Genomic DNA, 142,954 nt, shown 5'->3' with positions numbered 1-142,954 from the left:
ATCAATTCTCACTTATTCATCTGCTTGAATTTAAGCAACAACAACAACAACAACAAAAACTACTAGATATAGTAAGGGTTTGGCTGGGAACATAAAGAAATTCACAGGTTCTTTATTTTTCTAGCCTTATGTTGGGCCAGCTACTAATGACTATCTGGGAAAACTGGTAGTCACACCTAACCTGGACTGTATGAGTTTGGGGATTAAGAACAGGAATAATTACCCAGATGGTGTGGCTCAGTGTTTGAGCTTCGACCTATAAACCATGAGGTCACAGTTTGATTCCCAGTCAGGGCACATGCTGGAGTTATGGGCTGGATCCCTAGTAGGGGGCATGCAGGAGGCAGGCAATCAATGATTCTCTCTTATCATTGATGTTTCTATCTTTCTCTCACTCTCCCTTCCTCATGAAATCAATAAAAACATAATTGAAAATAAAAGAACAGGGAGAATTGTTAACTGAGTGATATAATGAAAAGAAAACAATTCTATCATAGATTTGGAAACAAATATGTATAGTCCTTTCCTTAAGGAAATAGTTGGGACGAACTTCATATGATTTCAGATTTACCTGTATTTGTTGATTCGTGGAGGCTGTGTGATTCATCCCTGTGGATGGTTCCAAATCTTCATGTTCAACTGTTTTATCTTCATCCCCCATGATTTATAATTAAGAATAAGATGACAGAGGGGCAACAAACAAGATCTGTTCTGAAGGAGAAACAGTATAGATACAGAATGGCAATCTGAGATTTATTTATTTATTTTTCCTCTTTTGGCAATCTGAGAGTTAAACAAATAAATTAAATAGCAATTTGAGCAATTTAAATGAATGACTTGTACTTATTTTTCCCCTTAGAACTCTGAATAGCTAAAATACTTTAGACTATTCTTAGTTTTTAATCATTAATCTTTTCTTTGATTACAATATCTTATTCTAATTCTTATCTATCTTTTTACCTCTCTTGAAAAAGCCCTTGTTGACCATCATACTTTTCTATGATTTATTTCCACCTTGTTTTTGTGACTTATACTTCAAATTTCCAAGTAATACTACCATTAAATTGTCTTCTCTGCTTCGATGAAGCACAAAAACTCCAGGTAATTTTCCAGTGTTGATATGAGTAAATAAGTCACCAGAGAGAAATCTACAGATTCCATCATTTTCAGATAAACTAGGGTCATTAATTCTTGCATGGCTGTTATTTCTAAATTAAAGTTAAACCACCACCACCAACATTGATCTGAGTAGCCACAATGTCTTAGATATTGTAATAAGTGCTATGGTAGTCACTTGCCCATTAGAGTGGGCAATTCAGATATGAAAACATATTCTTTGTTCTCCATAGGTTTACAGTATCCCAGAAAAAATAAACTTACACAAAATAACTAAAAAACCTGTAAGGTATACCCCCATAAACACCCACTTCAATCCCTTCTCTCTAGGTTTCCTATGCTATGTAGGCTGAGAGCCAAGTACTCCAATTCTTAGCCGCTTTGCAGCTAGAGGTGGCCATGGGTCACCGTTCTCTGTAATGAGATATAAATGGGAGTCTCTCGGGGGAATTTCATTCCCAAACAATGAGGCAAGGCTTTCAAGAATCATACTGTTTACTCGTTACCCTCTAATATTTCCCTTTCTTCTTCCTAGAATGTAGGTACATAGCTGAAGGGCCAGCACCCATCTTTCAACCATGAGATTAAAAGGTCCTAAACCAAAGGTAGTACATAAGTAAAACAGAAGGAGCTGGTTCCTTGGTGACATCTTTGAGTTGCTACGTCAGTCTGGGGCTGCCAAGCATTGGGGAAATTATTTATCCACTATTAGAGGTCTGCTGGCTCTGGAGTTGGACAAACCTGGGCCTGAAGTTCAGCTCCATAATCCACCAAATTGTAACTAATTCCTTTTCTGTACAATGGAGGCTAGAGTAGTTCCAACCATGCATATGGTAAGCGTTCAATAGTGTTGGTTATCCTCTCTAATAAAAGAGTAATATGCAAATTAACCATCACTCCACTACATAAGCCACGCTCACCAGCCAAGCCACGCCCGCCAGTCAATCAGGGCAAGTATGCAAATTAACCCCAACCAAGATGGCTACTAGAAGGGAGGCTTGGGTTTCCCCGGCAACACAGGAAGCCCAGCTTTCCACACACTCTGGTGGGCCCAGGCCTCCACTCAAGGATACAAAGTTTCAATTATAGAAGATTAATCAATCCCAAGAGAAATGGCTGCCGGCCACGGAGCGAGCAGGAGGCTTGGCTCCACTCCAGGCTACAAAGTTTCAATTGTAAAAGGTAAATAAATTCCAGATACCAGGGCCTCTGCTTGGGTCGCCAGGGGCGTGGCTGGCCTGCAAACCACCACAGGCCCCTCGCCCAGGCCTCTCCACAACCCAAGGGAATCTCACCCTGATCCAGGACACCCTTCAGGGCAAACCAGCTGGTTCCCACCCGTGTACCAGGCCTCTATCCTATGTAATAAAAGAGTAATATGCAGATTGACCATCACTCCAACACACAAGATCAAGATAGCTGCCCCTATGTGGTCAAAGATCCTGCCCCCATGTGGACACAAGATGGCCACCACAAGATGGCCAGCAGGGGAGGGCAGTTGGGAGGGACCAGGCCTGCAAGGGAAGGCAGTTGAGAGGGACCAGGCCTGCAAGTGAGGGAAGTTGGAAGCGATCAACCCTGCAGAGGAGGGCAGTTAGGGGTGACCAGGCCGGCAGAGGAGGGAAGTTGGGGGCAAACAGGCTGGCAGGAGAGCAGTTAGACATCAATCAGGCATTGGAGTCGTTAGGGGGTGATCAGGCTGGCAGGCAGAAGTGGTTAGGGGAAATCAGGAAGGCAGGCAGGCGAGCAGTTGGGAGCCAGCAGTCCTGGATTGTGAGAGGGATGTCCGACTGCCCTCGAGGGGTCCCAGATTGGAGAGGGTGCAAGCTGGGCTGAGGGACACACCCCCCCACCCCCATGCACGAATTTTGTGCACTGGGCCTCTAGTTAGCTAATAATCAAAATAATCACAATTCTCTAAGAATCTTTTCGCTTTTTCTATGAAGCAGGACAAGGTACCACCAGTCTTGAAGAATTTACTACTCAATCCCATTGATTTTCTTTGTCATGCTTTTCACCTCTTTCATTCGAGGCTGACTTCTCGATTAGATGAATATAATAACACTCACCACTGTCATTTCTTCACCTCTCTCATTAGAAGAATTACATAGACACTCTGGAGCAGTGTCACTAGAATAACTTCATTTATGAAATTCCCCAAGTCAGCCAATTCCACCACTTATGAAGAATATTTTAAAATAGCCAACAAGTACAAATGGTTATTTACAGTAGATATAAACTACTGGCTAAAATGAAGCTTTTAAAATTTTATTTTATTAATATTGTGGTTCTTTTTAACATAATCAAGACTTGGAATGTTGCACAGTATATGCTATCTGTGGGTGTTTACACAGTTTTGTGTTCTAAAGATTTTTGTTCTGTTTCCCTATACTCTCCACCATAGAAGCCAAAGTACTTATTTGAGATCAGAGAGGTACTGCAGGGAGAAAGGTAAAATAAAGTACCAGTATTCTAATAAGTCCAGGAAAGCAACTTATAAGTAATTGGTCAGCTCATTTTATTTTCTGTTATGTTTCCATTTTCAAAAGAACACATACCACCAGTCTCACTTCAGAAAACCACTTAAATTTAGGAAAATCACAAAAGTGTAACCTTTACTTAAAGCAATGTCCATAGCATTTACTGGTCATAGTCTTTGGTTCTTGAAATTACAATGGTATATTCTCTATTAAGAAGGCAGTTTTATAAATAAACTAGAGGCCCATTGCATGAAGATTCATGCAAGAATAGGCCTTTCTTCCCCTGGTTTCGCTCCCAGCCGTCCAGGAGCCTGCAGGTCCTCGCTCCCAGCTGGAGCGCCGCTCCTGTAGCTCCCTCTACCCCCTGCCCTCCCCCTCATAGCAGACGTCCCGCCCCGCCTGGCCACTCCATGCCTTCATATGCAAATTAACCCTACATCTTTGTTGGGCTAATTTGCATACTCACTCCTGATTGGCTGGTGGGTATCACAGAGATATGGTCAATTTGCATCTTTCTCTTTTATTAGTGTAGATAAGTAGTAAATAAATAAATATCAGAAAATATGCAAAAATGCCCTTTAAAGGGTCATAAGAAATAACATGAAATCTATTAAAAAGTAGAAAGTGTATACTCCTCACTCAAAGAGAGACACTTGAGGACTCACCTCTGAGCCCATTAACTCTTATTTTGAAAACAATTTTAATGACTTTGCTCATCTGGTCTCTAAACCTTTGGAAGATAAGCTATTATAAGTTAAAATGTAGGAAGAGATTGTGATAGAGGCAAACTGACAACAGCATGAGTAACAACTGACAGCGGGAGATAAAAAAGATAGCAATCTAAGGCTACAAAATGAGGGGATATATATCTTTTCCATAAGGGATATTTGAAGCTTTGGCCTGACAAGCATTTCCTACCTGCCCCAGCCCTTTTTTGGGGTCACAGCACACTCATATATATTTTTTTAATTTAATAAATCTTTATTGTTCAGATTATTACAATTGTTCCTCTTTTCTCCCCCATAGCTCCCCTCCACCAGGCTCTCACCCCACCCTCTGCCCTTATCTCCCCCCCGCACTGTCCTCATCAATAGGTGCATGCTTTTTGTCCAGTCTCCTCCCGCACCCCCCACTCCCCTTTTCCCCTGAGAATTGTCGGTCCACACCCCTTCTATGCCCCTGATTCTATTATATTCACCAGTTAATACTGTTCATAAGATTTTTTTATTCTCTTGGTTTTTAGATTCACTTGTTGGTAGATACGTATTTGTTGTTCATAATTTTAATCTTTATTGTTTTCTTCTTCTTCCTCTTCTTAAAGAATACCTTTCAACATTTCACATAATTCTGGCTTGGTGGTGATGAACTCCTTTAGCTTTTTCTTATCTGTGAGGCTCTTTATTTGCCCTTCAATTCTGAATGATAGTTTTGCTGGGTAGAGTAATCTTGGTTGTAGTTTCCTGCTATTCATCACTTTGAATATTTCTTGCCACTTCCGTCTGTCCTGCATAATTTCTGTTGAGAAATCAGCTGACAATCATATGGGTGCTCCAACTGTTTTGGTAACTAACTGTTTTTCTCTTGCTGCTTTTAATATTCTCTCTTTGTCTTTTGCTCTTGGCATTTTAATTATGATGTGTCTTGGTGTGGTCCTCCTTGGATTCCTTTTGTTTGGGGTTCTCTGCACTTCCTGGACTTGTAAGTCTTCTTCTTTCACCAGGTGGGGGAAGTTTTCGGTCACTATTTCTTCACATAGGTTTTCAGTATCTTGCTCTCTCTCTTCTTCTGGGACCCCCATAATTCTGATGTTGGTATGCTTGAAGGCTCCTTACACTATCTTCACATTTTTGGATTCTTTTTTCTTTTTGCTTTTCCGGAGGAGTGTTTTTTGCTTCTTTGTATTCCAAATCCTTGATTTGATTTTTGCGATCCTCTAGTCTGCTTTTAGGTCTCTGTATAATATTTTTTATTTCAGTCAATGTATGCTTAATTTCTAGTTGATCCTTTTTCATATCCTCAAGGATCTCATTACATTTATCGGCCTTTTCTAGGAAATTCTTTAAAAACCTTATAACCATGGTTCTGAACTCTATATCCATTCACTTGCTGTCCTCCATTTCTTTCATTTGTGACCTGCCTCTTTGTCTCCGCATTTTGGCTGCTTCCCTGAGTTGATAGAGTGGCTTTGTGGGCTAGGTGTCCTAGCAGGGCCCAGTGGCTCAGCCTCCCCAGTTACCTGAGGTGGACACTCTTAGTGTGCCCCTTTGTGGGCTGTGTGTGCAGTCTTGTTGTAATTAAGCCTAGATTGTTATTAGTATCACTGGGGGGAAGTTGACCTCCAGGCCAATTGGCTGTGAGGATCAGCTGTGTCTCCACTGGGAGGGCTCCTGTGCTCAGCTTGGATGGGGCGGAGTCTCAGGGTGGAGCAGACAGCCTTGGTTTCCCATCAGCCCCGCCCTAAGAGGCCCCTGTGTCTCAGTGTCCCACAGCAATGGCTGCACGCACCCCTGAGAGAAGGCTGCTCTTGAGTTTCGCCTGCTGACAGACAGTCCAGTTTCTCCCCGAGTGAGTCTGGGTATCCAAAGTCTCACCCGGAACTGGATTTCAGTGCAGTTGGGAGGTTTTGTTTCCCTCCCGAACAAGAAAGCTAGACGCGCGCTTGCTGCCAGCCCTCTCCGCGTGCCGCAAGTAAGCCAGCCGTGTATTCAGCCACCCGCCCTCTCCGCGCGCACGCGTGGATCTCCGCACCTCTGTCCTCCACAGCTCCTCTGAGTCTCAGTGTCCTTTTCTCTTTCCTTCTAGTTGTAGAATTTCCACTCAGCCAGCTTTCCGGTGGTTCTGGACACTGTCTGCTCTGTCTTCCAGTTGCAGTTTTGAAACTGTTGTGCAAGGCAGCAGTATAGGTGTTTACCTATGCCGCCATCTTGGTTTCTCCCACACTTATATTCTTTTGTGGAATCCCCATCTCCCCTTTTCCCTATCCATGTGGTTCATGAGATACTGTCATCCTCACCTTCCCAAACTCCATGCTTCACCAAGAGTCCAGGGACAGGACAGGCCTGGCCAATGGGGGAACTCCCTCTCAATCACACTGATTGTTTCAGCTATGAGCATGTGGCTCATGCCTCACCAATAAAGGTCAGATATAAGGTATTTACTAAAACCACTGGAAAAGAGCTTTTTTGCTAAGCTCCAGACTGTTGACAATCCTTCCAGAGAACAAAATGTACAGAACAAAGCAGATTCTTCATATAGAAAGGGAAGAAAACTCCAAACTAATAATCACATTGCTCATACACCTAGAAGCATCTGTTTCTGTGAAGTGAGCCAATGCCTTCCTTACCAGTTTGAGTTGGGTTTCTGTCACCTGCCACCAAATGAACCCTTAGTATGACACCTTCATACCTGAACTGGCCCTATAGGATCCCCCATATAATAACAGATGCTTAGGAAGGTAATTTTACATTTTTAAGAAAATGAAAAGAAAAAAATGATATGAAAATATTTTGTTTTAAAAGGCATTAAAATATACAGTAGAGTTTAGAGATTTTCTTTAAAGAGAATGTTAAAATAAAAAATTGTATTCAAGAAAATAGGTGCCAGTTATCCAGAAAAGTAATTTAAGTGAAATGTTTTGTTTTTCAACAATGATGGCTTATTTCATATGGTAGCTTAGGGACGTTAATTATTTTTTCATTGTGTTCATGTATATCTTTTCAAATCCTTGGTCCCAGAGAAAGTTCAAAAGATCTATTAAAAATTGATCTGACTTGAAAGTTTTCATGACAGGAAAAATAATTGTAACTACATGAAATGATAACTATTAATTAAACTGTTGTACAACTCATTTCAAAATATATACATATATCAAATTACTAGGGGCCCAGTGGACAAATTCGTGCACCTTGAAAGAAACTGTGGGCCACAAGGCTGCGGTGGGCACAGGGGCAGGTCTCAGCCCATCCTTTGTGCCCCCTTCCAGCCCCTCCCGCCATGGCCCCTGGTCCCGTCTGCCGGCAGCCCTGCTCCCACTCCCATAACTCCCACATGCTGATGGCATCAGGCCGCTTGCACCCGCTGACAGCGCAAAGCGATTGGGACGGCACCAGCAGCGGGTGTGAGTGGCAGCTTCGGTGTCGGCAGCAGGTGCGAGAGTCGGCTGCCAGCCCTGATCACCGCTCAGGAGCAGGGGGAGGTGGAGAAGCCCTGAGGGGCAGTTGGGGCCAGCAGCCACAGCCCACAACCACTGACAGCGCTGAGCGATCAGGGCACCGGCAGCAGTTGCGAGCAGTGGCTCCGGTGCCAGTAGCAGGTGTGAATGGGGCTGGCACTGGCAGCAGGTGCGAGCGCAGGGCTAGACCACAGCCCGTGGGAGCAAAGAATTTTCAGTAACCACCAGACACTCGCCCCAATGACAGCGACTGGCGCCCTGCCTTGGTCTGGCACCCCCACTCACCTGCTCCACCATCCTGCCACAGCCGACGCCCGTCATGTTCCGTGCTCTGTCGCCTGCTGCCCACGCCCACCATGTTCTGCGTGCACCTCTTGATGGTCAGCACACATTATAGTGACCAGTTGTTCGGTTGTTCTGCAGTTTGGTCTATGTACATATTAGCTTTTTATTATATAGGATTATGTATACACCTTAAACTAATACAATGTTATATGTCAATTATAGCTAAAAAAAAAAAAAAAAAACATGGTGGGGAAAATAATTGATCTGACAAGTGAGTGTCTGGGATAGAAAAATTAAAAAGTGAGAATATATGGCCCTGGCCAAGTGGATCATCAGTTGTTAGAGGGTCATTCCATACACCAAAAGGTTATGGTTTGATTCCCAGTCAGGGAACATACCTAGGTTGCAGGTTCTATCCCAGGTTAGGGTGTGAACAGGAGGCAACTGATCAATGTTTCTCTCTCATATTAATGTTCCTTTACTTTCCTCTCTCTCTAAAAAAAGTCAATAAAAACATCCTCATATGAGGATTTTTTTTAAAGTAAGAAAATAGATGGTTCCCAAGTACCTAAGAATCATAGTTTCATGGAATAATAAAAGTTGAAAAGGTCTTCAGAAATTACCTAGTCTGATTTCTTTTAATATTCAAATGAGAAAACTGAAGCCTAGAAAAGCTAAGTAACTTTTTTCAACAAACACATTATCAGCCAGAGTCTCATAGTAAAACTGTATAAAAATTTGTGGAATGAGTCTATCTTTGACTTCATGTCATTTCTATCAAATCGCTACATTCTATTTTTACAGTTTTTGCTGTAATATTTTGTTTAAAATCCCACTCATATATACCCACAGTTAATTGTAAGTTTGAAAACACATTCCACAAGAAGTTTAAAAACACATTCTATAAGCAAATATAAGTTTTTTATTTTCTACCTTGTGTTATTTTAGCTTTACTCTTTCTCATTGTTATGAATGTTATAGAGTTTATTATAAACAAAAAAATTACTAATCCATTTAGGATGCACAATATTGATAACAAAATGAATAGAAATAGAATTATTCTATTCTCATGACAAATAATGTTTAAATATTCTGAATAACCAGCTAAGTGACAACTTGCCACATAAATATGCCTTAAGAGTCTAAGAATGAAGGTGCTTTTCTTTAAACAATATTCAGTTAAGCCCTAACTGGGTGGCTCAGTTGGTTGGAGCATCATCCCATACACCAAAAGTTTGCGGGTTTGATTCTGGTCAGGGCACATACCTAGGTTGCGGATTTGATCCCCAGTTGTGGTACGTATGGGAGGCAACTGATTGACATTTCTCTCTCACACCAATGTTTCGTTCTCTCTCTCAAAAAATCAATGAAAAAACAACATATCCTCAGATGAGGATTAAAGAAATATATATTCAGTTAAAATGAGATTCTTTGAGAGATTTTTTATATTGGAAATTATAATGAAAACTAGGAAGGCAAGGTATAATTTAGATAAACATAAAAGTATCTATTCACAGAAGCCAACAGTTGCTTTTTATTTTTTTGCTTCTCAACCAAGATATATTGCATTATTCATACTGATATACAACCTGTAAACTGTATTAGAAGAAAATGTATCCTGTGTCAAATGGTAAAATTGTATAGATTTTATAAATTTGAATTCAAAGTTCTGCAACTCAAATGTAGATTTCAACAAAAAAAAATGAAATTTGACGTAAACTACGGATGCAGCTGTTATGACTACTGTGATTGCACACTTGCTTGTAGGTGAGTAGGTCAATATTTTCTATAAAACTACCCAAAGGCTGTTAACTCTCATGCTTCTCTTTAGCATTCCCAGTAAACAGAACTTAATACAGGACTCCACACAATTAGGAAATACATTGGCTAAATTTGAGCTTTATTTTCCAGTATTTGGGACATATGCCACCAAACCCATAGAGCTGAGGACCTTAAGGAAAAGTCTCTTTAGTCTTTCCTCCAAACTTAAGAGAAAACTACAAATCAAGAATAACATATCAAGAACACGAGCAATTCTGTATATGTACCAGTATATGTGTGTACACAGAAAAAAAAAGTTTGTTAACAGTAGTTGCCTTTGGAGAGGGAAATGAAATTAGCAGGGTTTTTATTCTCTTTATTCTCATTTTAGTCTCTATACTGGTATTTCTGTATTAGGATTTTTATGAGAAGACTAGAAGCCCGGTGCATGAAATTTGTGCACGGGGCTGTGTGTCCCTCAGCCCAGCCTGCACCCTCTCCAATCTGGGACCCCTCAAGGGATGTCCAACTGCCCATTTAGTTCCGATCCTACCGGGATCGGGCCTAAACGGGCAGTCGGACATCCCTCTCACAATCCAGGACTGCTGGCTCCCAACTGCTCGCCTGCCTGCCTTCCTGATTGCCCCTAACCACTTCTGCCTGCCAGCCTGATCACCTCCTAACCACTCCCCTGCCAGCTTGATTGATGTCTAACTGCTCCCCTGCCAGCCTGATTGCCCCTAACTGCCCTCCCCTACAGGCCTGGTCACCCCTAACTGCCTTCCCCTGCAGGGCTGGTTACCCCTAACTGCCCTCTCCTGCAGGTCTGGTCCCCCCTCAACTGCCCTCCTCTGTAGGCCTGGTCCCCCCCAACTGCTCTCCCCTGCAGGCCTGGGTCCCCCCTCCCCAACTGCCCTTCCCTGCAGGCCCAGTTGCCCCCAACTTCCCTCCTCTGCCAGCCTCATCATCCCTAACTGCCCTCCCCTGCATGCTTGATCGCCCCCAACTTCCCTCCTCTGCCAGCCTGGTCACCCCTAACTGCCCTCCCCTGAAGGCTTGATCGCCCCCAACTGCCCTCCCATGCTGGCCTGATAGCCCACAACTGCCCTCCCTTGCAGGCCTGGTCCTTCCCAACTGCCCTCCCCTGCTGGCCATCTTGTGGTGGCCATCTTGTGTCCACATGGGGCAGCCATCTTGTGTGTTGGAGTGATGGTTAATTTGCATATTACTCTTTTATTAGATGGGATTTTCTTATGTAATTTAAAATACATTACAAAGAATTATGCAATTCTTAAAACTTTAGAGAATAGAAAATGATACAACTTTCCTTAGTAATATTTTTCATAGACAGCATCTGATAATTAGATTTTAGGTAACTTAATCCCACTAGCCACAATTTAAGGTCTTTTCTTTCTTATTGTGGTTTACAAAAAAGATAGGGAACTACTTGGAATCTTCTATGGTAGTAGTTTTCAAATATTTTTCAAGCCAAAAATCTTTTATCTAATAAAATCTTATCCTGAACCCAATGAATGGGACAGATAAAGGTGGCGTTGGAGGGGCCCTGTCCACCCACCGCTGTTCCGCCTGGCAAGTGAAGCACACTTGGGAAACCACCTCTGTACCTGGTAAATATGTGTTCACATATGGAGAGATGTTGACTAAATCAGCCTTCTCCTGTTCAGGTTGCCTTGGTGAGCTAAATGTTTGAAAGCGCTTTCTGTAATATTCCAGAGGAAATAAAAGAGCTGTCAACTTGCAAATGTCCACAGGCTCTTGGTCAAATAAAATATGCTTTCTGATATCAACTGAATTCCTGTTACAATATCAACACATGGATAAAGACTAGTTACCCATGTTATTTTCCATTTGTGAGCATTTGCATAGATTGCTGGAGATGCTCTATGTGCTGGACTCCACAAGGGTTCATTAATGATTATAATATTGACTAGAGGCCTGGTGCACGAAATTCATGTACAGGGGGATGGGAGGTACCTCAGCCCGGCCTGTACCCTCTCCAATCCGGGACCCCTTGGGGGATGTTCCACTGCTGGCAGTCAGACATCCTTCTCCCAATCCAGGACTTCTGGCTCCTAACCGTTCTCCTGCCTACCTGCCTGATTGCCCCTAACTGCTTCTGCCTGCCGGCCTGATGCCCCTAACTGCTCCCCTGCCTGCCAGCCTGATCGCCCCCTAACTGCACCCTGCTGGCCTGATCGTCCCCTAACTGCTCTCCCCTGCCATCCTGATCACCCCTAACTGCTCTCCCCTGCCATTCTGATCACCCCTAACTGCTCTCCCCTGCTGACCTGATTGCCCCTAACTGCCCTCCCCTGATGACCTGATTGCCCCTAACTGCTCTCCCCTGCCTGCCTGATCACCCCTAACCGCCTTTGCCTCAGCCCCCACCACCACACTTTGTCCGGAAGATGTCTGGTCTAATTTGCATGTTATCCTTTTATTAGTATAGATTATATGCTCTATAATTATTATAATAATGGAAATCTATCTTTGTTGTTCATCCATTCATGTGTTGAACATGTAGGTTCTCAGTCTCATGCAGTATTTCTATGCAGAATATACAGAAACCTTTCAGTTTCTGGATTGTTAATCAATTCTAATCTAATGGTCATTTCCCAAATCAAGCCCTACCTAGCAGTGAGGAATTCAGATCAAGTAAAGAGTAAGGCTTAAAATTTCCTGGACAATGAAATTACTGAAATGACTAAGAACGTTTCCCCCAAATGAGAACTACCATATTTAAAGTGTTAGGTGTGCCAACCACGTGAGACCAAGTATCAAAGGAAAACTGCTAATCTATTTGTTTAATTTATATGGTAATTTGGTTGAATCATCAATAAAAGAATGTTAGGCCTAGGTAAGAAAGGACTCAGTACTGGCTTCTCTCCTTTCTGATCTCTCTCCCTATGAAGGGCAAATATTTCTTGACCTACTAAACTCAGAATCTCCAGAGACTGAATCTCCCCAAGTGTGGCTGACAAGATTTACTTTCTAAGTGCCACTGCTCAGGTATGCCAGTGGGTCCCTTCCCCACTCCTAGAGATAAGTCATGATTGGTCAATATCAGTCTTTGTAATACCATTCCTTTTTGCCAGCTGTAGGTTTAGGGCTAAGCACGATTAATTTCTTGCCAATGAAATTTGTGCACAAGGCTATTGAGGCCACTGGGTAAGATTTTCCATTCTAATAAAAAGAGGCAAGGGGAAAATTCTTCTTTTGTCTTCAAAGGCCCTTGTGTTTGTGTGTGAGGGAGATGAAGGGGTGGAGGTTGTGGGGAGCTGTGTTTCTTGGAACTCTAGCAGCCATCACTTACCCATGAAAAAAAAAGTCAAAATTAGCTCATAGAAAGCAACCTAGACCCTGCTATCATTGTATCTACTTACTTTCAAACATCTTGTTGTATGAGAAAAGTAAACTTATATTTTTTCAGGCAATATTGGCCAAATATCCTGTTACTTGCCGCCAAAAGCAACCTAACCAGATGATTCTGATGCAGAGTCAACTCTGCGAAGCTATGATAAGGAGTAATGATGAGCAAGGAACCTTTGGCTTACCCAGTCTCCCTAGCTTTTTGACATGGTGCAAAAAAATGAATGATTACAACATAGAAGATGAATGATCACAACACTGCCTTTGTATTGATAATTCTCAAAAATTTCCAGAAAATAACATTTTAGTGCCAAAGGTTTTAGTGTCATTCTTTTAGTCAACAGAGATCATATAGATTGTAAGGTTATATAGTTTCTCTCCCCAACCCTTACAACTTGAAGTGAAGTTGTAATGTTTGAACACTGAATGAAAAAAATAGTTGAACTTATCAGCATTTGACTGTTTTCTAAATTTCTACTCAAATAACAAGCAAAACAACAACAGAACACCATTATTATTGCTGCCTATAACATTTTTTTGTTTTCTCTACTTGGCAAAATTCTACTAGTTACTCAAGATCTAATTTAAAAATCACATCAATTAGTATTTCCTAAGTCCATGTAAACTAACTCTGTCCCTTTTATTTTCTAAGAACTCATTCATTTAACAAAAATCTGTTAAGCTCTTGCCAAGTTCTAGCCCTTGTGCTGGAATTCAAAAGTGAACAGGCTGTAATCTAGTCATCGAATAATAGCTCATTCCTTAAGCAACCCTAATGAAGTGTGGTAACTTTCCATTTTAGGCACATGCGCTAGCACCCTCACCCCTTTACAATCTATGAAGTTCATCAGACTTTTCCTGGGTATCTATGGTGTGTAAGGCACCAAAAGTTACAAAGATGACTGAGATGCTGACTCTCTTCTGTAAGAGTGATAGAGACTAATATGTCTTCACCAAACTAGTTTCCCCCTGCTGCCTGGGCATTTAGATAGTTGACATTTCCCAGCCTCCCTGCAGGTCAGTGTGGCATGTGACTGAGGTCTGGCCAATGGGATGTGGGAATAAATAATGCCTGCTACTCCCATTCCTCACCTGTAAGAAACATATCATACAATCCTCCACATGCCTACTCTCTTTTTTCCTGACCACTGCCTGGAAACTGAAGTCTTAGGGGATGGCAGAGCCCTAATATACAAAGAGTTTGGGTTCCTGCATCACTGAATCGAAGGCCACCAGCTAAATACCATTACATGAGTGAAAAACAGGCTTTACCTGAGGGAGCGATAAGCTTCCATTGCATTGTTATTGAGATTCTGGATTTCACCTATTACAGCAGTTGGCGTTACCTTTAGGTAATATAATCATGATATGAGAAGTGTAGGCAAAGAGTTAAGCAGGGGAGAGGAAGTATTGCCTTGCTTGGCTGGGGTGAAGTGATACTTGAATAAAGCCTTGAATGATGACTTAGTCTTGTAAATAAAATCAAGACCATTACAGGCAGAGGAACTACATGATTAAAGCGTGAGAGGTGGGAAGGAAAGTACATATAGGGAACTCTATGTATGGCTATATTAACTAGACTCTAGTTACTAGAGCATCATGTTCAAAATGTGGAGTGGTCAGAGGAATATGGAGATGAAAATCCTGAGTGTAAATCCTGTGACACTGCCTCCTACTTGGGCCATTTTGGGCAAGTGAACCAGTCTGGATATGTTTCTTCACCTGTGAAATGGTGACAATGCCTATGTCACAAAACCTTAAAGCAGTACGAGGCACATGTTAGAGTCCCCATGCAGTGCTCCCAATGCTTTATCTTCCTTTTATAAGACGTTCCCTGAGAATGCATATACCGTACTGAAGAGCACAGATAAAGGACACTGGTAGATTCAGACCTTTCAGTCATTCATATAAACCACAGAAAAAATAAATTTAAAAAATGGAGTTTTAAAAAGTCAAAGAGCTTTTAGTATATGGACAAGATATACTTACTTCATAAGGCTGTTAGAAAACTCTAGAACTTATCACAAGTGTGCTTTCCTTAACAGGTACTACATATGACTACACAAGTGCATACATTGGTAGCCCCATTTCCCCCTAGACAATGCTCCTAGTCTTTATCTAAAACAGATGTAAACCCTTTCCCACAGAGGAAAAGTCTGTTTTATCACTGGGGTTGGTGTGCTGACCAGAGTCAGTGGCCTATTTATTACTAGAGGCCCGGTGCATGAAATTTGTACATTCGGGGGGTAGGGGGTGGGGGGTGGGCGTCACTCAGCCCAGCCTGTGCCCTCTCGCAGTCTGGGAGCCTTTGGGGGATGTCTGACTGACAGATTAGGCCTGTCAGTCAGACACCCTTAGTGCTGCTGCAGAGGTGGGAGAGGCTCCCGCCGCGGCCTTCTGGCTGAGTAGCGCTCCCCCTGTGGGGGCGCACTGACCATGAGGGGGCAGCTCCTGCATTGAGCATCTGCCCACTGATGGTCAGTGTGTGTCATAGCAACCAGTTGTTCCGCTGTTTGGTCAATTTGCATATTAGACTTTTATTATATAGGAGATTACTAGTAAATAATTGGTCATGAACCAGATATTCAACAATCTCTTTAAATGCTTTAAACAAAGAAATGTTTTACATTATACTTGTAGAGCAAGAGACTTCAGGGATAATCCAGTCTATAGGTAACAAACTCAAATGCCTTCAGGGCCAAACTCAAACCTGGGGTCTGAGGCCATTGGAGAAGGCACAGCCACACTGAAGACATTCAAATCACTGCCAGCCTCTGGATCTAACCTCATGGTTTCATTTCTCATCTAAGGAAACTGAAGAGACTAGGCGTAGGTGACTTAGAGGCTATATAGCAAATGCATTAATCAGAGGCAGGGAGAGCAGAAAACCGAAACCACTCCAGGTATTTTAAGCAGAAAGAAATTTTATACAGGGAATTAAGTGAACTGTCCAAAGGACTAGAAGTACAGGATTTAGGCTGGGCCTCCAGGAATGACTTCTAGAATATTAGTAACTGAACAACCGAACTGTATACTATTTTTGCACAATTAGGAAAGCCAACAGGGACTGTGGAGTTCAAGAACACCACTTGTAACTGTGACCAAGAAGCAAAATATTCTTCCTCCTAAAATGTTATCCGTTCATTGTCCAATTCAATATTTTCCTTGTTATTAAGTTCTAAAAGAAAAGGCTATCACTGTTTATTATCTACTCTGGAAGCTGCCTGGAGAGGGAGCACAGAGTATGTTATTCACCACCTTCCTCAACTGCCTCTTGATAGTACAGAGCCGGTGAGTCAACACAGCAATGCTGTGTCTGGCCGTCGCTGGCTGCAAGTCCTTGCCAGCACCCGCAATTCTGGAGACTGGACACTGGCATCTCCAGGACCTTCCTTGCCAACAGAAGACAGCCCCAAATAGCAGGGAGATGGCCTCTGCCTCACCCCTGCCTTCAAAAATCTCAGGCAAGTCATCTATTTGCCTGACCTTAATTTTCCCTCCAGAACTCTAGCTGGAAGGCAGTGCGGGGAATGTTTTCAGCTCTCCAGTTTCTCCGGTACAAGAAGGCACACCGGAAGCGGGAGGAATGGATGGATGTGAGCGCCAAACTTCCATAACCAGCACAGCAACTTCTAGTGTAGGCTCCCGGGCTCTGAACTACATCACGGACCTTTCCCACTTATTCTATAAGTCCTGCTATGCAAATCCTAGAGAATAAAACAACAACAAAGGGCATGAACCTTAGCCGGTAGGGGTATAATTCTAAAGATCTTAAGAGGCGGGAAAATACATTGTGTGAATACTTGGCTCACATGTTAGTAGAGCATGAATCACACCACCTAACGACTTGCTAGGGACACTCGGACACTGTGGACTTCAAACTACTGAAAGGCAGAAGCTGTATTTGATTTCTATTTGTAGCTCCTCTCCCCGGGCCTGCTTGGCTCAGGGAAGATACATAGGTGTCTGCTGAACTGAGATGTTTCACTCTGGACTTGGAGAGAAACAGCCAGATTTCATGAGTGCTAATAGCTGCAATGGCAGGTGAGGTCCCCATACAGAGGAGCGGGAAAGGGGTGTCAGTCTTTCAGTGAAGACAGGGGTTGGCCCGGCTAAGAAAGGTCCGGGTGCTGTCCATTTCTTGACGGGAGGTTAAGGAAATGGTACTTTTCTGCTAGTCACCTTCCAGGGCCACACATCTCACCAGTCTGGGGTGAGATAACAAGCGGACCGGACGCCTGGCCAGGGAGAGAAGCCACAGGCAGACTCAGCAGACGCTCTGAGCAGGTGGTCTGTTCTCCAGTCGGTAGGATCCGCTGGTTCTTAGCACCTCGGGGTGCTAACGTCGCCCAGGGTAGCAACAAACAAGAGACACCCTGCGCCCCAGCAACACAGCAGGGAGCACAGCCGCCTCTCCGCGCACCAGCAGAAACGCTGGGCGCCGCTGCAGGTCTCTGGCCCCCGCAAGGCCGACTGGGTTCCCGCCGCGGACGCCGATTCTTCGTACCTTTCCCCTTCGTGTTCCCCGGGGCCACTCACCTCGCGTCTCCAGCGCTGCACCGGGCTCTGCCCCGCGACTAGGAAAGGAGCTAAGAAGGTCTGCGAGGGAGCCCCGTCCAGCCGCGGCGCTCCGGGCCTCCGGGGCGCGCATCGTCGCAGGCGGGGGCCGAGGCTGCAGTTATTGCCGCGGTCGGGGCTCGGGCGCGCCGCCCGTGGCTGCGGCCCCGCCTTTTCCGCACGCGCGGGGCGGCCCCGCCGAGGGACCCTGGCGCCGGACCAGCGCGCCCCGCCCTCCGGGAAGCTCCCCGGGAAGGTCGCGGGGGAGCGCAGCCCCGGGCGAGGCGTGGTGCCCGGCGAGGCCAGGCCCTGGGCCGGGGCGCGCAGCGCGGGCCCTGCGGGAGCCCGGAGTGCCTGCCATGCCGCCGTGGCTGGTTCATCGGTCCCTAAACCTTTATATTCTGGACTTGAACGCCACATTTTAGTTGTCCTTAATGAGTCTACACCTGTGCGATGGGAAGACCAAGGCTCATTCTGCTGGTGACCAACTAAGTGGGACAAAATCTTGTTCTTCCCCCTTGTGTCGCTTCTTTAGCACGTGCCCTTCTTGTTCTTGTTTTAGGTTTAACCTTTCCACCAGCAGTTTGATTATTTTACCTTTAAAACTACCTTCCATTGTCTGCCTTTCCTCTGTATTTGACCCACCAACTAAGTGTGTGCTGTGCATATGCCCGCCCATTCCTTTTGGGGTATTTTACACTTTCTTCTGAGATAAAAAAAAAATGTCTTACCTGTTTTTCACTCCTTTAAGCAGGTGCCAATTTTAATCACGTCTTTTCAGGCAAGAGGGACAATGTTGAGTAAATGCTTCCAGCAGACAGAAACCACTCATTCCTGTCTCTCAGGTCCTCCTTGGTGGAAAGAATGGATGAACCTATGTTCCGCCCACTAAGCTTTTTCAGCGCATCTAACATGGTTATTTCCTAAACCGGCCCCTTCCTCTTCTACAGCTTGGCAAAATTTCTAGTTACATCCAGCTTCCTCTTACCACAGGAATGAAACACATTTTCCCTTTTCTTCCAGTCACATGATCTTCATTGATAACATCACCCAATTTCATTAGCATGACTTTGGAGAACTGAACTATTGAGCTAGATTTTACTTTGGTTTTATTGTTTATAACGTTTCATAGCTTACAGTTAGCTCCGAGAGAAATAACTAGGAGAGAGCATTTGTTAAAGTTAGAATGCATTTTGTAGAATTGAGTTTATTTAAAATTCATTTGTTCATAGCTCTACAAATACATGTGTGTGTGTGCTCACAGCGTAAAGTACTTGAGAACAAACTTACAAACTTTAGTGTTCCATACTTCACTTGATAAAAAGTTACAGCAATTTGGTTATGATACACCCAAAAGAAATGCAAGTCATTTGGCCCAACTTTCTAATTTCACAAACCAGAAAACTAAAATCCAAGATAAATTGGGCAACATGGTCGAGGTCACAAACCAAGCTCTCTGTGAGCCAGTAGAGGAACACCTGGCCCAGAACCTCACAGTGAATCTAATAATCAATGGACTCTTTGGGAATGCTAATCAAAATAGCCTTTGCTGTTATTTTAACTCAAAGTTAATATCCTTTGCTGTCATTTAACTTTTATCAACTGCAAAATATTCTTCCTCCTAAAATGTTATCCACTCATTGTCCATTTCAACATTTTCCTTGTTATTAAGGTTCTAAGAGAAAAGGCTATCACTGTTTATCATCTACTCTACTAGCCAAACTGGCTTTACAGTTACATAAAGTTCCTTGTGTTCATTAGCAGTGTTGCTTTTCATGGCTTTATCCTGTTTGGCATATACATAGAAGTCACAGTCATAAAGACGTCTACAAAAATTTGGAGCATGTAGATATGAAAAAAATTAAAGATTTTTATTTGTTCCCAGCTAAATTGCAACAAAAGCATACCTTGTTATTATTGTGCTATAAAGCTTAGGGCACAGAATAGAGAAATTCAGTATTTTGTCAAAACTTGGTACTTCAAGCTCAACTGTCAGAGTCACCTAAGAATGGCAGATATGATTCAGCTTTGTATTCTGCATCTTGGAAATTAGTGTCAGAATACCAGCCCTGATCTCTTTCATGAATGATTCATTTGCTAGCATGTTTAGCAATTCTGAGAGGCGATTGCTGGCCACTAATATTAGATTTTTAGAAGCTGCCTAGGTTTAATGGGATTGGGAATGTGTTCATTTGTACTTGGGGGAGAAAGGATCTTGAATCTGCTGTTCTGATTTTTAATGTTTTTATTTGAACAGGAAAATGAGCTTCTTTCCATTTCATTTTCCTATGGCAGTACCTATGCATGAGAAAAACAAAACTATAATAGTTCAGGGGAATTAAGAACACAAAAGAGTGAAAAAACTTTTTAAAAGAAACCTTGTAGATTAAGTTCATGGAGGTTTGATGAGTATATTGAGTAAAAAAGTATTTAGCTTCAATTCATTGTTTGATTCAAAGTCATGGGTCCATCCTTTTTGAATATAAGGAATTCAGAAAAATTGGGGCAGATGGTTAGATTGAAATTATTGCCACACAGTTATTTGTTTTTCATGTCTGTGTCTAGGGAGGACTGTGAGCTCCCTAAAATTAGAACCGTATTCAGCTTTATTTCCTACTAGGGGCCTGGTGCATGAAATTCGTGCACTGGGGGAGGGGGTCCCCTCAGCCCAGCCTGCCCCCTCTCACATACTGGGAGCCCTCAGGGGATGTCCTACTGACGGCTTATGCCCACTCCCTGTGGGGAGCGGGCCTAAGCTGTAGTCTGGCCTCCCTTTGTGGGAGACGACCAGGCTGATCAGGGAAAGGCACCAGCCCCATCAACCTGCTGCTGCAGCCACTGTCAGTCACCGCAGCCACCAAGGTGTTTTCATCAACACGGACTCCGGTCCATTCACCATGAAAATATGACAACTTTCTTTAGGCATTTTCAAGATGTGTCTTTCATAGGATATGACATTTTTCTTTTCTTTTCTTTTCTTTTCTTTTCTTTTCTTTTCTTTTCTTTTCTTTTCTTTCTCTCTCTTTCTTTTTTATCCTCACCTGAGGATATGTTTCCATTGATTTTTAGAGAATGTGGAAGAGAAAGGGAAAGTCAGAGAGAAACATTAAAGTGAGAGGAACACTTTGATTGGTTGCCTCCTGCATGAGCCCTGACCTGGGCCCCAGCCAGGGAGGAGCCTGCAACTTAGGTACATGCCCTTGATCAGAATCAAACCCAGACCCTGCGGTTGGCAAACCTAGGCATTATCCACTGAGCCAAACTGCCTAGGGCAGGATATGACATTTCTTAGCCCTCCAGCAGCGGACCTTCGTTTTTTTCCCCAGGAGTATGGTGGAAAAACCCTAGACCACCTTTTTGGATTCTTATACCCAAGTTACTAAGAATATTACCAGTGGCATACAGGGAACTTAGCCAATGAGCGGTCAGAAAAGGTGTTTCCTCTGTAGTTCACACCTATCTCCTCCGATCTCCGGCTCCACCCCTGCCAAGGCCTAAAGTCTCCAGCCCTGGGCAGGGGACCCCATCCGGCTCCGATCGCCCAGCTCCTCCCCTGGCCAAGGCCAGCAAGGGCAGGCAGAAAGGTTGGCTTTCTCCATTGTGGGGAAACCCAAGCCTTCCTCCAGCTCTGTGGCCACAGCCATCTTGGTTGGGTTTATTTGCATATTTGCTCCTGATTGGCTTGTGAGCGTGGCTTGTGGGTGTAGCGGAGGTAGGGTCAATTTGCATGTTACTGTTTTATTAGATAGGATATGTGCATCATACCATTTGCTCTTTTGAAGTAGCAACAAATAAAAATATAATAAAACCCTGTAGCTAAATGAACAAAAAAAAGCTCTTTCTAATAATCTCTTATAGAGTTACCATCTGTGAATTTACTTAAATGTTTTCTTGAAAAATTAATTTTCTTCTTTATGTATTCCTGATACATGATTCATTTATATTCATTTATCCAGAGACTATTTCTAAATTTCATGTATGTCCTCTTGTCTATTATCCTGGAATTTGGTGAAAAAAAAATGTATACTTAATCTAAGAAATATTCCCAAGTTAGTTAACTACATTGTTTTAGGCCTATGTCAAATATCATTGTTTATTTTAATAAATATTTTTTAGTTAGACTAAGAAGTTAAGCATTAAGAAAATAGTACTTAATTATAAGTGATGACATCCATTAAGGATAAATGCCTGATGATTATATTTCTTTTATGTAATAAAAGGGCAGGCGTAATAAAAGGGCAGGCATAGCAATATAGTTCTGATTAAACTCCTTTAAATGTAAGTTATTGAGCCAAACTCCTTCCTACCTTTGGTATTCATTTATAAAGGCGTAAGATTTTAAAATTAGTACCCATAAACAGACCACTGCAGAACTATACAAAAATATTTGAATGTTGGGAAATAGAGTAGAGGTAAAATAGAAATGAATACCTTTTCTTAAAAAAAAAGACCTTCCTTTTTTCTTCATATTCACATTTTACTTTATATGCTTAGAATTGGGATTTATTGTTAAAACTATTTATTTGCAGTGAGTTCCTTATCTTTGATGTCATCTACAATGAATGTAGAAGAGATTAGAGAGTGATTAACATATTTAAAGAACCAGCCGCACAAACAATGACATCATTACAAAGGCCTTGTTTTCATTCCTGTGCCATTAGCAAGAAAGACGTGATGGGTGAGTACTCTTCAGAACCAGGTTCACAGTGGACAGGAAGGGCCTCCTCCCAGCAAGGAGAGCCTGAAGTCACAGGCTCCAGCCTCCATCGATGATGACGGGGTTACCTGTTACATAGGCAGACTGCAGGGATGAACACAAGGAGACAGAACAATTAACCAGGTGCCACACAGGTGGTGTTTTTCCCAATTCATCTATGACTGATGTAGCTAAACAATTTACTCTCAGAGTAAAGGGAGCACTCAACAAAGAGAATTCACGAAAGTCTGAATTAAATTTTGGGATGATTTAACATTGCTGTGTTCTTGTGGTCTGGCCTCTGGCTGCTGTTTCAGCATATGTCACACTCTAAGCAGGTCTATGAGGTATTTGGTCTCACAATCAAAAAATTAAGAAGTTAGGTGGCAGCCCTGGCCGGTGTTTCTCAGTGGTTGGAGTGTTGGCCCAAGCACTAAAGGATTACAGGTTTGAATCCCAGTCAAGAGTTATGGATTCGATCCCCGGCTCCAGTCAGAGGCATGTGCAGGAGGCAATCAACCAATGTATCTCTCTCACATTGATGTCTGTCTGTCTGTCTCTTTCTCTCCCCCATCTCCCTCTCTCCTTTCCCCTCTCTCTAAAAATCAATGGGGAAAATATACTTGGGTGAGGATTAACAAAAACAAAAATAAAAGTTAGATGACATATAGTCATTCCTGAAATTAGGATAAAGTCTAGGCTAGAACATTACATTTGCATTTCAAAACTCAGAACTATTCTAAATGAGCTGAATTTTGTGCCAGTGATAAACTTTTGCATATAATCAGGTATGTCGGTCATAAAGTGGTCATGTCAATTACCAAACAAAAAAATTTTAAAAAGATATTATATTGAAGCATCCATCTTATATAAAAACTGCTGTTTGAAATTTTAACCCTGCTATTTGACTTCTGTAAATGCTTGCTTGCTTGCTTAAATAATAAGGAAAATAAGACTACTCCCACTTCAGAGAGGCCATTAAACCTTCCCCGGATGAAATTATCAGTGCTGGCGCCAGGCCAGGCCTCTGGTTGAGGTCTCAAAGCCCCAGCACATAGGGGCTCTTTAAGAACTTGCAAAGGCGGCCGGAAACACCCCATATTTGGGAGACAAAGAAGGTAAAAACATATAAATAGGGAAAATTCCTCCATGTTGGGGCCCAGAATTTGAGAGACATTTTCCTCTGGACTTGCGCGTAATAAATGTAACTCCATCTCTCTAAGTATTACTTGGTTCTTCTCTGGTTTTCTGTAACATTATTGATTCCCTGAACTGGGAAACAACTGTGCTTGGCCTTTTGGCCTCCAGTGAATGGGCCAGGTGTGGGGCCTGGGGAAGCCGGATAGGCCTCCGGGAGGTGCCACTCTGCTGATTTTAGCAGAATTGAACCGGGGGACTCCGGGAGCTCCCAGACCTCAGTCCAGGACCTGGCCGGCATCTGGAGAGAGTGGACGGACACTTCTGGACCTGTTGACGGAATCAGTAAGGTAGGGGCCCTGTCAGTTCAGCCCACTCCAAGTGAGTGGAAGGGGGCGCTTGATCACCTCCCCGGAGGCCATAGAGCTTCCTCAGGCAAATTGATCAGGAGTCAGGAATCAGGTGACTGTTTAAACTCTGGGTAAATATCTGGTAGGAGTAAAAAACTCAGACTCTTTGGTGTAAGAGTCTGTGTGAAGTGAAAGCTACTTTGTGCTGTCTGGCTATACACAAGAGAGTATTTGTTATCTCTTTCTATTGTTGAATTTGTTTAAAGATAGGGTGGACCTGCTGTGATGGTCTGCAAACGTCTTAAGCAGAGCTGCTGAGTTATTTTTCTTAGAGATATTTGCTCTCTATAACAGTGGAAGGGAATCAGCCCATTTAGCAAATAAAAATTTCTCTCTATGTTTGTATAAGTAAGGGTTTCAGTTTGCTCTAATTTGTGAATTTGCTGTATTAAATTGAAATTTTAAAATCATAGGGTTAATTTAAAGGTATAAATTTGTGATATTTCAAAGAACAAATAACTTTTATTTATGGCTTTCTTATCTCTTTCGGTGGTCAGAGACTTTCAGGGGCAGGGCTTACAGCTCCGCAGGGCAGAGAGATTTACAGGCCCTGTCCCTGCTTGTGACATCATAGTCCAACTGAGGGGAACTAAGGCTGAAGTTATTATTAACTGTCTATGGACCCCTTTAACCCTGGCTGTGTGTTTTGTTTAACTTACTGTTTTCAGTTATTAGGATCCTCATAGAGGACATAACCTGGTCTTTCCCTTCCTCTCTCATCCTAATTCTAATAGCATCTGTAACTGGATTAAAGATCTTTTCTTTCAGGAGGCCATCCAGGCTTTCAGTTCGCAAGAAATCTCCCTACACACCCTTATCCTCCTCCGCTATCTTTCCAGGCTGACTAAGAGTCATTTTTCTCCACAGGTCAGACCCCAGCCTCCGGGAGGGAGGATTACTACAGTGGTAGTCTGTAGTTTTCTCCGAAACTCCCACTGTTTCTATTTCTCCCCTCTGTAGAAATTGTCTTCCTCTGACTCACAATAGGAAAGGGAGACAAGCAACTGGACTGGGGAATGGGAATGGTCGGAGAAATCAAGAGTGGTAAAAGATAAAGATTTAAGGTCCTCTAGGAGTCTAGGGGCTTAGAGTAAAAATCCATGAGGGAAAACAACGGTTACAGAAAGAAAGAAGTATCCTTAAATGTAAAAAGCCTAAATATACAGGATCTCAGACCATTTGCCTTGTTTCAGGACAGAGTAAATGGTTAATGCAGAAAAAGCGGGGGTGGGGGTGGGTGGGGGGGGGGTGGCAGTTAATTATGAAGCAGGGAGAGATGGGTTTTTGTTGATTTTTACTGGCTGCAGACCGCTCTCCTGGCGTAGGGGTATGGTCCAGGAGTCTTATCAGAACTTTACTAGATTCAAGGTCACAAGTTTTCTGCAATCATAATTAATCTAGCTGCCCTGGTGATTTAAAACTGGTTGATAGGCAGACTCAGCTCCCAAGAGCCAGATGAAAGAAGGGGGTGAGGGGGGCTGGATGCCTGAGCTGCCTGCAGTGGCCCTGGAAGAAGCCGCAGCAGCGAGAAAAGCGGGGACAGCAGACATTTACCTGACACTAGAGCTGCCCCACTGCTGCCCAGTGAGTAATGAGTGTTTTACAACAAGCAATACAAGACTTAGGCCTTTGGCTTGTTGGCTGCAGCAGTTAAACCAGAAGCCAGTGACTGCTACTAGCATCCTGCAGCCCCAGGAATAGAGCAGCAGGCCCGGGATCTGTAAAATCAGCAGAGAGAGCTAGTGAAAGCTCCCTGTTTGCAAATGTACTGAAAGGGTTCAGTACCTGTTGCTGCTGGAAGAGGAGGGGCTGAGATCCCCTTCCAGTGCACTCCCTTGGGAGAGGCCTGGTCGCTGCTCTGCCACAAAGGGGACTGGCGGGAAGACAAGGGGCCGAATACCCAAGCCACTGCTACACAAGTGCTTTGCAATATGCAAAGCTGTTTCTAACTGCGACTCTGGCTGTTTGGACTGGCAGCTTAAAGTCAAAGAGCAAAGGAAAGCCACTCTTCCCGGACCGGGGAGCCTTCAGGACTTTGAGATTCTCCAAGAGAGGAGGAGTCTGACTGAGGGATGGCAGAGACCCTGTTGGGTTAGAAGGACCTAAGGCCACATGTTAAACTTATAAATTATGGCTTTCTAGGCAGATGTCCAAGCCCAGATATGTAGGGGTTAAGCTGCCTGTTTACAGCAAAACAACCTTCTCCCATGCCAGAATAAATTTTAGGGAAATTAGACAGGCTGTGTTTGTGGCTAGAAAGAAGAACTGGCCACCATGCACAGCCCTGACAGTGGCCTGCAGAAAACTGTATAATAGACTTAGATGATGCCTGCGTCTTCATGGACATGACTCCAGAAAGACAAGAACAATTTTGCTTTGTGTGAGAAGGTCAAAAATAGACTTTAGTCACCTTCCTAAGGTATTTGTATAGCCCTACCATGTGTCATATATGGTAGCAGAAGATTTGGCTACCTAAGGTGGCCACAGTGCCAATATTGTACTTCATTGTGTTACATTAACCTTACAGATTTGAATGCAGTTGCCAAAAGGGCAGGTGCCCAAATGGGCAAGGAAAATACCCATCTGGTTTTGGTCTCTATTAAAAGACAGTTGGCAGCCTATATACTGTCTTGCAGGCCTGTGTGACCATGCCCATGTCAGGTGTGGCACAAACCTCAACTTTAGGAAATTGGGGAAGGCCTGTTTAGAACAGAGGGAAGTGGTGAGTACCAGCTCTTTGTTACAGGAATTACAGACCCCATGAGGTCCTGTGACATGTAAGACCCTGTAAAGGAATAAAGCTCCTTTAGTCCTTTCTGAGAGGGTGTGTCACCCCTCCCAGAGACCATATAAAATTTTAAGGACAAGTCAAGTAGGGGGAACCCTACTACAAGGACAGCTATAATTGTCTACTTGAATATAAACACATTTTGAATTCTTCCTTGTCATTTGAAGACAGTTATATTACTCTGAAGAATCCATAGAAAGGACTGACAAGGAAAATCAGAAGATCTTAAAGCAGGTCAGTATATTTTTCTCCTTATATAATTCCTCTGAAATTTGGCAATGCTTAATAAATCATGGCAATACATTTCTTTGCATAAATTCAATAAGACCGGTTTCTAATAGTGGTTTTATTGACTGGAAACTTTGACTGGAGTATCATGTTTTAAAGAGCCCTGTCTGAACTCTGAAGATTTGAAGCCAATAAGAATGCCAAGGAAAAGCCTGGTATCCTGCTTGGGAGCCCTGAAAATGGCTGGCACTGGAGCGTCAGGCCTGTGCCCTACCATCACTGGCGGTTGGTCAGAGTAGAAGAGGAGCAATAAGGATGCCTCTGCGTCCTTGCGGAACCCCCACGCACTCTAGGCCGCGACTAGTAGGAGGGCTACTGAAATGGGTCTTAAAACCTAGGGCGTGGGCCCAGGTGGAGTTGCTGCAGGTGAGGGATTCACCTAACTCAGCAGATACTGCAGGCAGGCTGGACAGCAGCTGGGTGGCTTGGCTTCCTGGCCCTATGGGGCACAATAAGTTTCAATCATGAAATTCCGGCAAAGGTAGTCAGTTACCATTCTTGTTGTGTTTATGCAAACAATCAGGCCAAATTAAATACAATAGGTAAATTGGTCTTGATCTGGCTCTTTTGATAAACAAAGAGGTAATTTTGAGGAGAAAAATTCTATTTCAATAGAGGTTATTAAAACTGAAATGCTTTCTTTCCCTTCCATTGGACCATTTGTTACAGTTTGTCTCTGCCAGGTAACAAGCCCACCTCCTCCTGTGCCCAGGCCTCATCATCCCTCTGACAGAGAGCAAGGATCTCTTGGCTCTGAGAGAAAACTTCGTCCCTCCTCAGCAAGAAGCAGCTACAGAAGAAATTCAATGTCCATTTTCCCTAAAAGAATTCAGAGCCAGGATCCTTGAGGTAATATATTAGGCAGTTAGACAGACATGAGCAGAGCAAGGACGATGGGCCAACTAGCGCTACAGGATGTAACTAAGTCTTCCACCTCTATGTATGTGAGACAAGGGGCATAGGCAAAGAGGTACTCACCCAAAATCTTAGCCCTTAGAAAAGGCTGGTAGCCTATTTGTCCAAAAGACTTGACCCCTTTGCATTTGGGTGTCCTACTTGCCTCTGGGCAGTGGCAGCCACAGCTATGCTTATCGAAAAAGCAAATAAGTTAATCCTACGGCAGTAACTAATCCTAACTGCCCAACATGAGGTGGAGGCTTTACTCCAGAACACACTAGAGCACTGGATGTCAAACCCTCAAGTCACCCAGTTTCAGGCTCTCTGGTAGAAAAAAGAAAAATCAGTAACAATTTATACTGATAGCTGGTACACATTTACAATGGCTCACGTACATAGTGCTATTTACAAGGTAAGGGGTCTCCATAGAAGCAAGAGGGAACCAGGCCACAGATGAAGCTGCCTGGGAGGCTGCCCTAAAACCAGTGGGGCCTCTACAGATTCTAGTGACTCTTCCAGACGCTGATCTACCCAATCTAGAAAAGCTGAAATCCATAACCAGTCTTTATTCAAGTTCTTACAGGCTTTATAGTCTACCCAGGAAGCAATCCAGAAGCACATCTGAGATGCTCTGCCTGTACCAACTTCTGATCCAGTTCATCCCTTCCACCCTGGTGACTCTGTTTGGGTAAAGAAATTTGCCACCTAAGGACTGACTCCTACCTGGAAAGGACTACCTCCACGGCAGTCAAGGTCAACAGAATCCCAACGTGGCTTCATCACACCTGGCTTAAGACAGCCCAGGAAAAATAAAGAGTCCAGGACTTTTCGGACTCTCTAAATATTACTCCTGGCCCTCGTTCTGGGCCCTTATCTCATAAGCAGGCCCACTAACTTTATTATGCAGAAAATTAAGATTATAGTCCTCAGGGGTAAATATAACTCCCTCCCTGACAATGACCAAGAGTCAATGATTTGACTCATGTACATAAAACCAGTGGGGAATGAAGAATCCATCTTATATAAAAACTGCTGTTTGAAATTTTAACCCTGCTATTTGGCTTCTGTAATGCTTGCTTGCTTAAATAATAAGGCAAATAAGACTACTCCCACTTCAGAGAGGCCATTAAACCTTCCCTGGACGAAGTTACCAGTGCTGGCACCAGGCCAGGCCTTTGGTTGAGGTCTCAAGGCCCCAGCATATAGGGCTCTTTAAGAACTTGCAAAAGGGGCCGGAAACACCCCATATTTGGGAGACAAAGAAGGTAAAAACATATAAATAGGGAAAATTCCTCCATGTTGGGGCCCAGAATTTGAGAGACATTTTCCTCTGGACCCGCGTGTAATAAATGTAACTCCATCTCTCTAAGTATTGCTTGGTTCTTCTCTGGTTTTCTATAACATAGTATAGTTGATCAATATATAAAGGCAATTCCAGGAACTGAAGCAGACTAAATATATTTGAAAAATTTCAATAAAGATACTGAATTATTATAATCTATTAAACTATGAAAAATTTGATGCTAGTTTTAGATACAAATCTGTGCTAGAGGAGTTAAAACAAATAATTTTTTTCCCATAGAATTTTTCACTTTCCAAATTATGAAAGGTAAAATGATTTCTTGTGGTAGAGGTTTAAAAAATCTCTTTTAACTTAAACATAGATAATAAAGATTAAAATCTGTGTTCTTTGTTTTAAATTTACCTAAAGCCTAAGACAATGGAAGAAGGAAGAAGAAAATACACGAGTACAGAAATTTTTAAAGTTTATTCTATGAAAACTGATCATATAATGTAGACAAACTAATAGGGATACTAATCACTTTACCAAAAAATGACGCCCTCCTTCCCCAAGTATTTTTATAAGGCAAGCTCTCTGTTACACATCCGTACTCCTCTGGGCCCCTTTAAAAGGCGAAAGGTCCTTTTGTTGCACGTTTCAAGCCAGAACATTTCCAAATATATGGTAACCTAAACTCTGGATAAACAAGGGCAACTTAACTAATCAGCTGTACCCCCAAATCAAATGGGTTCTTCCGAAGACATGCATTCAGGGAAATCACCAAGGCCAACATACTTGCTTCATTAGTATTTTGTCTAGCAAGTTCCCCAAATAGTTCTAAGAAGTAGTAACTGCTCTGTCACCTGTATTGGTCAGATTCAAATCCTGTATTGGTCATATTCACCAACCACCTGGTGTGCCATACCACGTTCCTGTAAAGAGGAACTAACTGATGAGTAACACACCTCCTCACTCCTGCCTATGCACTTCCTTATCCCTGTTTCTCTCTTTTAAAAAAAATATATATATTTTATTGATTTTTTACAGAGAGGAAAGGAGAGGGATAGAGAGCTAGAAACATCGATGAGAGAGAAACATCGATCAGTTGCCTCCTGCATACCCCCGACAGGGGATGTGCCCGCAACCAAGATATATGCCCTTGACCGGAATCAAACCCGGGACCCTTCAGTCCGCAGGCCGATGCTCTATCCACTGAACCAAACTGGTCAGGGCTATCCCAGTCTCTTTTCATACATTGTAGTGCCCTGGTCATGTAACATTCAAAGCCGTAAGACAGAGAGGGATGTTCCTGTGCTCTACACCTTGTAAATATAGTTTCTGCTTTTGCAGTAGGATGCCATTTAAAAACAGACAATAGCTGTTAAAGAAGAAACTGGTTCCTAAGTAGGTGCGAAGTGGAAAGAGACAGAATTAAGAACTTCCATACATGATGACAAGTACAAATTCATAGGAAAAAAGAGCCAGGGGGAGTCTGCTAAATAAAGGCACCAGTAAAACTAAAAACCCAATTTTGTGCTTGCCACATGCAATTAAAGCTGATGAACCTCCTCCCTGCTTCACCTGAAGCGCTCAGAATTTTGGAGGCTCATTTGTTTGACTCACACTTAACCAGTGTTTCCCCAACTGCAATTTTTGAAAGCAACTATCTGTTCAAAAGTTGGGCGATTTTTTTTTCACTCCTCTATTTCATTTACTACAAGATTTAGTAACATGTAAAGCTGAATGAGGAAAAGTCGCAGCTCAGATCAAAGTGGCCTTTCTTTGAGCAAATTAAATCAGAATGGATCCCTGTCCAGTAACTGCAGCATCTTAGCATGTGTATGCCCATTACTCTCTAAGTCAGCATATAGATATATTTTTTTAGCAAATATTGGCCAAATATTATTAAGATAATGAACCCCCTGCGAAGAGCAGTGCTTACTTCATCAGAAGCCAAATACACACACAGCAGGGCTATTTCTTCTGCAGTTGCAAACCTTCCAGTCTTCTGTCTCTTCAGAAAGTCGCTCAGTGCCTGTGACCAGAAACCATGCCAGACATCAGTGACCGGAGCTGAAGTGTGAACTCACCTGCAATTCCTCCTGGCAATCAAAGGCAAGATGAATCTACAGACATACCACTGGCTTGTAGCCTTAATCATGTATGATGCATAATATGTGAGAATATCATTAATTGGGGACTAAAGCAGACCAAGCAGGGCTATGGTGACTTCCTAGCTACTCAAACTATTTTGTTATTCTACAGACACTGTGACAGATCAGAAAATTCACATTAAAGAAGGGAGCTTTGTTAAAGCTGTAGTAAAATACACTTAGTGGGATATTTGCCATCTTCACCATTACAGTTCAGTGGTGTTAAGGACATTCACACTGTTGTGCAACCCATCTCCAGAGCTCTTTTCATCTTGCAGAACTGAAACTCTATACCCAGTAAACAGCAACTCCCCATGCCCACGCCGGTGCCCCCCCCCCAACTCTCCCGGCAACCACCATTCTATTTTCTGCTTCTACGAATTTGTCTACTCTAGGTAAGGAAGAGGGCATTTTCTAACCGGAAGATTTAAACACATTTAGGAGAGTAGATATACCTCTTCAGGATTTGGTCGGGCTTGTATTCTTTCTTGCAGAGATGGGGTATCGACCGTTCCTAAGTCAAACAGGGACATTCAGCGTGGTTAGTTACTTTAACTGAAAAAAGAAGCTGACACTTAAACTCCCTTTCCATATGCTAGGACAATCAGCGAAAGCCTTCTCCACGACTTAGAATGACAATTTCACGTCTACCTGCCAGCCCTGTTATGTAGGAGGCTTATAACTTCTGTAGTAACATTTCTATGACTTTTTAAAACACAGACTGTATTCTTGGTGACACTAGGCAGGGACTCTGGGTGAGTCACCCAGCATTCCCAAGATACTGATTTTAGTCACATGATGTTAACATGATCCTTTATGGATTTTAAGCACTTTTACATGTATTATCTCAGTTAATCCTCACAACCATCCTGAAATGTGGATACAGTCATGGAAGTGCTTTCCCAGCACGAGGACCCAGACCGCCTGAAGGCCCTCAAACCACCCCTGCTGTCAGGTTCACGCCGGGGACCCCCGGGCCAAGTCTGTGCCTGTCATCGTCCCCCGTAACTTAGGTGGTTCTACATTTTCCTCGTTCTCTTGCCTATTTTCATTGGTTTCAAATTCCTCTTTTTAAGCACTCTCATAAAAAATGTAATTTGAAATTATTTCGCTTAAAAAATGAATGACACTAAAATGTTTTAGATCCCACTTAGAGCACGCTTCAGACTTTTTGTTCACTTACATAGTCTGGCAGTTCTCTTGAGAGGGCTGTTTTTTCTTCTTCTGACTGAGAGTACTCCGGGGGACCACATGACCTTTCTAGGTCATAAGTGACTTTACAGTCATGTCTGCAGCTTCATCTTTAGACCATGCTCCTGGGAATGCCATAGATTTGATGTTTGCTTGGAAACCATTTCTTAATTTTGTCATTATCTGCCATTTCTCTGGAGAGGCTGGGAATCTTCAGAATCAGCAAATCCTGGCTCTTTTTTGTTGAACAGCCCCTCATCCTTTAGCTTCTCTCTCTCCTCACATTTTACTGTAGGTGGGCAGCACTTTTGAACATTCCAGGTGGAAACAGCCTTTGCTAGATCACCCAGTTCATTAGGGATGTTTTCTACCTCACGTTACTGCAGGGAATAGTGTGATAAACTTTCTGAAGCCACATACCTTGTATCAGTTTCCAAGAGTGTTTCCCTCATCTCCCTCATCAACAGCCTCCTCACAGTACAACATTCTACCAACAGTGTGCTCAAGGCCCCTAACACATTCATTGTACACTCTCTTCAAAATCCTTACAGCTTTAGCCACTTCCCTCCACCGAGGCAAATGAGCGTCAGACCCTACATGTGGCTGGTATGATGGCTATTACACGAAAACTGTGGAGCAAGCCTATGCGTTCCACTTAATTCATTGCCACTGGATTCTGCTGTGTACATGGCACAGACCACCACCCACGCCACAGTCTACACAAGTCCGCAGGTGAAGTGCTGTGACTGTACAACCACCAGAGTCCTCCCAGACACAACCATTCCTAGTCAGGTTTTCTCCTGTGACTGGCTCAGTGAGTCATGGCTGGTTCCTTGTTCCAGAGAGTTTGATAACATATTTTCCAGTCTCCTGAAAAGTCCATCTGCTAAAACAACCATATTTTCCAAATCATTTTGCCATTTATTCCATTGGGTAAATAGCACCAAGAATAGCTGTACCTAAGTTTCACCAGTATGTGTTAAAATTGTCTCACCTATATCCTCCTTTTCTTAGTGTTACCTATGTTTACCTTTTTTTTTAAAAAAAAAAATCCTTATCAGAGGATATTTTTTTCCTTTGATTCCTAGAGAGAGTGGAAGGGATAGAGAAACTTTGACGCGAGAGAGATACTTTGATCAGTTGCCTCCTGAATGCACCCTGACTGGGGCTGGGGATCAAAAGTGCAACTTAGGTATGTGCCCTTGACTAGGAATTGCACCCGTGACCCTTTAGTTCATGAGCTGACGCTCTAACCACTGAGCAACTGGCCAGAGCTATGTTTACTTTTCTAGTCTAAGAAAAATCAAGCAGAACACCGCAATCATGGAAATTCTGTAGTTTGCAGGGTATTTAGTAGTTTTCCCTCTTTAACTAATAAGTCAGTGGTTTTCAACCTGAGGGGAGACCCTGATGGATTACATCAGAATCTCCTGTGGGGCTTTCCAATCACAGGCATACCTTGTTTTATTGCGTTTCCCCTTATTGTGTTTCACACCCATTAAGCCTTTTATAAATTGAACACAAGACCCTTTGCCAGCCAAAAGGTTATGACTTGCTTTATTGCGATACTAGCTTTATTGAGGTACTCGCTTTATTGCGGTGGTCTGGAACTGAATCCATAATACCTCCAAGGTATGTCTGTACCATACACACAGTTTCCCCATAACTCCCCAAATTCCAGCAGGCCCTTCAGGTTTTTAAAAGGTCCCACAGGTAACTGTGAAATTATACTTCTCCCCAACTCCTCAATAATAATTGTGAACTACTGAGTTCACAATAACCATTGTGAACTACTCTGATCCTGGACAGGCATTATTTAATTGCTTTCCAGAGAGGAAGTTAATACCTGTTCTCAGGCACCTTGCATTCATTTGGGGTAGGTGGAGCCAGGTGAAAGGGCATAGCTACTTAACCGAAACACCCATGGTTATTAAGAGAAGGGGAAGTTTTTATCAAGAAATAAGTTACTGAATGGTTTTGTTTGGACAAATGGAATGTTCTTTCTACTAATAATGAGTTTCGCCTTTCTCCTTTCCTTCATAGGAGAGTCAGCATACTTTCTGGTAAAAAGCCAGATAGGGAATATTTTGAGCTTTGAGAAACCTTTGGTGTGCTTTAACTATCCAACTCTGCCTATAGCGTGGGAGCAGTCCTAGCCAACACATAAGCAGGCTGTGGATATGCTCCCATTAATCCGTATTTACAAAACAGGTGGTGGCCAGATTTGGTCTGTAGGCCATCATTTGCTGACCCCTGTTATAGGCTAAAGGAAGATGTTCATTTATGGGCCATCCAGGAGGGTCCCAGGACCCAGCAGCTCCCTGTCTTCTGGGAGGCTCTTCTCCCCTCCTTCCCACTGTCCTATCAGTCAGGTCTACTTTTCCTCTTTGCCCTGACAAGGTCACCCCTGGTCTGCTTCCAAGACACCATGCCCTGGCCAGTGCTGTCTCTCACCACGTGGTTTGGAGCTGCCCCATGCACATAAATAACATTAAACCCTTTGCCTCTGTGGCTTATTCCTAATGACTTAGCCCCTCATTCCCAATTATCTTAACAAGCCTAGCCCTTTCCTTTTGAATTTTTCCCGATGACAGGAGACAATAAAACACCGAGTAAACAAGCTTATGTAGATATCTTTCACAGTGGCGGCCAGGAGGTCAGATAGGACAGGTTCACAGCCCTTTAGTGTGGAACTCACCTGGACACACACAGTTGCACCTGATACCCTGCTGGATGAAGTCTGCAGCCACGGCCTTCGTGAGGCCAATCACAGCGGCCTTGGTGGTGCTGTACACACATCTGTTCACAACTCCTGGGGGAAGGGAGGGCTCAGCAATGGAAGGAACAAAAAACACAGCCTCCTTTAGAAACGGAGCACAAATAAGTGTCCCCAGCAGCCATGGCCATGCTTCCCTCACCCCACCCTTTTAAAAAATTGTCAGGTTTTCTCCCTTCATAGGGCTAGTTTCTGAGAGTGGGAAAATACTATCTTTATTTGCACAATTCAGCTGAGACTTAGGTGTTAACAAGCTGCACTTAAGTGACTAGAGTGGTCTTCGTTTCTCATCATCAGTTGGTAGACCCCTTTGGCAGATTCCAAAAGAGAGTCAGGGTAAAGAAAAGAAAACAAAACAAAACCAAGGGGCCCAGGCATGTCTTTGCATTCCTCTCTTGTGTAGGTTTACGGTGTGCATCCTTGCAAAGAGAAGGATGCTATCTCAGCAGCAGCTATTTCATTTTAAACCTGCAAACCTGTCTGTGCCAGACTGTGGCCTTATCTCCAGCTTGCTCTGCAATCCTGCTCTTCAACTTGACTCCTCATTCAGGGCCCAGATCAGCTGTCCCCGCGAATCCCTCCTCATACCCACAGGCAGTTAGCTCCCTAGTGATGGCACAGCACTTTGCACAAAGCTCTGTTACAATCCTCTCAGACTGTGGAAGACGTGAGTTTAACTGCCATCCCTTTAGGACTGTGAATTCTTCTGGTGCAGGGGCACATAGTAGGTGTTCAACACATCATTTAAAAAAACTTCCTCACCTGAGGATATGTTTTAGAGCAGTGGTTCTCAACCTTTCTAATGCCGCGACCCTTTAATACAGTTCCTCATGTTGTGGTGACCCTTTAATACAGTTCCTCAACATGTGGCTCTATAGTAGCGGTTCTCAACCCTCAGGTTGAGAACTGCTAGCAGGGTCACCTAAGACCATCGGAAAACAGATATTTACATTACAATTCATAACAGTAGCAAAATTACAGTTATGAAGTAGCAACGAAAATAATTTTATGGTTGGGGGTCACCACAACATGAGGAACTGTATTAAAGGGTCGCGGCATTAGAAAGGTTGAGAACCACTGTTTTAGAGAGAGGAAGGGAGAGAAACATTGATGTGGGAGAAAAACATCGATCGGTTGCCTCCCATAAGCACCCTGACCGGGAATCGAACCCGCAACCTTTCGGTGCAAAGGATGACGCTCTGACCAACTGAGCCACCCGGTCAAGACAACACATCTTTTTGGATTAATTAAATGAGGAAATGTTTCCTTCTCCCTCTTGATTTCCTTCTTCCCTCTCCTGATTTCCCATTAGAAGAGATAAAAGGAGGGCACAACAAAAAAAGTTTTATTTAATTTTATGACTGGTTCACATCTAAGGCAAAGGGACTGGACGTTAAAGAACTTAAGACCAATTTTAAAGGCAGTTTTGAAGTGACGTGTGGTTTTTATGGGTTTTGCTGTGCTCCTCCCCTTAGCTCAGGGAGGTGAGGGGCTTTGTGCATCGTGACCCCAGGAGACAGACCTACCTTTGATGCTGGAAGCCACAGAGGACATGTTGATAATGTTGCCAGATTTCTGAGCAAGCATCTGCCAAAACAAAACAAATTTTTAAAAAAATGCTACTCCGTAAGCTAAAAATACTGCCTCTTTAGGAGATGTGCATTTACTTAGGATTGCAGATCCATCTTATTAGCTATTAACACTAAGTGCAGTTAAGCACTCTTAAGAGTCTGACCCAATCACTGCTGGGAGTTGACGCCTTGTGCTACAGCCGCTGGCTGGCGGGGACAGTTCCCAGGGGGATTACCCATCGCCCTGCGGTGGCACATGAACATCAGCCAGACCAAGAATGAACTGAGCTGAATGGAAGGCAAAGAACGGTAATCCTTTCTGTGTGTCCTTTCTGTGGAAAGCTCTCTTCTTCATTCACCATAGTATCTGTTGAATACCTACTGTGGTCGGGCATGGTGCTAGGTCTAGGAGATGCAAAGATCAATGACAGTCCCTGCCTACAGACAGCTGCCAGTCTGCTTGGAACGGCTGATTTAATCAGCACCCAGGACAGCAGCAACCTTCACAGAGAAGCGGGGAGGGGGTGGGAAGGGACCAATCCAGGTGCGGGACACCCAGAAGAGGCTCTTGAGGAAGAACTATGTGGGTTGATTTTTGAAAACCAGTGTTAGTCAGAAAGATCAAAGAGAAGGGTGTTTAAAGAAGAGAGAACCCTGTGCAGAAAGGCTCCATTGAGGTACTGGGCGGCAGGGATGGGTCTGGCTGCAATGCAGGGTATGGGAGCAGTGAGGCTCAGAGGCCAAGCGGGGTTGAATGTAGGAATTTGGACTTTCCCCTGAAGGCACGGCTGTGGTGAGAAGGAAGGGTTCAGTGCAGAGGAGAGGCATGCTCAGACGTGGGGGTTTTGGAGATGACTCTGGCATCCTGGAGAGGAGAGCCCTGGAAGCGGAGGTAGTGCTTCAGGAAAGGGGGATAAAGCAGAGATGCAGCTGTCAGTGGGTCAGAGGCAGCTGAGGCAGCAAGGGCAGGACATGGTAAATGGTTACGTGCAGTGAGGGCTGCCTCCCCACCCAGAGCTGTGAAGATCCCCTCCCTCAGAATCCCTCCACTAACGAGTGAACTCAGTGAGAGGAGGGTCTCTGGCTGTCCTGTCCTTCTAGACAGAGTACCCCATAGGCTGTCAATACATTTTGATGAATCAAAATAAAGTGCAGATTACTGGGCTCTGCCCCAGACCGAATGGAATATCTAATGAAATAAGCTGCTATGAGTTACAACGTTTTCAAGTGAACTTTATGTATTATAACATGTATGTGTATGTTTTCAAGATAATACATGTATGTGCAAGGGCATGGTGCCCATGAATGTTTTGGGGGAAGAAGCAAGAGGTGGGGAGAGTTTTTGCCTCCTGCGCACTAACTTCTCACTGAAAGCAGAGGCCAGGAAAATGGCCACAAAGAAGCAGGGGAGATGGTGGACAAGAGTGGGGTGAAGAGTTAACATAACTGTTGGGGGAAATGGAAGAACCAACTAGAGAACAGGAAAAAAAACCCAGTATGTCCTATAACATGAAAATCAATGAAAAGTTTCTGTTGGGGTGAGTTTCCCCAGCAGCTTTCTGACAAAGAGGACCGGAGAAGGTGAATGACTGGATGGATCCAGGGGTGAGGCTGCAAGAGTATACACTTCCTATGGTGTTCTTACTTCCTATTTTGATACTTAGCTACTAATTGTATCTAAAAGGAGATTCTAAAACAACCCTAAGGCATTGTGCTGGACAGACTAACAGGACACAGGAGAGGTTGAGGTAAACGGCAGGGGAAAAATTTACCCCAACTTATATAATAAAGAATACCATAATGAAATGGGGTCCTTGGGAACAACCCCGGACAATTAGTACAGCATAATCATGCTGAAAACCAAGCCTTAAAATTATTCGTTCTCATCAAACTTAGCAAATAGCATAACCCATTTTTATTTATTCATATGTTCCAGTTTTACTGAGCTATCATTGTCTTATAGAACCCGTTTTAAATGCATATAGAATACATATAGCCCAGTTTAATACATAAAGATGGGCTATTAAGTGATTTCATTCTCCAATCTTCTGAAATGCAATAATAACTCGGGCCAAACTTTAGGAGTTGGTGGTGCTACCCTCTGTCACCTGTACTATCCATTCAACCCAGGTTTCTCTGCTGATTCTAGAGCCCATAGTTCTTGCCTCCTTCTACTCTGCCTTCTTAAAACCAGCTTGGTACCTGCTGTCATTGTGTGAATGCTCTTCTTGGCATCCCATGCAACCGTCCTCTCTGGCAAGGACGAATATAAAGAGAAGTGCCTGGTACATAGTAATGCTACGTAGGACTGATGTCCCTGAAACTCAGGCAGGGGTTAGAAAGATCTCTAAAGATTCCCTCTAGCTTTATCCTACTCTGACCCAGCCCTCCTGTTCCCACTGACCAGAGCTCAGCTCCTAAACTAGGCAGACGCTGGCTTCTGGATCTTCAGTGATTCCATGCCTGACCTCCACCTGGATTGACAACCTAGATACACATATTCATTCAACAAATGTTTTCTAAGCACCTCTATGTGGTAGGGGATCTTCTAAGATACAGTGAGTGGTTAAAACCCCCACATATCTAAGACCTACCAGAATTCTTGCCATCATGGGTTTTCTTTTCCATTCCATAGTGGAACTTGGATTCTGCACTGACCTCCTTACAGCATTTTCAACTTGTTCTCTGCCATTTGACTGATCCCCCAGTTTTGGAATGATTTCCTGTTGTCTACCCATGAACAAACATTTCCTATAAGTGTTCCTATGTTTTGACCATCTGACATTTCAGATCTGCCTACACTTCAATCCTGGGCTCCCTGGAAAGTTCCAACCTGGTATACGTGCACCACGGTTAATGAATGCAGAGGGTTCTAGACAATTTGGCCTGGAAAGGATTGGGTAGCCTATCACTCTCATTTAAAAAAAAAAGAAAAGAAATAGATGCTAAAAGGGAGCAAGTGCCATCTCCCAGCTCACGTGGATGGATGAATTAGGGGCAGAGGTCAGGCAGTACCTGAGGTCTTCTGAGGCCGGGGGCCAGGGTCAGATTTAGTAAGTGGCACTGACTCCTGATTCCCTGTCCCAGTCACTAATATCTCTTGGGATTTTTTTTTAAACAAATGAGTGTTATTGGCTCATATGAATTATTGTTAAAATGTTTTGTGGATACAAATCACTATGTTCTCAATCATAGACAAACTCATTAACTTACAAGTTAGTGTTTGATATTTTCAGTTAACACTTATGTACATGTTTAAAGTTCAGCTTCAGTGCATTCACACCTGCTTCCCTCACTGATGCTTGTAAAGCTTTCCTGACAGCAGGCTGGTTTTACAAATGAGTCCCATACAGTGTGACCGCCTTGCCCACTGTTCCCTAAGCTTTCCCCTTTAGCAGAGCTTCTGCTTCTCTCCCACGTCTGACACTAACAATAAGTCTTCGAAAAATACATGCAAGTTCCAAGTAACAGATTATCCTGAACTCCAAATAAACAAAACATGCAATTTATATATTTAAAAAGTTTTCTAGTTCAACATTCCATGGATCCAACCAAAGATCCATTCTAGGCTCTCAACAAGTAGATTTAAAAAATTCCTTTTGTTACTAAGTTAATTATTCCAATTTTCCTTTTAAAGTCCATCTGGATGCTTCCTGACATCAGACTGAATATTCAGAGCAAAGTACCAGCCTTGCCTTGTCACTGAAAAGCTCTCTCCAGCCCTGGGCTGGGCAGCATTCAGTATGTCCGTCATCTAATCCAGCCGGGCGGAGAGAAGGGCTCTTCTGCATTTCTCGAGGGTTCAACTTACAATCCTGAACTGGGCTGGTTCTGTACTCAGTCAGTCCCTTCCATTGTCTGAGCCTGTGCTGTCTGTGACTATTGACCTATAAGCTCATTCAAGTCAGTGCTTTTCATATGTATACCTCCCTCCCCCAGAGCACTGAGCGTGGTGCTTTCTATCAAAAGGTACTTAATGATTGTAAAATAAAATTAAGAATGTTGATGAGTTGTGAAGGCTGGAGAATTCAAGGGTAGGAAGATCACTGTCTCTTAGCACGCCACGGCTCTGACCTCTCTGGTTCCTCTGTGGCCTAGCTGAAAACAGGAGTGCTGGCAGAATACTCAGAGTACAGAAAAGCAGTGGGGTACATCCATCTTGAGGGCACGTGCCTAGACCCTGAAATTCAAGAAGGGGGCTAACTTCCAGGGTTTCTATCCTGGTTCTAACAACTTGCCAGTTACGTGACCTTGGGCGAGTTCCACAGCCTCCTGTTTAATCTCTGCACCGTGGATGTGGTAAGCTGGGGCCCCCTCGTCAGACTGTTCTGGCCAGTGTGCCTCCTTGCTGTCCCTCTTCAAGGAGCCCTCTCCCCAGATACCTAAGTGGGCCTCACTTCTTTCTTCATAGCACTTACAACCACCCACATGATGTATGTTTATTTGGTTACATATTAGCCTGCCTCATGAGCCCACAAAAAAATGGGACCTCCCTTACAGAGGGATTTTGTCTTGTTCTCTTCTGCACCTAGAATGGAGCCTGGCATGTAGAAAGTGCTTAATATTCCTTGAATGGATGAACTGGGTGAGCTGATTTATATCAAGTGCCTTGATATAAATGTTCAATACAGGTTAGTCATTATGTCAGCTATTATCACTCTTTAGTACCTGTGGGGGTCCTTTCTAGATGCCCGTGAGGAGACCTAATTATCCAGTGGGGCTTCCCCTAGCACAGTGGTCGGCAAACTGCGGCTCGTGAGCCACATGCAGCTCTTTGGCCCCTTGAGTGTGGCTCTTCTACAAAATACCATGGCCTGGGCGAGTCTATTTCGAAGAAGTGGTGTTAGAAGAAGTTTAAGTTTAAAAAATGTGGCTCTCAAAAGAAATTTCAATCGTTGTACTGTTGATATTTGGCTCTGTTGACTAATGAGTTTGCCGACCACTGCCCTAGCGGATCGTCTTACTTTGGGAAGAAATGCCTTGATCATTAGGTACATGCTGCGGACGTTGAGGTTCATTGAGAAGTCCCAGTCTTTCTCTTCACAGTCCAGGATGGTTCCGTGATGCACAAAACTGGAACAGTGATTACACAATGGGGGAAATGATTAAGCATTTAAAAATATTTCTATTCAGTTTCCTTTTCATTTTTGTCATTTATTGACTTAGACCATTGTCCCTTCCTTAACCAAGATTTTCAACATATCAAACATACTATCACGTAGTACATTAGGTTAGTAGGTATCCCAACAATATTTGAAAACAATATCCTTTTAATAGAAGGCGAGAGATTGGGGCCACCAAACATAAGAAGCTCTATACCACAGCACAGGAAACATGGAAAACAAACATAAATGAGAACATCACACCTGCCCTGACTTCCCTTTCAAGGATAACAGTGCCCCCTGGTGGCACAGATTTAACATTCTCAAGGGAAATCAAAATTGCAAGGAAAACATCTCCAGGCAGCAAAGTATTATCACTATGTCTAACATATGGAGTAGACAGAGTGGAACGAGCCAAAAACCTTAAAGTAACATCACTCTTTTGCAAGTCACACTTCCTTTAGGAATCATTGTAAAAACTGGGGTCCTATGTGATGTCACTGTCCCCTGGACCAAAATTATGTAATTAATGATAAAATATTATTGGTGTGACTGTACTTCCAATTAAGTAGAATGACAGAAAGAACCACATGATCTGTCTCAATACTCCTTACTTAGCTGAAAGTTTAATAAATTCTCAGAAACTAATTTTTCTAGCTGATTTTTTTTTATGGCTCTGGGTATATTCTTATATGAGGGATGAGCAGGTTATTTATAAAATAGATAATCACAAACTGCTGCTTTAACTTAATTTCCATACATTGTAACACATGATTAAACTATGGATAGATTGAGGTCCCCTCTTCCCCACCCTGCCTGGCTCTGAAACATGGTTTGGAAGAAACATCTACACTAATAAAAGAGAAACATGCAAATTGACCATTACTTTGCTATGCCCACCAGCCAATCAGAAGTGAGTATGAAAATTAACCCAACAAAGATGGCGGCAGCCCCGCCCCCCCAGCTGCTCCAGGCCTCTGGGCAGCACACATGCAGGCACGGAGTGGCCAGGCAGGGCAGGACGCCTGCTATGAGGGGGAGGGTGGGGGGTGGAGGGAGCTACCGGAGTGGCGCTCCACCCGGAGCGAAGAGTGAAGGCGGCGGCCAGAGCGAAGGCCTGGGTCCTGGGGGCGGGAGGAAAACCGGTGCCGGCAGCCAGGGGAAGGAAGGCCTATTGCACGAATCTCTTTGTGCAACAGGCCTCTAGTAAATATATATTAGACTAGAAGCCTGATGCACGAAGATTCGTGCAAGAATAGGCCTTCCTTCCCCTGGCTGCCGGCACTACCTTTGCTCTGGCCAGAGCCGCCTTTCTGCCTTCGCTCAGGCCCGGAGTCACCTTCAGCCTCTCACCTTGTCACATCAATTTGCATATTCCCTCCTTATTGGTTGTGGGCGCCACCATCTTTGTTGTGGAGTTACAGTCAATTTGCATATTCTGTCTTTATTAGATAGGAAGGTTCTAGGATTATTCTATCAAACTAGTGATATAAATATGACACTACATAAAAGTAAAATTTCAGAATGTATCAAGTTTCTGTGTAAGTCTCAATTGTATTCACTGCTACTGTCACACCTGAGAGAGGACAGTGCTAGAAGTCACTGCATCGACATGTAGCTGCTCCAATTCCAGTTTCATCATTCACGTGTGGTTTGGCAAGTTTGGGACCACCCTAACAAGTTTCATGAATTCCTTCTGTGCTTCATACAAAGGTACAATATGAAACTTCTTTTCCTGGGATTCATTGTCCCAGTAAGAACCACTGAGCTTGGGATAGTATAAAGGACTTGCTAGAATGCTATGTCAAAAAATTGGGAATGCCTGCATTTCAATACACTGAGTATTTGACTTCTAATAACATACTTAGTTTTAAAGATGCTCTACTGGAGAACACTTTTTCATTTTATTTTATAAATCCTAGTGGGACATCAGTGACAAGTCCATTGGTGTGAGCCTATCACCAGCCTTAAGAAGGTCAATACCTTTCGATTAGTACCAGTTGTCTTGAATAGACCTTAATTGCCTTTAGGCCCAAACCCACTTTAACGCCTACAACTGTCTTACTTGCAATAAAAATTCTGTCCAAAATCAGGTCGTATTTTCAAGGACTATATTATGGCTCATTATAGATTATTTGGCCATATTATTAAAATTCTTTCAATAAAAGTCATAGTCCCAATTTCAATGTCAAACAGTTCCTTACGTGTCACCAATGATTCATTTGCCTCTCAGCATAACCATTATTGCTTGTCTCATTTTCTGTTCTTATATGTGTATTTCTAGTATCACATGATCTCACTCATCTAAGGGAAATAATGAACAACATAAACCAATGAACAAAAAAAGGCCCAGAGACAGGGAAGCATTGATCAGACTGTCAAGCCTCAGAGGGAAGGTAGGGGAGGGTGGGGGTGAGGGGTTGAGATCAACCAAAGGACTTGTATGCATGCATATAAGCCTAACCAGGCATCACAGACAATAGCGGGGTGGGGACATACGTGGGGAGGGGTTTGGGATGGGAATGGGGGGGATGAGGACAAATATGTGATACCTTAATCAATAAAGAAATTTAAGAAAAAAGAAAGTTTCTGTAAGAAGAGCGAAATCAAAAAGTCCTGAATTACCCAGCAACATTAAAGAGAACGTCAACTCTCTCGACTTCATTGGCAAACTGATCAATTTGTTTCTTCTTTGTGACATCAAGGACCCGTGTTTGAATACCTGAAAAATAAAACAGAAGACACCATTTCTCTATACCCATAAAAAATACCTAGCCTCAGAGATTCAGCTGTTTGGAAGTGTGAAGACTGCAGTATCTGCCCAACCATCATAGGATTGTTGATCATTAGAAGGGTCTTAAGGATCTCATTAGTAAAAATCTTCAAGTCCTTCCCAACTGGACCTCCCAATAACACACTTCCCTGGCTCTCTTCCTGTCTTGCCATTCTCTGAATTGATTAATAAAGGTGTTTGCTGAGCAACGACTTACAGTGAAGTATAAATGATCTACGTCAGATGCTTCTCAGTAAGCAAGCAGTAATAACTGAACGTCAGCTATGTTAGCCCCTGCTTTCCCCCAGTGGTTGAGTCCTTACCATAGAAATTCTGAATCGTGTGTGTGCGTGTGTATGGGGAGGGGGAGGCAGGGAGGAAGGGCAGGGTTGTGGGAAAGACTGTTTCTATTTGTGAGCTTTATTTTTATGTCAATTCCATTATTTATTGAAATGACTTTGTTGGTCAAAGGTATCATGACTTATTTCTGGCCTAAACTGTAAGAAGAAATGAGAGGCCAGAGAAAGGATCTGGCCTTGAAAGAGCAGGTGTGGGGTCTGTACTAGTTACTAGAGAAATCCAAATGTTCTCTTAAGGAAAGCAGCACTCATTATTGGTATTTTTTAAAAAAAACAATATATGGGTTATTTTGTTATTCTCTTTTGGATATAGGAAATAAAACATGAACAAACAAAGAAAGGGAAAAATGGAATTGAGTTTCAGGAAGACTCCTTTCCCCTTTGTACTTTTCCTGCAAAACAGCTCTACTTTGAGCTGTTGGAATGACACTTCAACATCGTCTAATTCAGTTAAATAAATCAATGACCTAATTTGTGTTTGATCACATAACCTGTTCTGTTTTGATTTCTTTCAATTTTCTGTTCTGATTCCTTTCAGAATAACTCTAACTGAAGTTCTCTGATGTTGGGGTGCAGTAAGGGCTGATATACACATAAATAATTTGGGTAATCTCTTTGGGTCCTGATCATGACCCGTGATTTTAGGGCTGAGCTGTCTCCCATATGGAAGCCACTAGCTAGATGTGGCTATTGAGCACTTGAAAGGCAGCTAATCTGAAATGAAATGTGCTGTCAGTGTAAAACACACATGGATTTCAAAGATTTAGTATTAAAAAAAGAATATAAAAATAATTCATTAATAATTTTTGATTATGTTAAATGATATTTTAGCTATATTGAGTTAAATAAAATAGATTATTAAATGAACTTTCAACTGTTTCATTTTAATTTTTTAAATGCAGCCACTAGAAACTTAAAACAACACCTGAGCCCTGACCGGTTTGGCTCAGTGGATAGAGCATCGGCCTGCGGACTCAAAGGTCCGAGGTTTGATTCCAGTCAAGGGCATGTACCTTGGTTGCGGGCACATCCCCAGTAGGGGGTGTCCAGGAGGCAGTCTCTCTCTCATCAATGTTTCTAAGTCTCTCTTCCTCTCCCTTCCTCTCTGTAAAAAAAAATCAATAAAATATATTTAAAAACAAAACAAAACAAAACAAAAAAACAACAACACCTGTGGCTCACATTCGGTTGCTATGGACAGCACTGCCACTGGAAAAGGACGGCCCAGAAGTGAAGAGTTGTCATAAAAAGTTAAGAGCTGTTCCACTTGCACACAGAATTTTCTTGTTAGGTCCTGAATCCTTCAACATGTTGGGTACATAAACAATTTTAAGTCTGTATCTAAAATCCTGTGTATACATTTAAGTGTGCAGATTTTTGTCTGTAGGTTCACAGAATGTAATTTTGATTGTCAGAGAGTCAGGCTCCAAAAAGGAGGCCAGTGGAGCTGCGGCTAAGGCATTATCTTTCAGCACCTGAGCACTGCGACTTTCTAATCCCTGTAGACGCCGGATCCCAGGCTCAGGCGGCAGGGTTGCTTACCTGGGTACTTTTCCAGTTCCTGCAGCTTGGACTCATTGACATCTGTGGCTATGACTTTGGCACCTTCTCTTGCAAAAGCCTGGGAGACACAATACACAAATAGATGCTTTGTGTACTTGCTTAAATTGCTCTCATGAATGAAAAGTCATTACGCCTTTTCTCCTTTAACTTATTTTCATTGTCTGGGGCCCCCCTTCCCTATAAAATAGGTGGAATATCAAACTAACTAGTCTCACCTCACCCTTCCCATTGTTATTTTTATCATTAACTAGGACAACTGGACATATATTGTGCTTGTCATCTGACTTTGTCCCCTTGAGTAATACAAAATAAATCAGTGTTTAAAAAAACATACCCCACTAGGATTCAGTTATTAACACCTCTCAAAATATTATTCTGTGATTTGATAGTCTGTATTCCATTTCTGAGCATGTTCTTATTATATTCAATTTCTTATTATGTTCCAAATAATAAGAGAAAAATGGGTTATTTCAACACTTTCCTCTCCAAAGCATACACCACTGTTTTCATAAATGTCAAACCACACGCTGCCATTATACTTAAAGTGCATGATTAGCTCAGGAGTAGGATATAGTGTGGGAGGTTTGATATAAACGAGAAGGTGGAGGTGACCTGACAGTTTGAACTCTGGTGTCCTTTATCTGAAACAACATGATTTCAGAAAGCTATGCACTCCCGTAGGGCCCGGGTGCAAAGAAACCGAGATGGAGAAGTAAGTTTCTCAGAATCACAGGTTATCTGTAATGTCACATAGCAAACTTATGAGGTAGTCATTCCCTCATCTGACTGGGGTCAGAAGTAGCAACTTTTCTTTTTGTAACTTTAGACAACAGAAGCACAAACATAAAAAAAAAAAAAGAAAGAAAGTAGAGCAGAAGTAGCTAAGCATGGAATCTGTCCACATAATTTAGTACTTCAACGGTTAGTAAGCAAACAGCAAGAGACGGTAACTTACGATGGCGGCTGCCCGGCCGATCCCCTGAGCAGCTGCTGTCAGAATGATGACTTTCTTATCCAGTCGACCCATAATGGAACCTGTGGTGGAATCTAAAGTCAAGTTCATGTACTGGTGGCCTAGTGGTCAGTTACCTGGGTCTTGGTCAGTTACTGGGTCCAACCCTGTGCCAGCAGCAACATCTAGAACGAATGGCTCAATGTGCACCTTTAAGAATTCGAAGACAGCACCTCCATACCAAGAGCCCATCATCTGAATGCTTATTACTCTACTAGAGGCCCGGTGCACGAAATTCGTGCATGAGGGGGGTGACCCTCAGCCCAGCCTGCACCCTCTCCAATCTGGGACCTGTCGAGGGATGTCCAACTGCCCTGGTAGGATTGGGCCTAAACGGGCAGTCAGACATCCTTATCACAATCCAGGACTACTGGCTCCCAACTGCTCACCTGCCTGCCTTCCTGATAGCCCCTAACTGCTTCTGCCTGCCAGCCTGATCACCCCCTAACCACTTCCCTGCCAGCCTGATTGATGCCTAACTGCCCTCCCCTGCCAGCCTGGTCACCCCTAACTGCCCTCCCCTGCCGGCCTGGTCACTCCCAACTGCCCTTCCCTGCCGGCCTGGTCACCCCTAACTGCCCTCCCCTGCAGGCCTGGTCCGTCCCCCCCACCCCAGCTGCCCTCCCCTGCAGGCCTGGTCCCCCCCAACTGCTCTCCCCTGCAGGCCTGGGTCCCCTCCAACTGTCCTTCCCTGCAGGCCGTGTCGCCCCCAACTTCCCTCCTCTGCCAGCCTGGTCACCCCTAACTGCCCTCCCCTGCAGGCTTGACTGCCCCAAACTGCCCTCCTTTGCAGGCCTGTTCCCTCCCAACTGCCCTCCCCTGCTGGCCTGATCACCCACAACTGCCCTCCCTTGCAGACCTGGTCCCTCCAAACTGCCCTCCCCTGCTGGCCATATTGTGGCAGCTATCTTGTGTGTTGGAGTGACAGTCAATTAGCATATTACTCTTTTATTAGATAGGCTACCTAGCTGTGTATATCAAACACGTTTAGCATAACCCACTGAAGTGCTAAATGAGGCAGACATTGGACTTGCACCTACCTTTCATTTCTTCAGTACCTGGAGAAGAGGGCTCTGATGGGACCCAGCAGGAGTGGAGTCCTTCCCTTCACTACTGCCCACCCTCTCCCTGCCCCTGCACACGCTGCGGCAGCATCCTATGTGCCCTCACTACTCAGGCTGCTCCTTGCTTTCTCTCCTGGAAACTCTGGTCAGGGTTTGCACATCAATCACCTGAGGTTTTTCCTTGTCCCTTAGAAAGATGTCACCGTTGGCCTCAGATACTCATTGAACATAAGAGCCAGAAGATCAAATCATGTCCAATACCCTCATTTTACAGACGAGGAACCTGACCGGGCCTGCTCAAGGTCAAGGAGCTGGTCAATAGCAGAGCGAGCACTAAGCTCAGGCCTCCTGACTCTCTTGCTATGTGGGCATTCCACCCACAATGCTGCTGGTCCTCTTTTAAAGTTTAAGCATGCAGCCGTGACACTTTAACAGACACTCAGTAATGTTTAAGCGGAGGACTGAGCAATTCTGACAGGGGAAACAGGATGTGCATGAGCTATTTGGCCAGTGCTTGCACTGCAGATCTTACGAGAGAGCAGTGGCTAGGGATGAGGTTGGGGTGGTTCAGAGTCAGATGCTAATTAAATGAGGCCGTCCTCAAGGAACCCGGTTCCTTCTCTTACCCTGCCGTCTTTAATGTGTGCCTCTGACCTCACCCCAAGTCACAGAATGGCTATGATCCAAGGCATCATATAGGCATTCCAGGCAGAAACAAACAAACAAAAAGGTGGTGGTGGTGGTGGTGGTGGTGAATGAGGTGGGTGTTGAGTGAACCAATTTAAGTGGCACATGAACAACCAACTGAAACACTCACTCTGCTCGATTACCTGCCTGATCAAGTACAGGTAGCTAGCTAGTCTTGCCTAGAGGGCTCACATGACCTATTCCTTTCTTCTTGAACTTATCTTGTCCTCTTCAGCCCTGCTTGACTTCAGGCTGCCCTCAATGGGCACTTCCACTTCAAGCCTCCAGCCTTTGTCCAAGCTCAACGGAATGAGGGGCTGGTTGCTCCTGTGGGCCATGGGCACTGACATGATCAGACATGTATTTTAGAAAGATCCCCATGGAGAACAGAAGGTGGCAGCGAGACGGGGTGGGCGATGAGACCCAGCTTGGCCACCAATGCACTCGCTGCAAAGAGATCCTGTGCTTTGCCCAGTGTTTCCAAACGATGAATTCAAACCCAGGCGGGATTGCAGGGAAGACCTGGTTCATGTTTTTCTTCTTTTCTTGGTTCTCCCACGCACCCGGCAGACCCCATGCGGAGCCAGGGCCCTGCGCCGCCTGGCCCCGGACCCTAGTAACTGACCACTAGGCCACCTGCGCCATGAAACCCCCGCTGAGTTGGTGTTGAAGCCACCTTCCCGTGGGCCAGTGTCCGCGGGTGGTGCAAACACCGCGGCAGACCCACTTCTAGAGGACACGATGCTCCTCCCACTGGCCTGGCGGACCCTGGTGCAGGGCATCTGCAGGCTCCCACCCAGCCCGGCATCTCGCCCCCTCCCGCGGCGGGCGGACTTCGCGGTGTCTGCCGGCTCTTCCCGCCTTACCCAGTTCCCTCCTTGTATGACTCTCTGGGAGTCCGCTCCTAAGGACGCCTGGGAAGAACTGGCTTCAGGGACCAGCGGGCAACGTCCCAGGTGTTCCCTGGTTAAGCTCACGTGTGTGATGCGGTGGCGAAGCTGGGCTTTTAGGGAGCCTGACCTCCTCTGATGCAATCAATGCGTCTGCACTCTTGTTTTTCTTTTATTACACAAGTGATACATTTTCACTTTAAACACGAAGAGTTAAGGGCTATATTCAATATTTACTTTAGAAAGGAAGAGATTCCAACAATCTGTTCCCTCCTCCAATCCTGAGCAGGTGTGTTACAAAGCTGTTAGCTCACACGCTTGGCGTTAGTGACTCTGACACGCGGCACTGCGCAGGCACAGCCAAAGGTTCCCTGCGACACGTGAGAAGCAGGGGCTGGAGCACAGAGCAGCCCTTCCCCTCCCGCTGGGAGCCGGCCCCGCGCTGCCCGCCCTGCCTTTCTGGGGCCAGATTTTGGATCCAAAGGCTTACTATTAGACACACCTGCACTATCAACGAAAACGGATTTATTAAGGAAAATGAGTGCAAACATGGCCTGAAATGGTGAAACGAGGCAACTTTCAATACATCCAACGTGAGAACCACACATGATGTCTTTCTTACTCTAAACATTGGAATAAAAATGTTAATTTCCGACGAGCACAGACACAAACAGAGCATTTTGACGAATTCTGTCTTCATGAGCCAGGAAGAAAAATGTTCACGTTAGACACTGTAAAATCTTCTTTTCTTTGGTTATTTCGAAAAACTTACTAAAGTACCAGAGTTTCAAACTCGCTAAAAACCCACCCTTATCCTGATCTAACTGCTAAAATTAATCCTGAAATAGGTAATGTGCAGAAAAAAAGCAACATCTAAAAATTCCACCTCCCCCTTTCCCACTCCAAAGTTTCTTTTAAAATACATTGGGGAATCTTACTTTAGAGCAGCAAATGGATGGCGTCCTCCCGATCACTCAGCCAGCAATTAACTTGAGACCTTTGTGCAGAAGCAAGTCAGGCGCTTAACACTGTATGCTGGGATTTGTAGTTCAGATCCCTTCCGTTTTTTAAGAGGATTCTCACGTTCATACTATATATGTGTACGTGCTGCCTCCTAGTGGAGCTCGGTGGGAACTGTTAAGTCCAAGTAGATGAAAAGTGGAAAGCATTTTACAGCTTGCTTAGGATGAAGATGCTGGAGCCTTCCTTCTGGCCTTCAACCTAGTAGATTGTTATCTATCTATCTATCTATCTATATATCTATATCTATATATATCTATCTATATCTATCTATCTATCTATCTATATATATATATATATATATATATATATATATATAATGTTATTGATTTCAGAGGAAGGGAGAGGGAGAGAGAAATAGAAACATCAATGATGAGAGAAAATCATTGATTGGCTGCCTCCTGCACACCCCACATTGGGGGATCGAGCCCACAACCCGGGCATATGCCCTGACTGGGAATCAAACCCTGACCTCCTGGTTCATAGGTCGACGCTCAATCACTGAGCCATGCTGGCCAGGCCCTAGTAGATTGTTTTGAGGAAGGGAAATAAAACTTGTCTAGTGGTTAAGGTATAGTGGTGGCTATCCTGTCATGCTCAGTTTATTCTAATCACTAATACGTGTTTAGTGGCAAAAGGCAGCCATCCTGACTACAGTGAGGGAGGAGGGCTGGGGATCTTCAGTAGAAGTACACGTTGGGTGAGAAAAAATTAAGCCTGGCAGAAGAGAACAGATATCAGATCAAAAAGAAGGGACTAGGTCATGTGGGCCCTCTATGCTAGGCTTAATAACTCGAATTTTATTGGGCAGAATGATTGTGTAGGCTATTTGTGCATGTACTATAGAAGTTGGCTTACTCAACACTCACCCCTCATTTTTCCATGCCTGTATCTTTCTAAAGGCCCGAAAGCAAAACTCTCAATTCCTGCTAGAGTTGGCTGGCCAATGGAATGTAGTCTGGAATTTCTGAGGGCTTCTCTCTTAGAAAGGTGAGGCTTCTCTGAAAGGCTTTTGACTTTTGCTCCCCGCCCCTGCCCCCCTTCTCCTAGAATGCAGCTATGATGCCTTGGGACACAGCAGCCACTTTGTGACTTGGTGTGAGGCCAGAGGCACACGTTAAAGACAGCAAGGTAAGAAAAGGGACCTGGTTCCTTGAAGACAGCCTCAAGATAAGAGCCCTAGACTAACTCCTCTGGAGTTTTCATGTGAGAAAAATAAATTTCCTTAGATTCCTTTTTTCCTTTAGGTTTTTTGCTCTTGGAGCTAAGTGTGTTCCTAACAGTCATAGTGGTTGAGAACACTGTGGAGTCAGAAAGATGAAGGTAGGTTCCTATCTCTTCCTCAGTAGTTAAGTCACTTAGCTCCCAAACCTGCTCTCACCTGTGAAATGAAGGTAACTATAGCACCTACTTCAGAGAAGGACTTAGCATGTAATACCAGCAGCACAAAGTGTTCCATTTGAACTTAATGTTATCATTAGAAATTAAATAATGGTTAGCAAAAATTGTCCTTTAAAAAATTTAAAAACCCTAGCCTAGTTTCTGCATGTGCCCACATGTGGTCTTTGCTAAAACTGTACCTCATTATCCCACTGTAGTTCCTAATGTTGGGTCTAGTGATCTGCAACCACATACAGCGGTGCTCCTTGCTTTAATGGTGCATTTTCTTTGATTTATGAGGATTTTGGGATAGATTTTTTATGAGTATGAAAATTCTATAATCAAGGCCAACTCCAACACTTTTTAAAAAATGTTCACGTGAGGATATGTTTTCTATTGATTTTAGAGAGAAAGGAAGGGAAAGAAACATCAATGTGAGAAACATCTGACTGGTTGCCTCCTGTACATGCCCCGAACCCTCAACTTAGGTATGTGCCCTGACTGGGAATCAAACCCACAACCTTTTTGTGTACAGGATGACACTCCAACCAAGCCACCTGCCAGGGCTCCAACACTTTTTTTTGGTTAATCCTCACACAAGGATATTTTTTCCATTGATTTTTAGAGACTGGAAGGGAGGGAAACATTGACATAAGGGAGACACATTGATTGGTTGCCTCCCGCTCAGGCCCTGACTGGGGCCAGGGATTGAACCTGCAACCCAGGTACGTGCCCTTGACCAGGAATCAAACCCGTGATCCTTCGGTGTGTGGGTGGACACTGTAACCACTGAACAACACCAGCCATGGTTCAAAACAAGTTTTAAAGAGGCTCCATGATCTACATGAAAACAGACAACTAAGGGAAACCACTCAAATAAAACATGAACAAAATAAGGATATTAACAAAGAGATAGAAACTACAAAAAAAGAACCAAACAGAAATTCTGGAGCTGAGGAGATTGAAAAATACACTAGAGGGGCTCAACAGCGGAAGAATCAACAAAGTTGAAGACAGGACATTGGAAGTTATCCAGTCAGAGAAGTAAAAAAGAAAAAAAGGTGAAGAGCCTAAGGTACTTATGAGACATCAGCAAGTGGACCGATACATGCACAATGGTGCTGCCAGAGATGATGGTGAGAAACTCCCCAATCTGAGGAAGGCAATGGACATCCACATTCAAGAGTCAAGCAGCATTCTACTAGACTGGACACCTGATGGCTGGTAATATTTTTAATGGCCTCAAGCTAGTTTTATTACCCAGGTGTACTTACCTACTAATTTGCATTATTTTTATTCAGTAGAGGAGCAGATAATGCAAAGAATCAAATCTGCAGCTCTGTTATAGTGTCTTGTCTGGGTAAGTGTGGAAAGGAGAAACTACACTCCCAAGATACAGACCTGGAGGAGAGGAGAGGATTTTAGGGACAATTTCTCCTTAGCCCTAGAAATTGCTATGATAGTATGTTAAGGAAAAATATGCAATACATTGACTAAAAACGACAGCTATGATGTACTTCATAATTTCTTTCCTGGAAATGAATCTTACCAAAAAAGTCAAGAATGACTAACTCTGTTCTGAACGTCATGTAACTTGTTTTGTGCCTTCCCAGTCATTGTGATACAAAATATCGGATACTCTCTGAAATCATAGTCCTTGACCTCTTAGAGCAGTAGTCGGCAAACTCATTAGTCAACAGAACCAAATATCAACAGTACAACAATTGAAATTTCGTTTGAGAGCCAAATTTTTTAAACTTAAACTTCTAACGCCACTTCTTCAAAATAGAGTCGCCCAGGCCGTGGTAGTTTGTGGAAGAGCCACACTCAAGGGGCCAAAGAGCCGCATGTGGCTTGCGAGCTGCAGTTTGCCGACCACTGTCTTAGAGAGTCATAGCGCCCTTTGAGATGATGATAAAAGTATAAACCCAAGTATCTTAGAAAAATGAACCCACACACAAGCTAACCATTTCCCAGGTTATACAGACTGCATGAAGCTCATTCGCAGATGCCTTGAATACCTGGGGTCTCAGGGTTACAACACTGTATTTAGATAGAAACTCTGGGGCCGCTGCCTCATGTCTAAAATAAAGGGTAGAATGACACAGGAATCCTTTCACCTGGGAGTAAAGAGCAATCGAGTATATATTTCAGGAACAAACCAAGCAATTTAGAGTTCTTAAATTGGAAATGGGGTGGGTGGGTAACAGAAAAGAAGTTTTGTAGTTACTACAGTAAAAAGATTAAGACTAGAAAATAAAAAAGGTCATAGCATCTACTATCCCATAGCAATTTAAATCCAGAAAGCATGTGCATATTTTTTTCCTAGCAATTACATCATTTAAAAATATTTTTATTATTGATAGTATTTCAGATGACCCCCATCCTCCCCTCCTTTACCCTCCCTGGCCAGCCCCTCCCCATCCAGGCCTTCACATCCCTACTGCCAGTGTCCATGGGATATCAGTTCTTTGGTGTATCTCTTCCTCCCCCTACCCCCACACCGAGGCATGTCAGTCTGTTCCGTGCCTCCATGCTTCCAATCTTATTTTGTTGGTTGATTCATTTTGTTCATTAGCAAAATTCTAAATGTTAACAAACAAGACAGGAGAACCAAGATATCCTGAGTATCCCACTAGGAAACCATTAATTAATATGATAGGAGTTGGATTCAGTACTAATTAAATACTGACTGAATGTTCAAGGTACTAAACAAAGAATTTATAATCTTGTTAAGTTCCATGTGGATAATGTTACAGTAATAAAATGGACACAATTTAGATGAAAAGTTTCTTTCAATAACTTTATTCTTTAATAATAAATAAATAAGACAGTTCCACTTCTTAGTATGACATTCACGCCGATGACATTGCTATCACCGAAACTACTAGAATGCCTTAATCTCCTGTTCCTTCACCTTTCAATCTAGTGGCAAAAACGAAAACGGAACTGAAATTAAGTTGGACTGTGACATAATTGCCAGGCGCAGACACACGAAGGAACAGCCGAGGAATGCGGGCCCCGGAAAAGTGACAGGCGACTACTGCATCTTGCACTCGGGCAGGTCCTTTTCTGAGAAGCCCTGACAATCAGCTGGCTGAGGAGCCACATTCTCCCCTCCAGCAGTTGGCTCTTCTGAGGAAAGAAAATAAAAATTAGAAGCAGTCTTATTTAAAAAATGCACAAAACTCAAATACAACTGGAAATGCAAAGGATGTTAAGACAGTGGAGATATGAAAAATGAAACATGGCAACATGATCATCAACATCCTCATGTCCGGTCATTAAAAAAGGTATATTTCACTTCATCAGAGACAGAGAAGCTTATTCTCCATTTTTTCATACACTGAATTGTGAGAAAAACCATGCTGTACATAAAATCAAGAAGTGATAAAGTCTTATTTGATTTCATAAATTTGAAATAAAAAGTGAATCAAACATGGATTAAGCTTGATTTTCTTTTGTCCTATTTTTAGAAAAAAATGGTGTGCTAAAATAGCAGTTTAGACATCTTTGGAAAACTCTGAGCCTTTAAAAGCACTTCAGCTGCATCCATTTGTTTATGAACTGTATACAGTACAGCTGACCCTTGAACAACAGGTTTGAACTGCACAGGAAAACCTATATGTGGATTTTAAAAAAAGTTTTTGTTGATTTTTGAGAGAGAAAGGAAGAAGGATAGAAACATTGATGAGAGAGAAACATCATTGATTGGCTGCCTCCTGTACTCCCCCAAACTGGCACTGAGCCTCACTGGCTGGGCTACATGTGGATTTTTTTCGGTGAATAACTATAATTTATTTTCTCTTCTTTATGAGTTTATTAACATTTCATTTTTTTCTAGCTTACTTTATTGTAAGAATACAGTATATAATACATATAACATACAAAACAGGTGATAACTGACTATGTTATCAGTAAGACTTCCAGTTAACACTAGGCTATTAGTAGCTGTTTCTACAGGAGTCAAAAGTTACTTGGATTTTCGAATGTGCAGGGCCGTCAGCACTCCTAAACCCCCACGTTGTTCAAGGGTCGACTGTAAATCTAGCGTAACTGCTCTGGCCAGTCATCTCAAGTTCCTGAGATAACTTAGATTCCCTTTTATAAAACTGACAACATTTTTTAGACTGTTATTTTACTAATTTAAGCTGGGACTCTGTCTTAATTCTGAATTGGTCAGTTTTTTTGATTTGTATATTCCTCCAGCCTCCTCTTTTGTTAATTTCACTGAAAAATAGTACCAGGATCTGTATATTGATAAATAGGCTGAAGCAGCTTTATTGTGGTTGGATTAATTCCTATTATGCTTGTGCTTCAGGCACTGTCAGGTAAAGAGAGAAAGGTGGTTATAAAAATTTGTTTTTCCAAACTTCTAAAATAGTGTGTATGTATACAGCAAAAGTTCCATGTAAGTGTTAGCTAATGGAAGGTCCTTAAATGGTTGTTAAATACTATTCCATGAAGTGAATAGTTAAAAAAAAATTCCGAATTGTTTTGTGTCTTATAACACTCCCAGGAGCATGTTCAGGCTGATGACAGAATTTTGATGTGTGCTTGATGAGAACAGGCTTCTTAGAACAGGTAAGCTTTCTTCACCACAAAGCAGAGCTCTCAGAAACCCTGACAACCTTTAGTCAGGGCTTTCAGATGACCTGGCAGGTGCCTTTCTTGGTGTACAGTTTTGCTGCTTTAGATGTCTACAGCTGTGTAATAGGGTATTTCAGACAGGCAGACACTGTCACACAGGGCTCAGGCCCTGCACACCTGGGCACGCTGAGTGCCACGTGGTGAGAAAGACTGCCAGCAACACATTGCAGAGCTTCCCTTCAATGACCCACCCGGTGCAGCACCCTGCAGAGCTGGGCGTGAGCCTTGACACTGCCCACTCCCTCCGGCCAGGCCCCCCCCCCCCCCCCCCCCTCTGCTCTGCTGACTTTACTTCCAGACTCTCCCATCTGCCTACTCCACCGCGGGTGCGCCTGCCCACGCCCACACTACCGTCACTCTTGCTGAGGCAGCTGTCAGAGTCTCGCTCTTATTCTTTGCTGGTTACCTCACAGCAGAGGTAATGTTTTCAAAATGTGTAACTCATTATGTTGCCTGCCATTATTAAAAATCTTTCCAAGGCTTTCTTTACATGCTTTCAGGAAGGAGTAAAAACCCCTCTGTGCGGTTTAAACAGCCCCACAGCTTGGCTCTTCTCTCTCCCGCTTCCCTGACTTCATCCCCACGGGCCAGTGCTCACTGTGCTCTGGCCACCCGTGTCTTTCCAACCTTCCCTGTTGTGGTCCCTCCTACTGATAGGGGGACCCATAATCTGATAGAGCGCCTGAATTAATCTGAAAAGTCATCACATTATTTTAAATCTTAGAACACGTATATTTATGTGAAAAGGGCGTTAGGTTTTTCTTCAAGTTTCCTTTCCAAGGCCTGTGCGAAGCGATTGAGGAGGCGACTCAGCTGTGAATCCAGCAAGCGGAAGCAGTAAGTGTGGTCAGACTGAGGAGTCAAAACATCATCTCAGCAACATCATCTCATCGCCTGATGTCTATAATAGCTGACGTCTGGGACCCCCAGGAAGCTGGTAGCACCCTAGCCCCTTCCCTTTGTAATCCTGTCCCCTGTGCCTTGCGGAGAAGGCAGGATTTGATGCTTGTAAGCACCTTGTCTTCTTGGTTGGCTGGCCTTTTCAATAAACGCCTAATATGATTCAACCCTGCCTTCGTTATCGGACACAGCGACAGGCAGCCCGAGCCCAAATGGAGTTTCCTGGTAACACTACCCTGGGCTGTCACTGCTCCGTCTGCCTGAATGCTTTTCCCTCTCCTCTTTGTTAAGCTAACCCCCATTAACCTCTTAGATCTCAGTTCCCTTCTTCAAAGAAGACTTAACATTCATGGGACAAAAACCTATGATAAGCCTTGACCATCACCCTTTTTTAGACTACCTGATTACCAACTATACCTCCTGTTAGACTGCCGGCTCCAGTGGGCAGGGGTCATGTCTGGTTTTGCTCATCTATGTACCATCGGGGTCTAATGTGTGCACACACAGTTGGTCAAGAAATTGCTTACTGAATGAGTTAATAAGAAAATTATACAAGCCAATGAATATAATGCTATTGGGATGACTGGCCCACTGACTGGATGAGAAAGTCTTTTTCAGTAAAAGCTTTGTATATAGGGTAGTGTCTTTATGTCCTTGAGAGAGTTGCTTTGTCTATCTTGGGGAAAAGCTTGAGGGTTTAAGAGGCAGAATAAAGTCTTCACTTGGAGCGACTGGACCTCAGCGTTGGGCTTTGGAGAAACTCTCACAGAGACAGCAAATGAAGGCTGTGCACATCACCAGCTTGCCTCCTACTTCTCGTCAAAACTTGCCCTTTGGGCCACATAGTATAGTTAGGTCCCAACTGTTACCCCCTGATTCCCAAGGAAACAGTGTATATATTTACCCACCTGGACAGAGGCCTAAATTTGAGTTATCAAAATAGCGAACTGGATGGGGTACTGGAAAGGACTTCGACCGGCTGTCAAAAAACCGATATTTTGGTGATTCCTTTGGCACGGGATCTTGTAAATTCTGCTCCTTGCACTGAGAAGGCGTACGGTGTCTCTTTTCAGAAGCTGTTCTTTTTGGAGTCTTTGGAGAATTCTCACAAGTTACATCTTTGAGAGCCTCATTGGAAAGATGATGATTATTGCTTAAATGGGGAGGGAAGCGGGGAAGAGGAGGAGAAAGAAGACTGTAAGACTACAACAAACATGATTTCTAAATTGGGTTCCCTTAGAGCTCGAGTAGCCGTGGAGGTAATCCTCCTATTACATCTAGGATACCACCAAAACTTCCTCAGAATGATCTATAAGGGCCTGTGGAATCTGGCACCTATGGCACCCCATCTTGCATTTGTCTCATTCTCTATGCTCTGGCCACGTGGATGTCTTTCAGTTCCACTTACTGGTTATTCTTTCTCACTCACAGCTTGTGCACATGCTGGCCCAGGAGGTTTACCTATCTCTCCTTTCATCCAGCTCAACTTGTACTCATTTTCCAGATCTACTCATAGATTAGTTTCTTCATCACCAGCCCTCTTTATCATTTAGATAAGGTTTGATTCCTCTGGTAAACTCTTTCATTTGTTTAACAACACTCATTAGAAAGAATTAGTTATTTGTGTAATTATTTGTTTGATGCCTACTTTTCTTCTACTATATCATTAGTAGACTAGAGGCCTGGTACAGGAAACTTTGTGTATGGGGGAGGCAGGGAGGGAACCCCTCAGCCCAGCCTGCGCCCTCTCGCAGTCTGGGACCCCTCACTCCTTACTGCCCACCTGCGGCGGAGGCGGCAGAGGCTCCCACCACCGCCACTGCACTTGCCAGCCGTGAGCCTGGCTTCTGGCTGAGCAGCACTCCCCCTGTGGGAGCACACTGACCACCAGGGGGCAGCTCCTGCATTGAGTGTCTGCCCTCTGGTGGTCAGTGTGCATTATAGCGACCGGTTGTTCCACTGTTCGGTCGATTTGCATATTAGGGTTTTATTATATAGGATTAGCACAGGATTCTAATCTTTGGTAGAAGCCAAATAAGTTTCTTAGAACTGTTTGTAAAGTAAAAGGACACAGGTCACAAAAGTCCTCTATTGAGTAAATCCTCATGACTTTGGTATATGGACATGTAGTGTATTTAAGCTGCCCCCTCAAAGATCTCTGTTCACATCTTGGTTCTTGGTTTAGTCAAAAAGAGGTCAGTTGACAGATAGTAAACATCTGGAATAGTGTTAACATATTCTTATTACTTTTAAAAACGACACATTACATGAACTCTAAAAATTACTTTCCCCATGTTTGAAGGGTTGCTAACTGTAAAAAACATATATGTATGGGTATATACTGTCCTCCCCAACATGTAACAGCCATAAACATAATTTCTGTATCACGTAAGCAGCTCTTACCTTAATGGTTCATTCTTTTGGTTTATTAGCTGTTCATTATGCTGCTTCAACTTAGAAATTTCCTTTTTTAGTCGTACATTTTCACTTTTCAAAATAAGAGCTTTTGTGCTTTGTACAATGCCACTCCCACCCCCACATGTGAGGGGTTTGTTGGAAGGTTTAGAATCATTAACTTCTAGTACCACTGTGGGAGGCAAATAAAGGAAACATTACTAAATGCAATAAGTCATTCTAAAACCCAACACATCTCAACCACCATCTTCCTGGAAATCATCCTTGAATCCCTCCTTCTACCTCACTTCCAATGCCTATTCCATCATCAATTCTAAATATCTCTAGAATTCTTCCTGCTGTTCTCCACCCACCAATTTCGCTACCATAATCCTGCTGAAGCCTCTCCCCAGGACCACAGCAGCAGCAACCCTCTCTAATTAGAGCTGTCCTGGCTGATCTGTCTCTGAATCACCCGAGGGGCTTCTTCCAACACAGAGTATGTGTGTGGGGCCCACCCCAGCCACCCAGTGCACTATAAATACTCAACACACACTTGTTAACTAAACAAACCTTAGAATTATGTTAAAGCACAGATTATTCTATATTCTACACTATATGAGGAATCGTTTTGTAAATTTTAGGTAAAACTGCATAAAACTGTGAGTAGCTTAAAAAGTAGAATAGTCCACTAAATCACTGATAATTACAAAGGGGGTAAGGTGTGAAGATACTCAATGTCCATTTTCTTTTGAATTATTTTGAATTCAGGCACAAGGTGTACCTAAAAATCACTTACTATTCAAGAATCATTATCCTGACCCTAATGTAACAACAAAGAGACCTCAGTTCTATTTTTACCCATTGAAGTGTCCCATGTAGGAGCTGCAATAGGCAATAGGGTCATTCAAACTAAATTATGTACTAGACAACATCTTTAACACTATCTCTAATTTCTTTTTTAAATGGACAAAACACACAAATATAATCTTACATTTGCTTGACATTTAGAATATTCAGTGTGCTTTCACACACCACTTTTAGTGTGATCCTCGCAACATGTGTATACACATATGCTAGAAGGTCAGGTGTGGTCCCCTTGATTTCTCACAGCCATTAAGTGAGGGCAATCAGTTGAGAGACCTGCCCCTGACTTTTAGTGCATTGCTTGTTCTATTATACAAAGCTGCCCTAAGTACTGTTCAGCATTCTCTCTTGGAAGATGAAACACAAGAGATAGGGATATGGAACAAAGTATAGTTTAAGGAATGTATATGCAGAAATTTGATCATTAGATTTGATAACTATACCTAAGATAAATTTTAAAGAGTTTACAAGTAAGCATAAACCCTGTATTTTCAGTATTAAGAACAAGTAGGATAATATTTACCTATTTGTATTATGCACTGATTATATTTTTACTGTGTATAATATTAAAATCTATTAAGATATGTTTGGATTTTTATTGGGAAGGGTACTTCTATCTTGATAGTTCAAGAATCTATAATGAGTAAACAGCTGACATTATAGGAGATGTCACAAGAGAAATATAATTGCAATAAATTCATTTTAAAAGCAGTTCTTTCTAAACTAGTGATTTATTCTTGACTATCACATATATAATAGTAGTCCTCAAAATGTATAAGTGTATTGAGAAGTAAAATGGACAGGACCTGGAAATACCAGCATTTTCTACTTACTTGTGGTATCTTGGGCTTGTTGATTTCTTCTAAGATTTTCTCTCAATAACCTTATAGCTTCTTTTTGATATTCTACAGTGGCTTTTGTAGAAGCAATTCTAATAAAAACAACAATAGATATTAAGGTATATCACACTGACATAATACCCTGGTATCATGCACTTTGCAGCTATAACACCATCAAATTGGAAGTATCCCGTCTGGTTTCAGGGGCAATGATTTAATACTGAGAAACCAATCTTGTTAAATTTCTGGAAGCTCAATAGCTATTAATTGGCTATTGAGCAAAATCATATTGAAAGGCACTAATAAAATAAGTGGACTGTTACCATGAGGTCCTCAAAACATCTTGAAGATAAAATAATTACCAGAGCCTGAAAGTGAAAAGTAGTTTCCTTTCTACATTGTCAACAAATAAACCCTGGGCTGTTAACGTGATACAGTAAAAGGTCAAATTCTGCTCACTGTTCCCTAATAAAAAGAGACACTTTATGAATTGTGGGCTTAAGGATTAACCAGTAATGATAAATTATAAGACTTTCTGCCTTTTTTAGAGACTGAAAGTATCTGCTGATTCTATTCTCCAAGTAAAATCGCTTTGTTTTTTAAATCGCTTTTATAATGAAGAAATGAGTCTGTATTAGTTTCATTAAAACCAGTACTGTTATCAATGGAAGGCTGATTAGAATGCATAAAGATTCAGAGTGCTATTTTTTTTTTGCGCAAATTTATATATCACCATTAAATATTTATTAAAGATTTATAGGAAGAATAAAAAGTGTTAGAAATCAGTAGGGATCTTCAGAAATCTTCTAATACAAATCTACCTTTCATTGATTATGACTGTGAGGAGCAGAGAGATTAAACAACTTGTATGTGTGATATATTAATAAATGGCAACATTATATTTCTAATTCAGGTTCCCCAACTTTCTTCTAATGTTCTTTTCATCATGCTACACCATAATGAACTTAAGGCATGCTAGTATGTGTAGTACCAGACATAGACAAAGCAACAAGAGGACATGCTTTTGAGCACTAGGTACTATAATTTCAAAGGAATTACAGGGTGTGGTAAAAGTAGGTTTACAGTTGTGAGTACGGGAAACAGTTTATTCTTGTAATACTAACAATTATTACATTATTTTCCATATGAAAAACTGTGAACCTACTTTTGCCCCACTCTAAACAACCTTTACATAAAAACACAATAGAAAGAACAAATGAAATTAAGAGAAGCAACAGAAAGCTTAGTCAAACTGCTAAATACACACACATTTAAGTATTTTTATTGATTTCAGAGAGGAAGGGAAAGGGAGAGAGAGATAGAAACATCAGTGATGAGAAAGAATCATTGATCGGCTGCCTCCTGCACATTGGGGATCGAGCCCTCAACTTGGGCATGTGCCCTGAATGGGAATAGATTCGTGACCTCCCGGTTCATAGGTCCACGCTCAATCACTGAGCCACATCAGCTGGGCAGGATTTTAAAAATATATATATTTTATTGATTTTTTTTACAGAGAGGAAGGGAGAGGGATAGAGAGTTAGAAACATCGATAAGAGAAAAACATCGATCAGTTGCCTCCTGCACACCCCCTACTGGGGATGAAGGCAGATTTTAAAAAAATTGATTCTGAGAGGAAGGGAGAAAGGACAGGAGGGAGGTGGGAAGGGAGGGAGGGGGGGAGGGGGGGGAGAGGAGAGGAAGGAAGGGGAGGGGAGGGGAGCGGAGGGGAGGAGAGAGGAGAGAAGACAGAAGAGAGAAGAGAGAGATAGAAACATCAATCAGTTATCTTAATCAACTGCCTCCCCGGCAAACTAGGTATGCATGGTGCCCTGACCAGAATCAAATCTGAAACCCTTGGGTGTACGGGATGGTGCTCCAACCAACTTAGCAACCCGCCAGGGCCACACAAGCACCTTCTTAACATTCACTTTCAAGCATAAAAAGGCCATTTTAAACTATTTATGTGTGGTTAAGCAAGAAGCATCCAAAGACATAGTGTGTTAGTAATTGATCAGACTTGTGCTTACTTTTTAAAATCTTTGCATATATAATGAGAATTTAATTAATTAAAACCCTGTGGTTGTTTGTATTCATTTAAAAAAAGCTGTAACAACAGTATTTTCAAAAGTTAATGCAAAGAAATATATCATTTGGAAAGAAAATTTAAGATATTAAAGTCATGTTCAATTAAGGCAAAGACATACTCCTTTTCAAGCTCCTTGACAATTTTCTTATTGTCTAGATCTGTTTTCACCAGCTTCATTTTGAGATCTTCAATTTCTTCTTTGTAGGGTTTAGCTCCTAAAGCAACTTTGTCCTTTTTTAGAGAAAAGAAAAATAAAGTAAGTTTAGAGCAGTTTCACTTTATTGGTAGAAACATTTTCAAACAGCAAACTCTACATACATGAAAAATGGGAAAGGCACAAATTTGAACCCTAAAATGAGTAACAGATATTTGATGTGAAGTATATTTGAAGCTATTGGAAACTAGTATGTAGAGAACATATGAAGAATTTTATTTATTAAAACAAATTATTTCCCCAATTAAAAAAAACCAGTAACTACAAAATGAAACACAAAAGTTGAAAATAAAGAAATGGGTAGACAAATAAAACAAAGTCAGGAAAATGAAACAAAATAGATATCAGAAAATATAAAACTAGAACTGAATTCAAGGCACAAAGTATTATATAACATTGTCTTCATATATGGTTCAATCCAGTGACATAAATATATCTACTTTCCACTCAGAAACAAATTATTCATATATAAATACATACATATAGAATTCTCCTTTAAATGAATAATGTCTCCTTGAATAAATGTTAAATAATGAAAAGAACACACATTCCTTTTTTGTTGTTGCTGTTAATCCTCACCTGAGGATATTTCTCCATTGATTTTTAGAGAGAGTGGAGGGAGGGAGATAGAGAGAGAAATATCCATGTGAGAGAGACACATCAATTGGTTGCCTCCCAGGAGCCCCAACCAAGGCTGGGATTGAGCCTGCACCCGAGTTATGTGCCCTTGGCCAGAATTGAACCCAAAACCCTTCAGTCCATGGGCCAATGCTCTATCCACTGAGCCAAACCAGGTAGGACAGAGCACACATTTTTTACTTCTTTCTAATTTTAACTGGAATGACAAGACACTGGAGCCAGAATAGCAAACTTAAATGTCTATTAGGGTCAGACTCAAGTAGCAGAAGTATGAGAAGTGGCTGGGGCTAAAACAAAAGGGAGTGGGGTAAGGATGTGATAAGTGAGGGTGTGCTGTGTAATGGAATTCAAGTTAAAAAACACTGAAATGACTGTTATTTCTAAAGAAAATAGGTCAGATTCAGCCCATAGGCTACTGGCTAATAGGTGGACTCGATAACTAGGGCATTAAAATAGAAAGTAATTTTTTCCCCCAAAATGTACTTATAAGAAGTGTTAAATATTAAGATAAGAAGCATTTTAAAAAAATGAACATACATCTTAAACTATTAAAAATATATGTATTTTACAATTTTTTTCTAAAAAGATATAACTAATCATTATTATATTCCTGTATTTCATTTCTAAGTTGTTACTTGCATTTTCAAAGCCTGAGTATTGAACTTGAGACATACCTAGCTAACAGGAAGTTGAAGTTAAAGCCGAGGTTCCCAAATGATCTGCCAAATTCAACAGTAAAAGGAAAAAAACAACCCCTTTTATTTATAAATTTGTGAAGTTACCTGAAGTTCTTGGGTCATTTCTTTCGTTTTCTCGAGGCATTTATTTGATTCATTAACTTGTGCTTGAAGTTTTGCTATCATATCGTAAGTCATCTGAAGTTCTTTCTGCATCTTTATAATCATGCCTTCCTTATGCATAGCACTTTCTTTAGCTTCATGCAGTGAAGCTTCCAGCTCTTGAATTTTCTACCAAAAAGAGACACACATATGGGAAAATTGCAAAAAACATGAAACTAGACCACAAACACACACTACACACAAGAATAAACTCAAAATGAATAAAAGACTTAAATGTAAGTCATGAAACCATAAAAAGCCTAGAAGGAAACATAGGCAATAAAATCTCAGACATCTTGAATAATAATATTTTTGCCGATATATCTCATAGGGCAAAGGAAACAAAGAAAAAAATAAACAAATGGCACTACATCAAACTAAAAAGGTTCCACACAGCAAAAAAACAAACAACCAAAAAAACCCCCATAAAAAACCAGCAACAAAATGAAAAGGGATTCCACTGTATGGGAGAACACATTTGGCAATGATACATCTGATAAGGGGTTAATTCCCAAAATATATAAAGAACTTATACAACTCGCCCGGCTGGCTGGCTCAGCGGTTGAGTGTCGATCTGTGAATGAGGAGGTCACAGTTCGATTCTGGTCAAGGCACATGCCCAGGTTGCGGGCTTCCCAGTGTGGGGTGTGCAGGAGGTAGCCAATCAATGATTCTCATTATTGATGTTTTTATCTTTCTCTCCCTCTCCCTTCCGCTTTGAAATCAATTAAAAAAAATATATAAACTTATATAACCCAACACCAAGAAGACAATCCAATTAAAAAATGGGCAAAGGATCCAAATAGACACTTCTCCAGAGGACATACAGATGGCTAATAGACATATGAAAAAATGTTCAACATCACTAATCATCAGAGTGATGCAAATTAAAACCTCATGCCTATCAGAATGGTTATCATCAATAAATCAAACAAGCCTATCACACACACACAAACACAAACAAAGATTGGTCCATGTTCCTTAATTAATATATTCAATACTATAATTCTGCTCTGAAATGTTATATGAGATACATCTTTAACTTTGTGATGAAGCTGCAAATTGAAAAATATAAAAAATTAACATACCTCTGTGATTGGCTGTGTGACTTTCGATGTAACATGAAGATTCTTGTCGTCTTGTGTAGTAGGATTAGCAAGGGCACCAGGTGTCTGAGAGAGCTTCAAAGTTTGGTAGTTTTTAAACAGTTTTTCATTTTCCTCTTTCATTGCTTTCAGGTCAAGTTCCCATTCTTTGGCTAAAGTAGCATTTCTTTCCTCAAATTCTGTTGATTCATTCACTATAGTCTATTGAATAGTAAAAATGCCATTATAGTTCTAAAGTGAATTGCATACTTAAAAGAAAAAAAACCTATGAAAAATATTAGAATTCTAGGACAAGGTACTAGTATATATTGAAATTCATTTTCCAAACATTCTAGAACAGTTTGTGAAGAACATAAAAGAATGTAAACATTTTTATTTTTAATGTTTTTATTGATTTTAGAGAAAGATAAAGGGAGAGGGGGAGGGAGAGCGGCAGGGGGAAGGGAGAGAGGGAGGGAGGAAGGGGAAGGAGGGAGAGGGAGAGAGAGGGAGAGAGAGAGAGAGAGAGACATTGATATGACAGCCTAGTATCGATTGACTGCCTCCTGCCCACATCCCAACCGGGGATCAAACCCCCAACCTGGGCAAGTGCCCTGAGCAGGAATCGAACCAGTGGTGACCTTTCAGTGCATGGGATGATGCTCAATCAACTGAGCCACACTGGCCAGGGCTATAAACATTCTTTGTGGTTTGCACTGGTTCCTAAAATTTTAGATGATTTTGGATGTTGAGGAGAATAAAAGAAGGCTAAGGACTGGAGAGGATTCGTATTTATTTGTAAAACACTAGAGGCCCAGTGCACGACATTCATGCACTGGGGGGCGGGGGTCCCTCAGCCCAGCCTGCGCCCTCTCGCAGTCCAGAACCCCTCGGCAGACATCCCCCGAGGGGTCCTTAGTGCTGCCACGGAGGGGAGAGAGGCTCCCACCACCACTGCTGCGCTCACCAGCCATAAGCCCAGCTTCTGGCTTAGCAGTGCTCCCCCTGTGGGAGCACACTGACCACCAGGGGGCAGCTCCTGCATTGATCATCTGCCCCCTGGTGGTCAGTACGCGTCATAGAGACCTGTCATTCCACCGTTTGGTCGATTTGCATATTAGGGTTTTATTTTATAGTATGATAATCTCGCTATTAGATCAGTACAAACATATAAAAAGGAATTTGAAGATTTGTGGTTAAAGTCTTCATATGTTATAGGTCATATGAAACATTAACTGACATTTAATAGCAGAGCATACCCCATAAACTTAAAAACAATCAATTTTCCTGTTTCATTCCAAACCTCAGTGTTTATAGGAAAAAGGATTCACCAACTTTTAGTAATTAATCTGAAAATCTTATATTTCTATGCAGGGAATAGCAATCAATACTGTCTTTTACATTGAAGGATAACTAACTCTGAAATTACTCATCCTTTTCCTTTCTTAATTCCTATAGAATATTCTTTTTGCTCTCATCACAAATGGCTTATTGGTCATTCTGTCAGACCTGCATCCTAAATTAGTTGTATTCTTACTGGTACCCTGGACTTCCCTTGACACTGGACTACTGACCTCACACCATACAAAGTTACCAATTCCTACTGCCAGGGTGCTGACAGACGCCTCATCTCCATGCTGATTCACATGGTAGGAATCCCCCAAATTACAAAAAACTCTGAATGAAGTTTATCTAAACATTGGTTTTATTCTTTTCCCTATTGATTGCAGACTTTTTAACTATCCATTTAACAGTATCTATATATTTCAATGTAATTTAAATAGTTTCCAGATGAAATCAAAGTGTTAAGAACTACCCAAACACATGAAATTAAAAAAACAATCTTAAAAGCTACATACTCTAGCACCCTTTGCTCCAATCCTATCTAATAAAGAGGGAATATGCTAATTGACCGCCACACCCTCACAAAGATGACAGCACCCACAGCCAATAAGGAGGGAATATGCTAATTGACTGCCACACCCTCAAAGATGGCGGCGCCCACAGCCACAAGATGGTGGCACCCAGTCCTCTCAGCCCCACTGGGGCTGCAGGCGTGTTCGACCACTCCGTGCGCCTGCCTCCAGAGTTCCCCAGTCCCCTCAGCTACCCAGGGCTGGTCTGAGGCGCAGGCAAGCCTTGGATGCCGGCTACCCAGCCGACCCCCAAGGTGCAGGCAAGCCTTGGATGTTGGCTGCCCAGCCACCCAGGGCTGGCATGAGGCGCAGGCAAGCCTCAGATGGCGGCTGCCCAGCCAACCCCCAAGGTGCAGGCAAGCCTTGGATGTTGGCTGCCCAGCCACCCAGGGCTGCCCAGAGACGCAGGCAAGCCTTGGATGGCAGCTGCCCAGCCGCCCAGGGCTGCTTGAGGCTCAGGTAACCAGGGCTGGCCGAGGCTTGTGCTGCTGGCAGTGGCAGCAGCAGAGGTGTGATGGGGGTGTCGCCTTCCTCTGATCGCCAGTTGCCTCCCGCCCCTGAGGGCTCCCGGAATGTGAGAGGAGGAAGGCCAGGCTGAGGGATGCCCCCCTCCAGTACATGAATTTTCATGCACTGGGCCTCTAGTTGCATATATAAGAAGCAACTTTCTGATTACTACATGTTTTATCAGATATATATATATATATATATATATATATATATATATATATATATATATATATATAGCAGGGATTAGTTCAAAAAGCAGCACTAGTATTCTGATCAGTGGGAAGTATAACAAATTAATAAATTGATCTTAAGCAAGGCTGGTTCTTATGAATCAGTTTACAAGGCTGATCAACTTGGGAACAATGTCTCAGACCACATTTTCAAACCTTAAGTTGAAGAACAGAGCATGATAGTGACCCACTAGATGAAAAGCACATGAGGCCTCACTAGAGCTTTTCAGACTTGTCTACGGCTGCACCACAACTCACATCTCACTGTGTCTGAGGCTACTTAGGGAAAGGGCTCAATTCCTGCAGAAGCAGTGGAAAGTGAGAAAGGAAAGGAGAGTGACAAGAGGATTCACGATTTCACAAGTGGAAAGTGATCATCACACACCCATGTTTTGTTATCTTCTTTACAAGTATAAATCGGTATATTTATCTTAAGGAAGCATAATGTTAGAGGAAGAACATGTTTTACACAGTCAATATTTTTTTCACAAATAAGTGAAAGAAAATATACTTATATATTCAGTTGCTCTAAGTCCTTTTAAGAATGAGGTAGAAAAATTTTAAAGCACACAACGAGAAGAATGAGGTAGCATAATAAAAATTACTACTTACAATTATTGTGTTATTATATAATTTATTCACTTGAAAAATCCTATCGTTGTCTTTCTGGATGCCACTTTTAAGCTTTTCTATATCAAAATGAGTATTCAACCACTCTTCCAAAAAGTGGGTTATTTCTTTCCTATTACTGAGTACTTGTTGAAATTCAGTCTTTATGATGTGGGAGTCATTTTCTGAAAAATCTTTGAGAATTTCCTGTGTTAAAAAGTAAGCAATGAATTATATGAACATTGGGGGAAGTTTTTATCTAACTATCACACAAATATCATTAAAAAAAAGGAAAATACCTTACTGAACTCTCACTCTTGATATTTTTGAAGTAAATATAATTCTTGTTATTCTAATTATATTAGAAATAAAATTCTAATCTAAAACTTTATCCTAGTTATTTGAATAATAAAGTTTTGGCAGTATAAGCTATGTAACAGAGGCATGCCCACAAATTCTGCCTATTAGAATTAAAACCTGTCAAAACTATAAATCTGTGACTAATAATAACAATATGTGAAGTGCTTCTGGATATAACTTTTCTTTGCATATAGCAGGACATACATGCATGTTAGGAATTAGATGCTAGCTTCACACTTCTGGCCGAGAGCAAACATTCCATGTGCAGCTGTTGCAATAAAAATATTTCTGACTCCTTGTCACAGGTCTAGGAAGCGTTAGACGGCATTTAGAAACTTATTCTGGGGTTCCACGAATTCCCACTTGCTGATATTGTTACATTTGTCTGAATCAGTCGAGTTCTGAAAGGAGGCTCCTCTATTACTTGGTACTCTTTACATCTGGCCAGCTGTTATTCTTTAGCTTATTTTTAATTTTTGGTAAATGAAAATGCCTCTAAGTACATGAAAAGGTACCTTTCTACTTGCTAAAAAAAGGCTTAAAATCTAATTAAATCCATTTAAATTAAATTATACCTGAATATGTAGATCCACCTTCTGGCTCAATTTGAGGTCCCTTAATTCTCTGGATGATACATCATAACCTTGTGGAAGGTGGTCAAGTTGATTTATCAGCTCATTTTGTTTTTCCACTTCATCAATGTAAACCATTTCAAATTTATTGATGGATTCGTGCTGTTCTTTCTTTATCATTATAACATTGCTTAATGCATACTTGAAGAGAAATAGACATTGGGAAATTAAACTTATCTCACATTTAGAGGATGTTTTAAACCCTCAGGACTAAAGGTGGGATGGTATCTCGTTATCTATATCCTCTGACAAGGGAGGAAAAAGGAAAGAGCCTCTCTCTGGCCCCAACTTTCTCCTCTCAGCATCTTGGAAGAGTTACTTCTGGGTCCTTATTTCTGACTTCCTACTGGATATACCTTGTTGTTATCATAAAAATACCCCAGATTCAATGTTTAAAAGGTAATATGATCTTTCCTTCCTAAAAATACAACTTTCTTTATTGGCTCCTTTTGGTTAATTATATCACCAATCACCCAGGTTTTCCAGCTAGATACCTGATAATTCATTTTCAACATCCAATTCTGCCTATCTTGGCTTGGTAATCAGTATGGGTGTACCATGCCTGAAAACTTCCTTGTCAAGCATATTTAGATGTTTGACTTCAAGGTGATAATAATTTGAATGTCATATGGTCCACGAACTTCAGAATAAATTCTGGATATCTGACAGTCAGGATTTGGGAAAGACTATCAGAACCCGAGGGGCAATTTAACCAAATAGGAGACACTTGCTCCCTACTTCCTCAACTTCCACTGTTCCTTAACTTCTTATAATTTGGCCTCTTCCTTAACCAATCAACTAAAACTGCTCTGACAAAGGTCCCAATGAGCTCTATTATCAACAAATTGAGGGGACCTCTTCAGTTCATATTCTGGCTGCTGAGTTATTTGACTTACTCTCCTTCACTGTCCTGAGTGATAGCACTTCTGTTTGGTTCTCTCCTGTCTCACTTTTCCAACCTTGATCCCATGTGCTCCTTTCTTATCTGTTACAGCTCTTGAAAATTTATCTTTTCCTGAGTTCTCTTATTATCCCAAGCCTTTTATTCCTCTACTAGAGGCCTGGTGCACGAATTCGTGCACTGGTGAGGTCCGGCTGGCCCACCCTGATGGGGGTCCATCAGGCCGGGCCAGTGTGGGGGAGGGGCCTCGGGTGGTTGTCCAACCGGCCCCGCCCCCGATCAGGGTGTTGGGGGCTGGCTGGGGGGTGGGGCCGGCTGAGGAGATGGGCCGTTTGGGGCCTGGATCAGTCCAGTTGGCTGCTGCAATGCGCATCATAGCCACCAGTTGTTCCGGTCATTCTGGTTGTTCCGCCCTTCTGGTCGCTGGGCTTTTATATATACAGATTATGCTTTTTGGGTGACCTTACACATATTGTATTATCCATCACATATATACTGATAAATCCCAAATCTTTATCTTTAGTCCTGACTCTTCTCCTGACAAACTTCAGACTTACAGCTAAATGCTGTGAGCCTTGAGGCAAAACCAAAATAAAAAAAACAACAACACCCACCTACTAAGGAGGGCTCCTAGTGGCTAACTGGGCTCAAATAAATTTTAAAAAGCAAAGCCTAGCAGCCAGTTTTGCACAGGGTTCTCTCATGCAAATTGCATTTCATGAAGAAGCCTACACTGAATTGCTAGGCTCTGCACTGCAGTACCTGTTTCTGCACTGTGTTTCAGCTATCTGAGCCAGCCCTTATAAAGGAGTTCCTGGAATCCCATTTCAACCAAAAGGACTGAGGCTTTCCCTATCAGCTGTGCCGCTTCAGTGGTTAAGAGTGGTTCTATTCTAATCAATTAGGACAGTGCCTTTTGGACCAATCAAACTGTGAGGATTTGGAGTCCTCACGGGCACGAGGACAGGCCAATCAGAGACAAGGGTGGGAATTTCTGCCCATGTGAGCCAACTCTTCGCTGGCTCTGAGAGAGTACTTTCCCTTTCCACGGAAGCCTGAAGCCTGCATCTCCCTGGCTGAGCTGAAACACTGAAGATGTCCTGCTAGAGCAGAGTGGAGCAGACCAACACAATGCAGGGTGGAACAGCAGGGAGCAGAGCAGAGCTTTCACAGCTGTGCTATATCACAATTGAGCACTGAATAAACTTTCCTTCTTCACCACACCCCGAACTGGCGATTCCATTGGCATTGAATTAGCGCCATTGACCACTGGTTGACAATGCCTAGTGAGTTTCTCTTCTTGAATGTCCCATGATAACATCTCAAAGTAAACACCTGATTTTCCTCTCCTGCCTCATTCCCATTCCTCTTTCCACTACTCACAAACTTCGCTAACCTCAAATCCTGGGATACAATCTCAACTTTTCTCCCTTACTTCCACTAACAAACAGACCTGTGATTTTAAACTGCTAAATATTTAATTTATTTCACCTCTCCTATCCCTATAGAATCCCTCATTAGTAGTTCCGCCACCCATAATATCCCATCTGGACAACTGCTTCTTGGCTCTTCTTTCTGCCACTAGGCTTATCCCCTGCAAACTCACTTCTTTATCTGTAGTGAAGTATCTAAAATGGCAATCTAATCACATTACTGCCACCACTTAAGGTAACTGTCCTGTGGCTCCCCATTATCTGCAAAATGAACTTCATCCAAGCTTCATTGAACGAGTCTATCTTCCACTACGGTCTCATCTTCTTTAACTTTTTTCCTAGTATGTCATATAACCTGCACATACTTCTATCACTGCACTTACTACTATCTGTCTATATATCTGCCTCAACCACTAGACTATGAAATATTTGATGTTATTCATACCTGTGTCTAGGCCCATAGGCAGAGCTCAGGTTTTACTGAATGACCAGGTTTTGGTACACTGAGAATCTTGCACACTATTCTTAGACCCATGTAATCTTTAATTCAGACAGAAGTACATATACTAAGAAGCAAATGTGTCAACTCACAAAGGTGGACTTAAATACAATGATGTTTGTAACCAAAATTTACAGCAATATTTACAAAGATATTACTAAAAAGCTGTTACCTTTAGATTCTTCATGACTCTGTGGAATTCCATGGAACACCTTTGGTTTACAGTAAGAAGTTTTTGAATCTCTTTGGTTTGTGGATATGGAAGTGAGAGGTTTGCTTTTATTTTAACTGAAAGCTGTTTTTGGGTTTCAATCTCCTTCTCCAAGTCAAGAGACAATCTATGTAAGAATTCATAATGATTATCCATCTCTGAGTATCTCTTCAGAAGCTCCTAAAGAAAATTAGAATTCATTCAACTTAACAAATGATTCTAATTTAACAATAAGTAGTTCTAGCCCTAGAATTAAAACAAAAGTTATGCTTTTATATTTTCTGTAGGAGAGTTAATAAATTAAAACCACTGTGATTAAAAAAACAACAAAAGGAAACTGATATTATTGATTTTGGATTATAGAAATAATACATAATTATTGTGAAAATAAAAAAATCTAAGCAAATACAACAAAGAAAATCAGAATTAACCATTTTTAACATTTGATATTTTCTTTTAGTCTTCTGACTATCCATGATTTGAATGAGCATTTACAAAGTCTGAGGAGAAATTTAAGTGAATTCAATGTAGTATATATTGTAGCTCAAGGCTGAATGCTGGTTAATGTTTACAATGACAGTGTGAGGTAGCAGATAAAACAAGTAGCTAAGAATCAAACTAGCTATATAACCTCTTCACACCTTTGTTTGGCCTAGAATCTGAGTTTTCTAACATTTTATCAGAGTTCAGGTTTTAGCACTGCCACTTTCTGACTGGGGAAATCATTGAGACATTTATCAACCACAAAATAAAGACTACAATAACTGCCACAAAGTTTCCTATGGGGATCAAGTAAAATATTTCAAACTATCTATATCGATATAATCTATAAAATTTGTACACATTACATGTTAAAGGAAATAAAATTATATTTATAAAAACACCTCCATACCCAAGCTTTAAACTTCATCAGACCTGGCTTCAAATCCTGATTCTACCAACTTACTATCTATGGTGGACTTAAATACGTGAAAGAACTAGCTATGTGATCTTAGAAAACTACTAAACTTCCTCTTTCCACCTTAGCTTCTTTGTATATAAATGAAGCAATAAAACCTATCTCATGAGGTGAAGCACCAAATGTAGTGCCTGGCATGTGGTAGACACTCAGTAAGCCTAGGTCCATCAACTCAAATGACTCGCAAGTGGCAAGGAGGGTGACACAGTGGACTGAGTGTAAGTGGAAGGACACATTAGGTTCAAGTTGACACAATCATATAATAAACTAGAGGCCTGGTACACAAATTGGTGCACAGGTGGGGTTTGGCTGGCCCGCCCTGATTGGGAGTGGGCTGGGCCAGGGGGAGGGGCCAAGGGCAGTAGGCTGACTGGCCCCGTCCCCTGGTTGAACTCCCAGTCAAACTCCTGGTCGAGAGGACAATTTGCATATTAGCCTTTTATTATATAGAATAACCATTTAGTTCAGGGCACTAAATAATAGAATAAGGGGCTTCTGACAATAGTGAGCTCTTTTTTTCATAATTTAAAGAAAAACTAGATAGATATTCATTAATCTGGTATGCTGTCTTTGACCTTAGGATAAATCACATTATGGTATGGAGCAGTCATTCATTTGTACTTTTAATAGACACATGTAGACAGAAAACAAGGAGATCAAAGAGAGAACATAGAAATTAGAGAGAACTAAGAGTGAACAGAGGAAACGGAGACAAAAAAAAAGAGAACAAAGAGAACAGAGAAAACCAAAAAAGGAGAAAAAATAGAGAAGAGAGAGAACAAAGAGAAAAAAAGAACAAAAAAATGGAGATAAAGAGAATAAGTTGAATACAGAGAAAAAAGACAGAAGAAAAAGAAAATGCAGAGAAGAACCGAGAAAACAAAAAGAAATGAGAACAGAAAAAGAAAAGAACAAAGAGAAAAAAGGAAACAAAAGTTATCAGAGAACAAGAACAAAGAAAAAATATAGCAAAACAACAAAGAAAATCAAAGAGAAAACAAAGAAGAAAATAACAGAGAAAGTGAAAAAAAACAAAGTGAAGAGAGATAACCCAGACACCAGAGATAAAAGAGAGAATAGAACAAAGAGAAAAGTAAAAGAACAAAATGAGAGAACCAAGAAAATAAAGAGAACAGAGAAATCAGAGAGCAGAGAGAATAAAGCGAGAACACAGAACATAGAGAAGAGAAAATAAAAGAGAAAATGGAGTGAAGAAAACAAAAAAACAGAGACCAAAGAGAGGAGAGAGAAAATAGAAAATTGAGAGAAAGTAAAAATATAGGAAACAGAAAAATGGAGAGAACAAAGCGAAAAGATGGAAAAAGAGAGAAAAAAAAAAACCTAAGGGGAAATAAAGAACAAAGACAAAAAAGAAAACCCCGAAAGAACAGAGAAAACAGTACAAAGAAAGAACTGACAGAACAAAAAAAAAAAAGAGAGAGAGAAAGATACATATTGAATGCTGACTCCCATTAGGGATGTGCTAAACACAAAACAAGTCTTCAGTGATCTTGCATTCTAATAGGAGCAATGGAAAATATGGTTGGTTTCACCTTCATTATCTCCAAACACTCCTCACTACTTCCATTGCTAACAAGCCAATATCTGCCTGGATTACAAATGGCCTTCCTGCTTCCACTCTATGTTCAACACAGCAGTGAGAGTCACCCCTTAAAATGCAAGTCAGATCATGTCTCTCTCATGGTCAAAAGTCTGCAATGGATCTCCATCTCTCTCATAGTAAAACTCGGTCTTTTTAAAGCCCCACAGCCTGCCTCCTCCCCATTAACTCTCTGACCTCATTTCTTTTTTTAAAAATTTAATAAATCTTTATTGTTCAGATTACAATTGTTCCTCCCCCGCCCCCATAGCTCCCCTTCACCAGGTTCCTACCCCACCCTCTGCCCTTAACACTCCCCACTGTCCTCATCCATAGGTGTACGATTTTTGTTCAGTCTCTTCCCGCACCCCCCACTTCCCTTTTCCCCGGAGAATTGTCAGTCCACTCCCTTTCTATGCCCTGATTCTATTATATTCACCAGTTAATACTGTTCATAAGATTTTTTATTCCCTTGGTTTTTAGATTCACTTGTTGATAGATACGTATTTGTTGTTCATAATTTTTATCTTTATCTTTTTCTTCTTCTTCCTCTTCTTAAAGAATACCTTTCAGCATTTCATATAATTCTGGTTTGGCGATGATGAACTCCTTTAGCTTTTTCTTATCTGTGAAGCTCTTTATCTGACCTTCAATTCTGAATGATAGCTTTGCTGGGTAGAGTAATCTTGGTTGTAGTTTCTTGCTATTCATCACTTTGAATATTTCTTGCCATTCCCGTCTGGCCTGCATAGTTTCTGTTGAGAAATCAGCTGACAATCGTATGGGTGCTCCCTTGTAGGTAACTAACTGTTTTTCTCTTGCTGCTTTTAATATTCTCTCTTTGTCTTTTGCTCTTGGCATTTTAATTATGATGTGTCTTGGTGTGGTCCTCTTTGGATTCCTTTTGGTTGGGGTTCTGTGTGTTTCCTGGACTTGTAAGTCTATTTCTTTCACCAGGTGGGGGAAGTTTTCTGTCATTATTTCTTCAAATAGGTTTTCAGTATCTTGCTCTCTCTCTTCTTCTGGGACCCCCATAATTCTGATGTTGGTACCCTTGAAGTTGTCCCAGAGGCTCCTTACACTATCTTCAACTTTTTGGGTTCTTTTTTCTTTTTGCTTTTCCAGAGAAGTGTTTTTTTGCTTCTTGGTATTCCAAAACTTTGACTTGATTCTTGCGATCCTCTGGTCTTTTAGGTTTCTGTATAATATTTTTTATTTCAGTCAGTGTATGCTTAATTTCTAGTTGATCCTTTTTATATCCTCGAGGGTCTCATTAAATTTATTGGCCTTTTCTAGGAAATTCTTGAAAAACCTTATAACCATGGTTTTGAACTTTATATCCAGTCTTTTGCTTTCCTCCATTTCCTTCAATTGTGGCCTGCCTCTTTGACTCCACATTTTAGCTGCTTCCCTGAATTGATGGAGTGGCTTTTTGTACTAGGTATCTTAGCAGGGCCCAGTAGCTCAGCCTCCCCAGTTACCTGTGGTGGTCACTCTTGGTGCACCCCTTTGTGGGCTGTGTGTGCAGTCTTGTTGTAGTTAAGCCTTGATTGTTGTTGGTATCACTGAGGGGAAGTGGACCTCCAGGCCAATTGGCTGTGAGGATCAGCAGTGTCTCCACTGGGAGGGCTCCTGTGCTCAGCTTGGATGGGGCGGAGTCTCAGGGTGGAGCAGACAGCCTTGGTTTCCCATCAGCCCCACCCTAGGAGGGCCCTGTGTCTCAGTGCCCTGCGGCAATGGCTGCACGCACCCCTGAGAGAAGGCTGCTCTCGAGTTTCGCCCGCTGCCAGAAAGTTCAGTTTCTCCCCGAATGAGTCTGGTACTCAAGGTCTCACCCGGAGCTAGAAAGCTTGCCACTGGGAGGGCTTCTGTGCTCAGCTTAGGTGGGGCGGAGTCTCAGGGTGGAGCAGACAGCCTTGGTTTCCCATCAGCCCCACCCTAAGAGGGCCCTGTTCCCACTGTCCCGCGGCAATGGCTGCACGCACCTCTGAGAGAAGGCTGCTCTCGAGTTTCGCCCGCTGCCAGAAAGTCCAGTTTCTCCCCGAATGAGTCTGGTACTCAAGGTCTCACCCGGAGCTGGATTTCAGTGCAGTCAGCAGTCGGGAAGTTTTCTTTTCCTCCCGAACGAGAAAGCTAGCCTCGCGTTAGCTGCCTGCCCTCTCTGCGCGCCACGAGTAAGCCAGCTGTGTATTCAGCCGCCCGCCCTTTCCGTGTGCATGGGTCTCCGCACCTCCACAGTTCCTGAGTCTCGGTGTCCTTTTCTCTTTCCTTCTAGTTGTAGAATTTCCACTCAGCCTGCTTTCCGGTGGTTCTGGACGATGTCCGCTCTGTCTTCCAGTTGCAGTTTTGAAATTGTTGTGCGAGGCAGCAGTATAGGTGTTTACCTTATGCCGCCATCTTGGTTTGTCCTGTCTGACCTCATTTCTTACTAACTTTCTGCCTTCGTGATGTTCCTGGGACCCACACGGCAGGCTCTGCACAGGAGCTTTGTACTTGCTGTTCCTCCTGCCTACACTCTGGTCCAGCAGATACCTGAATGACTCAATCCTTCACCTCTTTCAGGTATTTACTCAAATGTCATCTTTCCAGTGAGGCCTTAAACCACAAGCCCCCACTGCTTTTTGTTTATGTATGTATATATGCACACCTATATACCTGCACTAGAAAGTTTAGGAACATATTGACCATTATCTTTTCATTCCACAGAGGTTCCCTCGATTCCATAGACGAACTATTTTCAACCTTTTTCATCTTATGGCACACATAAACTATTAAAATTCTACGGCTCACCCGAAAGTATATTTTTTGCCAAATCTAGCAACAAACAACAACAAAAAAGGTATACTTTTGATTCATTCACAACCGATTGTTGTGCTGCCTGTTGTCATTTTTTTAAATTTAACAATCTAAGGGAAAAGAGGTCAGTACACCTGACTAGTCAGGTATTACATGTTACAAAAATTAAAACAAAACAATACACACACCTGATTTTAGAGAGAGGAAGGAAGGGGGAGACAGAGAGAGATTGAGGTGGGGAGGAGGAGGGTAAGTAGAGAGAGAGAGAAATATTGACTTGTTGTTCTACTTGTTTATGCATTCACTGGTTGATTCTTGTACGTGCCCTGATCGGGGATCGAACCTGCCACCTTGGTGTATCAGGACGACGCTCTAATGAACTGAACTACCCAGTTAGGGCAGGTATTGCATATTTAAAAATTCTTACGGCACACTGCTTGAAAATCGCTGCCATCGACCTCTGAAGGATACAGATATTCATTTGTAATTTAAACAGGGGGCACTTACTTTTATCCCAAAGCACTTTTCTCTCAGGCTTTCTCTAGGGTGCTCTTTTTCATCACACAGTAACTTTTTTTCAGATTTTACTACTTCTTTGTGGTTCTGTTCGTCCTGCTTTGACACAAAGAAATAAGGTGTCAACTATAATTACATTCATAGGGAATGTCTACACATACTTTTTCAATTACATATTGTATATCAAGCTTCAATAATGGAATTAGCCCTGACTCCTTTGGCTCAGTGGATAGAGCATCGGTCTGTGGACTGAGGGGTCTTGGGTTTGGTTCCGGTCAAGGGCATGTACCTTGGTTGTGGGCACATCACCAGTGGGAGGTGTTCGGGAGGCAGCTGATCGATGTTTCTCTCTCATGGATGTTTCTGACCCTCTATCCCTCTCCCTTCCTCTCTGTAAAAAATCAATAAAATATATTAAAAAAAATAATGGAATTAAACATTGTACCTGTAGTTCAAAAGCAATGTTAAAAATGGTCAGAAAATGAATAATAGCACTACTACGTCTTGTAGTCAGTGATCTCAACTCATTGGGGAAAAAAATGGGAGAACCACATATTTTTTGGAGATAGAATTTGTTCTTGTAATATTCATAGTTTCAAATTAGGTTTTAGATTTATCTCTGGTTCCAATTTTTCCAAATGTCTGAATCCAAATCACTGCTGCCAACTAAAACACTAGCAAACACATCTGTACTATCTACAGTGTTCCTACTAATATATTCCTCCCAGCACCTGGAAGCAGAAAACTCATATCCTGTTTACACTTTGTATTTCTGTATAAAGCAAAATACTTTCTCCCATTTGTTTCTCTTATTCATTATAGGATCTAAGAAAATAACTAACTGTTCAATAAAATCTTTGACTGATTTAAATCTCTAAAAATTTAATTAGGCCACGATAAAGATTCCCAAGTGTCTGATATTTCCATTGAGATTACAAATGATTTTGAATCCACTTGATTCTTTATAGATTTCATACATTTTCATACCTGAATTTTGTTTTCTGATATTCAATTTGAAGTCATACTAGAACAACTTCATTTTTTTTTTGTATTCATCTTGTTTAACTTTTTCCCTTCTAACATCATTAACAAGAGCCCATGTCTAAAACTCTTATGTAGAAGTAGTGAAATGGGATATTTAACCTTTTGCACTCGGATGTCGAGATTAAAATTACTCTTTGAATGTATCAATAATTTGAAATATAAAAAAATCCAAATAAATAAGTTTGTATGAAAAGAAACTCCAGTTTTTTATTCTACTGCTGCGCTTTGTAAAATCTGGGGTATTTAAAAAATTAAATCCCGAGTAGAATAAAGGAATCGAGAAAAAAGCAAGCGAGTGCAAAGGGTTAATCTTTTACAAATATCCTGCAAATTGAGAATAATACTATTTCTCTGTTTTGAAACCCTTTAAAAAACATGTGGCTTTAAGAAAAACCCTGTATTTCCTATTTGTGTGAAAAATTATAGTAATAGTTTCCCAATTACCCTTTATTGTTTGTAGACATTTTCAGAAAAAAAAAACAACAAACCATTACCCTTTTCAAAAAAGCTTGATTCTTATAAATAGTTACTAGATAGGGGAAGATTCTGAACTCACTCTAGCTATTAGTTTTCTTAAAGTTTCTCTGCATTGGTCTCTTTCCATTTTGAGAGACTCTTTTATCTTCCTTAGCTCATCTCTTTCCTTAGCTACAATTCTTATTTCTTCAAGGCTTTTATGAAGTTTCTTAGTCAAGTGTAAGTTATCCATTTCCACACTTAGCATAGATAAATTTTGAGCCTCAAATTGTTTCTTTAATTGTTCCATTTCATTCACTTTTTTATGACTTTTATTGACATCTTCTTTCATTTTAAGAAGTTGAAGCTCTTTTTTTTGAAGTTCTTGGATCTTGAGATAATAAAACAAGTTAGAATGCAATGAGAATCCCTTAAAGGAAGGAAACTAGTGTCTATTTGTTATATATGTACATATACCTATGTCTATCTATATCTATCTATATCCTCTCTTATTTCACAAATAATTTTGGACACTCCCAAAAGAACAAAACAACACATACCTTTATCTGTAAATCATCTTTTGATTTATTAAAATCCTTTTGAATATTTGAGATCTGAGTTGTTTTTTCTGAAACACTTTCTTTGAATTTATCAATAGTTTCTTGGTGCTCTTTCAAATGAATACGAGCAATTTTTAGCTCCTTTTGTGTTTCCAGATCCTTTATAATTAGAATTGAAAAATGATGACATAAAAAACGTTACTTTTCCTTAATGAACTGGTTAAACAAAATCTTAAAAAATGCATGCTTATCGTTAAAAACCACCACCATCCCACTACTACGTTACAATAGTGCAGAAGGATCTACAGTAAAAGTTCCACCTATCCCAGTCCTGTTCCCTGATAAAATCTGTCACTTTTCACCTTTCATATCATTTGGACATCTCTCTAAATCACTATCACATGCCCTATTCTTATGCTTAGTATTCCATTACACAGATGAGCTCCATCTAGCCAGTGACTTATGGGTGGACATTTGGATTACAATGTTGCAGTAAATGCTGCTGTGTTTCTGCCCAAAATGTGTGACTATACTGATAGGTTAAATTCATAGGCGTGGAATTGCTGTAGCAAATGCATATGCTGATAAATTTTTAATAAGATATTATCAAACCGTCTTCCTAAAAAATTGTAACATTTACATTTCACCAACAGTATCATTTATTTTCAAAGAATGGAGCCTCTTATATTAAAAACATGTTTACTGGATGGGAGGGAGCACAACTCACTCTAACTATGGTTTCTTGTAGATTTGCCTTGAGCTGGTCTCTTTCCAGTTTGAGAGTCTCTTCCACTCTCCTTAGATGATCTCTTTCTTTCACTACAGATTTCATTTCTTCAAGGTTTTCATGAAGCTTCTGAGCCAAATTTAAGTTCTCCATTTCTATTTTACCCAGAGTTACAGTTTGTGCTTTGAATTGTTTCTTTAATTGCTCCATTTCAGACATTTTCTTCTGTGTCTCACTGATGTCTTCTTTTAACTTTAAGAGTTGATGTTCATTTGCCGCAAGTTCTTGGATCTCAAGATGATCATAAAATAACATGTTAGCAGACAGATGGTTTTTAAGGGAAGGATAAAGAACTTTCTAAATTGATTTAGACAACAGTTTTCCCATGTTGCTTTAATGAATACATAATTCCACACAGAAATTATTTTCTTTTGAGGTATAAATAAATAAGCGGTCTAATCTTAAGTGTATATATAGCTCAATTATTCTTAACATTTATGTACTTACAACCCAGATTAAAATATAGAACCTTTCTAAAGACCCATCCTAAAGTTGCTACGTATCCCATCCTACAACCATTATTCTGACACTTTTCTCATCCTAGATGAGTTTTGCCTGCTTTTGATCTTATAAATTATAATTCTTTTGATAGGTATTTGCATTATTTTCAGTTTTTCCCTATTATGATTAACTGGTATTATTTTTAATGAAAGTATTATATTTTCTTAGTAAAAATAATAAAACTATTATTTCTTACTCTAACTAGTATTTTTAAAAATATATATTTTTATTGATTTTAGAGAGGAAGGAAGAGGGACAGATAGAAACATCAATGATGAGAATCACTGATCAACTGCCTCCTGCACGCCCACTACTGGAGATCGAGCCCACAGTCTGGGCATGTGCCCTGACCGGGAATCAAACCATGACCTCCTGGTTCATAGGTCGATACTCAACCATTGAACCATACCAGCCAGGCAAGGTAACTAGTATTTTTAAATGAAAGTAATATATTTTCTTAGTAAAAATAACAGAACTCTAATTCTTACTCTACATTTTTGTTAGAAAGTTAAAAGCTTTTCCCTCTTCTGTTCCCTCCCTTCCACACAAACCTCTCCTTTCCAGAGGCAAACACATTATGCACACACTATTTTACAACCTGCTTTTCTCACTAAGAGTTATTTTGGGATTCCCAATTAGGACACTCAAATCTATTTAATTTTTTTCCCCTTTTACCTGTTGTATAATATTCTTGACACATCGCTCATCTTTATCCAGTTTCCTACTGATTGACATTTTGGTTGTTTCCCATTTTCTGCTACAATGAACAACCTTGTGGTTTATGTGTGCATTTGTGTATGCTTCTATCAAAGAAGGGCTCACATTTCCTCACTAGGAAGAGGTATGAGTGTTACTTACTTTAGCTTCTACATCTCTGAGGCTTTCTCTGAGCTGGTCTCGCTCCATTTTGAGGGTTCCCTCCATTCTCCTTAGGCTATCTCTTTCCTTAGTAACACATTTTATTTCTTCAAGGTTTTCATGAAGTTTCTGAGTCAACTTTAATTTCTCTGTTTCTGTATTTTCCAAGATTGAATTCTGTGCCTCCAATTGCTTCTTTAATTGCTCTGTTTGATACATAGTTTCCTTGAGATCATTTTTTACTTCAAGAAGATGATGTTCTTTCTCCTGAACTTCTTGGATCTTGAAATAATCATACAATAAATTAAGATATAAACAGATAACAAAAGCTAAACATTAGTTTCTAAATTATGTAGACAAAATCTCTACTTGTCCTCAATTTTAGGCTAATTCATATCATGTTTCACTACACCAGTGGTCGGCAAACTCATTAGTCAACAGAGCCAAATATCAACAGTACAATGATTGAAATTTCTTTTGAGAGCCAAATTTTTTAAACTTAAACTTCTTCTAACGTCACTTCTTCAAAATAGACTCGCCCAGGCCATGGTATTGTGTGGAAGAGCCACCCACACTCAAGGGGCCAAAGAGCTGCATGTGGCTCGCGAGCCGCAGTTTGCCTACCACTGCACTACACAAAAGAATTGATTAAAACTATTACTTAGGTAACAACTTAAAGAGATACCTGTGCTTTTAAGGCACTATTTTTGTTTTCTAAATCCATTTGCATATTTGATATTTCATTTGCTTTCTCAGAAACAATCTTTCGGAGTACATCAATAATTTCCTCATGCTCCTTCAGATGTTTGTAAGCAAGTCTTAGTTCCTCTTGTTTTTCCAGGTCCTTTATTATTAGAGAAAGAAAAATAATATATTCAGATGAACACAATTCAGACCATATGTACAAAAGTACAGAGTAAGAAGTAAAATTTCCTCTCCCTCCTTATACCTCCTAGTGCTCATCCTCCAATTGACTCTCAGATGCTAATACAAGCTAGATATACTACTCTACAATTTCCCCTTTTCCCTGCCAGGATACTTCCAAGTCAACACCATAGCTCTACCTCATTCTTTATCTGTGGACTTGCATTCTATGGTCTGAATGTGCTGCACTTATGTAAGCAGTCTCCTACTAACAGATAGTTAGAATTTTCCCTATTTTTTGGTTTGCTTTATTTTGTTATTGCAACTTGCTGCTATGAATATCCTTCTACAAATATCTTCCTAGGGTTGCGCTGTGTGCAGGGTAAATATGTACAACTTAACTTTTTGGGTAAAAGAATAAACTTACTATAATATTTGGAAGATATTACCAAATACACGCCCTCTTCCTCCTTCAACCTTCTAAGGCTGCACCAATTTTACACTCCCATCAACCCTATTGTCTGTGGTTCTTTTGGGACACAGTGTCATTTTTACTAGATGGGGAAAAGATGGTAACTCACTCTAATTGCAGTTTCTCTTAGGGTTTCCTTGAGCTGGTCTCTCTCTACTTTGAGAGTCTCCTCCATACTCCTAAGGTCATCTCTTTCTTTTGTAACAGATCTCATTTCTTCAAGGTTGTCCTGGAGTCTCTGAGTTAACCTTATGTTCTCTATTTCTAGGTTTTCCACAGTTGACTTTTGGGTTTCAAATTGCTTCTTCAAGTATTCTATTTCACACATTTTCTCCTCAGTCTCATTTACAGCTTTCATTTCAAGCTGATGTTCTTTTACCGGAAATTCTTGAATCTGAGAAAATCATAAAACAAGTTAAGGCAAAGGCAGGTTTTTAGAAAAAAGATTTGTTTCTAAATTAAGTAAATCATTTTTACATTTAGTTTAATGTATATACTTTTTACTTTCACAGGAACATGAGGAACACAATCATCTGATGTCATTTTCCAATTTAACAAGACCTACCTTTCCCCATAGTTCAGCATCTGAATTTTCTAAATCTCTCTGAATATTTGCTCCTTGATCTGTCTTCTCTGAAATATTCCTTGTACTAATAGTTTCTTGGTACTCCTTCAGAAGAATGACAGTAGTTTTTAGTTCCTCTTTGATTTTTTGTCTCTTTATGATGGGAGCAAAATGAATAAAAGTTAATAATGAATAGAAGTTAATAGTGAGCATTGTTATCACTCTAATACTATTTTTGTATCCAAAAAACATCAGAAGAGGGAAACTTACTTCAGCTACAAGTTCTTCAATGTTTTCTTTGAGTTGGTCTCTCTCCATTTGAAGGGCCTCTTGCACCCTTTTCAGTTCATCTCCTTCTTTAATTATAATTTTCATTTCTTCTTCACTTTTCTGAAGTTTCTCAATTAACTGGAGCCTCTCGCTTTCTATGCTTTCTAGTGATGAATCTTTGGCTTTGAGTTGCTCCTTTAATTGTTCCAGTTCACTCATTTTTTCCTGAGTCTCACTGATTTCTTTGAAGCAAATAAATTGTTCCTGTTTTTCATGAAGCTCTTGTATCTTAAAATAACGATAATAGCCAAAAAGTATATATACAAATGCATAAAGTCTGTTTTTATTTGTATCTGTATACACATGTATGTATGTTGTGTTTTTATGTGATACACACACACACACACACAAACACACACATATATGCATATATATGGGCAGAAGTAGGTTTATAGTTGCGAGTACACAAAGCAATTTATTCTTTGTTTGTAATAATCATAACCAGTATGTCTTTCCATATGAACTGTAAATGTACTTTTACCCACCACTGTGTGTGTGTATATATATATATTATTATTTTTTTTTAGGTAAAAAACTCAGTATGCTCTCCAAAACAATTTAGTATGTAAAAAGTAAGTATTCTTTGTAATTCGGTTAGCTACCTCCCTCAGGTTTTTCCCCACTGTCCCTTCACGCCCAATTTACCTTTTTCTGTAATTCATCATTGGTTGTTTCTAATTCCTTTTGGAAACTTGATAGTTCAGTTTCTCTCTCTGAAAGATTCACTCTCAGCTTATCAATAATTTCCTCCTGTTCTTCCAGGCGACAACGAGCAACTTTATTTTCCTCTTCTGTTTCTAGGTGCTTTATTAATAGAGGAAATTGTAAGAAATTTATAGAAACATTATAACCATTACACTCCGATTCCTTTTTTTCCAAAGGTTTAGTTTCCACAAAAATATTTGCTTACAAATTAGTTAAACACACATACACACATACATAAGGAAAAGAATGTAACCTACCTTAGCTGTGATTTCTCTCATGTTTTCTTTGAGTTGTTCACTTTGAGACTGAAGAGCTTCCTGTAGCCTCTTTAGGTCATCTCTCTCCTTAGTTATAGATTTTATTTCCTGATGACTTTCTTGAAGTCTCTCAGACAAGTTGAGTTTTTCCTTTTCTAATCTTAGCAATGCTGACTCTTTAGCTTTGAGTTGCTCCTTCAATTGCTCCATCTCACTGATTATTTCCGTAATCTCATTGTCTTTTTCCTGCACATTAAAGGACTGTTCTGGTATGTCTTGAGCCTCTTGGATCTTAAGAGAATCATAAAACAGTACAGTTGATATCCAAAGATACTTTATTTTAGGGGAAAAGAAGTCAGGATATTTTCTAAAACAATTAAGACAGGATTTAATGGTTCATTTACAGAGCAATTCTCCCACTTCCCTACTCTTCCATTATTCGGGTATTTAGCACTTAATATTGAGGGCTCACTGTGACGTCAGTGTATTATTATTGGAGGCTGGAGATAAAACAGGAATGAGACTTACAGGATCTCTGCCATTTTGAGACACTTTAGGGGAAAAGTAGACATGAATTCAAATCTTACCAAACAGAAGTACTGGTTATCCAAGTGTATTAGCGGCAAACCTAACCTATGGTGAGTGTTTATGAAGTGTGGGAGTCGGTATGGTAATGCTGCAGGTAGGGAGACCATCTGAAGGCAATTAGATGAGAAAAAACAATGGACTAGAGTTGCTGGAATATAATGAGCAGGAGGATGAGAGCACTGAAATAATGCTAGAGACCAGCAAGGTCTGGGAATCCTCTGCCTCATGAAGGATTCCGGCCTTGATGTCAAGAGTAACAATGTGTCATCAAAGGGTTTTAGGAAGATCAGAATGGAGAATAAATTTATTTCTTACTGAATTAATGAGGAAGACAGTAGTGCCTTATGAGATGCTGAAGGAATAGATTTAAAGGGAAAAAAAAGTAGTTTTGGCTTCATCTTTGTCTATATAATAAAGTATTGTTTTTTCTAAATAATTTTGAATATTAACGAAAAAAGCTGTCTTCTCTAAAACTTTCATTTTCAATAGTTTTAAGTATTTATGAGTAATTTTTAGTTCTGTTTCTAATTATTTCATTATAGACTGAATTTTGTCCTCCCAAAATTTGTTGACGCCCTAACCCCCAATATAACTATTGGATATAGGGCATTTAAAGAGGGCAATTAAGGTTAAATGAGGTCATAAGGGTGGGACCTGGTCCCATAGGACTGGTGTCCTTAAAAAAGAGGCAGAGTTATCAGACACTTTCTCAGCTCTAGGGCACAGAAGAAAGGCCATATTAAGATGCAGAAAAAAGACACCATCTACTTTCTAGAAAGAAAGGCCTCTCCATAAACAGAATTTTCAGGTACCTTAATCTTGGCCATCTTGGCCTTCTAGAACACAAGTAGGAGAAAATAAATTTCGGTTGTTTTAGCCACCCAGTCTATGATGTTTTGTTATGGCAGCTTTAGCACACTATAATACACCCCTTTTAAAAAAATCATCATTACCATCCTAGCTTTTCTTGTGTATTAGTTAACCAGGAAAGCAGTTTCTCATAAGGTCTCAGGAAAAAACAAACCATACTGCCTAGAATGAGTAAGGTAAGATTTAAGCACCTGCTAGTAAAATTATGGCTGAAGAACTAGAAATAGGCATTAAATAAGATATACATATTGATTTTATAGTAAACTCTAAATAAGTTTAGTATAAAAATATGATGTAAAATAAAATATCAGCTCAAAGTGTGAACTAATGGTCCTAAACTGGTTTCACTCAGTGGATAGAGCGTTGGCCTGCGGACTGAAGGGTCCTGGATTCGATTCTAGTCACGGGCATTAAAAAAAAAAGTGAACTAATATTTTTTGCCATTTTCCAAATTGATTGTAAGCAGTTATACTTGAAATTATTTCAAAGATATTAGGATGAAGTTTATGAATTATTGTTAGTTATTACCACTGTGAGTAATAAATAAGATTGAGATTACCATCATGTACTTAAGTGTTTGAGGTTAAGGAGAAAGCTCATATGTAAATATATGAAAACTTTGAACAGGAATGCTTTACCTCTTCCTGAAATTCATCCTTAGTTTCTCTTATGGTTTTCTCTACAGGCAAATTCTTGGAACTTTCCTTGGAAATTTTCATTTTTAGTGTGTTGATAGTTTCTTGGTGTTGTTTCAAAGATTCAAGAGCATTTCGTAATTGTTCTTGGGTGTCTATGTTCTTTGTCAGAGAAATACAAAACCATTTCCATTAGAATAAGGTGAAACAATGAAAATAATTTTACAGTTTCTACTTGATCATAAATAATAAATGATGGCTCCCATAATGTTTTTAAAGATGTTCCAAGTTTTCAACATTTAATCAGTCAAAACCTTACCATGTTTACGGTATCCTCAATGTCACTTTTCAGCTGGTCTCTCTCAACTTGCAGGCTCTCTTGGAGTTGTTTTAAGTCATCCTTTTCTTGGGTTAAGGTCCTTACTTCTTCTAAGGTTTGGTGAAGTTTCTCAGTAGTCAGTATTTTCTCCCTTTCTACAGTTTGCAGCCTGGAATCTCTACTTTGTAATTGTTCCTTCAGCTGTTCCACTTCATTTAACCTTTCTTGACTTTGCTGAAGTTCTTGGGTTTTCTGAGAAAGCTTTAAAATAAGACAAAGTAAGTGTGAAAAGCAGAACATTCTATGGAATATACATGCAGCAGACTAAAGGTCATTTCCCTAGAGGGTTATCTTGTACCAACCTCTGTCTTTAAGTCATCCAAAGTTAAACCAAGTTTTTGAGATTCTTTAGAGAGATGTTCTATTTCCTGATTTATTCTTGCATTCTCTTCAAGGACCATGTTATACTTTTGTTCAAATTCAATATGACTATTTTTAAAATCTTGGAATTCTTGACCCATGTTTTTATAATTCAACTGGGTGGTTGCAAGGTCATCTTTAGTTTTCTTAATTTCTTCAAGTAAATCTTGAATTCTACTCTCCATTTTAACTACTTCAGAACACAATTTGTCTTTTTCTGATGTTACTAGATATAGCTCTTCAGATTTATCATTTACCTATGAAAAAAAGAATACTTAGCATTGTTAATAATGTATGATCTACTGAAGTTTTCAGAAAAACAAAAACAAACACAAAAATATTTTTCTACAAAAAAAAAAAAAAGACATTGAAAATTAAGCAAAGATTTGACCGAGAAAAGGCAATATTTTTATTGTCTCTTAGTGTATTTTCTTGTTTAACTTTACTATCAAAATAAGAGTTATTTGCTTAAAAATGCGTTTACCTCTTTCCTTAGCATTTCTACTTCTGAAGGCAAAGATTTCAATTCTGAGAGCAAATTAACTTTTTCATGCAAAGCTTCATTTACTTCAACTTTTTTCTTCAGTTCTTTCTGGAGATCTGTAATCTTTCTTTCCAATTCCAAATTACAGAGCAAATCTAGGAAATTTTTGGTAAATTAAATAAATCATCCCCCAAAAGTCTATCCATCTCCATACATGTTAATATTACTTGAATCACCTCTTTTAAGAACATGTACAATTTTTAACCCTTATAATCTGAAGTCCATGGAAACATTTATACATACTGATACATATAATATTGAAAGTTAATATTAAGTTATTAAAAATCAGAGAATAATGGATTTTCAATCATTGGAATATTGTTGCAAAATCCTTTAGGTACATTTCAACAGAAAGTTAGATTTGTAAAGATGTAGTCTGAAATTTCAAGATACCTTTTGGAACTTTGCCATCTAAAAGGGAGTTGAGTTTTGTTATTTCATTAAAAGAATATTGTAATTCTTTCTCCAGATCAACTTGTATTTTCTCTTTTGCCTCCAACCGGCTTTGATGTAACCGATTATCACTTTCCATTTGCTTGCACATACTTTCAAGTTCTTTCTATTAAGAGAAACATTGCAAATTTATAAAAATGTACTGATCATTACAAGTGCTCAATTTTGGAAATATTACAAAAATCTCCTACCATTTTCTCTTTTAGCTCCAGATTTTCACTCCTAAGAAAGGCTGATTCTCTCTTGGCATCAAGGGCTATAATTTCAGCATCAAGCTGAGTTTGTTTCTTTTGTTTTAGATCTTCGGTGTCTTCCTATACACATGACAGAAATGATTTTAGTGAAATATAACTTTCTCAGAATTAGAAACGTTACCACACTTTTGTTCAGCCAGCATGCTAAAGTTCCCTATGTATTTTTATTTTAAGTTATTCTCTCCAAAACATGATAGGCTAGTAGTTAATAATTAAGATTAAGAATATTAAATTAGCCCTGGCCAGGTGGCTCAGGTGGTTGGAGTGTTGTCCTGTACACCAAAAGGTTTCAGGTTGATTCCTGGTCAGGGCACATACCCTGGTTTCGGGTTCATCTCTGGTTGGGGCGTATGGGAGGCAACAGATAGAAGTTTTTTTCTTACATCAATGTTTCTCTGTCTCTGTATCTCCTCCCCTTCCTCAGGTAAGGATTATTTAAAAAAATTAAATTACCACTTGAAAAGAAAATTATCCAATAGGAAAATATACAAATAGGTAACTTAGTGAAGGGAAAATGCAAATGACCTATAAATATATGGAAAAAAAATCAGAAATCATGTTTAGAGAAAAGTGGCATTTTAACAAGACTTTAGCTTAAATAAATTCAACCATATGTACCTGGCAAAATATTAATGCACGCATGATGAATGAAGCATAAGAAACAATTTTTTAAAAAACTGGCAATTCTGCTTGCTACTTTATTAATCCTACTCTCCAGGATTATATGAAAGCACCTTTCTTACCCACAGCTCAGAACAGTGAGAATACTTAAAAAAAAATTAAAAAAAAAATTTATTGATTTCAGAGAGGAAGGGAGAGAGATAGAAACATCAATGATGAGAGAGAATCAATGATTGGCTGCCTCTTGTACACCCGACACTGGGGATCGAGTCTGCAACCTAGGTATGTGCCCTGACCGGGAATTGAACTGTGACCTCCTGGTTCATAGGTCGAAGCTCAACCACTAAGCAATGCAGGCCAGGCAAGAATACTTTTAAAAAGTGTCATCTGTCATTAATGGAAGGTAACAAAGATTACTATGAAAAACTCAAAACAAAAACAAGAGAACAGAAACCACAATTTAAAAAATTCAAGCTAGAAACTATTAACTTTCTTGAAGTAGTCAGGTGTATTGAGCAAATAAATACAAAAATCAAAATTTCACCATGTCAATGTTACTTAATACCACAACCTAGTATCAAATAGTCATATAGAACAATAGTTTCTGAAAAATACTCAAACTGTTGAAAATACTTAAATTATGAGAATGCATTAATATCAGTGAAATTAATGACATTTATGAAAACATGCTCATTTATGTATGTTTTAGTTCTAGATCTTTATCAACAACGTAAGTGCTCACCTAAAGACATTGACTACACACTTCTGCATGCATTTGTACAAAACAACTGAAGAATTAAAAACATTTTTAAATTACTAATTTTTTAATGGAAGCTCATAACCTACTTGTTTATATTCACTCAAAGAATGGTATCCTCAACTCTTCATGAGTGGTTCCTTATTGGTAAAAATGGCAATGTTCCTCTCTAATAGGGTTATTGACAAGATTAAATAAAATACTGTATGTAAAACATTACAATGCTCACCACATAGTTGGCTCAATATAAGCATTTGCTTTAATGATGATGATGAAGGTATGCTATAAATATTAACATTATTACATAATAAAATAAACCTGATTTTTACCGATGAGTATGACAAGTCCATTTTCACACTTTCTGAATTCTGAGAGTCTATGTATTTCTGTAACTTTTTAATCTGGTCTTCTTTTTCTCTAAGTAGATCTACTTTTGAACTTAGTTCATTCTAAAAGAAATCAAAGGAGAGTAAAACAATATAATTGGATTTGAATTCTAGGGGATTAAAAGGAACTTATTAACAGTTCAAATTGGTAAACAGTAAAATTCAAAAAGTTGACACTTAAGAAATATAATTTTCTGAAATCATAAATCATATTCAATTATGTATGATTTGTTTTATAGTTCTAGTTCCTTAGTAGAAATATGAACATAAATGCTCACCTCAAGGTCCTGATTATATACTTCTGCATGTTTAACTAAATTCTTTAAGTTCGAAATTTCATGAATTAGTTGCATCTGTAAGAGCATGTGAACAGGCAACAGAGCAAACCAATAGTTAATAAAGCAAAAAAAAAAAAAAAAAAAAAAAAATCACTGCTTCAGATTCACCCAAAAGTAAGAAGAGACTGAGAAATAATTATTCAAGCTACTATAACAGAGCATCTCATTATTTAAGAGTACCAAAAAAGCCCCAAATCAAACCCCAAGCCCAATCAACCAAACAAAATCTCTGCAAACCCCAGGAAGCAAGCAAACAAGAAAAAAAAACTCAGCATGACCCAAATAACAGTTTTGTCATCGGTTAATAAAGTTACAATAACTTCAAAAGCAAATTAGTATGCACCACTTTGAGGAGATTAAGTAGTAATCAAACTTTACAAAAACATGCTTCTATAGGCTTTTGTTTTGGGTAAGTACAGAAATGTATTTATCCTAAGAGATTTCTTTTCTTCTCTTAAATTATACATTTGTTTTTACACTGGCATACTTTTCAATGAGTTGTGATTTGAAATTTAGGTTTGGATTATGGTAGTTTCATGGAGCCTTTACAATATTATTACTGTTCACCACAGCTATAAAGATTTGAATAGAATTATCAACTGTTACTTTGATGGTTTATAGAAAATATTGGAAAGTTAATACTTTTGCTTTGTATTTTTCAACTGTCAAATGTATAAGTACTTAAAGACAAAAGTATTTCTATTAAAGTTTCCTTTTTAACAAAATATCTGTAGCATTAAATATTTGAGTACTGGCAATTTTTGTGCTAAAAAAAGTAAAATAACATTTTTTGTGTGTTTAATTCAGTTTTAACTAGTTTTAGATTTCAGACTACTGCTAGTTTAGACACTCTTATTTTAGATTAGCACCAATCAATAGAAATATAATGCGATCTCTCTCTCTCCCAATTTTTTTTTGGGAGAGGCAAAATTTGTAATTAATTTTTCTAGTAGCCACATTAAAAAGAAGTAAAAAGAAACAGGTAGAATTTTAATATATTTTATCTAGCCAAATATATCCAAAATATTATTATAATTTCTTCCTGTAATCAATAATAAAAACTAAAAAAATATTTAAATTTTTTTTTTTTTTTATGCTTAAGCCATTCACACTAACCCCATTTCAAGTGATCAATTGCCACATATAATCAGTGGTTACCCTCTTTTTCAGCAAAGTTTTAGACATCTGTATTGGTTAAAGTTTAAATTGGCTCTATCTGTTACCCTTTCTTCCACTTCTAACTTTTGCATAAGAAAATAATATTTATTTATACAGAACTGCTGGGGTTCTTGTCCCAGCCTTATAAAGGGTTCAGCAATCTGGAGAAAGGGGCTGATGTGTTGATTCAAGAAGGAGTCCAAGGACGAAAGATAATTTTGAAAACCATTGGGGGTCAGAGGAGCTTCAGCTAAAGGAACTATAAGACTACTTCCTTGTCTAAGGTCCCTGTGCTATTTATTTAACACAATTTGTCCTAAGGCAAGGTGGAGATATACACTTCAAAGGGTAAGGTTTCAAAAGCATTGTCAGGTGTTTGGCCAACAGGAGGCAATAAAATGCCCTGAGCTGTCTGGCAGCAGAAATCCTATTCAGGTTTGGGGGAAGTGCCATTTAGCCGTTTCCAACAGGTAAACTACATATGTGGCTCACCCTTGTTGAGCCACCCAAGCTTCACCAACCTTTTGGTGAAACTCTTGTAATTATTATCTGTTGGAATTGGTTCCTTGCAAGAACTAAATAATCAACCTTAAATTTTTAAAGCATTCAGCAAGAATAATTCTCCTACTTTTATTTGAAACAGCACTTTATTTTAAGTACTGGGAACAGGAAAAGATTATGTGACTTTTGTAATGATCTGAGTGTAACCACTATTTAATGTATTGTTTAATGAGCACAAAGAGAAAATGATCATCCATTGTTATATACAAAATAGCACAGATTTCAACTGTAATTCTCAGCAGGTGAAATGAAATTTAACTTCTTAAGACAAAAATCTCCAAGTTGTGAAAATTATAAAATTAAATAGATCAAGTTAAAATAGGTAGAGGGTTGAAGTTTCTCTTGTTCTCTGAGTCTGATGATACTTGACCTTGTTTATTCTGCCCTCTAAAATTACTGTTTAAACACCCTGTATTACATTCTCACTTGAAAATTATCTACAACTTTGGTGATTTTTGATGAAATCCTTAGGCAAACCAGGACACATATCCTCAGACCATAATAGGATGTTCACTCCCCTTTAGTTAAACTTTTCCCCCAGATGTACATTTTGGAACATGTTTTACTGTACGCACATTAGTTTAAAATGCAATGGATATCGTAAAACCAATCTTCAAATAGAGTAAGCCTTTAATATTTAGTATTTTAGATTATCTCACAGAACCAAGAATTTCAATTTGTGTTTGAGTAAAACTGAAGAGAATTGTATTATTTTCCCCCTGATGGTGGTTAAAAAGGAAAAATAAAAAGTCAACTGTGAGTTTTAAGACATAGATTCTGTGTTACTTTGTAATCTTTTTGTGTGTGACTCAATTCAATGAGCTTCAGTTTTTATTTTTAATTGAATGCATAAGTGATGTAAGAATAATTAGAGAAATTGTTGTTACATGTATGCCCAAAGTTAATTTTGTCATGTTATATATAACAAGAAACATACAAAAAAATAGATGAAATTTTGGAGTTAGAAAGAAACTCGGTAAGCACCTGATCTAACCTGAAGGATGGAGATATACATGAAGTAAGCCCTGAGATGCAATGGTGTGCTCAAGGACTTGCCGATAATACACACCAGGCTTGAATCTGTGAGCTATTTAAGAAGCAAAACTGGGGCTTAAATCAAGGTAGTTTGGCTCTTAACCATGACACTATATCATACCCTTTCAATAAAACTGGTTTTATTGATTGAAGCCCAATATTCTTTTCATGACATTTTGCATTTCGTTAATATGCAAATTTTAAAATAAATGAAACTGTGGAGAAATTATTGACTTTTGCCTCCCAGGATATAATGTCTGTGAAATGCAGGAGTCACTTTAATTTGTAGGTAGAATGGAAATAATTTTGGTGAATTCCTTTCGCTTTTAAAAAGGTAGAAGATGAGAAACTAATAAATGATATTGAGAAAAAAGGACTGTGTCCCTTTGGGCTATTCATATAGAAATGTGAGAAGTATCTGAAAATTAACTCATATTTTAACTATACCAAAACATTGGCTCTTATTTTTGGGGTATTTGTGGATAATTTCACAAGTCTGAGACCAGCAATGGATTCCTGTTCCAGAAAAATAAATATGTATTCAAAAGTTCTGCAAAAGAATTCACTGTTTCTGTGAACTGTAAGTTAAGGACTTTCTGCACTAAGAAATTTCTTGAATCTTTAGGACAATTTAAGTTCCCAAGATTTCAAGGTTTCTGGGTTAGGTTCTCTTAACATGTAGCCTAATATTACATACTTAGAAAATTTAAATGATCTATTTTATTTCTAATATTTCCATAAAAACTATTTAGTATTAGTTTCACAATAACTCTCTTATATGGAAAAAAAAAAGTGAAAAATTAGCTTCCCCAGCTTTCTAATAATGTTCTGTTTAGGAATATACTTTCTATGGAAAAATTCCATTAATATGTAGTATCTATACATAAAGCATTCAGCTAAATATTAAAATTTCTTCAATACAAATCCATCAATGGATTAACTAAACCTTCCCAAAGATATTTTTAATTCCTTCTTCCTCTTGAGCATAAGAACAGGTGAAACAAATATGATTTAACTATTTTAAAAACAATATAAATTAATTATTTCTTAAATTCTCTAATTGTGTATGCATATGGAAAATGGCTGGATCCTCAACCTCAATCTTACAAGTAAATATCTTTAAGAAAATGATATTTCTTACAAAAGTTGTTTTAGTTTAGTGTTGTTTCGTATCCTTACCTCTTGATCTTTTTCTGCTTTTCTTTCTAGAGCTTCAAATTCGTCCAAATCATTCTTTTCTTTTAATTTCAATTCCATTTCTTCATTTTCTTTTCTTAGTTTTTCATAGTCCAACACCAGATTATCATAATCAGCACGAAGTGAATTCAACTCACTTTCTAAGTTTTCCTGTTGAAAACAAAACCATATTTTCAAGCTGGAAAGAATTCAGATTATATGTTTGTTTACTTAACTAAAAATTTGGACTAGTCGCATAAATTTAACCTTGCATCATTTGGTAGTTTAGGCCATTCTCTTTTTCAATATCATCCTAATGTTTTAGCTTGATCCACAGCAAAATAAAGAATTTGTATTTTGGTAAATTAGCTAAATTAGAACAGACGACTACTTTGAAAGGGGTAGAATTAAAAAAAAAAAAAGACTATATAAACAAATGCTCTGCCTGTGCCTGCCTGGGAAAGTTCATTAGGAGTAGGAGATAGGGTGGATAATGGAAAATCTATTTTATCACAGATCCTTAACTCCTTAGGAATAAAGTTGATGATTTACCTCACCTGTCTGATACAAATTTTATTTTATTTTTCAGATGGCTTTGAATTAGGAGTGAAACAGAAGTATTACTTATTGATCTCTAAAACTCTATCCACTGCTAGGTTTTTGCCATCCTCAACAGAGACCTGCTTCTGTTTTCTATACTTTTATGATAAAGAAACTTTATCATACAAATCCATCAATGGGCAGATTAACTAAACATTCCCAAAGATGTTTTTAATTCCTTCTTCTGCTTGAGAATAAGCACAAGTGAAACAAATGTGAGTTAAAAAAACAATCCATAATCAATAAAAACCAAAAACTAAGACCAGGGATTTTATAAAATCAACAAGCTTCTGGAGTATGCTTTAGGGACACAAAACCACTTTACCAGTAATACTTAACTAATTATAATAACTAATTTATGACTAATTACAGTGGTTAGCTAATAATAATTCCTAAGAAGGTTCCAATTTTATTCCAAAATTAACATGAAATTACTTTAACTAATATATATAAAGAACTATATCCATTTCTTTGAACATCAGCAGCCGGAAAAGTAAACATGGAATCTACATTTACTAAGATATTCACTACAGGAGTCCTTATTCCTAAAGTTGTGATAAGACCATATATAATACATTTACTTTTATTTTTCATTATTATTTGGCAACATTACCTCTCCCCGATGTATTATTGTACTATAGGCCTGATAATTTTGACACTTTTAATATCAGCTATTTTTTTTTTTTTACCCTTAGGAGATTTTCCAAGGCAAAAAAGAAAGTAAATCATAGATACCAAAATCTGCTGGAAATGGACTGAAAGTTTTACCTACTACCATACACCCACTTTATAAAGCTTTTAGCTTCCCTCTGGATGGCACAATTATCAGCTGTGAGTCTAATGAGTGAAGAAGCCTTAATTAGAACCAACACTGTCACTGAAATTAAGTCACAGCCATAATGTGCTATAACAACAGTAAACACCAATAACAAATGACTTTAAAGAGTAAAACGATAATGTTCTGTAAAATACATTCAAGTTACCTGACTTAGTAGCTTTGTTGCTGGATTCCACTCTATCTCCGTTATTGTATCAAGGGTGTTACTGAAAACATCAGCCTCTGAACAGACAGCTGTAAATTAGGGGAAAAGAAATTTATACATAAATATGCTAGTAAGTTTCCTAAAACTCAAAGTATAGTTTATTAAAAGAATTCTGATCAGATGTAATAAGCTCAAATTAGTTATTATGTGCTCATAGCATGACTGCTAAGAATACATTAAGAACAGATGTGATTGTATATATTATTTTGTGAATTGAGATCACTGGCTAGAATTAATCATAAAATATAGGCACCTTAACACAATATAGGTAAAAAGAACATATTATGAATTTGAGATTTGATCACTGTTAAGTAGTTTTTTAAATGCCCCTAAAATACTTCAAGTGTTAGACATAATTTTGAAAATTTTCTGTGTAAATTCCACCTCTTTAAGATTAGCAACATTTAGGGCAGACGTTATATGAATAGTAAATTAATTGGATAAAGATTATAACAAAAACAATAAAAATATTTGTCTTATGTAGTCTAATGACAGTGCATCATTTTTAAGAGACCTGGAAATAGAAAATGTCATGAGGACTCTACAACCAGAACACCCAGGGACCAGCTGCAAACCTAGGAACACCGGATTTCAAACAGTGCGAATAGGCGGACTAGGATGAGCTCTGCACCTTCTCACAGAAAGGTCAGATTTCGCCTAGGGAAAGGAGAGAGAGAGAGCTACATAACCAGACACATGGAGAAGAGAGATCATGAGGAGACAAAGAAACAGCACACATAGGAAAGAAAAGGAGGCATCACCATAAAAAAAAAAAGTAAATGAAATGGAAGCAGCAATATGTCAGAGAAAGAATTCAGAGATATGGTCATAAGGTCGCTGAAAAGAATGGAAGACAAATTCAACAATATGTGTAAAAACCAAGAGGAAATGAGGAAGAACCAAGAAGAAATGAAAAATGACATCGCTGCTATAAAGAACTCAATAGAAAGCATTAACAGTAGACTAGAAGAAGCAGAGGCCCGCATCAGTGAGCTAGAAGACAAGGTAGGAAAAAATACCCAAGCAGACCAGCATCTAGAAAAAAAAAAACTTAAAAAACAACAGGAGAGCCTAAGGCAGTGATGGCGAACCTATGACACGCGTGTCAGCACTGACACGCGTAGCCATTTCTGATGACACGCGGCCGCATGCTGAGGATGAAACATTTGTGACTAGAGTCTTGGAATTAGTTTTTTCCTCAAAGTGACACACTTTCCGAGTTATGCTCAGTTTTCTGGCGAAGTTTGACACACCAAGCTCAAAAGGTTGCCCATCACTGGCCTAAGGGAACTATGAGACAACATGAAAAGAAACAACATCCACATAAAAGGGGTTCCAGAAAGAGAGGAAACTGAGCAAGGAATAGAAAACCTGTTTGAAGAAATAATGACAGAAAACTTCCCAGATATAGGGAAGAAAAAACTCACACAAATCCAAGAAGCTCACAGAGTCTCAAACAAAATGAATCCCAAAGACTGACGCCAAGGCACATTATAATTAAATTGGCAAACACCAATGACAAAGTAAGAATCTTAAAAGTGGCCAGTGAGAGACAGACAGTTACCTACAAAGGATCCCCCATCAAACTAGTGACTGATTTCTCAACAGAAACTCATCAGGCCAGAAGGGAATGGAATGAGATATACAAAGTCATGCAAAGGAAGGGTCTGAATACAAGAATACTGAAACCAGCAAGGCTATCAATAAAAATTGAGGGTGAAATCAAGAGCTTCACAGACAAAAAAGGACTAAGGGAGTTTAATATCACCAAACCAGCAATGCAAGAAATGCTAAAGGGTCTGCTGTAAAAAGAAGAAATAGGAAGCGAAGAAGGAACACAGGCATAAAGAATAAAAATGGTGACAAACAAGTACCTATCAATAATAACTTTAAATGTAAATGGATTAAATGCCCCAATCAAAAGATATAGGGTAGCTGAGTGGATAAGAAAACATGACCCATATATCTGCTGTCTACAGGAAACCCACCTCAGAAAAAAGAACTCACACAGACTGATAGTGAAGGGATGAAAAAAGGTTTTTCAGGCGAATGGAAATGAAAAAAAAAGCTGGGATAGCAATACTTAATATCTGACATATTAGGTCTCAAAGTGAAGGACATAACAAGAGATAAGGAAGGCCACTTCATAATACTAAAGGAAGCAATCCAACAAGAAGAAATAACTCTGGTAAATATATACACTCCCAATACAGGAGCACCCAAATATATAAAAAAACTTCTGGAGGATATCAAGGGAGAGATTGACGGCAATACAGTCATAGTAGGGGACTTTAATACCCCACTATCACCATTGGACAAATCCTCTAAACAGAAAATCAGCAAAGAAACATCAATCCTAAATGACTCACTAGATCAGATGGAATTAATTGACATCTTCAGAACATTTCACCCCAAAGCCACAGAATATACATTCTTTTCAAGTGCACATGGGTCATTTTCAAAGATAGACCATATGTTGGGACATAGGCAAAGTCTCTTCAAATTCAAGAAGATACAAATCATATCAAGCATCTTCTCAGATCACAATGGAGTAAAACTAGAAATCAATTATAATAAAAACAATCCAAAAAAATCAAACTGGAGGCTAAATAGCATGCTATTAAACAATGACTGGGTTTCAGAGAGATCAAAGAAGAAATTAAAAGCATCATGGCAACAAACGACAATGAAAACACAATAATCCAAAATCTATGGGACACAGTGAAAGCAGTCTTGAAGGAAGTTCATAGCTCTACAAGCCAACCCCCAAAAAACAAGAAACAATGGTAATACATTATCTAACCCTACAACTCAAAGAGTTAGAAAGAGAGCAACAAGAAAAGCCCAGCGTAAGCAGAAGGAAGGAAATAATAAAGATCAGAGTGGAGATAAACGAAATAGAGACCAAAGAAACAATACAAAAGATCAGCAAAACCAAGAGCTGGTTCTTTGAAAGGATAAAAAAGATTGATGAACCTCTCTCTGGCCAGGCTCACCAAGAAGCAAAGAGAGAGGACCCAAATAAACAAAATCAGAAATGAAATAGGTGAAATAACAACCGATCCCACAGAAATACAAACGATTATAAAAAAAATACTATGAACAGCTCTATTCCAACAAAAAGGACAAACTAGATGAAATGGACATGTTCTTAGAAAAATACAAGCTCCCAAAACCCAACCAAGAAGAATCAAAAAACCTGAATAGGCCAGTAACTACCAAAGAAATTGAAACAGCGATCAAAAATCTTCCAGCCCTGGTCCAGACAGCTTTACAGGGGAGTTCTACCAAGCATTCAAAGAACTAAAACCTATCCTCCTCAGACTATTCCAAAAATTCAAGAGGAAGGCACACTTCCAAGCTCTTTCTATGAAGCCAGCATTACCCTAATCCCAAAACCAGATAAAGACACCACAAAAAAAGAGAACTACAGGCCAATATCCTTGATGAACATAGATGCTAAAATCCTCTACAAAATTCTAGCAAATCTGATTCAGCAATACATTAGAAAGATCATACACCATGACCAAGTGGGATTTATTCTGGGGATGCAGGGATGGTACAATATCTGCAAATCAATAAATGTGATACATCACATAAACAAATTGAAAGACAAAAATCACATAATCATATCAATTGATGCAGGAAAGGTATTTGACAAAGTCCAACACCCTTTTCTGATAAAAACACTCAGCAAAGTGGGAATAGCGGGATCATACCTCAGCATAATAAAAGCCCTATATAACAAACCTACAGCCAACATCATACTCAATGGGTAAAAACTAAACCCACTTCCCCTAAGAACAGGAACAAGACAGGGATGCCCACTTTCACCACTCCTGTTCGACATAGTATTAGAAGTACTAGCCATAGCAATCAGACAAGAAGAAGAAATAAAAGGCATCCAAATTGGGAAAGAAGTAAAACTGTCCTTATTTGCAGATGACATGATACTATACATAGAAAACCCCCAAGACTCCATCAAAAAACTACTAGACTTAATAAATGAATTTGGCAGTGTAGCAGGATACAAAATTAACACCTAGAAATCTATGGCCTTTTTATACACCAATAATGAACTCACAGAAAGAGAAATGAAGAAAAAAAAATACCATTTACCATTGCACCAAAAAAATTAAGATACCTAGGAATAAACTTAACCAAGGACGTAAAAGACCTGTACTCGGAAAACTACAGGACATTGAAAAAATAGAGGGAGAAATAAACAAATGGAAGAATATACCATGTTCATGGATTGGTAGTATCAACATCATTAAAAAATCCATACTACCTAAAGTAATCTATAGATTCAATGCAATACCTATAAAAATACCAATGGCGTACTTCAAGGATCTAGAACAAACTCTCCAAAAATTCATCTGGAATAAATAAAGACCCCAAATAGGCACAGCTGTCCTGAGAAAGAAGAACAAAGTAGGAGGGATCACAATACCAGATATCAAGCTATATTACCAAGCCACTGTTCTCAAAACTGCCTGGTACTGGCACAAGAACAGACATATAGACCAATGCGACAGAATAGAGGACCCAGAAATTGACCCAAGTCATTATACTCAAAAAAATGAAACTAGATCACCAACTTACACCATACACAAAAACAAACTCAAAATGGCTAAAGGACTTGAATATAAGACGGGAAACCATAAAAATCCTACAATACTTCATAGGAAGCAAAATTGCAGACTTATGTAGTAGCAATATCTTTACAGACACAGGTCCTAGGGCAGTGATGGCGAACCTATGACACGCGTGTCAGCACTGACACGTGTAGCCATTTCTGATGACACGCGGCCGCTGAGGTGGCCGCATGCCGAGGATGAAACATTTGTGAAATAATGTTTTTTCCTCAAAGTGACACACTACCCGAGTTATGCTCAGTTTTTTGGCGAAGTTTGACACACCAGGCTCAAAAGGTTGCTCATCACTGTCCTAGGGCAAGAGAGATTAAGGAGAAAATAAACAAATGGGACTACATCAAAATAAAAAGCTTCTGCACAGCAAAAGAAACCATCAACAAAACAACAAGAAAGCCCACTGCATGGGAGAACATTTGCCAATGTTATCTCCAATAAGGGTTTAATTTCCAACATTTACAGGGAACTCATACAACTTAACAAAAGGAAGATAAATAATCCAATAAAAAAATGGGCAAAGGACCCAAATAGACACTTTTTGAAAGAGGATATTCAGAAAGTCAAGAGGCATATGAAAACATGCTCGAAGTCACTAATAATGCAAGAGATGCAAATGAAAACAACGAGATACCATCTCACACCTGTCAGAATGGCTATTATCAACAAATCACCAAAGACAAGTGCTAGAGAGGATTCGGAGAAAAAGGAACCCTCCTTCACTGCTGGTGGGAATGCAGACTGGTGCAGCCATTGTGGAAACAGTATGGCATTTCCTCAAAAAATTAAAAATGGAACTGCCATTTGACCCAGTAATACCACTTCTAGGAATATATCCCAAGAAAACAGAAATACCAATCAGAAAAGATATAAGCTCCCCAATGTTCATAGCAGCACAATTTACAATAGCTAAGATTTGGAAACAGCCTAAATGCCCATCAGCAGATGAGTGGATTAGGAAACTATGGTACATCTACACAGTGGAATACTACGCTGCTATAAAAAAGAAGGAAATCTTACTATTTGCAGCAGCATGAATGGAACTAGAGAGCATTATGCTAAGTGAAATAAGCCAGGCAGTGAAAGAAAAATACCACTAATTTATGGATAATAAAGAACATTATAACCTGATGAACAAAAAGATAGATACAGAGGAAGAAAAGCATTGAACAGACTGTCAAATTACAGCAAGAAGGCTGGGGAGTGTTGGGGTGGGGGGTAAGATCAACCAAAGGACTTGTATGCATGCATATAAGCATAACCAATGGATACAAGACACTGCAGGGCGGGGGGGGGGGGGGGGGGGAGGGGGCGGGGGTAAGGGCATGTGCCTGGGGGGTAGGGGTGGCCGGGGGAAGGTCAATGGGGAAAAAAAGGAGACATATGTACTACTATTTGTAATACTTTAAATAAAAAAAGAAAACATCATGAATGTTCACTTTCTTATTTATTGTTATCATCATCTCCACTGGAATATGCTTTAGGGACACAAAAGCACTAATCACATCTAACATACATACACTTTATTGAAATGTGTTTACCCATTAACTGAGATATAATCAGTAAAGTCTCCCATCGTAGGGATACTTTTATAAAAAAGCACTCACATTCATCAATTTCTCCTACTGAAGTTACAGCACTCCTTTGTCTTTTTATTGTATTTACTGGCATATTAAACTCATTTACATAGTTTGAGTCCTTCATTTTGTTAATTTTGCCAGGGCACCAAGTGACTCTTCGTTTTATTTTTGCCTAAAGAGGAAAAAAAATTAAAATTACCTCACCCAGATAATAAAACAAGGGAACTAGTTTCTGTTTTTTAAGAATGATAGCCTTGGTAGAATTCTTATCAAGCCTAGTTTAAGATCTTATCAGCCTAAGGACATACTGAGATAAGAAAACATACTCAAACTTTTCAAATCAGTGTTTAACCCCATCATAAATTTGATGAAACTATTTAAATTTTTTAAAAAATTGGAATCTTTACTTGTAAGTTTCTCCAGGACTTAGTTGAAAGAAATTGGGTAACACATAATCCTTAAAAGAAGCACCTTTGGGAACCCAGCTTGAAGTGGGAAGGAGCAGACAGGTGGCCCCATTTGAATTTCCTCTCACAGTCCCCTTCACAATGCCAGTTATCTTCCAATTTGGCTAACTAATGCCTTCACCAGTGCTCCTGGTCTCATTTGTTCCTTTCTCTGGTGGGACCCTGCTCCCTTAATGACCTGTTCATTTGTCCTTTTCACTAGGCTCCTTCCTCTCAGCTTTACAAATGCACAAGCCTCTGTTTGCTTTTGATTAAAACAAAAAACAAAAAACCACAAAAAAATCTTGACTCCTTAGCTACCATTTTCTTTGTTTCTGCACCATCTTCTTCCTCATTCCTTCAAAGACACCTACCTCCTGGTTCTTATCCCACTCAGCTAGCTGTCCTCACCACTCACTCCACTTTGCTGGTTTCTCTGCCTCTGCCCACCTTCTGTTTGTGGTTTTCCATGTTTCATAGCTACCGTTCTTCTCTTATCCCTCTACTAGTACAAGCATTGTCTCATCTTATTTGATCCTCTCAACAATCCTCTATTACCATATCCATTTTATAAAGAAGCTGAGGGTCCAAAAAGTTTGGAGAAGTTGTGTACGATCTTACACCTAATTGGTGGCTGAGCCCAGGCCTGTAACTTCAGAGCCTATCCACTAACCACTCCACTGCATTGCCTCTCAAGATTTTCTGTATGATATAGATATTTGTATAATACAGATACATATCTGTATGACTGCATGCTTTCATGCTCCTACCACACAATATCTTTTTGCTTAAAATAGACAGCCCTTTCCACAGCCTGCTCTGCAAAAGCCCAGTCATTAAAATCCTTCACTTCAAAGACTTTCAACTCAAATCCATCTGCTCCCAACCCACTCCTGAACCTTGCCATTATCTGAAATTCCTAAACCTGGACCTCCTACTCTATCTAAAGTTCCTATCCTTCCACCTCATTGACTCAGTCAATCCCATTTTGGCTATCAAGCTTAAGAGGGAGCTCTATTCCCTTGATCTACTTCCTTCTTCTTGCCAGCTCCCTCTTGGTTCTCATCTCATCATCTTAGATTCCATAGATGATCACTTGAATCATGTTTTTGGGTCAACAGCCTCAAATTATTTGACCCATTCTCTGTTCCTTACACCTATTCCAATCCAGTGAACACTCAATGAATTACACTACCTCCTCAGCCTTCATCAGTCTCCTGAACGCTGTCAGAGCCACACAACCAGAAGTCTGGCTGCTAACATCACCTGGGTCTTTAATGCTGCCTGGCCACACTCCTCTCCATGAGGGCTTTCTTTTCATTACAAAGGCTAAACTACTGCAAACCCTTAGCATGTCTACAAACTTGTGTCTTTACCATCTCCTGCCACCACAGCATTAAAAATAAATAAATAAATAAACCTATTTCACAAAGAAAATATAAGCCTAAGTTTATGAAAGCATTACTTGCACTGAAGCCTATCATTTCCTCTGTCCTTGTTATAATGAACAGGTGTTTCTCTCTCTACCTAAGTCCAGACCTTCTGCTGTATTTAAGATCCCATCCCTTTGGGCCATCTCAACCCACTGCAAGGTGGCTTTCACTCCCAACACATAACACAAAATGCTTTTGCAAGTGAGCTTCTTGTTTCTAAATCCCAATTTTTTTTTTTTTTGGTCTACATGTATCTTATTGAACTTCTCAGTAGAATGTGACACACTGCCTCTCTGGAATAGTCTCTTCCTCTCATGACCACATTCACTGTTTCCTTAACTCTACAGCTTAACCCTAGGCTCCTTTATGGATTCTTCTTCTCTGCCTTTCTTTACCTACAAAGTTGCTGTTTCTTGGGGTTTTGTCTTTGGCCCTCTGTTCTTTTCATTCTCAACATGTTCCCAAAGCAAGCTCAACAATTCACAAGATTTTAATTTGGATCGATCTGTAATGTTTATGTCCAAATGGCTATCTGCATCTCAGATCTTTCACTTGATTTTCATACACTTGCATTTTCAACTATCTGACACCTTTAATGTCTCAAATCCAAACACTAGCAGCGTCACTGCTCTATATTCCTTGTCCCTTAACGCAATGAGTACTGCTACCAGCTATCCAGTAAGCCTAGCAATGCCTGCAAGTCATTCTGGAAACCTCCTTCTCCCTTTCCCTGCCTCCCATATTTAAACAATCACAAACTCCTGTTGAATCGCCCTCCCAAATAGCTCTTCAGTTTATCCAATATTAGAGCCACCATCCTTGTAGAGGCCCAATCTAATGTGCATACCAGTTCTACACCTTTCTAAAACGCAATTCTGATCATGTTACTTACAAGGTTTTGTTCCTGTCCTTAGCATAATGTAAAGTTTAAAACTTTCAATGTGATTTAAAATGCCCCTGCCACCAGAACATTTTAAGTCCAAGAAACAGGTTTTTTCACAACTTCTGTACATGTAGATGTCTTCCTGAAATACTCATCCCTACATCTTTAATTGGGCTATTTTCTAATCATCACTCAGTCAATACATAGTTCTTGAGGTCTTCTATATACCTAGCATGGTGATTTGAACATAATATATATTAATAATAAGCTTAATAGCAAATCTTTATTGAAGGTTTGCTATATGGAATGTTAAACACATTCTATATTATTTCTCACATCAATCCTATACGGTAGGGATCAGGCTGTCTCACTGATTAGGAAACTGCAGCAAAGTATCTATACTTATAAAAGGGGAGTATGCTAATTAGACTGGGAGACCTTCCAGACATCCTTCTGGACAAAGCCATGGTGGCGGGGCCGAGGCAGAGGCAGTTAGGAGCGATCAGGTCAGCGGGGGGCGGGGGGAGTTGGGGGCGAGCTGGCCAGTGCGGGGGGCAGTTGGGGACGAGCAGGCTGGTTGGGGGTCAGTTGGGGGCAATCAGGCAAGCAGGGGAGCAGTTAGGGGGCGATCAGACCAGCAGGCAGAGGCAGTTAGGGGTGATCAGGCAGGGAGGCAGGCAAGCAGTTAGGAGCCAGCAGTCCTGGATTGCAAGAGGGATCCCAGATTGGAGAGGGTGCAGGCTGGGCTGAGGGGCACTGCTCCTGTGTACAAATTTTGTGCACCGGGCCTCTAGTCTATAATAATGAAAGCATAATATGCTAATTAGACCAGATGTCCTTCCGGACGAAGCTGGGGCTGCGAAGGAAGCCCAGGTCCCGGGTGCCTGCTGGCGGCTGGAGGGAAGCCCGGGTCCGGGTGCCAGAGGGAAGCTGGTGCCGGCAGTGGGGGGAAGGCAGGCCTACTCTTGCACGAATTTTGTGCATTGGGCCTCTAGTATTTAAGAAATTGCTTAAGGTCCTGAGTTAGGAACTGACAGAATTGGGATTCAAATCCAGGCAGTTCAGCTCCAGAGGTCATTCTCTTAACTATTACACCACCAGACCCCCAAAATATTTGTTAGACAACAGATATCCAACTATTCTAGTAGAAACAAAAAGAACACATACTGGAAGCCAGAATTCTGATCTCTATGTTGACTTATATTCTAGTTCAATTTTCCTGAGATGAATATTTGTTTAAAGAGAAAATATTCCCTCTCTAGATGTCTATGGCTCCCAATCACCTAATCAATTTCATTAGAATTTCTTAAGAAGCACATTTCAAATCTATTCCTTGACTATATACCAGACTTTTCTAATTTGTATCTCTGCATGTGGGAATCAGGAATGTGTATAGGCAAATGCACAAAAAGTTCTGAGTTTCTTGAATATACTGTATCAAAGGATAAGAAATACATTAACTAGAGAATAAACATATAGGAACGCCAATTCTATTCTCTATATACCAAGTTTAAGCTGTCAACATTTACATTTTTACCTTTAATTCTTGTTGTGATGTGAGGGAAGAAGAGGTCACCAGCATTCGTGTTAAGTTTTGAATTTTCTCAATCTGCACTTTTTGAAGCAGATCTTTTTCTTCCAAAAGTTGAGCCAATTGGTCTTTTTCCATTGCCTGGGCCCGAGTCTCTATAGAAACCTAGAGAACATAATATTTGGTTATATTAATGAATATGGCTAGGTTTTAAAACCTTGATAAGTAACCTAAAAGAATATAAATTGAGAATCATGAACATTTTAATGTTCCTAAAATAAAATACTCTACCTGCAGAACACCAATATGCAGTTACCATAACAGTTTCTCAATTTTATAATAAAATCAGTAAAATATACAGTTCTCCTCATGTGCATACTCTGTATGCCATGTATAAGATTGTAACAATGCTGTTAGAGCAATTCTATTTAAACAAACAAATAAATAAATAAATACAAGGAAGGGAGAGGGAGAGAGAAACATCGATTAGAGACATCTATTGGACAGCTCCTGCATGCTCCCTACTGGGGATCAAACTGGCAACATGGGCATATGCCCTGACCAGAGTTGAACCATGACCTCCTGGTTCATAGGTCAATGCTCAACCACAGAGCCACCAGCCGGGCTAGAGCAATTCTATTAAGTGCCTGAAAATATATAAATAACATGCAGAGAAGTCAGAAAAGTAGAGACCTGAATATCTACTGCAAAAGAAGAGATTTTTCTTTTAAGACTACCATATGGCATCTCAGAGTTCATCTTTTAAAAGATCACTTGGGGACCATAACGATTAAAACAAATTACAATGACAAGTGATGATGCTATTTTATTAGATTATACTGCGGGGTTAGAAAAGGAATTCAAGATAACATGAAACTACAGAAAGTCGTTTTAGAGGCTGTTACATGTAAAGAAGGTGTTGTTTGCAAACAAAGAACATTTTGAACTTGAAAAACACTCTTACATGTAAACTATTACCAATAATTTAGTCAAACCTTCTCTTCTGTGCAAAAGAAATCAATAGCTTATAGAAATAATAGGAGTTTGTATAAATGCATTTGCTTCTGTTGGGGAGAATTACTTGAGACAATTTTTGTCTCCAAAGAATTTGCTAAGTGTTGTATAAAATATTATGTTAAATCTGCATAAAATCAGGATTAAAAATGTATTTGTTAGTAAAAAAAAAAAAAAGTAGTTTTATGTAATCATACATGGTTTCCCTTTTTAACCCACTTCCCTATATTTGTGACAATTTTTAAAAGTATCTACTTGGCCTGGCTGGTATGGGTCAGTGGTTGAGCATTGACCTATGAACCAGAAAGTTTCAGTTCGATTCCTGATCAGGGCGCATGCCCAGGTTGCAGGCTTGATCCCCAGTGGGGGGTGTGGAGAAGGCAGCTGATGAATGATTCTCTTTCATCATTGATGTTTCTCTCTCTCCTTTTCCCTTCCTCTCTGAAATCATAAAAATATATATTTTAAAAAAAGGTATTTACTTGGCCCATTTAAAAATCTCAAATTTTGCCCTTTGGAAATAAAAAATGAAATAGAAAATAATTGCAAGAAACCAAGTCTTTCAGTTTATAGTGAATTAAACTAAAACTTTTGAGTTGATTTCTTCTTAGTTGAAAACTGTTCTAAAGTTAGGTGACATGACACATACATTGATGATTTAAGAGCCTTCCTGAGCATTTAGGCAGATCTCAATTCTATTTCTGTCCCATTCTTTACTGAAATACATGGTTCATACATACCTCCTCTAACTGTTTTTTAAGGTCCATTATTTCTTTTCTATATCTTTTCAGGAGAGCTTCGTCACTTGATACCTCATTTACATAAGGAGTATTCTTCATATATTTAGCAGTACTGGCAAACTGGAAAAAAAATACGAGTGTTAAGTGCTCGAATCTAAAACATTTATTTTAGTCAATATTTAGGTTTCTTGTAGTTAAGTTTTGTAGAGAAAAATCAATGCTCTTTCAGGGTGGCTTAATACTTTTCAACACAAAGACATTCTGTGTGCTGTAACAATTCCTGTAATCTACCCTGAAACTGAAATATCTTAAAGGAGAGTCAACTACTTTAAAGAAAGATGGTGACAGAAAACCTACAAACACTGGCTTACTAGAATCCCATCTACCCTTCAAAATCCAATGCAAACTGCTCCCTCTACCTGAAACTTTGTTTTAGGTCAAAATCATCTGTTCTTCCTTTGAATTCTATCCTACTTATTAGCCACGTAACTATTAGTCCAAGACAATTATGTTGGAAGACAGTTTAATCTTCCCCATAAGACTATAAATTCTGTGAAGCCAGGGACTCTATCTTCTATCTTTGTTTCTCTGACAGTACCCTGATCCAGTGCTCAATAGCTCCTTAAAGCAATGTTTCTTAAAGTAATTATCAGAAGTAACTTTAAGTGGTAACATGAAGGTGACCATTAAATCACTGAACCCTTCATTGAAAAAGCTATTCTATTGAAATCTCTCATCTTTCTTTTAACTCCCCCTCCCCCACAACAAAAACAAACCCAAAACAGAAAGTACAGGCTTTAAGCTCAGAGTCAAGGCATGCAACAATTAGCTAGCAGGAATTTAAGAATTATTGTTATAAAGACAAACACTTTTTTGAATCAACTTCCAACTGTTGCAAGTGATTCTAGTTTTAATTTATGGGACTGATAAAAAGTATCCTTCTATAATAAATTAAGTAAAAAAGTGAGTTATTTAAATAAAAATATTATGCTAATTTCAGTAAAAGTGTTGGATGTGACAAAAATTGTGGAGATGAGATATGAATGATTAAAATCTGGGAAAATTAAAAAATTCTATTTAGTAGACAGCACATTAATTTTAATAGGTATGTTATGTCAATGAAAAAAAGAAAACACAGCTAGCCTGGCCGCTGTTGCTCAGTGGTTGGAGCATCAGCCCACACAAAGGGTTGTGGGTTCAATTTCCTGTCAAGGGTTGCAAGTTCGATTCCTGGTCCTAGTCGGGGTGCTCACAGGAGGCAACCTATTGATGTGTCTCTTCCACATCAATGTTTCTCTCTCTTATCTTCCTCCTTCCCTTCCATTCTCTCTTAAAAAAAAAAAAAATCAATAGAAAAATAAATAAAAACAAAAACCCAAAATAAAACCAAAAAACCTACAGCTAAGCTTAGTAGGCATTTTTTTCTTCTTTAAGGTGATTCCCCCCCCCCCCCAAATTAAGTTGAGATAAAAAAAAAAAAAATCAAACTCACCTGGAGAGTACTAAGAGTTTCATCAAAAGACACTGGAGTAATTGTGCAGATAATACGTGTTTTGGCATTTCCTCCCAAGGAATTCTGGAGAATTCGTGTTAATTTGCTATCTCGATAATTTATGAAACCCCTGGGTGAGAAATGAGTTTGGGAAGAAAAAGAGTAAGAATTTTTATATAACAAAAATGATTACTTTATTAATGAAGAACTTTAAAGTAGCTACAGCTTTATAAAAATAAATTCTTTTCAGGTTAAAGAGGGCAGATAAAAATTACTGACTATAAATATTTAAAATAAGTTAATTTAGCTGGTCATAGTCATAGGTATAAGAAGTCATGCATGCTCACAGAATCACAAAAGCTTTTGAATATCTGAAAGAAATCAGCACTTTTATTTGTCACTGAACTATAATAATTTTCAACCTCATGAAAAATGTAAGCATTAACAGGTAAATGACAATGGGATAAACTTACCCAACTTGTCCATCACTAAGTTTCTTGATCACTTGTCCCAAAATAAATAAACTTCGATTTATATTACAGCCTTCCTTAAGTCGCACACCTGCATTTATTAAACAAATATGAAACCTAAAATTGATTTCTGTACTACATGATGAACTTATTTACCAGTAACTTATACAATAAATTAGAAATAAAAGGGTCAGATGCTAATGTCTATGCTCTCGACTAGATCTGAGCCCACCTTTTATACCACTGGTAGAAGGAGCCCTCTCCCTATTCCTCCCACCTATTGAATGAATCAGCAAAGTTGTCACCTGAGAGAACTAGCAAAAGGAAAGTGACTACGAATCAGGAGGAGGAAAAGCCCATTTCCCAGAAGAGCCTCTGACTCCTCAGTTCAAATCTATTTTTTCCAAAACTCACAAGCAACTGTAGACTTACAATGAAGTTAGTTCCTATAGGCTCACAAACAAAAAAGTTTTCATTTTAAAATTGTTAATATGCTCAAATGGCTCAAACATTAAAAAAAAAAAATACATTGAAAAAGCTCTCTCTCACTTTTTAAAAAAAATATATTTTTATTGATTTCAGAGAGGAAGGGAGAGATAGAAACATCAATGAGGAGAGAGAATCATTGACCGGCTGCCTCCTGCACGAGCCCACAACCTGGGCATGTGGCCTTGACCAGAATCTAACCTGGAACCCTTCAGTTCACAGGCTGACGCTCTATCCACTGAGCCAAACTGGCTAGGGCTCTCTCTCACTTTCATGCTTCATTCAACTTATTCCTGTTTCTATTCCAGCTAACCATTTTTATTAGTTTATTTTTCTAGAGATTTTTATAAATATTAAGTCCATACATATTACTTTCTCCCCTTTCTTTTTTACACTAATAGTATCCTAAATACACTACTTTTTCATTTGGCAGCTGTTATTTCAGGTGCATTATTCAGCTATGACTATAATATTGCTGCTAAACAACTCAGCTTAAAACAACAAGCATTTATTTCTTATTTACAGGTCTAAGAATTCACTGGTTTGGTGGGTACAGGCCACCCTCAGCTGAGTGTGTCTATGTCAGGCTGAAGGAAATTAATGTAGAGAGGTTTGACATCTTTATGATTGTGAACCTTCCCATCTAAGTATGCTTTTCCATTTGTGTAAGTATATGGTTAGGTTCTTCGTGTCTGTTTTAAAGTTTTCTTTATGCTGGTCTTGTGAAATTTTTGTTGAGTTTCATCCCAGGTATTACATCCTTTAAGTCATTGCTGTAAATGGAGTCTTTTGTACACTTAATATTCTAATTGGTTGTTGTTTGTATCATGAGTTTTTAATGTCAGAATATTAATTTTGTACCCCACTACCTTTCTGAATTTCCTTACTGATTATGACAATTTGGTTTTCATGGTACTCTCAGGAGCTTTCCAGCTATATAATCCTAATATCTTCATAGTTTTAGTTTTTTAATTGATGCTACAGTAGCCTGAAGTAACTAGCTAGATACAGAAGCTGATTTTTGTATTAAAGACCTTTATTACAAAATTATTATTGCCATTACGTTATTAGTTTCTAAAATGCATGCTAGCACTTTTTATTCTGTAAAACAGGAAAACATTCAGACCAACACTGCATGAGTTTTCATTACCTTCAGCACCTGTTTGAGCAGCTCTTTCACTGCCTGCAAGATCAACCAAATTCTGAAAGAGATGGAAATAAACCTTTAGGAAGGGTAACCTGAAATAATGAAATCCAAACTGAAAGAACATTTTTAATGCATGGCTTATCTGAACACCACTCTTATACCGCTGTCTCTCACCCCACTGTCTAGGCCTTCTCTTTTCTGAGTCCAACTGATCTCTATACCGTGTTCCTTAACTATACTGTATCCTCCATAATGCTGACAGAATAGGTTCTCTAGTTCCTACACAAAGTTTAAAACTTAACAACGGTGAACATGATTCTTTACAAGCTGGCACCTGTGTTGCTCCAACATTATATATATCCATTGCTTATTCTTAACTACTCACTAACTGGAACTATACGCCCTATGCCCTACACACCTCATGTGCTTCCACACTTGCAAGTGCTATCTTTTGCCACTCCCCTTTAGTTAGTTTGAACGTTCTAGTATGCCTTTACTCATTATTCAGGACCAAAGGCAAATGCTACCTCCTCAATGCAGTTTTCCCAACTTTACCCTTCATCCCACCTTGAATGCATTGCTTTTCAACTGTGTACAGAGAGGTGTTTACAGATATGGCTTATTCTTATAGTGCTGAGCTGTAATCAGCACTATAAGAATAGTGCTGATTTTTTTTTTTTCAAGAGAACATCACTTTTATTTTTAATCTGTCATCAACAATGTAAAACTCTAATAGGTATTCTATCCTGGTTTTTATAAAGGTAAAAAGATTACATTGGTTTAGCTACTTTCTATGAAAGAAACTACAGCAATCACAGAAGAGGGAAAATTTGAATGACCTCCAAAAAATGCACACTATAAGCAAAGGGGAGTGTACATGAAATCAAATGTCTGTTAGATTCATTACTTTTGAATGCACAGTGACAATTCTGGAAACTGTACATGATAGAATCACAGAAATGACTTAACCAGAATTACATTTTTATGTGATCATCAGACCTTCAAACAATCCTTGAATTTTCCATGTTATCAGTGGTTTTAGAGAAATTTCTGTTTATCACTCCAAATATAAGTTGTGTAACAGCATCAAGATGGAAGTATATGAAATATAAGGATTGAGCAAAATGTGAATTTGAAAGATGTCTAATCTACTAGATCAGGTAAAAGGGGAATGGGTAGGTGGTAGGGTTTGGGGAGGAGGATGATGATTGGTTACAGCTCAGCACTAGTCATTTGTATCTCCCAACACATTGTAGCATCTTTTAAAAAAAAATATTTATTTTATTGATTTTTTACAGAGAGGAAGAGAGAGGGATAGAGAGTTACAAACATCAATGAGAGAGAAACTTCGATCAGCTGCCTCCTGCACATCCCCCACTGGGGATGTGCCGCAACCAAGGTACATGCCCTTGACCGGAATCGAACCTGGGACCCTTCAGTCCACAGGCCGACGCTCTATCCACTGAGCCAAACCAGTTAGGGCACATTGTAGCATCTTTAAAAGCACAGGCCCCTCTTTCATTTCACAAATGTTGTTGAAAAAAGTGACTGCCTATTATGGTGCAGATGGTTTGTTAGGTACTAGGAATACAACGTGAACCGGACAAATAAAGGCTCCTGCTCTCAGAGAGCTTATCTTCCACATGGGGTGGGATGAGGAGAGGAGGAAGTTGGTGAGAAGAGAGAAAAAGACAAACAGAAAAGAAACATTTCATGTAAGTGTAATACAGGTAATTTAAAAACTGCTGGGAGAGAAGAGGAAGGGACGGAGAAAGTTGTTTGGATCGGGTGGTTGGGGAAGGCCTTCCATTAAACCAGGGGTGAGGAATCTTTTTTCTGCCAAGGGCCATTTGGGTATTTATAATGTCATTCGCTTAATATAATTCAGTTAATATAAATTTATGTTGCTATGAATAAAGCTCCTAGATTTATTGAATTTCCAGTCCTGCCAGTGGTTATCTTGGCAGGGCCAGACTAAATATCCAGCCCACAGGGCGGACATTCCCCACCCTTGCATTAGACTAAGATCAGAAATGACAGAGAAGAGGGAGCCAGCCATGCAAGACCAAGGGAACTGTATTTAAGAATAAAGAATAGGGGTGTGCAAGAGGCAGCTGATCGATGTTTCTCTCTCATCGATGTTTCAACTCTCTATCCCTCTCTCTTCCTCTCTGTAAAAAAACAATAAAATATAATTTAAAAAAAAGAATAAAGAATAGACAGTTCACCCAGTCACAAAGCAATAACAAGCTTAGTGCATTCAAAACATAGAAAGGGCAGCACTGGCAGAGTGAGTTAAAGATAGGACAAGATAGGGTAAGAACTCTGGATTTTCTAAGTGCAATGGGAAATCATGAGAGGGCTTTAAGCAAGAGTGACATGTCTTGATTTAACTTTCTGAAGGATCAACAGGTGGAGAAAGGATTGGGGAGGGGCAAGAGAGGCAGCAGGGAGCCCCGATAGGAATGTGAGTGTGAAACAACGGTGGCTTGAGCTAGGCAGGTAGCAGTGGAGACAGTAAGTAGTGGAGGGATGTTTTCTTTATTCTTTCATCTCCAGAGCCCAGTACTATGCTCACAACATGGTAAAGGCTCAGTAAATATTCCTAATGCATTTAAAGTCAGAGGTTTAAATTATTTCTCTGTGGAGACTTGAGGGAATGGCAGGTAATTCTGTACCATTACTTTGTAGTTCTATCTCAGATACTTATTTCTCTAAAATACTCAGAGAAGTCTAATCTTTTTTGTAGAGTATCTATTACAGATAACCCACATACATAATAACAGGGCAAAGTGGTGATGAAGGCAGCATGAATTAAGGTATAAGATGGGAACGAGCATTAGTATTCAAAGATATGAAGAATCTATAAGAGAGGAGCTCATGTGGAGTACAAAGAAGTAAAGTTAGATGGGCCAAGAGTGGCCAGATCTTGACTATGGGAGCGACACAACAAAATCAGTACTTAATAACATTTGAAATGAAGATCAAAGTCATGAAGCCAGGTCCAGGAGAATGATATAGCAATTTAAGAGAGATGAGTACCTAAATGAATATGACACCCAGGAGAATGTTGAAAGATGAAATCAGTAAGAAATGGTTATAACTGGATAAAAGGGAAGGCAGAAAAAGCCAAAATGACTTGGGTTTCCAGCCTAGGTGACCAGGATAATGCTGGTATAACTGGAAAAATGGAATATTCATTATGATAGGAAGAAATTAATTTGGTTTTAGACACACTGAAGTTTGAGACAAGAGTGGGACATCCTATATAATAAAAGGTTAATATGCAAATAGACCAAACGGTGGAACAACAGAACAACCGGTCGCTATGATGTACACTGACCACCAGGGGGCACACATGGAACATGGTGGGTGTCAGCAGCAAGCGGCAGAGTGTGGAACAGGGCGGGGGTTGGCTGCGGCGGCATAGTGGAGCAGGTGAGCTGGGGCGCCAGGCCAGGGTGGGGTGCCGGTCGCTGTCATCGGAGTGAGCCTCTGGTGGTTACTGAAATGTCCTTGCTCCTGCGTGTGCGGCGGTCCTGCCCAGTGCTTGCACCTGCTGCCGACGCTGGTCCCCCTCGCACTCACTGCCGGTGCCAGAGCTGCCGCTCACAGCCACTGCTTGCACCGGCCCCATTTCACCCTCAGCCAGGGCCAGAGCTGCTGCTTGCACCTGCTGCCAGTGCCCGGCACCGGTCCCAATTGCTAGGCACTGTCAGCAGGTGTGAGTGGTGGCTGCCAGCCCTGATTGCTCTCAGGGATTCTCCACCTCCCCCTGTCCTGAGAGATGATCGGGGCTGGCAGCTGCCACCCATACCCACTTATGGTGCCGGCCCTGCTCACACCCGCTGCTGGCACCGGCCCCAATCGCTCCGCACTGTCAGCGGGTGCGAGTGGGGCCGGCGCTGTCAGCGTGTGGGAGTGGTAGCAACGGGAGCGGAGCTGCTGGCAGACAGGGAACCAGGAGCTGTGGTGGGAGGGGCCGGGCGGGGGCACGGAGGATGGGCCGAGACTTGCCCCTCTGCTCACTGCAGCCTTGCGGCCCCCTGTGCCCACTGCAGCCTCACAGCACACATTTCCTTTCAAGGTGCACGAATTTGTGCACTGGGCCCCTAATACCATTACTATAATCATTAGGGAGACATGTATTAGAACTTAGAGACTCTAGATAGAATAAACATTTGGCCATCATTAACACAGAAGTGATAACAATGTCTGAGAGCACTCATGGGAAGTAAGAAAGGCCACAGAACAGCCTGTGTGTTTGTTAGAGGGCTAGGAGAAAAGAGGCCACACAAGGGCATAGAGAAGAAGCACAGCTAAGAGAACCTGGATCTTATCACAGAAAGGCTAGGAAATGCTCAGTCACCTACAAAGAGTCAGAAAATGATCCTTTGGGGAACACTTCTTCCCAAGAAGATACTTAAGAGTGAGAGGCTGGAAGGTTGTTGGATCAGATGGAACCTATGGTCCCTAATGAGAGCATCAAACAATATGAGAAAAGTCATCAAACGGATCACTGAACATGTCAAGAGTATTAAAGCTAAAGTATTAAGAGAAAAATTGGAAAAGTAGTGATATATCACAGACCAGGTTTGGAAAACAAAACAGAAGGTAAGTTTTTTGCTGTTAAATTAAAAAAGATTAGTTTACTAAAATAAACTTTGTAGTTGTATGGTAAAGTAAGTAAAGTAAACTAGAATTAGATATTTAATTAAGACTGATTTTTCAAAATCTAAAAATGAACAAACATATTATAGACTATTACATTTTCCCCCTGAAGTTTTCAAATCAAATAGCATAAACTTAAACATCAAGCTAAAGAATTTAGGCATTGAAGACAGAGAATAAAACAATAATGATAATGAATAAGAAGGAAGCATGAGAAGAGACAGAAATGATATAGAACAACAATGTGAGGCTTATTTATGTGAAAAAAGGAATGTTTGCATCATGCTTATAGTCACTTATTCAACAAACAGGACTGAACATAAACTACAGTATGTACAAGTGTTGGGACTACGAGATGAATGAGATATCACTCTTGCTTTCCAGGGATTTACAGTCTAAAACACTGTGTTTATAATATAAAATATACTTTTTTATTTACTTAAGAATGAACTTGAATAATGTGATTTATTTTTAAACCATCCCACTTAAGTTTGTTTATCTCACAAGTCTTAATTCCATTGGCTGAGGCTAAAAAGCCAAAAAACAAAGACACTGACTGCCCTCCACCCCCCAATTCCAAGATTACCGGTAGGTTAACTCTTAAGTGTGTATGAAAAACAAATAAACAAAAAAACCAAAACCAAACAAACAAAAAAAACCCAAACAAAATACAAACAAACCCCCCTTCATTACTTCAGAGAAAGCCTCAAATCCTGCAGTCCTGACATTTAAATTTTAGGAGATCCTTTAAATTCTTCCTACATTTTAGCTAGTAATTTCATGCTCCGTATGACACCAGTTAAACCACCATTTATAGATGGTTCTATTTAAAATAGTTCAGTTAACAGTCCTTATGAAACCAAACACCCCACAGCTGAGTCCAATTTTGCTTTGGCCTATAAGGTAACATTATCATGGTTTATCAATACTCACCAAGTGGGACACCTTGACAGATCCTTCACAATTAGAAGGTTCACCTTTCTCTCTGCTTTCCAAAATCTAGAAGGAAAAGGAAACTTGTAGAAAAATTATTGCATTCTTAATTGGAAAGACCAAATAAAGAATTACCTACCATCCTAAAAATGGTATGAGAACGACTGCTTCTTTGATTCATTTTTGTAATTCCATAATGTCTATTCTCTGTAAAACATGAGTCATATTTCAGCAGTGTATGTCAAAACTTTAAAAATTAACTTTTATTTTAGCTTAAAAGTAAAAGTGTGACTTGAAGCCTAAATGCATTCAATTGAATAGTTTTTACAATGTTTTGAAGAAATACAGAGTAAAGTCTTACTTTCTCCCTTTCTGATCCACTTCAAAGCCATTTCTGATGTAGAAACAACTTCTTCTGTGAGGTCAGATACATACACATTCCTCTGAAACAAGTTTAATTATGGGAAGAGTAAAGAAATAGAAAACACTTAAAAGTTTGCATATCAAAAAGAAGGTGCAAACTATGATAGAATACATTTTTAGAAGTTAAAAATGCAAAATGAAAACTCTAGTATGAAAATAAGTAAACCTATGATATTTACAATTTACTTCCTATATCAAAGCACACCAAATTCTAACCTGAAACTTCCATCTTGCTCTTTTTAGGCACTTACACCAATATATTACAGCTGTCAATATTTAAAAATTACACATATAGGGTGGGCAAAAGTAGGTGTACAGTTGTGAGTATACAAAACACAGAATTTATTTTAGAATGTATTCTTGTATTATTATACTAGAGACCCGGTGCACAAAATCTGTGCACGGGAGGGGGGGTGTCCGTCAGCCCAGCCTGCACCCTTTCCAATCCAGGACTCCTTGGGGGATGTCCGACTGCCGGTTTAGGCCCGATCCTAAACCGGCAGTCAGACATCCTTCTCACAATCCTAGATCGCTGGCTCCTAATTGCTCACCTGCTTGCCTGCCTGGTTGCCCGTAACTGCCCCCCACAACTGGCCTGATCACCCCTCACTGCCTCTGCGTGCCAGCCTGGTCACTCCTAACTGCCCCCCCCCACCCAGTCTGGTCACCCCTTACTGCCTCCCCCCCTTGCTGCCCTGGTCACTCCCAACTGCACCCCTCTGCCGGTCTGGTCGCCCGTAACTGCCCCCCCCCCCCCCCACTGCTAGCCTGGTCGCCCCCAACTGTCGCCACTGCTGGCCTGGTTGCCCCCAACTGCCTCCTCCCCCCAACCCCCGCTGGCCTGGTTGCCCCATGCAGCCTGTTGTTCAGTCATTTGGTCATCCTTCACTAATCCCCCTGCCGTCCTGGTCGCTCCACACAGCCTGCTTGTTCAGTTGTTTGGTTGTCCCTCACTAACCCCCCTGCCGGCCTGGTCATAGGCAGCCATCTTGTGAGGGTGTGAGGGTCAATTTGCATATTACCTCTTTATATATAGGATTACTAGAGGCCTAGTGCACAAAATTCGTGCACTTGGGGGTTGGGTCCCTCAGCCCGGCCTGCGCTTGCTTGCAATCTGGGAGCCCTTGGGGGATGTCCGACTGACAGCTTTGGCCTGCTCCCCATGGAGAGCGGGCCAAAGCTGTCATTTGGACATCCTTAGCGCTGCCGCGGAGGTGGGAGAGGCTCCTGCCACCACCGCTGCACTCGCCAGCCGTGAGCCCGGCTCAGGGCTTCTGGCTGAGTGGCACTCACCCTGTGGGAGCGCACTGACTACCAGGGGGCAGCTCCTTCATTGAGCATCTGCTCCCTGGTGGTCAGTGTGCATCATAGTGACCAGTCGTTCCGCTGTTCAGTCGATTTGCATATTAGCCTTTTATTATATAAATTTGTTACAACTGTAAAACTACTTTTGCCTACTGTGTATTGCTTAAAAAGGGATCTTTATAATCACTTAAGAAAAAATAAAATAAACCATAGATACAACACTTAAAAACAGAAATTAAAGGTAAATGTTCAAGAACAACAATCCCAATAAATAAGTCTCTTTTTTGAGCTACATTGTTAACTCTGCTACTCACATTGAAGTCTTCCCGAATTATTAAAGGCTTCATTTTTCGAGTGTCACAAAGTAAGTCTGTAATGGTTTCATTGTATATTTCCATGTAAGACACACGCAAGAGAAATTCCCTATCAGGAAACTAGAAGAAAAAACAACAACAAAACATTAATCACCCATTTAGAAAAACCTAATACTAAATGTTTATGTGTTAATATTAAATATTAAAATATTGTTTGAGAAACTATCTCCTTAAAACAAACAAACAAACAACCCCTAAAAATCCCCTATGGTTCTCTATTAACAATGATAAACACAAAACTATACAAAAGCACTGTTTCAGAAAAATACAGTATCATAGAATTAGAAGAGTGTCCAGTCTAAATCTATAAGCTCAAAATAAAACCCTACCCACAGATGTTCAAATAAAAACATTGAAAATCATTAAAATAATAATAAGTAATTTAAATGCAATCAACTCTTAACTAATTAGGCTGCCTTATCTGGCCCTTTGCTGCCCTTGTCTTTTATCTACTTCTAGTTTTAGTGCTCCTTGGTAATCACTGGTAGTTAAACAAAGGCAGTGAGGAGTTAACCATTCTGATAAGACTTTCCTGTTCCTTAATGCCCATTTTGTGGTCGGAGTATTACTATTTCAAGCAAAAAATGAAGAACTTTAAGCTCTGAAGTAAGTTTGTAAAAAGAAAGTAAATCTATGCCATGCCTTTCTTCTCTCCCCATAGATAATCAAGAGATAACTGTAAATCTACTTCCTTTCATCATTACAAGAAAACACTGAAGTTGCCATCCTATTATTACTACTTTTACCTGTATATACTGGAAATTTAGCTAAGTTATTTACCTTCTCAATTTTTTGGAAAATGTCATGAATTGCTCTGGGTATTACTCCCAAATAATCTCCTGAACCCATCATAGTATATGTTTTTCCTGAAGCAGTCTGCCCATAGGCAAATACAGTACCTGCAAAAACAAAACACACACACACTCAAAGGTTTAAAAAAAGAGAGAATACAGAGTATAAAACTATCAATATTTGTTGAACAGATAGCCCAGACTAAAATGTTTCTGCAATGAATACAAACCATTGTAGCCTTGTATGGCAGAATCTATGATGGGCACTGCTATTTCTTCATAAACATCTTTAGTGGTTTCATTACTATCAAAGACACGATCTAAACAAACAAACAAAAAAACATGAGTTAAACCAAACAAACTGCGTTTTCTTCTTAATTAGTAGTTGCTCAAAGAAATAAAATTGTCAGAATATAGTATAAAATATTTAAGACTATATTTTCTTCAACTTTTTGGTCCTCTGAAAATATACTTTTCTGTAAGGTAAAAATGTGTTGGTTCTCACACCTAAACCCCACCCAAACAAACAAACAAACAAACAAAAAACCCACCCAAGAAAACATCATCTATGCTATGTACTTTCAAGAGGCAGTAGGGCATAGTGGCTGAATATGGAGTCTTGAAATAGATTATCTGCAAATCCTGGTTCTGAGACTTACTAGCTATGTGACTTTGGGCAAGGTGGTTGATATCTCTGTGCCTCAGTTCCCTAATTTGTTAAACTAATACGCTATATTATTTTTTTCATAGAATTATTCTAAACATTAGGTCAGTGGTCGGCAAACCTCGGCTCGCGAGCCACATGCGGCTCTTTGGCCCCTTGAGTTTTTAGCAAAGGCCAGCTTAGGAGTACCCTAATTAAGTTAATATAGTTTAAGTTTAAAAAATTTCAATCGTTGTACTGTTGATATTTGTCTCTGTTGACTAATGAGTTTGCCGACCACTGCATTAGGTTAATACTTAGGAAATGAGAATTATTACTATTCTTTGGGAAATTTCAATGTTTAGAATATCCAGCGAAAAGGACTAGCCCAAACGAAACCAACAAAAGCAAACATTTGAAAAAAAGCTGAATTTAGAGGGAATGACCATTTCGCTGGTTGCTAAAGGCTAGGTTTAGGACAGACAGCATTTGCCCTGATGAATTCACTAGTCTAGGAAGTGGTTTTCTGCTTTTGTTAGCAAATTAAAAATGGACCACTCATGCAGTGGTTGCCTCACATTAAAAAGCTCACAAGCAATTACTTTGTGAATCAGGAGGGAAATGGATCATCCTACAATGAGAAATTCAGTGATCACACTGCTTGCAGCACACCCATATATCTACCCTGTTGGCAGAACTATATGGAAAACCAAAGTTCCATCCGAAGGCTGCTTAGGCATGATGATTTCTGAGCAAGGAGAGATGACGGGATGGTTCAAATCTCAATGCCATCTGATGCAGATAGGTGAATGAGTCAAAGTCCTCAATGGGCATATACGGCTTCTGAAAATCTGTAGTACCTGAGTCGAAATGCTTTCGCATTCATTGCTTTTGACTTTATAATCTCTGGCACATATTGCTTTACCTTTTAAAAAATTATGTTAATCCCCTCAAATAGTCCTTTACCAGGAATCATTTTCTCTACTATATGTCTTGGCTCCAGAACCTTATATGCTGGCTTTCTACATTAACACTGTTTTGACACTCATTCCTAAGGTTGTTGAGAACACTTCACTGTCGCTCTTTGGTGCCTAAGTGGCAGCATGGTAGTGTGGCTAGAACACAGATCTGGACTTCCACTTGCTGGCTGTGGACTCTGGGCCTCTGTTTTAGTCCTGTTCTAAAATGGGAAGGTACCTATCACATAGTATCTACTCCATAGGCTTGTTGGAGGATCAAATGAGTTAATATTATGAAGAGCTTAGAACAGTGCCTGGCACATTGGCAACACTATTTCATATTAAATCAATACAACAAAATCAGTCTAGTCAACCTTCAGGGCAGGGGTGGGGAACCATTTTTCTGTCAAGGGCCATTGGGATATTTATAACATCATTCTCGGGCCCTACAAAATTATCAACTTAAAAAGTAGCCTGCTACATTTGGTTAAACACTTTAATTAGCTTACCCTAACGTCTTGGCAAGGCCAGACCAAATGATTTCTCTGGCCTCTACGGCCCATGTTCCCTACCCTTGCTTTAGGACCTTTAAGTCCCTTTGTCCTAGGTAGCTCTCCCTCATCCTGCAGGTCCCAGTTTAAGTGGTACCATTTCAGACACCTAGCTAGATCCCCCACTATAAACTTCCACAAAGCTTGCCATAATAAGTGTGATTACTTATTAAGGTGTCCCTTCTGACATATGATAAGCTCCTTAAAAACAGGGGTGAGCCCTTGCCATATTTCAGCAAAGAACGAATATCTTCCCTACTTATTGTTTAAAGAGATTTCTTGAAACTAACTGTGGAAAAAATACTAAACTGAAAGATCTTAAAGATGACTTGACATTAAGTGACATATTTTAGGCTTATGAAGTTTTAGGCCATAAGTACACTAATAAATAAGAGGGAAAAATGATAGTTTTAGTCATAAGACACCCTGACCATGACTGTGTTTAAATATCAATTTATTATCTTACTTTTCATACATGGATGAGCAATTTGTTTAAGGTACCCACTGAAGCAGTTACCAAAAGGCTTGGCCTCATCTTTAATGACAAATCCAATATTATTCACAAGCTTTTGTACTCTTTTTGTTATTGCTGTTAATCCTCAGCCTAGGATATTTTTTCCATTTTAAAAATATATATATATGCTTATTGATTTCAGAGAGGAAGAAAGAGGGAGAAATAGAAACATCAAGAATGAGAGAGAATCACTGATCAGCTGCCTCCTGCATACCCCGTACGGGGAATCAAGCCTGCAACCCAGGCATGCGCCCTGACGGGAATCAAACTTAGGACCCTTCAGTCCACAGGTCAACATTCTATCCACTGAGCCAAACCAGTCAGGGCTTTCCATTGATTTTTAGAGAGAGTGGAAGGGAGAGGGAGAGAGTTCGTTGTAAAATGCCTGAGTGCCAGCCAGTAGGATCTTTCCAACAGGCCAGAGAGAAACATAGATGTGAGAGAACCACATCGATTGGTTGCCTCCGCACAAGCCTGGACCAGGGCTGGGGATCCAGCCTGAAACTGAGGAACATGCCCCTGACCAGAATCAAACCAACCGGAGACCCTTCAGTCCGAGAGTCTGAGCCAAACCGGCTAGAGCAAGCCTTTGTACTCTTAATAGGAACAGAATAACAGGTTAACTTTTGATGTTAGTATAAGCTTACCAAAATTAAAGGATTTACTCCCATCCACTTGATAAATAGCATTATTGCCAGTTTTCCAATAAACTTGGGTAGCTTCTCCAAGAGCTTCTTCTCTAAAACAATAAAACACTGGATTTTACTATAACTGGTCACAGATAATTTAAAACATTTCATTTTCTGAAGACTATTTTGAAAGATGGTAATGACATCTATATCAGATAAACATGGAAAATCCACCTTTGGGGGAGGGGAGGGGGGAGTCAACACTTTTAAACAGGCCTTCAATCACCTCCTGCCCTCTCATGGGAGTTTCATTTCGAAGCTCTTCACTCCCACCGTCTTACCCAGTACCGGCAGCTGAAAGACACACCCAAAATGCAACCCTGCTTACGTCCCTCTCCCTTAAATCCTTTTTTTAAAAAAATATATATTTTATTGATTTTAGAGAGGGAGAGATAGAAACATTAATGATGAGAGAGAATCATTGATTGCCTGCCTCCTGCATGCCCCCTACTGGGGATCGAGCCCAAAACCCAGGCATGTACCCTTGTCTGGAATTGAACCTGGGATCCTTCAGTCCGCAGGCAGACCAGTCTGCAGGCAGGTGCTCTACCCATTGAGCCAAACCAGCTAGGGCTCCCTTAAATCCTTTAAAAGTCACCTGAAGTCCTTACTATGGCACAGGAGACCTGTATTATGTTTCTCTCTCTTCAACCTTATCTTCTAAATTCCTATATCTATCCTAACTCCCTACAAACTAATTACCTGAAGGTTCCCACAGGATAATAGATTCAACCCCTCTGCACCTGGAATATCCTGACTAACCCTTCCATTAAGTAACTTTATTCTTTCACTAGAAGCCTGGCACACGAAATCGTGCGTGGGTACGGTCCCTAGGCCTGGCCTGTGATCAGGGCAATCTTCCCCAGCTGCCCGCAACCGGCCTCGCCCTGGCTGCCACCCACCCCCAGTTCCCCTTTCGCCATCAGGCCATCGGAGCCTGCCGGCCAGGGAAAGGAACCAAGAGGTGGTCAGTGCGCCTCACAGTGGCTGGCCCAGTGGTCGTTCTGCTGTTAGGGTCAATTTGCATATTACCCCCCTTTATTATATAGGATTCATGAAAAGTGTCAGGAGTTTCCTGACACGAGCCCTGCCTCTCCCCCAAACTGTCATCTCACCCAAGGGCTATGAGGCCTCCAGCAAACACTCTCCACCAGCCTAGGGTAACACTTGCCAAGATGTATTGTAATAGTTTCTTTATGGGGTGAAGGCCGGGGACTAGAGAAGCAAACAGACTTTAGTACCTCCCCACCCTGCTTCTTCTCTACAGCATTTATTACTCGCATATCAACCTTTAACATTCTACATGTTTTTACTTTACTTTGTCTCTCCCGCCCCAATGTAAGATCCACAGGGCAACGATGACAGTATCTGTTTAGTACAGTACACAGTACTAAAAAAAAAAAAAAAATCCATGTAGATTACCAGTCATTCCACTTTCTGCATGTTGTATTCAGTCATTGTCTGAATGAAGCATTAGGTGCCTACTGAATATGATGCAATAAATAAATAAATAAATAAAAATAATAATAAAAAAGACAGGCTCGTCCTGGCTCTTCAGGAGTACACAGCCAGGAGGCAGACAGGTCCGTGTAACATGCCTGAGTGCCAGTGGGATCTTCCCGACAGGACTTTCCCAGCGGGTGGGTGGGTGGGTGGGTGCGGGTGGGGGAGAAGCAGCGCAGGGCTGCCTCTAACGTGGACCACGCTGAGTTTTTTCGATTTCAGAGACTCCGCAGCTGGAATGTATCCTTTAGATCCTTCCCTGCTACTTGACAGATAAGGGAACCCGGGCCTGCAGAGGGTGAGCGGATCAAGGAGGAGGAGGGACTCCAGACCATTGTGCACACCCCCAGGACACCGACCACAGCCCGGAGAAGGTCAAGGGAGGGGGTGGTGGGCGGGTGGAGGTGGGCAAAGGGTGGGGAGGGAGACACCTACGATAACGCCAATATTAAAATATTTTTTTATTAAAAAACTAAAAAGGATAAGCAGCCGAGTTACTAAGCAGCGGCGCCCGGCGGCAGCAACTCTGGGAAACCCCGCAGGCTTCACCTCTTGGGCTGGGGCCGCAGGGCGCCGGGTCGCGGTCGGGCGCACCTACCTGCTGTTGAGCGGGCGGACCCGCACGCAGACGGCCACGGCCCCTTCCTCCGCCATCCTGTCACGTTAGACCCCAGGGAAGCGGCCTAGACCCTCCGCGCCGGCGATGCGGAGGCCGCGGGCCGCCCCGCCTTTAAGTTTAAATTTTCCCAAACGCCGCTGCTGATTGGGCGAGGTCTCCATGACGTCAAGGGCCGTTCCACCTGCGTCGCGGCGCGGGGGGCGCGAGGCCGGCGGGCGCGTCCACGGATATGGGAGTGGGGGAAAAGGGTCTGGAGGAGGGTGGGTGCAGTGAGGGATCCGTGATAAATAAATAGCTATGACCTGCTAACAAGCCACTGAAGTGCAGGACCCCACTTCACCCTAAAAGTTTGCAATATGCAGAAAAAACACACATTTTTTTTCACCTACCAAAGAGAATTATGACCTTTAAAGAATCAAAGTGCCCCCCCTCCACCCCCGCCACAGAAAAAAAAGAAGGGGAAAAAAAAGAAGGAAAAAAAAAAAAAAAAAAAAGAAGAAAAACCTTTAGAGTCACTGCCCAACCTGGAAACAAGAATCTTGTGCTCAGAAACCCTGAGGTTTAGATTTTTCTCTTTATCTCTTTAAGTTCCTGTTTTCATTGGCTTTGGGTTCTGAAAGGAATAACAGCTTGCCGCCCTGATGCTGCCTTTTGAGATACTGATTTTAACCTGTTTGTTAAGAAACAAAACACTCAGAAAGAACCTTTGATTCTTCCCCCCTTCCTGCCCCAAAGAGTCAGAGAAGCCTGCTTTAGGAAGGGAGCCTTGGCTTAACCATCACTTTAAGAATCTGTTAATTTGATTAGCCCAGCTAGAAGATGCTGGGCTGTATCTAATAAGATAATAAGAGTTAAGAAAGCTGCGCTTTAACTTAAATTGAGTGGTCAGGAAAGGCAAAGAGAATTGTTAAAGATAAACTGAGGCATATTTAAAAAATTTAAAGGCTTATTTGAGCAAAAATCTATTCAAATCAGCCCGTATATCACAGGCGTCCTCAAACTACGGCCCGCGGGCCACATGCGGGTATTTTTGCCATTTTGTTTTTTTACTTCAAAATAAGATATGTGCAGTGTGCATAGGAATTCGTTCATAGTTTTTTTTAAACTATAGTCCGGCCCTACAACGGTCTGAGGGACAGTGAACTGGCCCCCTGTTTAAAAAGTTTGAGGACCCCTGGACTAGCAGATAGAAAAGAGCTCTAAGGACCTATACAAAAAGAATGACTCTCATAGGCAGAAAGGAGTGGAAAAAGGAAATTACACTCAGCCCAAAAGTGGATTGGTGATTAAAAACTGACTTTCCTTTAGGGGGTGACAGGGGCCTATCAGGCAGATTACCTAGTGCTGAGTTGTTGATTCCTGATTGACTAGTAAAATCCTATTTCTGGGAAAGCCAAGAATATATTTAAATCTTAATTTGGTGGCATGGTGGTTAGCATGAGCAACTCCATTTTGGGCCTGTTGTCTTATTTTCAACAGATTAAAGAATTTGAAGTTATGAAACGTTCGGAGAGAGAGTTTTAAAATTTGCATGCATACTACTTCTCTAAAAGGTGATTAAAATTTTTACTACTAACTTTTTTCTTACCTCAAAGATTAGTACATGTGTATGATGAAAAAATGTAAGTAGCATAAGAAGAATCACAGTGAAAAATTAACCTTCTTCCCACAACTGATCCCCAGGGTACAAGTTTGTCTCTCCAAAGGTAACTTGCAATTTCCTAGAGTGTTATCCTCAAATCAGTCTACAGATATGCACATACTAGTACATGTCTCTTTTTCTATGTTGCATATCTTTTTACATAAATAGGTACCTACTATATGTATATATTGTAGTGTACTTTGCTTAAAATTTGATCTTTACATAGCTATTTTTATTCAGTTCACGAAGGTAAAATGAATACCTGAGGCATGCATGTTAATTGCATACACTTCCATGTTGATGTTTAAATCACAGTTTTTCCACCCAAACTTTGCTTATTTCTGCTGAAGCTGCAGAGGGCACTGTCACCCTTCTGGAAGTATGGCAAAGCCTTGAATAGTGTTTTGCAGTTTTTTGAATGTGGTGCTAATTATAGGATTCTGAGCAGCTCCTGGTATTAGCATACATCAATTCAAATTACTCACACGTGCTCACTTCTTATATATGTATTTCATGTAAAATTAATTGCCATATGTGTTTACATTATGTCATCATCCTCAACAGGGATAATTTTTGTGTAATAGGTACAACATTTAATTTTCAAAGCACAAATCTTGTCTTTAATTTTGTAGCTATCTCTGCAATGATCACATAGTATCCCTTTCTTTTTAAATATATTTGTATTGATTTCAGAGAGGAAGGAAGAGGGAGAGAGAGATAGAAACATCAATGATGAGAGAGAATCATTGATTGGCTGCCTCCTGCACGACCCCCACTGGGGATTGAGCCCGAAACCCAGGCATATGCCCTTGACCGGAATCAAACCTGGGGCCCTTCAGTCTGCAGGCTGATGCTCTATCCACTGAGCCAAACCAGCGAGGGCTCTTTCTTTTTAATTATGATTATACAGGATTTGTGTGGCATCATGGAAACTGTACTGACCTAGGTCATCCAACTCCACAATTTATAAACTATGCTACACTAGGAAATCATTTATCTCTGTGATTCAGTATTTTCTCATCCACAAAATGAGGAGATTGGATGAAAGTATTTTTAAGGTTCCTTTTAGCTTCAATAAGTTTATGACATCTTCCTAAAAAAAAAAAACTGTTAAAAAATTGAGTATGGATGAGTGTTAAATAGAATATGGATGAGTGAAGGGGTGGGAAAAGCATTCTAGGTTACAGAGAAAATCTAAAACAGTTACAGTGCTGCAGGGACTGGTGACAGTCCACCCTAATTCATTCTCCTTTTTCTGGCCAGAAAGCAAGACTACAATACCAGCCTGCCTTGCACTTAGGCTGCTACTTCTAGGCCTAGATATAAAAACTTCATGGGTGCATTTTTCCTTGGTGATCGGTCTTTCCCTTTGCCTCACTGACTATTGCAAACCTTGGCCATTCTCCTCAAGGCTGGGTCCATCTTTACTGAGAAACCAGGGCAATCTGGTAAGATGTCTCTCTACCCACCTCTCCCAGTCTGCTAGCCTGCACTCCAACTGATCTATATTCCCACCAACTCTTGCCTACTTTCATCCAGTTATTGAGAATGAGGTCTCTGTCTGGTCTGAGGTAGATCCGCCCTTGATTCCTTCCTCTCCAGCACCTTGCTCCAGCAATTATTCTCTATTTAAAAAAAAAAAAGAAGCTACAATACAACAAGAGAAGAATCACTCATTGCTCTAAAATAACAACAACAATCTAAAGTTGTCAAGTAAAAAAAAAGAGTTGTCAAGTGAACATTCCGTATCACCCATCAAACTTCATCTTCCCTAAAGTGAGTTAAATATTTTTACTTCTATTTCACAGTTGAGCAAGCTAAGCTTAAAAGATTGAGTTATTTGCCATTGAATGAGAAGCTGAATGCAGGTCCAATGCTTTTGTGTCACTACTACAGTTGTTTAAAAAGGTTGACTTCACATCCATTTGCATGATTAAACTTTTTCTGACACTTCACACTTTACTTTTTCTTTAAAAGGCTATGACCACATAATAAATATTTTAGGCTTTGTGGCCATTGTAGTGTGAAGGCAGCTATAGACAATTCATAAATGAATGGGTGTGGTGGTGTTCTAATACAACATTATTTATAGACAATGAAACTTAAATTTAATTTTACATATCCTAAAATATTATTTCTCTTTTGTTTTCAATCATTCAAAAATGTAAAAGCCATTGTTGGTTCCTGGGACATACAAAAATGGGTGGTAGGCTGGATTTGTTCTGTGGGCCTCAGTTTGCCACCCCCTGTTTTAGGAGATCTATTTGCAGTATTGATATGGATTGTAATTTATGTCCATAATTTTTGTAGTTTTTTTCTTTAATATATATATATATTATTGATTTCAGAGAGGAAGGGAGAGGGAGAGAGAGATAGAAAATTTAATGATGAGAGAGAATCATGAATTGGCTGCCTCCTGCATGCCCCCACTGAGGACTGAGCCTGCAACCGGAGCATGTGCCCTTGGCTGGAATGGAACCCGGGACCCTTTATTCTGCAGGCTGACGCTCTATCTACTGAGTCAAACCAGCTATGGTAATTTTTGTATTTCTTTATAGACATGGGCAAGGAAGCAGCCAACCCTATACTGTGATGCTCTTTAAATGGTAAAATTTCCAGCTTATTTGACACATCACTAATTTCATGGCTCATAGGTTAAGCAAGAAAGTTCTCTGAAGACCAGTTTTGTTCTCTCTTATGTTTGCTTTTATTTCTTCCCTTTGTATTTAATGAGAATAAACAAAATGTTCTGGGATAAGAACAAAAGTTTTTATCAAAAGTTAACAGCTGTTGAGCCATCTGTTACTGTAAAAGAGTTTGATTAGCACCCTACAGCAATTAAGCCATTTTAGGTTGGGATGGAAAAAGAGGAAATAGAAGGCATAGCTAACCAATGATGGGTATTGTTATTGACAATAGAGCACACCTCATTTGGAAAAAGATGTAGATAATAAAAGAAGTAGACTCCTGATAAATTATCTTCTTTTAAATTTTTATATTCCTTTTGGTAAAAATATAGAAGGAAGCCACATGAAAAGAATGAGCTGGGAAAATTAGTTGTGAATTATAAAAATAAAATTTGATGGTCTCAAATTTGTGATTCTTAATTTGTTTCCTGGGACATGTGTGTTATAAATGCCCCCACAAACATGGTTCCGGATTTGGCTTGTTGAGTTTTGACTACATAGAGAATAGAAATGATTTTAGTGATGTCTGGCAAACTGGCCCCACAGCCAGGAGTGTAGTAAGATGTGGTGAGAAGTGGAGCACAGCTTGCTGCAAGGAACATATGTGAGGTGGTGTCTATCACCAAGTTGGTACCAAGGAAAAGCTCATGTTTACTGGGATGAGTGCAAAATTGGCCAGGTGAGTTTATGGGATCGAAGTTAAGGCAGTAAAAATTACAACTCAAACAGCAAGATAGCGCTGAAGGTCATCCAAGGGTTATCTGTAAAAATATTTGGATACAATTGCATTCCTTCTTGCAGGCAAAGATTCTAGTATTTAAGGTGTGCCATGAACATAATCATGGTCTAAACATGTGTTTCTCAACATGGCCACTGTTGAGACTTTGGGCAGAATAATTTTGTTGTTGTAAGGACAGCCTCACATGCTTTCAGGATGTTCATGTTCTAAATGAACAACAGTATCCCCTAGGTATTGTGACAACCAAAATGTCTTCACATTCTTTCAAATGTGGTATGGTGCCACCACTCGCAGACCAATAACACTGGTTTAAATGATAGAATTCTTCTATGTTGCCAGCCTCACCCTTTGCCAGGCTGTTTGTTGGATAGATGGATTATACACAACCAGAGTTTGCAACAATAGACATCTTGGCAATAACACATAAAGATATGAAATGTTTCTTCCATCCTTCAGATGAACAAAGCATGAAAGACACATTGAATAAAAGATATGCTATCCTTAAAGTACATTGTTCTTTATTTTGTCTTTATATGCAAGGCTGGTGCAGTAGAAGTTTGTATATAGCTATTTCTAATAAGCACAGCTTTTTACCAATTTCAATACATTGATCCCATTATCCCATTTTGGATGATGCATATTGTATTTGTCCTTTCTCTCACATATCAGCCCTCATGTAAAGTAGTTTCCCTATACCTCATTGTCCTTGTCCTCTCAACACACTGTTGTTTGTCAATGTACTTCTTAAGGTATGGAGCCCAGAATTAAACTAATTACTGTGGTTGGTCATTGTCAGGTTACAGTGAGTATTGAGTACTATGACCTTCTTTGATCTGGTTGTTAACTTCCTGTTAATGCAAATGAAGAAATATATAATTATTTTAGATATCATGAGTCATTATTACTTGATGTACTTCAGCTCATGTAAACTTCTTTAGTTGTTTTTATTGGAATTGCTGCCAGTCTTTTTCATCTTGTACTTAAGCTATTGAGGTTTTGTTTCTATGCTTCAAACTTTATGTTTTACTTTTACATGTTTTCTTGTTCATTTTTAACTTACTTAAACTTATGAAGAATAGTTTGTATTCTGATTTTGTCACCCATTACATTAGCAATTGCTTTTATCCTTGTGTCAAATACAATTTGAGAAGTATGGTTTTTGTATTTATCTAAATTATCAATTAAAATGCTGAACAGGACAGAGCCAAGGACAGAGTTCTACAGCAACTCACTAGAGAACATTCTCCTCATTGATACTTATTAATCAGCAACCTAGTTATTATTTTCAATAAGCAATAACCTATCAATAGACACCTAGATTGTTTCCATGTCTTAGCTATTAGAAATAGTGCTACAATGAACATAGGGATACATATATCTTTATGAATTAGTGTCTTCATTTTTTTTTTTTTTTTGCCATGAAGAGAAATTGCTGGATTCTATGCTAATTTTATTTTTAATTTTTTTGAGGAACTTCCATCCTGTTTTCCATGGTGGCTGCACTAATTTACATTCTCACCAACAGTGTACAAGAGTTCCCTTTGCTCTACATCCTTGCCAACACTTGTTATTTTGTGTTTTTTTATGATAGCCATTCTAACAGGTATGAGGTGATATCTCATTGTGGTTTTGATTTGCATTTCCCTAATAACTAGTGATGTTGAACATCTTTTCATATGTCTGTTAGACATCTGTCTTCCTTGGAAAATGTACATATCCTATATAATAAAAGCCTAATATGCTAAGTGTCCAGTGGTCCAGTCAGCCGTTCAACCAGTCAAAGCATAATATGCTAATGATATGCTAAGGTTGCTCAACTGCTTGCTTTGATATGCACTGACTGGTAGGTTAGCTTGCTGCTGGGGTCCAGCTGATCAGGACTAAGCGAGATGGCCAGACATGCCCTGAAGCCTTCCCCCGATCCCTTCCTGGCTGGCCAACTTCCCATATCCCTCCCCAGCCCTGATTGTGCACCAGTGGGGCGTTTTGGCCTGGCCTGCGCTCTCTCGAAATCTGGGACCCATAAAGGAATGTTGGAGTGTCAGTTTTGGTCCTATCTTGCAGGCCAGGCCGAGGGACCCCTCTGGTGCATGAATTCGTGCACTGGGCCTCTAGTATACAATAGAATTCTATTCAGCCATAAAAAGATGAAACATTGCTATTTATGACAACATGGATGAATTTGAGAGTATCATGCTAACTGAAATAAGTCAGACAGAAAAGGACAAAACTTATAAATGGAATATAAAACAAAAAGTAATAAATAATAAAACAAAAAGTAATAAATAAATAAAATAAACTAACAAAACAAATAAAAACAAACTCATAGAAACAGACAACAGAATGGTGGTTACCATAGGGAAAAGGGTTGGTGGAAAGGGCAAATTGGGAAAATGGGTCAATTATATGGTAATGGAAGGAAACTAGACTTTGGGAGGTGAGCACACAATAGAGTATACAAATATCAAATTATAATGTATACCTGAAATTTATATAATGTTATTAACCAATATCTATCTAGCTACTTTATCTAATTCATATCTCTGACTAAGAACTTTCCAAATCCCTTGTCAAAATCAATATATACCCTAACTCTCCTGATTTGGTAGTCTAGTAAGCAGTTAATAGGAATTATGCTTATTTAACTTTAGGTTTTCACTATCTTCTTTTCTAAATGCTCCCAAATTATCTGTTTACTAATGTGTTGTACAGCTTTACACTCATTTGCATTATAGTTTGTGAGTAATCCTCAGAATCCATTTTTTAAATGTTTGTTGATCTACTTCTAGCATCAACTATTGCTCCATGATTATTCTTGACATTTAAAAAAATATGTGTTTAATGTTGAAAGTTATACAGATGTACCCTTCCCCCCTTCCCCCCATTGACCTCTTCTAGCCCATCCCCTTCCTCTGCCCCAGGCCTTCACCACTATTGTCTGTGCCCATGGGTTATGCATATATGCATATAAGTTCTTTGGTTAATCTCTCCCACCTACCCCTGTATTCTTGACATTTTAATTTAGAATTTTGACTTATCTAGTGACTTGAAATAAAGTATCTATCTGTCCATGGTACAGTTAAGTACTTTGAATTTATAGTTGAGTAAATTAAATATTATTGTGTGGGATATTTTTATAATGGGATTATAATTTGTGCATATGCTTAACAAGAAATATTTAAGCTTATATGAGAAAAACTATAAGACATCTCCAGAATGTATAAAATTAGCTTTGAGACAATGGAAAAACACAGTATATTCTTGGCTAGAAAGATTACTACCAAAAGATGACAACTCATCTTAAGTTAATTTATAAATTAATGTTATACAAATAAAAATGGGATTAAAATTTATTTCTGATTTTTGAAATAACCAGAGTTATATTAGTTGATTAAAATTTTATCTGGAAGAACATTAAGCAAGAAAAACCCGCCGAAACCTGTTTGGCTCAGTGGATAGAGCGTCGGTCTGCGGACTGGAAGGTCCCAGGTTCGATTCTGGTCAAAGGCATGTACATTGGTTGCGGGCACATCCCCCGGTGGGGGTGTGCAGAAGGCAGCTGGTCGATGTCTCTCTCTCATCGATGTTTCTAGCTCTCTATCCCTCTCCCTTCCTCTCTGTGAAAAATCAATAAAATATATTAAAAAAAAGCAAGAAAAACCCTAAAAAGCCAGGAAAACCCTAAAAAATAAGATAAGTGATAGGGGTGCTAGTCTTAGTAGATATTATTGGAACATGAACCAAACAGACTAATGTAATAGACAAACTAATATAATTAGATTAACATAATAGAATAAAAAATCCAAAAGTAGTCCCAAATGCATATAGAAATTGATATGTAGGATAAACATAGCTCATCAAAACAGTGCTCCTAGAAGATATTTTAATAAGTGATCCTAATATATAAAAACCCAGGGTCTGTAACATCCACAACAACCAGAGGCTCGACCAACCGGAAGTCAGTGCTGGGTTGCCGTGGCAGCTGCGGGAGCCTGGACCTAGCACTGACTGCCGAGGGGGCTGTGGATCAGGCCTGGAGAGAGGCCTGGAGAGGGAGAAGCAGGGTCTGATCTGTAGCCTCCATGGCAGCTGTTGATCAGCACTTGCCTATCTTTTTTGCTCTGGGCCTGGCCAGCAGTTGTGCCTCTCTTTCTCTCTGGCCTCTGCTGGGACTGCTGATCAGCCCCGTCTCTCTGATCAGGCCTGTTGATAGGCCTGGAGATGCTGACTGGCATAGAAACAAACCAATCAGAACCAAATCTGGGTGAAGTGTGAGGAGCCAATGGCTATCTAGGAGGCAGAGCTTTTGACACTGACTGGCATAGAAACCGACCAATCAGATCCAAATCTGGGTGAAGTGCCAGGAGCCAATGGCTGCATAGGAGGCAGAACTTTTGATGCTGATTGGCATAGAAACCGACCAATCAGTACCTAATCTGGGTGAAGTGCGAGGAGCCAATGGCTGCCTAGGAGGCAGAGCTTCTGACGCTGACTGGCATAGAAACCGACCAATCAGAACCAAATCTGGGTAACCTGTGAAGGCAGAACCTAAGGTGGGGGCTGAGGAGGGGTTTTAAGGGCAACAGCTGTTTGGTGTAAGGTTTAAGAAAGTGGTTCAATTTTTTAATGACTGGTTAGGCAGTATAGTGCATATGGCTGGCTATCAGTCCAGATATAGGGATTATGTATTTTTGTCTGCCAAGAGCATCTCCTCCTGATGAAAAAGGATCCCCCCCCTTTAAGCAATCCTATCCCATATAATCTATCTATACTAATAAAAGGGTAATATGCTAATTAGACTTGGTCAACCGGCCTTCTTCCTGATGTCCAACTTCCTTCCGGACAAAGCCATGGTGGTGGGGGCCGAGGCAGAGGTGGTTAGGGCTGATCAGGCTGGCAGGGGAGGGCAGTTGGGGGCGAGATCAGGCCAGCAGGGGCGGGCAGTTGGGGGTGAGATCAGGCCAGCAGGGGAGGGCAGTTGGGGTTGAGATTAGGCCAGCAGAAAAGGGCAGTTGGGGGTGAGATTAGGCTGGCAGGGGAGGGCAGTTGGGGGCAATCAGGTAGGCAGAGGCAGTTAGGGGCAATCAGGCCAGCAGGGGAGAGCATTTAGGGGCAAGATCAGGCTGGCAGGGGAAGGCAGTTGGGGGTGAGATCAGGCCAGCAGGGGAGGGCAGTTGGGGGTGATCAGGCAGGCAGAGGCAGTTAGGGGCAATCAGGCCAGCAGGGGAGAGCAGTTAGGGGCAAGATCAGGCTGGCAGGAGAGGGCCATTGGGGGCGAGATCAGGCCATCAGGGGAGGGCAGTTGGGGACAAGATCAGGCCAGCAGGGGAGAGCAGTTGGGGGTGAGATCAGGACGTCATCAGAGGAGGGCAGTTAGAGGCAATCAGGCAGGCAGGCAGAGGCAGTTAGGGGCAATCAGGCAGGCAGGCAGGTGAGTGGTTAGGAGCCAGTGGTCCTAGATTGTGAGAGGGATGTCCAACCGCCGGTTGTGGGATAGGGCCTAAACCAGCGGTCAGAGATCCTCCAAGGGGTCCCCAATTGGAGAGGGTGCAGGCTGGGCTGAGGGAAGCCCCCCACCCCTGCAAGAATTTTGTGCACCGGGCCACTAGTGTTAAGATAACTGAATAGCTACAGGGAAATGATAAAATTTGATCCTTCTTTGAACCATACACCAGAAAAATTTCCAAATGTATCAGAGAAGTCATGCGACTACTCACACATATATATCAATTCCTTCATAATTTGCAAATGGAAAGACTTTAATGATAAAGCTTCAAAAATCTAGAAGAAATAGGGTAATGACAGATAAATTTGCACAAAAATAAAAAATAAATTTGCATGGAAAAAAGCTATAAGGAAATTAAAATTAAAAAAACTGGGTAAAGTATTTGTGAATTACATTGCAGACCAACGGCCACTATATCTAACATAAAACAAATTCTAAAAATACAGTAAGAAACCAGTAACCCTAAGAAAAAATGGCAGAAGTTAACTAAAAAGTAATAATGAATGCTAATGGTTCTACATAAAATGAAAAAAATATTCAACCTTATGTATAATGAAAAATGTAAATTAAAATTACAGTGACATACAGTTTCTCAATCACCTTAATAATAAAAAAATTGACAATGTATTCTATTAGCTGGTGGGAATACAGAAAGATACAACCTCTAAGGAGGGGAATTGGCAATATCTAGCCAAATTATATTTGCATCTTGCCTCAAATATGTAGACATAGCAAAAGTACCAAAACAGCTATTCACAGCAGAACTATTTTCAATAGAAAAAGACTCAAACCTTAAGTCAAATATCCATGCATAATAGATAGTTGAATAAACTATTATACATCCCCATAATGAAGTACTATGCCCTTTTAATAAAGAATAAAGAATATGTCTATATGCTGCTTTGAAATGAACTCTGTGGTAGATCATTAATGTAAAAAATAAACATGAAATCTGTATATTATGCTTACTGTTATTCTAAGGAAGTAATATTTTTTGGCTTGTATTATAACAAAAAAAGAGTACCAAACTAAAAGGAAACAGTATTACTTGTAAATCAGGATTTCTTGACAGCAATACTATTGAAACTTTGGAATGAACAATTCTTTGTTATAGGATTGTCATGTGCAGTGGCAGGATGGTTCATAGCATCTCTGGCCTCTACACACAGATGCCAGCAGCACTGCTTAGTAGTGAACCAGATGTCCCCAAGGGGGCACTATTTTCCCATTAGAGAATCACATTGATAGTGGTAGGGAGAGTGGAAGGGTAAGAAATGGATGCTGGACTTCTCAGGATATATATTTTTTGGTTTTAGATTTGACTTTGGAACCATGTATATGTTTTATGTAACCTTATAATAAATTAATGCAAAATAAAAAGCAGTTCCTAAAAATTGAGAGTAAAATGAAACAAATTGAGCTGGTAGGTTAACCACGCTGAGAGTAGATATTTCATGTGACTTTAAAATATAATAATTTGACTGTACAACTCTAGTGAATATACCCCAAGAAGGAGAAAAAGAACAGCCAGGAAATATTAAAAAATTTTTTTTTCAGTAATCAGTGTTAGTAATAATGTTGATATTATTGTTAAAAAACTAATGAATAAGTAATTATGTTAGTGTTGTTAGGAACTAATATTTTTAGCAAGAGAGAACACACATATAAAAAGTACAAACAAAAAATAAGTGGAATATCCTAAATTTGGATTGGAAATATTAACATGAACTCATGATATATATTTTCTTAAAACAAGTGTTTCCTGGCTGAAAGAGTCCTGAGAAATACCTGATAGCACCTACCCGAGCGGTGGTCTTCAGTGATTTTTCTCCGTGAAAAGAATCCAGAGTTTCTTGAAGACATGAGTGTTTCCAGGTCCACATCAGACAATGTACGAGAGGGGCCTGAAAGATCTTGTCGTCAGGAAATGAGGAAGCGACCAAATAACTACTGTGAGCAATGACAAAATGACACAGGAGCCAAATTAAAGAGGCTTCCCCAAAGAACAATAACTGCATTGAGTAAAGCACATCAAATACGTTAAATTTCATGACTTCAGACCTCCTTGGGTACCTTTGGAGAATGTTACAGAACCAGTTCATTATTCTGAATCCTGGTAAATAAAAGAAATGTATCAAGCATGTGTCTGTCTTTCCAGTGTGAAGAACCTTTTGGGTAGCCATATAAAAGGGGGTATTTTTCTTGATTGAAGCATACCAGCTAATAAATAAAAAAGAAATTAAGTCATTAGAATATTATGATTTTCTAATCTCTAATGAAAAATAGCAAAGACCAATAATAGCTGCTTAAAACATTTTGATGGAACCAGGCCAGTATCACTTAAACTCACAAAAAGAGGGACAACCAAAATTATGTACTTCTTAGTAGAAGTACATCACACCAACTGTGATGTATTCGTGCCAAAATGTCAATCTGAATTTGATCAGAGCTCTATGTCTACCTGCCCATTTACAGAAAATTCAGGAAACAGAATTGTATGCTAACTGACTTTAGTGGGATACAATGAGATGAATCTAGGATGTGGAAAACTCTACAGGGATAATAGTCTTGTTTCTTCAATTAAAAAAAATTACAAGGAAAAAAAGGGCAAGAGAAATGTGCAAATTAAAGAAATTTAAGAAACGTGTCAACCAAATGAAACATGTAGGTTATTTCTTGATTGAGACAAATCAACTCTAAATAAATCATTAATGAAACAATTGGTGACATTTGAACATTGACTAAATATTTGATAAGTATTAAAATGTTATTGTTAATTTTAAAAAAGAATTATACTGCTTTTTTATAAAAAACAATTGATATATATATATATATATATATATATATATATATATATATATATATATATACTAAAATACTTTATGTGT

At 40.1% G+C, this 142,954-nt stretch overlaps 2 protein-coding genes across 8 annotated transcripts; both read right to left on the bottom strand.

Annotated features, from left to right (window-relative positions):
- Positions 1–21,823: 21,823 nt before the first annotated feature.
- Positions 21,824–51,378, bottom strand: BDH2 (3-hydroxybutyrate dehydrogenase 2). Of its 3 annotated transcripts, none has more exons than XM_079777336.1 (10): positions 51,338–51,378; positions 47,702–47,781; positions 46,726–46,804; positions 44,677–44,773; positions 41,914–42,022; positions 36,905–36,965; positions 35,301–35,414; positions 31,867–31,925; positions 31,201–31,293; positions 21,826–22,561 (listed from the first exon to the last, which is right to left on the bottom strand). In XM_079777336.1, exons 2-10 carry the CDS (start codon positions 47,771–47,773, stop codon positions 22,508–22,510), a joined length of 738 nt encoding a protein of 245 aa, XP_079633462.1. In that variant the 5' UTR covers positions 47,774–47,781; positions 51,338–51,378; the 3' UTR covers positions 21,826–22,507. The 3 variants fall into 3 exon arrangements, 2 of the variants coding, with proteins under 2 accessions (XP_079633461.1, XP_079633462.1); XR_013813794.1 differs by having other exon boundaries at positions 22,520–22,561; positions 35,301–35,430; XM_079777335.1 differs by lacking the exon at positions 51,338–51,378 and having other exon boundaries at positions 21,824–22,561; positions 47,702–48,203.
- A 4,258-nt stretch (positions 51,379–55,636) lies between these two features.
- CENPE (centromere protein E) lies at positions 55,637–129,595 on the bottom strand. 5 transcript variants are annotated; one of them, XM_079775159.1, is made up of 45 exons: positions 129,472–129,595; positions 127,329–127,420; positions 124,245–124,334; positions 124,004–124,122; positions 123,164–123,283; positions 121,483–121,564; positions 121,261–121,328; positions 121,122–121,187; positions 115,521–115,572; positions 113,888–113,975; positions 113,415–113,544; positions 111,923–112,042; positions 110,175–110,333; positions 105,903–106,047; positions 99,584–99,672; positions 98,004–98,171; positions 94,011–94,085; positions 93,676–93,795; positions 91,906–92,028; positions 91,655–91,820; positions 91,202–91,356; positions 90,660–90,974; positions 90,298–90,558; positions 89,982–90,140; positions 87,886–88,176; positions 87,569–87,727; positions 86,864–87,151; positions 86,594–86,746; positions 86,138–86,422; positions 85,378–85,536; positions 84,693–84,974; positions 83,274–83,564; positions 82,547–82,705; positions 82,087–82,377; positions 80,478–80,582; positions 74,578–74,796; positions 71,516–71,713; positions 70,584–70,787; positions 67,319–67,537; positions 66,174–66,359; positions 64,657–64,769; positions 62,444–62,541; positions 60,753–60,936; positions 59,258–59,502; positions 55,637–55,934 (listed from the first exon to the last, which is right to left on the bottom strand). In XM_079775159.1, the coding sequence occupies exons 1-45, from the start codon at positions 129,525–129,527 to the stop codon at positions 55,840–55,842; spliced, it is 7,242 nt and encodes a 2,413-aa protein (XP_079631285.1). In that variant the 5' UTR covers positions 129,528–129,595; the 3' UTR covers positions 55,637–55,839. The 5 variants fall into 5 exon arrangements, with proteins under 5 accessions (XP_079631285.1, XP_079631281.1, XP_079631283.1 ...); XM_079775155.1 differs by lacking the exon at positions 82,087–82,377 and having other exon boundaries at positions 80,478–80,585; XM_079775157.1 differs by lacking the exon at positions 82,087–82,377 and having other exon boundaries at positions 55,637–55,931; positions 80,478–80,585.
- Between the last annotated feature and the right edge of the window lie 13,359 nt (positions 129,596–142,954).

This window comes from Cnephaeus nilssonii, assembly GCF_951640355.1.
Source record: "Cnephaeus nilssonii genome assembly, chromosome: 1".
Classification (NCBI taxonomy): Eukaryota; Metazoa; Chordata; class Mammalia; order Chiroptera; family Vespertilionidae; genus Cnephaeus; species Cnephaeus nilssonii.
The sequence above is the reverse complement of the archived record's forward strand: the minus strand, read 5'-3'. Positions and strand labels throughout refer to the sequence as shown.

Excerpts from the sequence above, each read along its gene's own strand:
- CENPE (XM_079775159.1), bottom strand. The coding sequence starts at position 129,527 with ATGGCGGAGGAAGGGGCCGTGGCCGTCTGCGTGCGGGTCCGCCCGCTC. Across the intron at positions 87,152-87,568 it reads ATGATGAATTACAGAAAAAG|ATACAAGAGCTTCATGAAAA; the intron begins GTAAATTGGGCG and ends CGTTATTTTAAG. Across the intron at positions 84,975-85,377 it reads ATAGTGCCTTAAAAGCACAG|ATCCAAGAAGTTCAGGAGAA; the intron begins GTATCTCTTTAA and ends GATTATTTCAAG.
- BDH2 (XM_079777335.1), bottom strand. The coding sequence starts at position 47,809 with ATGAACTTGACTTTAGATTCCACCACAGGTTCCATTATGGGTCGACTG. Across the intron at positions 35,415-36,904 it reads TGTGGCTTCCAGCATCAAAG|GAGTTGTGAACAGATGTGTG; the intron begins GTAGGTCTGTCT and ends CCCTTCCCCCAG. Across the intron at positions 22,562-31,200 it reads TGTATTTGGCTTCTGATGAA|TCTGCCTATGTAACAGGTAA; the intron begins GTAAGCACTGCT and ends TCATCCCTGCAG.